General features: G+C 37.7%; 15 protein-coding genes, 1 non-coding gene and 1 pseudogene across 23 annotated transcripts; 11 read left to right on the top strand and 6 right to left on the bottom strand.

Moving 5' to 3' along the window:
* The first annotated feature begins 13213 nt into the window (after window positions 1–13213).
* On the top strand, window positions 13214–15941 carry LOC114731612 (protein SHI RELATED SEQUENCE 1-like). 2 transcript variants are annotated; one of them, XM_028918823.1, is made up of 2 exons: window positions 13214–14612; window positions 15172–15941. In XM_028918823.1, exons 1-2 carry the CDS (start codon window positions 14012–14014, stop codon window positions 15561–15563), a joined length of 993 nt encoding a protein of 330 aa, XP_028774656.1. In that variant the 5' UTR covers window positions 13214–14011; the 3' UTR covers window positions 15564–15941. The 2 variants fall into 2 exon arrangements, with proteins under 2 accessions (XP_028774656.1, XP_028774655.1); XM_028918822.1 differs by having other exon boundaries at window positions 15169–15941.
* A 4745-nt stretch (window positions 15942–20686) lies between these two features.
* Window positions 20687–27863, bottom strand: LOC114731604 (uncharacterized). Its single transcript, XM_028918817.1, is given in 18 exon segments — window positions 20687–21180; window positions 21183–21209; window positions 21212–21572; window positions 21669–21968; window positions 22648–22902; window positions 22992–23045; window positions 23530–23625; window positions 24898–24996; window positions 25977–26060; window positions 26548–26573; window positions 26576–26604; window positions 26606–26664; window positions 26772–27020; window positions 27204–27260; window positions 27262–27305; window positions 27308–27352; window positions 27355–27361; window positions 27602–27863. Coding segments are annotated over 18 exon segments (1938 nt in total). The 5' UTR covers window positions 27665–27863; the 3' UTR covers window positions 20687–21097.
* Window positions 27864–28653: 790 nt separating this feature from the next.
* LOC114731611 (protein MICRORCHIDIA 2) lies at window positions 28654–42016 on the bottom strand. The gene is made up of 18 exons (XM_028918821.1): window positions 41545–42016; window positions 40434–40468; window positions 40002–40077; window positions 39819–39908; window positions 39500–39575; window positions 37544–37622; window positions 37336–37464; window positions 36587–36685; window positions 34488–34595; window positions 34248–34397; window positions 33381–33473; window positions 33079–33130; window positions 32878–32989; window positions 31377–31605; window positions 29640–29707; window positions 29388–29430; window positions 29145–29299; window positions 28654–28915 (listed from the first exon to the last, which is right to left on the bottom strand). The coding sequence occupies exons 1-17, from the start codon at window positions 41879–41881 to the stop codon at window positions 29186–29188; spliced, it is 1890 nt and encodes a 629-aa protein (XP_028774654.1). The 5' UTR covers window positions 41882–42016; the 3' UTR covers window positions 28654–28915; window positions 29145–29185.
* A 1001-nt stretch (window positions 42017–43017) lies between these two features.
* Window positions 43018–45360, top strand: LOC114731617 (protein WALLS ARE THIN 1-like; annotated as a pseudogene).
* A 3197-nt stretch (window positions 45361–48557) lies between these two features.
* LOC114731614 (protein RTE1-HOMOLOG) lies at window positions 48558–50487 on the top strand. 2 transcript variants are annotated; one of them, XM_028918828.1, is made up of 3 exons: window positions 48558–48693; window positions 49306–49601; window positions 49974–50487. In XM_028918828.1, the coding sequence occupies exons 2-3, from the start codon at window positions 49332–49334 to the stop codon at window positions 50397–50399; spliced, it is 696 nt and encodes a 231-aa protein (XP_028774661.1). In that variant the 5' UTR covers window positions 48558–48693; window positions 49306–49331; the 3' UTR covers window positions 50400–50487. The 2 variants fall into 2 exon arrangements, with proteins under 2 accessions (XP_028774661.1, XP_028774662.1); XM_028918829.1 differs by having other exon boundaries at window positions 48559–48693; window positions 49977–50487.
* Window positions 50488–53889: 3402 nt separating this feature from the next.
* On the top strand, window positions 53890–56067 carry LOC114731615 (thioredoxin H-type). Its single transcript, XM_028918830.1, has 3 exons — window positions 53890–54009; window positions 55430–55552; window positions 55647–56067. The coding sequence occupies exons 1-3, from the start codon at window positions 53920–53922 to the stop codon at window positions 55788–55790; spliced, it is 357 nt and encodes a 118-aa protein (XP_028774663.1). The 5' UTR covers window positions 53890–53919; the 3' UTR covers window positions 55791–56067.
* A 737-nt stretch (window positions 56068–56804) lies between these two features.
* On the bottom strand, window positions 56805–62693 carry LOC114731593 (beta-galactosidase 3). Its single transcript, XM_028918802.1, has 19 exons — window positions 62279–62693; window positions 62086–62181; window positions 61871–61983; window positions 61626–61692; window positions 61401–61493; window positions 61047–61190; window positions 60719–60807; window positions 60534–60639; window positions 60346–60433; window positions 59880–59998; window positions 59637–59801; window positions 59290–59468; window positions 58956–59065; window positions 58767–58876; window positions 58393–58503; window positions 58203–58316; window positions 57912–58114; window positions 57495–57831; window positions 56805–57400 (listed from the first exon to the last, which is right to left on the bottom strand). The coding sequence occupies exons 1-19, from the start codon at window positions 62447–62449 to the stop codon at window positions 57266–57268; spliced, it is 2550 nt and encodes an 849-aa protein (XP_028774635.1). The 5' UTR covers window positions 62450–62693; the 3' UTR covers window positions 56805–57265.
* Window positions 62694–69915: 7222 nt separating this feature from the next.
* Window positions 69916–71783, top strand: LOC114731594 (ribosomal RNA small subunit methyltransferase, mitochondrial). Its single transcript, XM_028918804.1, has 2 exons — window positions 69916–70395; window positions 70490–71783. The coding sequence occupies exons 1-2, from the start codon at window positions 69991–69993 to the stop codon at window positions 71222–71224; spliced, it is 1140 nt and encodes a 379-aa protein (XP_028774637.1). The 5' UTR covers window positions 69916–69990; the 3' UTR covers window positions 71225–71783.
* A 4198-nt stretch (window positions 71784–75981) lies between these two features.
* On the top strand, window positions 75982–78501 carry LOC114731578 (uncharacterized). The gene is made up of 3 exons (XM_028918783.1): window positions 75982–76360; window positions 76705–76826; window positions 78058–78501. The coding sequence occupies exons 1-3, from the start codon at window positions 76102–76104 to the stop codon at window positions 78220–78222; spliced, it is 546 nt and encodes a 181-aa protein (XP_028774616.1). The 5' UTR covers window positions 75982–76101; the 3' UTR covers window positions 78223–78501.
* A 958-nt stretch (window positions 78502–79459) lies between these two features.
* Window positions 79460–82653, bottom strand: LOC114731602 (CDK5RAP1-like protein). The gene is made up of 3 exons (XM_028918815.1): window positions 82239–82653; window positions 80741–81795; window positions 79460–80311 (listed from the first exon to the last, which is right to left on the bottom strand). Exons 1-3 carry the CDS (start codon window positions 82625–82627, stop codon window positions 79812–79814), a joined length of 1944 nt encoding a protein of 647 aa, XP_028774648.1. The 5' UTR covers window positions 82628–82653; the 3' UTR covers window positions 79460–79811.
* A 464-nt stretch (window positions 82654–83117) lies between these two features.
* Window positions 83118–90160, top strand: LOC114731581 (D-2-hydroxyglutarate dehydrogenase, mitochondrial). Its single transcript, XM_028918787.1, has 15 exons — window positions 83118–83347; window positions 83451–83794; window positions 84149–84250; window positions 84339–84386; window positions 84750–84820; window positions 85606–85724; window positions 85935–86030; window positions 86117–86226; window positions 86699–86779; window positions 87890–87990; window positions 88314–88422; window positions 88615–88720; window positions 89162–89247; window positions 89335–89460; window positions 89550–90160. Exons 1-15 carry the CDS (start codon window positions 83251–83253, stop codon window positions 89637–89639), a joined length of 1686 nt encoding a protein of 561 aa, XP_028774620.1. The 5' UTR covers window positions 83118–83250; the 3' UTR covers window positions 89640–90160.
* Window positions 90161–94286: 4126 nt separating this feature from the next.
* LOC114731585 (probable ubiquitin-conjugating enzyme E2 16) lies at window positions 94287–97366 on the top strand. 2 transcript variants are annotated; one of them, XM_028918790.1, is made up of 6 exons: window positions 94287–94390; window positions 94495–94592; window positions 94924–95032; window positions 95155–95218; window positions 96592–96680; window positions 96939–97366. In XM_028918790.1, exons 1-6 carry the CDS (start codon window positions 94361–94363, stop codon window positions 97032–97034), a joined length of 486 nt encoding a protein of 161 aa, XP_028774623.1. In that variant the 5' UTR covers window positions 94287–94360; the 3' UTR covers window positions 97035–97366. The 2 variants fall into 2 exon arrangements, with proteins under 2 accessions (XP_028774623.1, XP_028774622.1); XM_028918789.1 differs by having other exon boundaries at window positions 94288–94390; window positions 94495–94598; window positions 94930–95032.
* Window positions 97367–98043: 677 nt separating this feature from the next.
* Window positions 98044–101741, bottom strand: LOC114731584 (aldehyde dehydrogenase family 3 member F1). The gene is made up of 10 exons (XM_028918788.1): window positions 101496–101741; window positions 101350–101418; window positions 100089–100185; window positions 99743–99949; window positions 99519–99643; window positions 99325–99429; window positions 99064–99236; window positions 98889–98979; window positions 98652–98801; window positions 98044–98553 (listed from the first exon to the last, which is right to left on the bottom strand). The coding sequence occupies exons 1-10, from the start codon at window positions 101691–101693 to the stop codon at window positions 98311–98313; spliced, it is 1458 nt and encodes a 485-aa protein (XP_028774621.1). The 5' UTR covers window positions 101694–101741; the 3' UTR covers window positions 98044–98310.
* A 1634-nt stretch (window positions 101742–103375) lies between these two features.
* On the top strand, window positions 103376–105356 carry LOC114731597 (floral homeotic protein PMADS 1). Of its 5 annotated transcripts, none has more exons than XM_028918808.1 (8): window positions 103376–103857; window positions 103941–104010; window positions 104174–104235; window positions 104338–104431; window positions 104533–104559; window positions 104666–104707; window positions 104837–104881; window positions 105029–105356. In XM_028918808.1, exons 1-8 carry the CDS (start codon window positions 103670–103672, stop codon window positions 105068–105070), a joined length of 570 nt encoding a protein of 189 aa, XP_028774641.1. In that variant the 5' UTR covers window positions 103376–103669; the 3' UTR covers window positions 105071–105356. The 5 variants fall into 5 exon arrangements, with proteins under 5 accessions (XP_028774641.1, XP_028774640.1, XP_028774642.1 ...); XM_028918807.1 differs by having other exon boundaries at window positions 104317–104431; XM_028918809.1 differs by lacking the exon at window positions 104837–104881 and having other exon boundaries at window positions 104317–104431.
* Window positions 105357–106103: 747 nt separating this feature from the next.
* Window positions 106104–111695, top strand: LOC114731595 (uncharacterized). Its single transcript, XM_028918805.1, has 9 exons — window positions 106104–106115; window positions 106648–106948; window positions 107195–108703; window positions 108820–108990; window positions 109080–109134; window positions 109726–109874; window positions 110329–110415; window positions 110877–111005; window positions 111102–111695. The coding sequence occupies exons 2-9, from the start codon at window positions 106871–106873 to the stop codon at window positions 111258–111260; spliced, it is 2337 nt and encodes a 778-aa protein (XP_028774638.1). The 5' UTR covers window positions 106104–106115; window positions 106648–106870; the 3' UTR covers window positions 111261–111695.
* A 719-nt stretch (window positions 111696–112414) lies between these two features.
* TRNAG-GCC (transfer RNA glycine (anticodon GCC)) lies at window positions 112415–112486 on the bottom strand. Its single transcript has one exon. It is a non-coding gene; the product is annotated as a tRNA-Gly (tRNA).
* Window positions 112487–115418: 2932 nt separating this feature from the next.
* Window positions 115419–117063, top strand: LOC114731579 (GATA transcription factor 5-like). The gene is made up of 3 exons (XM_028918784.1): window positions 115419–115671; window positions 115772–116101; window positions 116185–117063. The coding sequence occupies exons 1-3, from the start codon at window positions 115456–115458 to the stop codon at window positions 116881–116883; spliced, it is 1245 nt and encodes a 414-aa protein (XP_028774617.1). The 5' UTR covers window positions 115419–115455; the 3' UTR covers window positions 116884–117063.
* Window positions 117064–121404: the final 4341 nt, after the last annotated feature.

Genomic DNA, 121404 nt, shown 5'->3' with positions numbered 1-121404 from the left:
TCTTCTGGGCCAGTGCTCCAGCTGAATTAGTGGGTGTCTTTGTTTTGGGGTATCCTTATTTCCGGTCAACCTAATTATTAATTATGCATTTTCACCCCCCAGGTTCTTGATTGGCGAATTATGTTACTTTGTCAAAGTTTTCGAGAGAATCTTTCGTTATTATATTAATATCTTGGGGTTCGAGCATTATTAATATACTTTAGTGCAAGATCCAAAAGTTAGCATTTTGTTTTACTATCCCGGTACTTAATATAAGACTTTGTTTGACTTTTAGTTTGGTCTTAAATATAAGACCCTAAATTACTTTGTCTCTTATATTTATCTATTTTTTTCTAAGATAGTCTTTTAATAATGGTAGTTTTAGATAACAAACTTGATTAGTAAGGATATTTTAGGAAAAACAACACCTATTCATTATAAATAACTGACTTAACTAAGTTCCTTAATCTCTTCAAATTAGTCAACTGGGTTTTATAATTAAGACCGGAGGTAGTATTTTATTAGGGGAAGCGGATGATATAACTTCAACTCAAAATATGCTGCTTAACCCTCGCATTTTCAACTATTCAGACCGAAGTCGAGAGGTAATTATATTATATTGTTGACACCCAAATCAAACCACAGTCCCACCGAAGGCCGTTAAAACAAGAGCAGCGATATTTAAAGACACGGATCTTCCATATTAACGAACGTAATCAGTTTCAGCATCGGCAGAAGAATATTATTACTCAGTAAAGGCCAAAATTTGCGTGAGAAAACTGGAATGGATGTGAGATATGTGGTTGGGAAGGTTAGTTTCTCAAAAAGGGATGCCTTACAGTGGTGAGTGGGCATACAAAAGGACTTGAATTAGGTACCAAACGAGATTTTTTATGGCGTCCGGACAAAATGAATCTTTGAAAATTATGGTGAGGACAGAAGGATATGCACAAAAGGGGACAAGAGAGTATAATTTGTTGCAGGCAGGAAGCCGATTGATGACCTTACCTACATTTGTTAATCTACAAAAAACCAAAACGGCCAATCAAGTCCTCTCTGTCTTGGTGAAGCTTTTTTGGGTTCCAATTCAATGCGAGCCATTCCTTCCTATTCTGATCCCTTTTCACTTTCCAAAGGGTTAGTGGTGGGTCGCCTTTCATTCATGCCATTACAGTTACGGGGTAACAATCATAAGCCCGTTTTAAGAATTTAAAAAATAAATTCACATGTACTAATGTCCTGTAGTCACGTGATGAAATTTTCTCCAGTACAAGACGATGGACAACGACCCTTGCTCCTCATTAATATCGGAAACTTATTACACCCAAGCCGAACGAACGGCTCTAAAATTCGAGCTTTTCTGTCTGTAATGCTAATAAAAAAAATTATTTGTAGTCTCATATCATAACACTGTGGCATGTAAAGCCAAAGTGATGAGGAGGGTATTCATCTTGGAAGGGCCACATCCTCTGATTAATCAGAAGAAAGGTTCTTGTCGGGTGGCCCACGTCCATTAGGGAGAGGTATTTTCACTGTGATGTGATAGCCATTTGAATTGATGGTCTCTCTCGCAAACTGGTTTCCAACCTTGATCCAATTCAAAGGTTGTTTAGATTCTTCCCTCTTTAGCTCCCTTTTCTTTTTCTTTTTCAATGACAATAATAATAATAATAATAAGCTAGTGACCTAATGGTAAACACAAGGAGACCTATGCCACCTGGGGTCATCGCTCAAAGGGCACTGTGAATAATGTATTTTGCTGGGTGCATGGCACCTTGAAAGCTCTCGGTCTTTGGTCATATCATCTTATATCATCATCTTCTTCACTTTGGAATGATTGAGCCCACACAGTGTTAAAATTCCCAATTTTGGCTGATTATAGGTCAGGGATCTAAAGTGTATATGAACAATAATTAAAATAAATAAAAGGCTATACAGTGATTTAATGTCTTCACCACCCATCAGCTTAATTAGGACCCATGAGCATCCTAGCTAGACCTTTTTTAAATTCAGCGTTTGATCCCAAAAGGCAACTGCAATAGTGCACTGTAGCTTTGATAATTCTATATATAAGAACATTGATTTGTCCTTGATTAAAGCCCTCCCATAAATATGCCTTTGTACAATTCTGTACACGTCAAATAATTAAACAGGTTTAGGGGCAGATTTTAGAGCACGGCTCGCAGCACGTTGTGTTGAAGAAAAAGAAAAGTGCGAAGATCTTGCACTTGGTGTTGGTGAAAAGAAGAAAGAAAAAAGGATTTTATATTGGCATTGAATAATGAAAAAGCGCTGCATGCAAAGTTTGATGTTGCCTTATTGCTATATTGGGCGGTGCATCACTCTCACCAAGCACTCAGACCAAAGTATATATGGATGGCACTTATGAGCTACTCGAACAATCGAGGCAACTTCGAATCGAAGAGGATTTCCAAAGCTACGCAGCCAAAAACTTGACTTTTTTTTTTCCAATTCTTTTTTGTTTGTTAATTAAGTGGTTTACTAATCTAAGGAGCCTAAGTAAATAAGTAAAGCTTTATGACTGGAAAGATTTGGAAATTCTCGCTTTGGGACAGGTTGAAGTGGCTAGCTATATGTACGTGGCTGATTGTAGATCACAGAGACCCTACTTAAAGTCGAAGACAATCATCAAGACACATTTTATAACGAAACTGATACTGTATATTTTTGGGAAACTAGGACAATCAATTTTGATGATCCAAAAGATTCTCTAACTTTTTTCGTGTAGGGAGGCCGCATTACTGGTTTATGTGATGTATGCGTACGTACGCGTGCTACGAAAAGTGCATGTTCATCGTAGTGTACACAGAACTGGGACTTCATCTTAAATTTTTAAAGACTGAGATGCTTCTGTTACGGTAGATTCTTCTTTAAGGAAAATAAATCAGATCGTGGGGTAGGACTGGTACGTAACAAGAAGAATAAGACACAACGCCCTCAAGTTCATGCTCTTTTTCGGAAAACCCTTTATGGGTTTGGTCCGACTTTATTTCTAATCTTAACAAACATTGGGCCATGACGTCGTCGTCGCTAATTAAACATTTGTTTATCATAACTTGATTATCTCGTTCCCAAATCGGCTCATTATAAAATCCCCATTTTTTTAGCATGTAAAAAAACGAGGCAATCATGTGCCACTCCAGCAGATTAACTTGTTCTAACTATACTTGGTGAATTATTGTACTGCACAACATGAACTTGTGTCAGGAAGAGCGCATTATTGTGCATTACATAAGTAACTGAGAATAGGAAAACAAAGTCATCAGAGATAGGCGCGAGGGGATGGATTATTACCTTATTTTGATCAGTGAATGGTGTAATATGCATTTCCCTTTTTCTTAGTTTGGAGAATAATCTGCAACAGTTGCGAAAGGTTTTCAAGATGATGTTTGAACTGTTTGTGATATTCACATGCACATGCTTCTGCTTCTTCCTTTGTTTCTTTTTGCTCTTTTTAATCATTCACAGGCGACAATATATATATGTTTTCAAATCAAATATGTGCAACACTATTTGGAAGATGATGGACACACAACAGCATTTCAAAGTGAAGTTTCATGTCCGTCTTTTGACACAAAGCTGGTTCTTGAAGTGCTTAATTGGGTTAACAACTTTACTTTTGCTGCCCACATGACGTTATAATAATGACATGGTCTTCGTAAAAGTAGCAGGCCGAAAGATGATCGAGAGTAGTTAAAAGATCAATCCTTTTGAGCCCACAAAATCATAATTACATATAGTTCATTAATTAGGCCACAATTTAGCGAATTAGGCAACTTTAAAAAGTCAATGATCTCCTAAAAAGCTTTTTAAAGTTTGGTTTCTAGGGTGGGCATGGACGAATGACTAAGTCGCCAAACCAATAATGACACATATCATCGCCACAACTCATGCATGTCGGTGCAAATTCCAAAACCAAACAATCGAAAGTGTTCGGGGTTTTTTTTTTTACCCAATTTTTTTAAATTATTCGTGGAATTTTAGGTCACCCTATAAATTCTAAATAACGTAACTGAACAGGACGTTTATGCAAGTTACTTGAATAATAAGTACCGGGTGAACTCTGGTTATAGGGCTTTTTGAAAAAAAAGAAAAGAAAAACTTTAGTTAGTTGGGTGATAATAAACTAGCTACACACAAATGAATTATAGTTGCATTATGAGTGCAACGACACCACTCATGGCAAAGTCAAGTGCGTATGTAGACATGTGGTCCATAGCTAGCCAGAGAAAATGAGAAATCAAATCGGTGTATTCGGATGCAGTGTCAGCTATAGATTGAGACCTGATAGATAATGGCACCTAGAAGCCTTTAATTTTGTTCTAAATCATCAATGTTAATATAGCATTAGGACCCCTCAAGCTCTGTGGCGTCCTTGACTGGAAAACTTCAATTCTAAAACATCTTCAGGCTTCAGCGCCAATTGTATTTAACAAACTAAAGGTAGCCCCGCGAAAAAAGTTGTGTATATCTACTCTGCCTTACGAAAGCCGGGGCTAGTCCTGATGGATGCATCGTCAGGTTTATTTGTCGCTTATGCATATCATGAACTTGTCTTACTTAATTGTGGGTATGCATATATGAAAATGATTGATTTTAGCACAAAAAAAGAACTATCGCTCTTCCCCTCTTGCTTCTCAGTTAAGATGATCCCGAAATGCCCCATGTGAATGAGCTTCTTATTACATTAATATGATTTCGTAGCAGTCTAAGATATTAGCCGGCAAGCTGTATCGCAGCTAGGTGTATTACCATCGTGCACATCTCTTTTGATGTTACAGGTATATATATTCTGGCTTTAGATCCTAATCAGCACTAGTTACTTGGTCTTGATCAAATAATCGTGGCCACTCGATCACACACACACACACACACAGATATTTTAAGGCTTCCGAAACTCTTTATTATATTATTAGTTTGGACCCTTGGTTATTTCCCAGTTCTCAATATTTAGTCAAAATCCATATTATTCAGACGAGAAGTGGATGTCCACAGCAATGATTACTTTACACGACAACATGCAGTCTTGGAAAGGATTATCCATTTATAAAGGTAAACAATGAGTGCATCAGTTTCCATGTTATATAGAATCCAATAACTTTTTTAACACACAGCGCAGAAAATGTTCGGGGTTGTGCGGAAAAGTTTCACCCTTGAGCTGTAATGCACAACGCGATTTCTTGAGCAGCTAATATGAATGCATCGGAATATGTTAAATATACTTGAAACGCATGGGCAAATATAAACCAACAATTATATATAGAACCTGCTAGTTTTGTTGATACATAAATCATATAAGGATGATTTATCTATACATTAACCTAACCCAACAGGTGGCCCGGATATTAAAGGACAATACTAGGGCAAATATCACAACGTAGTTAAACGTGACGTTGCCGTCATTTGGACTGTGGAGAGATTTTTTTTTTTTTAAATAGCGTTGAGGGGTGACGTGGTGACAGTCGAGTAATGAATGAAAGAATTGTTAAATCAGAGAGTCAATACACATCCGAGAAGAATACATACAATAACGTTGGGAAAAGAGCAGGGCCTGAAGATGATGATACGATGAAACAAGGATAACGAGTGAAATTTAGAATTAATTAATTTGTTCAAGTGAGGCGTATATGTGTGATAAGATCACATCACATTCCTCTGACTTGGCTTCTGAATGGGATCTGGCAGGGCCTCTCTCTCGACACTGACCCTTTGCCATGAACCTATTGCGCGATTGGTATTGCAAATTGAAAGCCACCCCGGGCATATAAAATGCCAATGAATCGGGGTGGGGGCACATATGTACACGTACTGAGAAATGAGAATGCATGTGTAAGGAAGGTAGGTAGGCGGGCTGCTTGTTGGTGGGTGAGTGGAGGAGCACGAGTTTAGGGTTAGTTAACCTCGGGATTTGTGGCATTAATCTCATTCATGCGGCCTTGCCCTTAACACACACTACGACGTCTCCTCCACTGGTTTGTTTAATTAATTAATTAATCAATCATATGATATCGAATCAATGATGAAGCGAGGGCGTTTCGTTACCTATTTGTTTGTGGCAGAGAGCCTAATCAAGTTGGTGTTGATGTTGGACTCGAATGAATAGTGTCTGTGTGGGTGTCTGGCGTTGGTTGGGATGACAGTGAAGAAGGGAACAAACACGGGGCTCGAGAATGACAGGCCCTCCCTCGCCTTCAATTATTGTACTGTACTTTTTCTCTTTATTCAATCCTTCACTCCTCCTACTTCTATACATTTTTGTGTTAATAACAACTCCTTTTACCGAGATCAAAACAAAATTACTCTATGGCTAGTTTACTATGTTTCTGGAAATATTTATATATTTTATTTGTGCTATCTATTTGTACGAATTTCACGGCTAAGAGAGTTGTCGATACTTGATGAGGATGAGAGGCCCCATCTGACTGCCCAACGAACTAAAACCCCAAGTTGAGGAATAGTATAACCAAGACGATTTTTAGTCAGCAAATATGTTTGGTTGCAAAACACCAAACTCTCGATAAAGGGTTTGTTTCCATGAATATAGGAAGTGCCTAACCCAGTCAAGAAATTAGACAAGTATTGACCGTTACGACCTCACGATCAATCAAAATAACAACCTTTGGACTTACGTACGCCAGTCTCCTTCTCATTCACTTCGAAATCTCTGTGGCTGCTCATTCTGCTTCTTCTTCCTCCTCCTCCGCCTTGCAACTCAGCCACGTCGGCATGCGAGGAGCACGCTAACCCGCGCGCCCTTCGCCGTTGCGGCTGATTCAGACGCCACATCCGTAAGCGCCAAACAGGCCCTTCAATGTTTTGGCAACATTCAATTATTTGGGATCAACATCATTATCCATTCACGCCTCTCTCTCTCTCTCTCTCTCTCTCTATCAAACACTACATTCCGGAGTGGGAATTGGGATTGTAAAACACGCAGAACAAAAGAATAATTTTATCATTTTATGGAATTTATTTTTGTCATTTCAAATACAAATATGATTTAACAAAAAAGAACTATTTTTTATCAACAATATAAATATGACAGGGGGGGGAACCACTATTTTAGCAGATCTTTAAAACTATAAGCAACAGCGTGTGTAATCTCGTTAAGAAAGGAATTTACTGTATAAAAATTAAAATGGCCAGGGCTTTTACATCAAATATATGATATGCATCATGTGTATGCATGCTTGTGCAGGATTGTTAAGGAAAAAAAACAAAAGGTTTTAGATTCGTCTCCTTGGGTACAGTTGAAAACTTTTGCATTGCTGTAGCGAGCGAGCCAGCTGTAATTCTATAATTACAATACAAAATTACCAAATACTTAATGGCCGAGAAAAGAAAAGTTGAAAGCGACACATACATATGTATTCACCTTGGTTCATGAAGCAGTTATTAATTAATTAATTGAGCGAAGGACGATTTCGCGATGCCAAAATGTGATACTACCACTGTGTGGCGGTGACCACGACCAAGTAAAAAGCCATGATTGGGTGACTAGCTAGATGCCATGTGACGGGTTGGGTTAGCTTTCCTTCTCTTTCCTTCTTTCTAATTTTCTTTCGCTTTTGAATTAGTATTATTGTTGTTCAATAATAATGTAAACAAGGGAGCAGTGCTTAGCCTCTCGAACAGAGGGAGGCATAATATTTTATAATTCGATATCGAATCCTTCTTTATTTGTCGCATCAGGAATAATCGCCTTTCAGCGCTGCATTTTAAGGGTGTGCCATTTGCGTCTTTCCTCATTTTAAATATGTTACATAAAAAAGTAAATTTATAATACTCCTCCGGTCCTAATTATAAGACCCAATTGACTTATTTGAGGAGATTAAGGAAGTAAGTTAAGTTGGTTATTTATAATAAATAAGTGTTGTTATTCCTAAAATATCCTTGCTAATTAAGTATATTGACTAAAACTATCATTATTAGAAGGATTATCTTGGAAAAAATGCATAAATATAAGAAAGAAAATGGATTGGGTCTTATAATTAGGATCAAATAAAAAGTCAAATTGGGTCCTATAATAAGGACAGGAGGAGTAATATTTTGTTTCTCAGCAGCATTTCGTGCAGGGTGCTCTTTAAAAATTATAACGTGTTTTTTTAATTATTCGTATACAACAATACGAGAATACCGTAGATATGATCAGATAATTGTGAGGACTAAAATCTGAGTTCCGTTTTTAAACCACTGAAACTTTTAAATATTCGAGTAGAATTAACAATATATTTATCTCATTAATCAACAAATTATTATCTCTATTATTAATTATAAGATCTTATTTATAAATTATAAATAAAATTTTATAATTAAGAGCAGAGGGAGTAATTAGAAACTCATTATTTCTGCAATTCGCATATAATGGAGGCGGGAGGCCCCTGGCACACGTACATAGGCGCGCGTGTTTGGGTGCATACACATTACACAGCACTCGATTGAATGGACAGTTGAAGAGACAAATGAATGACAAGGAGTGACTGTAAATTATGTGAGTTTGTCGGGTCAATATTGTTTCTTTTGTATCTATAAGATATCAAATCGTTGTTGACTATTGAATTGTTGGGGAAAAGTCATTGCTCACCAAACAACCCAACTGGACTACTGTGACTACATAATCATTTATTTAATGAAACCCTTCAGCTCGACAAAAAACCATAATTATTTCATGTCCTTAACTATCCAAAAAAAACAAAAAAGGAATTCATCGCGCTGGCAACATCGACGTCTATTCCCCGAACACTCAATTAACTACACTTGATCGAATTAAATTTTGTGTAGTAAATAACTAAGCAAGAAAAGCTCGTTTAGTTTGTAGTGAATTGGATGATTATGTGGGAATGACGTTTTAGTGAGGTGGGTCGACATTAAATTAGAATTAAAATGACGTGGGAATCAGTGTGTGTGTGTGTGTGTGTGTCTGTATATATATGATCCACCGCACTTGAAGCTGAGAACTGTATGGGAATAGAAAATGTGGAAGGATCGTGAGCTTCCTATTATAATGTGCGTGCATGCGTGTTTAACTGTTTGTGCTTTATATTTCACGCATTTTTAATTAACTGGGGGTGGCCTTCTGATCAAAAGGTGGGTCATAGTTAGCTGGGGAATGGGGGGCGCCCACTTTTTTGAGTAATAATATTGGCATATCAATATCCAAGTGGATTGCCTGCTGGTGGCATATATTCATTCAACATCAACTTCAACTCAATACCTTCCTTTAATATATACTCCCATGTATGTCAAATGTTCCTTTTTCCATGCACTTATATCTAACCACCTATTCTCTGTCCAAACCCACCTCAATTTTAGAACATTTTTCTGTTCAAGTTTGTGAATGAGCTTAAACTAATTAATAATAATATGCGAAATCTCATCACATCAAATATGAGTTGGCTTCTTTTCGGCCAAAAAAAAAAAAAAAAAAAAACATATGAGTTGGCTTAATAATAAGTGATATATAATTATATAATCCAGTATAAGTTAAATGACCTATATAAACTTAAATATTTAGGCTTTTAAGTCAAGATTTGGCTCCTTTTTTTAATTCTTTTTATTACCTTCATTTTCAAGCTCTGCCCCACGTTTCCAACATATGCATTATAGGAAAAACCAGATAAAGTTTGGAGGGCCTGGGAGGAATGGTCAATTCCAAGTACCATATGTAGAAGCGTCACTGCTCTTATATCTTTTCAAGACCGACGTGGCATTACTTATGAATAATGTTGCTAGATTTTTATTAAGTGAGAACGCTGTATAAAATACAAATGGCAGCCGCACACACACACAGATATATATATATATATATATATTTATATACGAGTAAAGGCAATAGTGGTGCCAGTGTGAGTATTGAATAGCACAATCCGTCATTTTCACGTTCCGCCATATGGTATGGCGTATACGAGATATACTTCATTCTCAGGCATCCCTCGGGGGTGGCCCAGTCTTAACATGCGTCTCTTTTAAGGCCATCATGCCCTTATTATTGCCTTCTCTTAACCCAATCTCCTTCCCATCTCCCCTTTAATCTCCTCTTAAATCAAGCGTACTGCGACACGTGTCTACTTCCCGAGGGACACCCGACAAAGTCATCTAATCACTTGGCTTAATGCCAGTGGTCAGTGGGTACCAACTGCTTTCCAACCAGTACCCCCACATCCTTTTCGTCCGTACAATGTGTTTCATTTCTAACCAGTATCTCCCCCCCTCGTGCATTTCATTCCTCAATACAGAATCATATTATATCTTTAATTCGACCCTCCTATATATGCATGCACATATACGCCACACTTCACTCGTCACAAACTGTGGAATTATTTTGAGAAAAAATGAACCGATATAAATAAGTAGAAAAACACTGTTGTCATAATGAATTGAATCTTTCTTTGTTTGGGGGGAGGGGGATGAAACTTTGGCATGGTTTAGTTAAACTTTAAATATTGATGAGAATGGTCACTGGGTGGCATCCTTGGGGAGGAATCAGGTCCTTTTAATTTTTAGTACCAGAGCTCTGTGCACCGCGAGTGCAAAGGGATGTTCCAATCTTGGGGTTGATAATAATGAAATTGCGTGTTGCGTCAATTTAGAGACGAAAACGGTGGCGATCGGATGCAGAAGCCAGAGGACACTAGGGTGCACGTCATCCAGGAGGAGCGATCCCGTGTGGGACGACAAAGCGCTTAATTCTAAGAATTCGAATTATATTATTTTTCCGGTCTTTAATATATGACTTAATTATTGAGTTGATTTTGATTCTAAATATAAACCTTACTTCTTATATTTATCAATTTTATCTAAACTACCCCTATAAATACGCTCTCAATTATAATCACGTTGAGAAGGTATTCAAAAAGATGATTATGATGTTTTAAGAAAAATATATCACACTTCTTATATAATTAACTAATTTATCTAACTTTTTAAATCTAATCAAATTAATTAAATCAGTCTTATATTAAAGATACGGAGAATATTATTATTATTCAGAATAATGAGAAACGCGTGGAGACCAGAGAGAAGCAGTAACTGCGACCGCATCGCCGCGAATAAGTTTGAAAAAAAATGGTACGACCCGCAGTTCAGTTGTTATTTTTCTTCTTATTTAATTCTCTTGCTTGGTTAGGATTACGAGGAAATTGCTAAAAAAAAATATATTACAGCAGAAAAAAGGTGCAGAAAAGACAAGTCAGAACGCAATATAAAACATGAAAGACAGATTTCATGTTGTTCTCTTGTGCAGACTTGGCAAACATCTTCAACACTCTTGGGCCGAAGAAAAAATTGCCAAAAGGAGAAAAATTCTACCATAATATGTTTATGTCTTGGTCTGAGCTGTAATCTTCGCATATATGAATGCTTAGAGTGAGAACTCGATCGAAATCAAAATCATAAAAGGAACGACGCATACGTCGTTTGTTTGCGTTCCAAAATAAAGAAGAAGAAAACACGAAAGAAGGGAGATCATGGGTGACGTGTTTGTCCGAGGAAGAATACGTAAGCACAGGAAGGTTGGATGTGTGATTTGGATCCCTTTCAGAAATGAGATCGGGGCGTCTGTTTGTTTGTTTTTTTTTTTTTGGCCAACCGGGGGCTTTTGTTTTGAGGGAACGAGTCTATAGTCATGCATCTGATTTCTATACGAGGGAGGGATTTTGATCGTTGGGGCGGGGGGAATTGAAATTAATCAATTGAGTGGGGTTGAATATGAGAATTAAAAATAGAGGAGAGGGAGATGACGCGGAGGGGGTTTGGGGAGTTGCAGTGGATGGCGTGCTGCCGCCGCTTTCCCCTACGGTACGCCACCAAGTCCCCTCCATGCGCCGCCCCTTTCTCTCCCCTCCTTTTCCCCCTCATTCTAAAACGGACTACCTTCTTGTTATATCTACCATCAGTTATTTATATTTCACACGCCCACACACTCCTTTATCCCTTGATATTCAGTATAATTAAATATACATGGATGTTTATTTATCAAAAAGGTTGAACATGGGCTGTTAAAGTGTGGAAGTACTGGTATTTTAGTTGTAAGATTTATACGTATGAGAGAATAAAGATACGAGGATGGTACTAAGGAGAGAAATATACATACATATAAAATTAGTGTCCAGGATACAAATAAGGGGGAAGCCGGGAAGAGGGGGGAAAAAGGAGAATTTTTTTTTGTTTGGGGGGGGGGATGAGGGAATAGGAAGACGGAAGTGAGGGTTTAAACGTAAAAGAGGAAAAAGGAATGATGGAAATAAACCAGGAGAGATGGTCCCCTCCCACAGCATTAATAGGACTATTAAGCCTACTCATTAAATAGTGCGGTAAGAGTCCAACCATGAAAGGGATTGAAACTCACCCTCAAGTCCTACCAAAAAAAAAAAAAACAGAACAGGAAGGATGGGGGTGGTGGCGCTCTGTTCCCCTCTATGGCCACATCATGTTGCCGCCCACATGATTAATCCCTAAATTCATCTCTTTAATTAGTCTGGGAAATATTGCTTCCCTGCCCTTTCTCCTCTTCTTCACAAACCCCTCCACCTGTCCACTTCATCTTAAACCCACCCCCCAAAAAGACCCTAACTTCGCAACATAATCCCCACTTTAATCACACTCATCCACTTATGCTCCCCCCCCACACCCCCAAGAGCTCCAAAAGCAACAACAACAAGAACCCTTTTTAAACTGATTTTCTGTTCGAATTAAAAGGAATTTTCCTCCAGTTTTTAATATCATATATCTATATACACACACACACACTCATTCCTTTGCTTCCCAAATAAACTAAACTAAAATACACAATTTATGATGCCTGGTTCATTATATATCCTATATATCTTCGGTCGGTTTGCCAATCGATTCCCCTTTATGCTGAGAAAGATGTCCCCGGGAAAGGACGAGGGATTTTTGTTAGCATCGTTGCGCCTGGGAAAAAGTTAATCACTCGAAAGGGAACACTAAACATGAGAAGGAGCAATAGATCCGAAAAACAAAGATAAACATATCATGGACGCGTTGAATGAATGGGAACAAAATAATTATGATGGAAAGGGCGAAAAAAAAAAAAGAAAAATCCAACACACATAGTTTATAGTTAATGAAGCAGAAAAAGGGCAACGTGTGAGGAAAAGCAGCGGGTTTTCCGGTGGAAAAGGACGAGGAGGACGCAGAAAGCTGCTCCCCCTGCCACGTGGACTCCTGATCCGCCGTCGGATCGCGATGCCAATAAGGATCCCCACCAGAGATCAGATCATTGACATCCATTCCCATCGCGAGAGGGAGAGAAAGAGAGAGTGAGTTTGTTTTTGTTGTGCTACAGACCACAGACACAAAAGGGAAACTGCTCAGAACTCGAAAAAAATAAAGAAAAGGGAGAAAGAAACTCTGCAGGAAGATCAGAGAGAGAGATGAGCTGGGGAACTTAAATAGGGAAGAGAGGAGGGAGAAAGAGAAGATGGGGATGGCGGCGTTGCAGTTGCAGTAGCAGAGAAAGGTGTAATTGTGGGGTGGTGGGGCGTTTAATTGTTCGTATTAATGCATATACACGCTGCGATACAGCAGCAGAAGAAGAAGGCGGAGCAGGAGGAGGAGCGAATTGAAACGCTGCTGGACGCCTGTCCTTAACCAACAACGAGCTCCAATTTGATCCTCTTCCCCACCCAAAAATCCAACCATATCATCCCCATCAAACACCTTCCCTTAATTAGCTGCCCAGCACGCTCTTTGAGATTTCCCACAAAACACCAAAACCCGAGAGAGAGAGAGAGACACACACACACCCCCATCGCTTACTACACGCTCATACCCTCACCAAAACCCGAGAATTCTCCAATTTACTCCTTGTTTCTCCTCATTCAAGGCTCACTACCCAGAGAATTAATTCAACCAATAGTTACTTCGCCATTTTTTCTCCTCTTCTTTCTTATCTGGTTTCCCCATACAATATCCACAAAGATCGAGTCGTCTCTGATATGGATTATTGGCCACAATTGAGGTCTAGGTCAGGTATAGAGGAAGCTAAACAATGGCGGGTTTGTTCTCACTAGGCGGCGGAGGAGGTAGGGGAGGAGGGAGCAACCAGGACGACGAACCCCACCACAATAACCCACCCACTGGAGTTCCTCATCCAGACGCCTTATTTTGGTACAAGAATAATGAAGACGTATCTTGTTACAGAGGCTTCGAGCTGTGGAACCAGCAGCACCAGCCGGTCATGCCTCCTCAGGCGAGGCCGCTTCTCCACCAAGATCTTTACTCCTTAGGGGTGGGGCCGAGCAGCAGGAGCTCCGATGATCAGTCTTCGTCGAGATCGGGCGTCATGATGATGCGTTCCGCCGGCGGGAGCAGCGGCGGAGGAATAAGCTGCCAAGACTGTGGGAACCAGGCGAAGAAGGACTGCCCACACATGCGGTGCAGGACTTGCTGCAAGAGCCGTGGCTACGACTGCCAGACGCATCTGAAGAGCACTTGGGTTCCGGCGGCCAAGCGACGCGAGCGACACCAGCAGCAGCAGCAGCAACTTCAGCTTCGAGGAGACAACAATCCCAAGAGGCTGAGAGATACTTCTAATAATAACCCCAGCACCTCAACTCATGTGCAAATACCCACTCACTCTTCATCAGCAGGTACTCTTAGCATTCATGTTTTGTCTTGTTACTCGCAGTCTCTGTGATCCACTCTTAGACACAACAGAATCTCGCAGAAATTCTCTGAAAAAGATCCATCACACTCACTGAGAAAGTTCTCAAGTTATCGATTGCGTGTGAAGCAACTCCAACTAAATTCGTATTCACCACCCCCCTCCCTCCCCCTAAATTCGTATTCACCAGCTTTTTCTTTCCTTGTTTGTTTCTTTTCCCTTTTCCTTTTCCAAAGACACTGTTGTTTAGTAGCCCTGACGAATAGATTGACAGCGAAGAAACTGTTTCTCCTCTTTGTGTGTGTCTCAATTATTCGTGTCTCTGTGACTCTCCTCTTTCTTCCCTCATCCTCACTCACACTCACATTCCTTCTTTGTTGATATCTGTGTTCCTTATTTTTCATTTAAAAAATTCATTTCCCTGCCCTCGAAGGATCCCATATCATTAGCATCTCGTATCTCAAATCCAAATCTAATTCAGCTGCCAAACAATAATAATATCTTTTTGTTTGCTCATCTCTACCCCATTTATAATATTAAAGAAGGGTTAGAGCATGGGAATTTTCCAGCAGTGGTGAGTTCCTCAGCGGAGTTCCGGTGCGTGCGGGTTAGCCCCATGGACGAGGCTGACGAGCAATACGCGTACCAAACGGCTGTGAACATCGGAGGCCACGTATTCAGAGGAATTCTCTACGACCATGGCCCCGATCCCAATTACATGTCCACCGCTGATACCTCTCCCGGTGGAGCCGTTCAGCCTCTCAACCTCATTGCCGCCACCGGTGTTTCTGCTCTTCCCGCTGCCACAACAAGCGGTGGTGCCGCCGCCGGGGGTTCCTCCGCTGGTCCGCTCCTCGATCCTTCCTTGTATGCGGCCTCGCTTGGCACTTTCATGTCTGGCAGCGGTACGCAGTTCTTTCCTCACCCAAGATCTTGAAAAACCCAAATAAAATAAAGATAGGTTACCAACTTTGTCTTTCAAGCTTGGAACATCTAATATCATATCATTATTGTAGTGGTAAATTTGATAACCATTCAAGTAGGAGACAGAGAAAGAAAGAAAGAAAGAAAGAGAAAATGCAGACGATCGTTGCTCCATATTTGATTTTATGCAAATTTCAATGCCTAGTCATTTTAAAATGAAGTTCCTCTTCTCCTTCTCGAGAGCCATCTGTATGAATACGACGTAGTGGACCTCTAAATTCTAACATGGTAGTACAACGCTTCTTTAATTTTGTATTTCATATTTCACTTATTTCTTGGTGATCTCCTTCATGTTTAATATTAATAATGATGCTTTCTTGTTGGTTTTGAACTTCGAAGATGCCTTTTCCCTGTTTACCCGTATGTTTTGCCGGTTTGAAATTCAATTCCAGACACGGTTTGGACTGATTAACCACACCAAGGCTATGAGCGGTCCAAACATATGGCCGATGGATCTCTCTTTCCAATCTGTTCAAATAAAATGTGATGGCCGTAATCTTAACATATCCTAGTGTTAAATTTATATAATGCTACTTTGATTTTAAAACAGGAGTAATCCTCATATTTAGTGCTCATGCAGCAATGTATACGTTATTTATTTTGCATATCACAGACATAATACTGGATTGTGCTCTGATTATTGGGGGAAAATAAAAGACCATAAGAAGTAAAAGAAAATAAAGGGCTGAAATGTCAGAAATTTCAGCACCCATGCAACGTCCTCTCACAACCTCATGAATGGAGACCCACTACTCTATATACCTAATCTTCAGTGATGATATCACTGCTAACACACAGCCGCAGACACAGATTTGTCGTCATCCCCTTTACATTCTATGGTACGTACAAATTTGTAAACATCTCCAAAGTCAAGAGCCGTGTGAATAACTAATGTTGCGTTGTGAACTATATATATATATATATATATTTAAGTCTGTATTAGCAACGCGTTTTGTGGCTTGGGTTATGATGTGAGGCGTCCCCCCCCCCCCCAAGTATGATTTTTTTTTTTGACCAAGACCCCCAAGTATGAAATTAAATCAGGGACAATGTGTTCAAAAATACCAAGCATCACGCATTTTCATTGGGTCAGAACCTGGTCTTTTCCGAATATATATGTTCTAAGGAGAAGCATTGCTTTTTTTTTTTTAATAAAAAAATTCTTTTTGGGGTTGAGGGGGCGGGGAGCAAGCATTGCTGCTATTTATTTCCCTACCTTCTATTCATGAATGTTGGGATATCTGGCTTCATCTAATTGCTCATTCTGATAATATATTAACTTTACTTTTTCATAGAGTAATTATTCTTATCTAGGTATATTAACACCGAACTTGAAGTGGAAGTGAAAAAAGAAAAAGAAAAATGTATTGAAGACTAACGTGGGAAGGCAGGTTACCTTTGTCTTGGTAGAAGTGTAGACCCCTACATTGTGTCTTTATTTCTCCGTAATTTATATCTTGTTTGTTATAAACATAAAAAAAAAATCATTTTAAACAAAACACGGCAAAAAACATATAACAAATGTAATATCCAAAAGAGTAGCTCGAACATTATGACTGTGATATCTACGTCTGCAAAAGCCACATGCATAATATAGAAAAACGCAAGACGGTTTTTTGGAAACCATAGTTGACTCCTTTTTTTTTTTGTTTTAGTCTTTTTGCTTTTAATAATCTTCCTATCTTGGGGTCTGCTGAGTATTGGTAGTTAATTAACGAGGCTTACCATGGGGATTTCGCCACTCCACTTTATGGTTTCATCTCTTCTTTATACTATCTGAGTTGCGTTGAGTTAATTACCACTGATGGTATATCCCCTAACGATAGGAGGTTGTAAATTCGGTGTATATGTGAGTGAACATGATTCAGATTCGTACGTAGGTAAACGTCATTCACCCGTATGACAAGGCCATCAGAACCTGTAGAGGCGTTATGAAGGGTTACCTGAATGTGTGTGTGTGTGTAGTAGAGTGTTTGTCCCTTGTGTTTATTATATTGAATGTTGTCTTCGACGAACAAAAGAATCTTCACAAATTATGATGCGTGGATGTTTTTTTCAAAGTAAATGGTTTTGTGCATTTCTCTGACATCGATTATTCAGATGATAGTGTGGGAACTTGTATAGATTGGGTCAGACAGGGAAAAAAAAGTAATGTTCTAAATATACAGAGATACGATATGGCAGCGGGAACATTTTCTCTTGTCTGTAATATGGTCTTCCAAGATTCTAATCCCGAGACATTATATGTGCTGCCTGCCATATCATTGAACGGCTCCTATTTAGTTAATAAGCTTGATAAAGCAACAATGGAATTAAAGGTTGTTACTTAATTATTGGCTGGCTTCATATATCTACGACGTTTTTTTCATGGTGAACTTATCAGTTGCATGCAGCGCTTTACGCAATTGTTTATAATCACGCATATATGGGCCACCTTTGCCTTCTGAGCTTCTTTTAACAAATTGGGAGGTTTGTGTTTGTGTGTGTGTGTACATACGTAAATGTTGCTTTATGAGAGTTTAAAAAATGAACTCACAGAAAAGAGAACCTCTCTTGTCATTAGCTGCATGCGCCTGTCTCGCAATTGTACTGTAATTCTTCAAACGCTTGGTTTCTGCAACTTCATGGTCCCGTCTTGTTCCGGGCTGTGTAACCAATGCCTGCAGTCTTAGGTAACTTAATACTCGGCTGTTTCTTCCTGGTTTGACGCAAAATATATTATTCTGCTCAATGAAATCATAATCACCGAAAATAAATAATACCTCTAGTTCTAATTATAAAACCTAGTTTATATATTATAAAAGAGGTATTATGATTAGGACAAGAGGAAGTACGTTTTTACTCATCTTCATATGATTATTTCCCCAGGAAAAAAAAAAGAACACACGATTACTCCATTTTTCTGGGTTTTGTCAGTTGCAAAAGCATGCTTCCCTTGTTCCATGTTTAATAAAGACGCCGAGTTTTGCTTCAATTTCCATGAAAATGCTAAGGCAGAAAATAAACAAACAAAGACGTAAAAAGCCTGAACTTGCATGCATGTGGTATGATTCTATATTAACTTTCTCAGGAAAAATAGAGCCTTCAAATTCAATCAGAGGGAAGCTCAAGTGAATAAGAATCCAGTTGAGGATTTGCTGTTTTCCCGATGGTGAAATTATTGGGAGTACTTTACCAGAGACGCTGATAATGCTGACGATCTCCATGTTCTTCCCTCTTCAAAAAATTTTCACCTTTCTTGGATTCTTCCAGAAAAGTAGAAAATTATTCTGGACTTGTACAGCTTCTACGGATAAAGCAACCAAAACTAGCTCGGATTAGTTAATTCAGTGCTCCTGCACTTCCCATATTCCTGTTTCCACTCTCGTGCTGCTCAGCGTACCCCTTGATTAATCATCTTTTGTTGTAACCCTATCTCATTCAACTATTTCTCAAACGGCCCAAACCGTCTCACGGAAACCTGCCTTGGTTGTTTTCTTAAAACAAAAAAATGCTTCCTCAATCAATCTACGTCATCGTCCAACTGTTGAAATCGAGGGAGTGCACATACCTTCACGTCGTTGCTCGTCTTTCTGTCCTTGCCTGCTCACTAACGACTGTTTCTCTGGGTACGATTTGTTTAATCGAAGAATGAGACGTGAAATCAAGGCGTGGAAGCAGCAGAAACCATTAATTGACGACGTGGTTAGGGTGTCCAAATTATAATGCAATCAAGAAAACTGATACGGAAAGGAGGCAAGGGGGAGGGTAATTACAGGAGGAGGATAATGAAGATTAGGGTTAGCGATTTCGAATTGAGGAAGGGGTCAAAATAGAAAGAGCGAAGAAGAGCTTGAATGGACCAAAATGGTAGCGTATCTCAGTGATGTGGGTGCATAATGGTAGTGGTCCCGCCAAGCCCTTTGCTTTGCCGGCTAGAGATGGATGGCCCTTCCAACATTTCAACTATGAGTGGGCGTGGGACTGTGGGTAAACTCATTGAGGAGACGAAGAGAGAGCGAGGTTGAGTATGAGGCGTCAAGACGTGCACGTATCACTGAACAAACTTGTACGATTGCGTGATTGTCTTGATCATTGTCTTCTGGTTCTGCTCTTTACCCTAATTTTCTACCCCCGGAAATCCATGACGATTCACGACGTACTTGTCTGCGTTTGCTCGACTAGATGTTATGACCTGCGAGAGCATGAAAGACAAAAACGTGGCCCAAAGAAATGGAGAAATTAAATTCCAATTTGGTGATTGTTATGTGAATTGGAATGCAAATTGGAAAAGGGAAAAGGACAAGTGTGGGACACAGACACGGATGGGCGATCCCTATCATTCTGTAGATCCCGCCATGCATTGTCAGGTCCAAGTCGCTCTCTCTCGTGCTGCCCTCTGCAAGATGATGCATTGCTTCCTAACAAATCCCTTTACAGAGTACTGATTACAACTTTTTTAGACGGAACCAATGCCGATGGGGACATGTGACTCGACTCAGTTCGGTTGCGCACGCCTATTGCCGAGAAATCAACTTGATAACGACCTTCAGATTTTACATCTTCCTCAGCTGACTTCTATGGCTTATCCTTTTCTCTTTTGATGTAATCAAGCAAGCCGACTTTTTTTTTGGGTTAATAAAAAACTAATAAAAAGGCAAAGGCCAACCACAGTTTGTGCCATAAACCAGCACAACCGTCTTTGCGGCTTCGATCATATTCGCGACACATTTAAAACAAAACCCTATCTTCACATACAAGAATATAACGACCCCAAGTGAGCCTTCAGAAATCATATGTCACGTTCATCTCGTGTTGTCGTAACTTATATTCTACCACGACTTTCTACTTTCTTGCCGTATCACAGTTCGATTGCCCAGGAACATTTGAAAAGATAAAATAAAATAAGACAGCTGAAAAATGCACGTCACCTAACACAATGAAATTCACCGACATGTGATTTGGTTTTTGGGTCCAACCGACACTTGATTTACTGCGGCCCACCCACTAATTCTGAATGCGACGTGATTTCTTTTGGGCCTGAAATAGAACTAGATTTGACGATGCACCTGTGTATCTTGAGAAAACGAAGGAGTATTAATACTATTATCTAACCATTTATTATGACTTGCTTCAGGATCTCAGGAAAGCCTAATAAACCATTGGGCCTGCATACAATACCAGACCGTAAATGGAGATCAGTAATAGCCATGCTCTCGCCGCCTTAAAACACGTCAGGCAGATGCGCCCGGTCACCCAAGGGCACTAGTAGTATTTTCTTATCATAAAATATGAACTCAAAATTTCGTACATCACAGCCATCCTCCATAGAAATCTTACAGTCAAACAGTGAAACACTTGAGCTACATCCTTGAAATCTCATCGAATATGCGCACTTGAAACTCTTTGATTCTCCGCTAATACCACATTTCATCCAAAGATTTTCGGTGTTCTTTGATAGCTCCATAAACAATTCCAGCTAGCGTAAAAATTTAAACCTTATTTTTTTCACCGAGGACCAGATGAGGAACGAGGTTTCCCCTTCGCGGAATTCAAATGCTGGGTCACAAATATAACTCCCATCACAACATGAGGCAACCGACCAGAGTGCTGAAGAAAGGGCTCCGGGATGCCTGGTCTGAACAAAACCATAAACCCCACTAGAGGTTACAAGAATAAGATCAGTGAGCCCGTCGTTTGAGAAGTCCTCACAGATCAGGGCATGTGTAGGTGAACCAGGAAGTTCAATGATAGCCAACAGACTACCTCCTGGAGATATTACCACAGCTTCCTGTTCTCCAGCGGCAAGGATAACTTCCTGATTATCATGCACTCGCAAGGAGAGGGGCTTGAAGGTAGGAACCACCTGACCACCTTCCATCATCCCCGATGGAGAAGGCAGATTTGACCAAGTAACACCAGTTGAGAGCTGCCATTGCCAAATAGCGTCATGGCCATGCAAGCCAGGAGAGTATGACGTAATCTGCAAGGAACAAAGTATCATCAGGATTATTCTTCCATTAGATCTATATTATCATGCATCAGTACAGATGCACCAAGGAATTGGACAATAGCGTACCTCTCCTCGATTAGTCAAGAAGATAACATCACCATGGCTTCCTTTCCTGTGCTTGTGACCATCACTTCTTGGAATAAGTATAGGTGTTGCTACCTCTAAAGAGGATACATCTGAGGCTCGACCAAAGCTTCTAGAAAATTCTCCGTGTTGGAACAAGTTAAAATGGGTAAAATGACAAATAGATACATTGAAGAGTTGTTCCCGAACTGGTACACCAGATGTTGCAACAGCCCAGCAAGGGCGTAGCACTTCCATTGACCCACTGACTACAGTCTGTTCAGCACCATTACCTCCAACAGCCTGAAAGAAAACTTGAAATCTAGATATTGCATGGAATGATGGAAGAATCTCCGTATTCTATAATGCTTACGCTTAGTACAATGATCTAGCTTGTTTGATTCTAAGCGGGGGGGGGGGGGGGGGATAAATAAAGAGGGATTCTTCTTTTTCTTTTTTTCTTTGGGGGGGGGGGTTGGGTTGGTGGGGCGCACCTGCACATGATCTAGAACCCATCACCATTAATATCAGCATGAAGACCACCTTCCTGAAGATGAAGCTGGCACAAAAAAAATTCATCGTTACGTGGTTGCAGATGTAAAGCAATGCAGTTAAATGAAATTTAGCCAAAACAATGTGAACCAACCATGCTCAAATACTGCAGACAACAAGGAAAGATTTTGAAGACCAGGAAAAGGAATTCTCAGCTACAATGCAACCTTCCATACCGCCAAAATAATGTTGTTCCGATACAGTGTGTTTTTCCCCCCCTCAAAATAAAATCTAAACCAAAGATATGCATGGTAATGCAATTGTAAAGTCCATATTGATTAGTGAAGTACATTACCTACAACCTTGTCATCATTATTTAACAATAAATATCTCTCATTATCTTATTCAGTGGCATAAAAGCATTTTACATCCAAAATATCACTTTTTTCCATTCCGTTCCATTCTGCATACCAAACAATCCCTAAATAACATGTATCTCTAAGCAAATATCAGATGAAATGACATGGTTTGTATATTTCACCTTCTTAGGTTTTGCAGAACCAGCATAATTTACAGCTTTCCCAATTATGTTAGAAATTTTTTTTGATGAGTCCTTCCCTGGAGGATGGTTTTCCTCAGGCTTGTGAAAGGGGTAATTCATAGTCTTTCCAGGTATTCTCTTCAATGCTTTCCTCTTGTGCCGCTTGAAATGTGCCAGCTTCAACAAAGTGTCCTCTCTCCTATCCTGAAGCATAACGCAATGTAAATTCTATTCGGAAATTTAAATTCAAGATTTAGTACACAAGGGTGATAAAGTTGAAAAGCATATCGTACCCAATGATGTGGCATGACTCCCAGGATTGATTCTCTGAACTCTCTACATTCAAACTAGATTTTCAAATGTCACGGGAAGCTATCTTTTAGTGAGATGCACTTCATAATTATTAAATATAAGACACAGGCAACACGATTGATTTTGCAGTAACTCTCTTTTTTTTTGGGGGGGGGGCTGTGGAACAAAATGCTGCTGCACTAAACTTTAGTCCAATTTCAATTTTTTGAAAATATTTTAGTGAAAAATATTAAAAATGGATTGAAGTGTAACAACAACTTTTTGTTTGACGGCAGGTTTGTATAATTTAAACAAATCTCTTGAGAAGTATATAATTTACCCAAACTTAACCACAATCACATGGAGTCTTCTGCTCACACACACACACACACACACAAGCGTTAGGGGTTAACGGTTGATCATGGGAAGTTTAAATGAACATATGAAAATGTCCAGCGTATTTAAAACACAGATAATAAACACTGCAGCACTTTTCATACGCATTTCAAGATTTGAATGAACAGCTTAGAGGGTCTATACCTCTCCAGGATGACGACTATTCAGAGCATGAACATCAAGCTTTGAAATTATGTGTGGAAGTAGCCGTGATTCATCTGAAGTTAGTGCTTCAATGTTCTAGACAGCAAGAGACACTACTAGTAATTAGATATGGATAAAAATGCCAATTATTATTATTATTAGTTAAGCAAATAGGCGTCAAACAAAAATCAACTCCAGTCAGTGTTGAGCAAGAGGTGGTAATTTCCAACATATTTCATGATAACAAAAGGATATTAAGCTGCCAAAAAACAACTATTAAATATCTATATATTTCTGTAACCTGCTTTTTTTTTTGGGGGGGGGGGTTACAGCAGAAAAAATGTTTGCAGCTACAGAAAAATATGTCATCCTCATGAAATAAAGGATGCAACTACATCAGAGATATGACTTCCCCAGCTGCATCACATAGGCCATTTGAGATGCTTCCTCAGCACCTAGATAGCTGCATCAGCCATTTTTGACAGCAAAATTATGATAACGAGTCCACTTCCTCCTTATAAACCATTATGTGTTTTGCAAAAGATACACCTTTTTTTGTCATTGGATTTCCTTAGTTCAGTGTGTTTCAACTCGCTGGACAGAATGATTTGATCTTTGAATTCTATCTATTTGTATCCATATACATATTTAAATCCTAGGATCACATCCAAATGTTCACAATTCTCTATATCTGACGCTTTTTGAGGGTTCAACGTTCCCTCCAAGGTTAAGGACCTTTGTTTGAATGCAGGTGAATATATTAATACAAGTTACCTGCTTCAGACTTCTATGCCTTATAATGCAGTTCTCCAGATGTTATGAATCTTCTGAGCTAGGAAACAATCACTCTTTTATTTCTGCCCGTAAAGTTTTGTGGTAGCTTTGGAGAGGTCTTTTTGGCTTGCTAATGAGCAGTAGTTTTGAGCAGACTATTTAGGTCACTTTTAGCAATTTTGTTTAGGTTTTGATAACATAAAATGCTTTGACAATGAACTGATTTTGATAGCCAAGAGCATATATGAGCAGAAAAAACGTGAGTGATTTTAAACTGAGGTGTCTTCCTCTGCACCATCTTTTGGACAGTTCTTTTATTTGGCTACTTCATGGGTTTCAGTCCTAAATTTTTAAGGGATTTTCCTTTTTAGATTGCATAGGGATCATTTCAGCTCTTTTGAATTAATGCTTTTCTGCTTGTTTCTCCCCATGAATTTGTTCTTGGGCATAGGGATCATTTCAGCTCTTTTGAATTAATGCTTTTCTGCTTGTCTTCCCCATGAATTTGTTCTTGGAGTTCTTATCCTCGAGCTCAGATTGTGAGCTTTATATCACTTAAGTCTTTTTTTTTTTTTTGGGGGGGGTGGGTTTGACAGACCTCATTTTCCTGGTCCATCTTTCAGCTCCAGATCGCCCAGCAAATGCATAGAATGCAAAATGCCGTAAATCCACATTTCCAGAGTTTTCTGAAGCCTACCAAGACAATACAACACAATAAATAATCAGAGTTTTAGAGCTATACATAGAAAAGTAGAATCGAACTGACATGTTTCTTTGAATAGAAAGACAATCTGTTGAAAGAAAGAAAGAACAAGAAAAAAGACCAAGAGATTGCAAACAAAATACCCACAATTCAAAAAGACATAAACTTGATTGAAATCAAAAGGCCAAAAAAAAAAAAAGAATATGGACAGAGATATTACTGAAATTCATCAAAACCATCATATACTGTAAGGATCGTGGCCTATAATAGATAAACTAGAAGCTTCTGTTTTCTATTTGAATAAAATTCAAGCGTACAGATCTTCCTTCCTTACCATATTCACTTTGTGCCTTTCTTGTTCACCAGTTACAAAAAATGAGCAACTACTTTTCCTATGTATGTCGTTAGAACCTGATAATAAAATTTGGTTTTGAGGGCTTCTTGCTTAGGATTTAGTCCCTATGTGGTTAACAGCAGAATAGAGTTAGTTTTTTTTCCTTCAAAAGCATAAAATAAGATCTACTAAACATAACAGAATAGAATTAGTTTTTTTTCTTTAATAACTATTACCGCCTATCTTTCAATATGTTAGAATTTTATTATCAATTTGAATGGGGGATAACATTCAAAGTTAACTCATTTCATGAATAAAGCCAAGGTACGTCAGCGTTAGACCACTACATTGCACCAAACAAAAGCAAACACATCAATACCACTAATTATTCTAGATTATTAAACAAAGCTGCAGTTTTACATTACCGCCTATCTTTCAATATGTTAGAATTTTATTATCATTTGAATGGGGGATAACATTCTAAAGTTAACTCATTTTCATGAATAAGCCAAGGTACGTCAGCGTTAAGACCACTACAATTGCACCAAACAAAAGCAAACACATCAATACCACTATTATTCTAGATTATTAAACAAAGCTGCAGTTTAGCATCCACAAGCAACAGGATGCCAATACCCCTTTTCAGCAGCCACTTCTTCTCCGATGCTGCTCTGCATTTCTGGCTCCCATTGCCATTTCTTCAAAAGGATCCACAAAAATCTGAAAGTGGGAAAAAGGTTACATGATAAAGCAGCAAAACCGACCTACATTTAAACCATTAGATTCGCTAACAAAGACAGCATTACTATAATGTCACAAAAACTACCAAACCAAAAAGTTCATATTGGACGATAATACCAACACCACTAAATACATAAGTGGAAATGCAGAAATAAAATATCATTCTTTGCTCTAACTCTAACTCTAACAAACTGATCTAGAAAACTCTGAAATTCAACAATCAGCAGGAAAACTACATATGCATCACACTTCATTGATCTCAATTTCTAAAAAGGGCCTCACAGAATGTAAAAGGGCAACATAGCTGTGATCATCTTCATAACTAAATATTTAGTTTTGAAAGAGGATAAAAGACATTATCCACTTAGATAGTAAAGATTATGCAATTAAAAAGTAGAAAAGGGCACACATTTTTAGCAAACAAAGAACAAGTACTAAAAACCATTACAAAGAAAGAGCCTCATACGTGAGGTTGCATTTCCATCCTTCCACAATAATGATCAATCCTGTATCTCCATGCTTAAGTATAATTGCTAATAGAAATTGCAACTTCCCTATGGTGGGCATTATGTGGAAAGTCCTCCTGCCAACAAGTAGAAGAACTAGTGGGCCATAAATTGGGTAATTTAAAACAGACTGAGGTAAAACTGTCCCCGAAATGGTAAAAACGAATACGGTACGATGACTAACCTGTAAATTATTTTCCCACAGCTTTTGGAGGTTGGAATCAAAACACATAACAGACCAACCAGACGTCACTACAACCAAAACTTGTTTATTTGGTTGCCCGACTTTATAACGATCAATATAACCAGTAGCCATAGCGACTGGACGTCTCCCAGACATAACCCGAATTTTGTCTGGCAATAAAGAAACCTCAGCAAGTAAACGTGCCTCACTAAATCCTTCATCCATACGCCTACCATGGGGCTCCAAAACCTGAGACAACCATTAACATTGTTGGAACCCAGATGCTGATCATACCACTTGTAACAAAATTATAGAGAAAAATCTTCAATTATGTGCCTAAACGTAGTAGATAGGAGAATACTAACAATACAAGCAGAAAAACAATAAGTGTGACAATGGACAAGATAGTTGAGGAAGCAAGTCTCAATTTACCTGAATTTTTGCGTCATGTGTGGCCACAAGAACTTCCTTCTTTCCGTCCCCGTTTAAAATCGGCAACCACAGGCGGTGGAAGGCGTTCCGCTTCATATTTATAGGGTACTCATCAGATAGATGCATCCATGCTTCTTTAATGATATACCACCTTCGTGCTGCCAAGTGAGGAAGCGAAGTACGATAAACGAAACACAAAGTTAAAGTCCGCTCCAATGAAATTAACAAAATATGGGCACAAATTAACCCCAAAAAAAAGGAGGGGGACGAAGAAGAAGAAGAACCAGATTATATCTTTCCGAGGGCAGGGCTCGAGTTATGAGGGTCTATACTAGAGTGAGTATTGCTAACAAGAGTGAAAGAGCAAGTGAAGAGGCGGAATAAAAAAAAGAAATTACCTGAAGAGAGAAGAAAATGGCGAAAGCTGAAAGCATAAGAATGGCCAAATCCCGCTTCCTCATATCTTCTCAACTGACTAGTTTTCCTCAGTTCATAGATCACAAATCATTTCGCGGATCAACACAGCACCCCCGATGCAGAGACCAAACTGAGCTCCTGAAGAAACACTGAACTCGCGACCAGTGCGTCAGCCGCCGGGTTATTGACGGAACCGCGTTTTTACTCGTAAAATGAGTAGATGACATCCGATGACCAATAAATCATTTACTGTCAAGTACTCTTCTAGTCCTATTTGATAAAATATAAAAAGAGAAAAAAAAAATTTAATCCTGTTATTGACATTGAGTAAAATTTTTTATATAAATATAATTTTATCTCTTATTTATTTATTATGTTTCTTTTATTTACATAAAAAATAATCTATTTAATTAAATAAACAATAAAAAATTATTAAATTTTAAATAAAAATTATTAACGTTTAAGGTTTTTTTTCTATATAAAATATTGAAAATATCTTATAGATAAAATCAGAAGAATATTAACACTTGGTTAAAAGGGTATTACCAATTTTTATTGGGTAAAAAAGGTGTCACCGATGTCTAATTCTTTATTCTTCTGCCAACAAAATCTTTATCTTGTAGTGCTGGAAAAAAAATTCTTAATACCGCCTCGAAAGACCCAAGGACCCGGCGAAAAGACAGATATCCTCCGCTTAGTTATTTCATTAAGGCGAAAAGATCTTTTTTTTTTTTTTATCGTAACTCGCACGCTTCCTGTGTTACCAATAATATTAGTTTCCTCACATTTTGTTTTTTGGATTAAAATACAAATTTGCCTCAAAAAACTGAGCACTCCGGACATAAACTTGATAATCAAACACAACAAAGGGTACTGGAAATTAAAGATAGATTTTATTTCCCTAATGATGGAAATTCAGATTAAATTTTGAAATGTTTAAATTTATTTACATGTAATTGTCATTTAATATTATAGTAATGCTTTCAAAGACATTAAATTCAAACCTTGAACATTGATCCAGTGATGGAGAGAATAGATGACGAGAAAAATGAAAAGAGAAATTAGTAGAGATATTCCTCTCCGTTTACACAATTTCTGGTATTGGTGAAGCGCAATGGGGTAATTGGCCGCATTAGCGTTAGTCTAGTAAGCGCGAAACATAATGGCATCACAAAACAAAAACGGAATCCAAAGAAATTTCGATCACTGACCAGTCCCCCCCGATAAAAAAGATCATCAAAAAGCTGAACCTTCGAAGATCAAACAAGCGACTTTCAGCCCAGATTTATCAGCAACTCAGGGTGTGTTTAGAATCACATCTGAACCTTCAAACTGACTTCTCTACTACCGGCAAAAGAAGCTTTTTTATTTGGATGTGTTTGGAATCATATTTTTGCAATTTGACTTCTGTCACTGAAACGGACTTATACAATAAACTCAAAGAAGTTGCTTTTATCCAATCTGACTTCTGTAAAAGTCAGATTGAAAAAAAAGATACTTCTCCACCGCTAATCCAAACACACCCTCAGTCATCCATCAAAGTCAATCATTGCTCAAACAGTTCGTCAAATTTTCTTCAGTTCCATTTTCTTCTTCTGCTTCCTCTTAGCCTCCAGGACCGAAGAAAGTTGGGCACACTTCCCTTGGACTTCCTCCAACTCCTTTTCCAAGTTCTCGACCTTTTTCACGTTAGCAACAGAAGCACAAGTGAAACGCAATGATTTATTCATTGTAAGTTTTCAAACTGTCTGATCAGACTACACTTACCATCTGTTTCAGCTCAGTCTCCTTACGCGCGTGTTCCTCACACCTGCAGATAAGAGAACAGCAAAATATGCACATAAGATGATAGGTATATGCACATAAGATGCTAGGTATACCTCAATTCAGCTGTCACTGTGTCTGGGTAAGGGAAGGACCCCGACTGGTGAGGTGGACCAATGAATACCAAAACTGACGGAAGTAGAATTTATCATGACAGCACAAAGATTGGCCCGCATATTCTGATTCAACATTTACCTCCAGAAAAGAGTTAGGTTCTCTTCACGGATCTGCTCAACGGACTGGGGCCGTGGCGTTCCTACAACCTGTTGAAGAAACCAATACCTTCAGCTCCAAGAAAGAGAGTGCTAATAAACAGCTTTCTAGAGGATAATAGCGCACACAAAATGAAAGCACTTAATTTCATTTGTTGGAGGGGGCCAAAATTGCTGAATTAATATCAATAGGGAAATTATTACAGCTAGCATTTATAGGGCCTTGTTAAAAGAACTATTACAGCTAGCTTTTATAAGGCCTTGTTAAAAGAAGAACAATCCCCCGAGAGGGATATAACCAAGATTACCAGAACAAAAGACGCATGTAAAGACAACCACAAAGTGGTCATTACAATTTACAACCTGCATGTAAATGCACAAGTTGTAACTATAAATTATGGTTTTTTCCATCGTACTTCCTGATCAGTTTACGTAGAAGCTGCCATTTATAAGATTCTAAAGAAGTGACAGTGGCTCTCTACATCTTGACTGAATGGACTTAGCTACAAAGAGTCATATGCATCACTCGGATCTATGTACAGGACATCCATGTAAAAGAAGGATAGAAAATCCCCAAGGAGACACTGCACTCTCATTCAAGCCCTAGTTGACCATGTCAGACGTGAATAACCCCAGACCAAAAAAAAAAAAAAACGGTGTATAATCTGACAGTTACAGCTGAATCAAATTAAGTAACTTACTGTGGATAAAATCTTCAAGCAAGTTAAGTCTTGGTTAATGAAATGAAAAGGGTAAGGGGAAGTAGCAAATACATGGGGGGAAGAGACTGCAAGGATTGCTTTTTTAAAACGCAGGACAGGAGGATAGAACTCCACTTTGCCTTTTGGAACATAAATATCAAAGAAACAACAGGACTCTGGCTTCTTTAAAAGTATGTTGCTGTTACTGATCATCACTGTGCCCTTACAGAAGTTGTTGGTAAGCCAGACCTCAGGCTGAATTAAATGCAAAAAAAAAGGGGGAAACCAAAATCATAATATTGTATTAATCTTCAGATTTGAATAATCTCAGCTGGTAGGGCATATGTATTTAAATTTTTATACAATCAATTACATGGAAAGAAAAAGCTACAGGAGCAAATGAAAATAATTAAAGAATGGTCTAATTAGTTATCTGTTCCACTGAATACTTTTATCAAAACCCAACGCATTCACCTGGAGCGGTCTGGCATCCAATGCAACCTTAAATAAGTAAAGCTTAAATTAATATTTTGGTCCCCATTGGTTTGGCTCGATTATAACTCAACCCCTAAACTTTAACTTGGTATAACTCAATCCTTATAGTTTTAATTTGATTGTAACTAAATCCCTGAACTTTGCCTTGATGTAGCTCAATCTATAATAGGGTTTAAATTTAAGGATTGAGTTGTATTGAGTTGAAGTTTAAAGATTGAGTTATAATTGAGTTAAAACTATAGGGACCAAAAAATTAATTCTCCTTATTCATGCTTCTAAAGTTCCCTCCTTTTAACACTTGTCGATGTTATATGTTAGAAGAGTTCTCATCATAACTGACCTAGACTACTCTGAACCATCATCTACATCTCCTTTGGGTCTTATGCATCTACTTGAGTTATGGTTATAAGATAAAAGAAGAGTAGCCGAGATCATAGTTTAAAAACAAATTTGATTACACATAGAAAAGAAAAGTAACTTGGCTAGATCAAACAGAGATTTTGTACATAACTTCAGCTACTCACATGCTGCTCCTGTAAATACTGCTCATCATTTGCTGGAAGACCCACGATGAACTGATTTAAACTAGTATCCTCTTGACGCTTTGCTACATCAATATCTTTTTGAACAGCAAGCAACTTATCCTGAGATTTACTTAAATGTCCAGTTGAATGTTGAACTTTGCTTCCGTGTGTGGCATTATGTGACTTGAAATTTGGGGGCTGATACCCAACCAAGTGACAGTGACCTTTCCTGTGTAGTCCAGAATTGCACCAAAACAATGTCAACACCTCATAATATTGAGAAGCTTGATATACAGGAGAAGGTCATCCAATTACCAATGGAGCATAGCAGGAAGTGCTTACCAACTCTCATATAAAAATAAATACTCATAATTCATAATTGCTGCCACTCACGTGTAGCAGCTAACTTTTATGCAAAGATTATACAGCATCATCCCAGAAAACGATGCTTCCACCACTACACATTGGTTCCATATGTTTCACACAGGTAAATTTTTATTTACATTTATGCTTGAAATTGAATAATAATAGAAGAGATACTGGCAGACCTAAAGTCTACAGATAAGGATCTAAAATGGCAAACATACATCGGCCAACTTGTTCCACTACACTCTTTTAATGATTTGAGCACCTCCGAAGGGGCTTTGCCTTAGAGCTAAGTTGCTACCACTATTAAAGCCAATCAGATTTGTAAATTGAAGTAGAAATAGCTCCAAGAACATCAATATATACATATCAATATCAATCAATATGCACTAAAAAGTTGGAGGAAGCCAAACAATATTGCCTGGCTTGTGAATACTCCTCATTTGTGGTTTTTTTGCCATTACCTCAATTTTCACTTTTTGTACTCCCTCCGTTCCTATTTATAAGAAACACTTTTTTGAAAGAGCTTTTTTTTATTTTTAATAAGAGACACTTTACAGATGTTTAAACATTTAATGTGTTTTTTTTTCATATTTGCCCTCAAATAATTACATGTCTCTCTCATCTTTTTCCACCTCTCATTCTCTCTCATCTCTTTTTCCACTCATTCTCTCTCCCACCTATATCTTAAATAAGGGTGTTTTTGGAAAATTTTAACCAACTTTTTGATCAACGTGATTTGATTAATCATTTCTTATAATAAGAAACAGAAGGACTATAATTGAATTATATTCACTACTAAGGGTCAAAATTCTCCCTGAATGCACAGGAGAAAAAAATCTACTCGAGAAAACCAGCCTCAAAAGCATCCATTTAAGTCATTGTTTAGGTGCATCACCCCAAAAAGCTAAGTAGCCAACGCATGAATAGTTATGAAGACAGAAATGGTTGGCAGGTGGAAATGAACTCAGGGACTTTTGTCTCCTGGGGAGACCCCCACGCCCCCGGGGGGGGGATAAGGTCAACAAGGTATTTCATAGCGCTACCCAGGCTATGCTCCAGTGGGTTGGCAATATGGTTACTGGGAAAAGAAAAAAACTATTTAAGGAAAAATATAAATCATAACATAACAAACCAGTATTCCATTGTCATTTGTTTCAGCCTGGATTCCAGCCTAACAAACACAGGTGATCCCTCAAAATCCTGCTTGTCATGGGCTGGTTCTATAAAATTAACTTCGAGAGCTCCTACAATGTACTGAGAAATCAATAAAAAAACCAATTTGGAATGGGTATAAGCCAAAGGAACTCAACAGTTCAGAAGAACAGGAACATACCAATAACACCATTCCCTTTCGATGAACCATCTCCTGTTACTTTCCAAAAAGGCTGTAATAACGAAAGTAGATTGAGATATTTTGACTGAAAAAAACTCCGAAGTTCTACTTCAAAATTTGTTGATTAGATCAATTGATTTGATGATTAAAATTGAATGAATGCAACATGTCCAACACCACATTTCACTTTTCAAAATCAATAATACGCCTTGTGAGAAAAAGAAAAGATATGAAAAGGAAAGACTCAGAAGGGCAGCAGGAGTACCAAATGAGGTAAGGCAGTTTAAACAACCAGAATATACCTTGATTAGACGATTTTTATGGTACACATTAAATCCAGAAACATTAAGAGAAGGAGCTTCCTTTACGAAACCAATGGTCGTCATCACTGTAACCTAAAGCAGAGAAAAGTCATTATTTTAAAATCTCAACTGCTCATCTTTGATAAGATAAAAGTTAAATACCAAAACAACGAACTATATACTCAAATTGATGAGTACAGGAATAAAAGATCAAAGAAAGGTATGTATGTCAATATCTTAGAATTTGGAATGATCAGAAAGCTCCACAAAAGTATCTTAAAAAAGGCTATCTATCGAATTTAAAAAGTAAAAGACCTCCACACACATGATAACAACGCTTTAAACAGCAAAAACTGGAAACCAATTGGACAGTCATGAATGCATGATGATGCTATTATCTTAATATAAAACGCAAACAATTTCACAGCACATAAAATAATATGCAACTGGTGAGTGTACTATCTATTAGGTCATAATTTCCAGAGTAAGAAGCCTTTCAAGAAGAATAAGGTAAAGAAATATCAATAAATGTGGGAATAAAGCTATAATACCACCCAGTCGTTGCGATCTTTTTTGCCACTTTTTCATCCTTTTTTTTAAGGAAAAAACAGGGTAGATGAGTACATTTTACATTTGATTCCCTATTGTCTCATAAGAAATTGAGCAAACCATTTGGCAAGAAATTTGAAACCCCGCAAAGAGCTGCTAATCAATTCTTTGCTTTATGTTTTACAACTCAAGCACATGCAGAATTTATTTGTCTATGAATCCATTTTTCATTCAGCAGAAGTAAATAGAAGCGTCCTAAGTAGTGCCATATAAATTAAGTCAAAACTTGTATTCAAGCACTTGTATCATGAATCTTACCTCCTTTGATGCCACGCCTAGATTGGGCTTATATGTAACTACTTGTGAATGTTTCAGCTCATCTACAATGTCAAACTGTTCCACAGGTCGTCCCCTTAGTATGATTTTGAAGTTGGGAAATTTTCTGAGGTACAAAATTGAAGCATAAGCCTGAAGCAATAAAAGGGTCATTTAGAGTAAACAGCAAATAAAAAAATGATGAAACTCGTAATAGTTGAAACTGGAAGTATAAATCATTACCCTTAATGAATAACGGAAGCGATAGGAAATATGTGACTGAAGATGAACAGTTTTTTTGTTCAACTTTTTCATGTCTCCACGATTCACCTCATCCCTCAGCCTAATATCCTATGCAAAAGAGCAAAGCAAGACGTAGCTACTTTCAAGAATCAGTCAATATACTGAACGGTCAACTAGTAAAAATATATAGAAGTAGCTCTTTCAGCACATAACTGATGCACAGGCACAACATCTCTGTCAATAGTAACCGAGCTATCAACAAACTGACTGTGCTACGACTCCAAACAAGTCAGTTTATCTTAACAGAAAGAGTAACGACCTTAAAGCAATTCTAGAACTGAGAAAGCTCCCAACTTAAATGGTTTCCTTCAAAAAGATATTAAAAACAAGTGTTGATATATACGACAATATGTCCTGCCTTCTTACTGGGCAGTGGTAATGGCTTTAGAGGAGGCTGTTCTTTCCCAGTTAAGCATAACTTAGATTTTTTGCCCAAATGCTGTTGCGATCAATTCAATTCATTCTGTAGTTGACATAGAACAGGAAGTCAATTTAGCGTGCTTGACAATTGCCAAGCATCAACTCAGGCATCTCATGTCAACCAGGTCCTTCACTGAATCAAAACTTTCACAGAATTTGAAGGTGGGCCTTGTGTTTAAGATCTGATAGGAAGTTCTTTTGGCAGGTTAATAAGGCATAACACACATCAGCAGTTTTTAACAACCGAGTCCAGAAGGCATAACACAAATCAGCAGTTTTTAACAACTGAGTCCAGCATTAAAAAGAGGTGCATAGCTAGCAAGACGAGCATAGCCTGGTGTTGCTTTAGCAGAAGAGTTGAAAAGCACTTGCGCCAGAGATCATACAATCAGATGTTTGTATTTATCATGCAATTGAATTTGGATTCATTGCATAATTTGTATCATAAGGATGAATGGAAAACTATTAATTGACCAAATTAAGAGTCACGCAAATCACCATCAATTGTGAGAATTAATTAATGCAATCAATTAATGCAATTTGTAACTAGTTTTCAACCAGTCTCAATGCAAATCAACTGGATCAAATCCAGAAAACCCGTCCCCAAAAAATTAATCTAACATCTTGTAGTTGTTAACACACAGCTGATGCATAAGTCTTTCATGAATATCTGTAGTATTGTGATCACAAACCCCAGAAGAGGGCTTCAATAATTCTGCTCTGGAATATTGTATTGTGTTCATTGATACTTATTTAACTGATAAAATTATGACCCAAACAGATAAATAAAATGAATAAAATAGAAAAATTCAAATATCATCCACATGTACACATGGTTAGCAACACTATCTCTCTAATGTTCTACCTTCGCATTCAACATTCCTACTTGATTACCTATATAAGTAAATTATAAAAAGTAATTGGATTGTCAGCACTAAAGCTTTCATGCGCTCATTGGATTATTAGATTATAGAAAAATATATTAATTTGCAATTTGTGATATCGACTTCTTTAAACCAGTCAGAGATTTATGTTTAGGCATTTTTATTGAAAACTTGATCTCTAAGCATGATTTATGACGTTCAATATTTTTCATCTATCTGTCATTTAAGATTCAATTAATTCCACAGAATAAAAAAAGTAGGCATCCACATTTAAATGTATAAACACGAGCATACCAAACAAGATCACAACAAGGTGTAGACAAAGAAAGAAAACAAAGAACTTTAGTTAAGCTTAAGTTGTATTTCCTACGTCTCAGAAATATGGTTTGACAAAAAGCCAGTCAGACGCATGTCAGCCGTATAGATAACAGGGAGTTTAAAGTGAATGAGCTCAAGTTTGTGGCCTGTATGATTATGATAATTTCTACAAGTATGACGAGTGGTTTCTGGCCAATATTCATAACAAAAAACCTTTCCAAAAAATATTCTTTTCCGATACAAAATTCAGAACTAAAATGTCCAAAGGCTTGAATAGAGCAAAACCTTTTCATATATGTTTCCCGTCATTTGCAATATATTTGAAATTTTAATCACATGCAGAAATCATTTATGAGAATGCATTTCCAAAGTAATCCTCAAGGGAAAAAGTCCCAACATATAAACGCAGCAGCATACCTCAACATCATCATCAAAACTTAATTCATATATCCCTTCATCATTCAACCATAGATTGTATATTATAACTTTCGTCCCGTGAGAACCAATATCCTCAAACTGAAACAGATAAATGAGCTGATTAGTAAATAGAATCCACAACCCACTAACTTCTAGAAATTGAGAAAAAGTGCCATCAATGACTCAATAAACCTCTTATTGTATCCATAAAATGGGGATTTGCATGCTAGTATTCTGGGAGTTGTGTTATAAAATGATAATAAAATGTAACAGACTCGATGGTTAGTAAGGAAGGATTGGTCTAATAGCTACCTTATTTCACCAACCCCTCTTAACCAACTACTGAATCTATTACATTTAATTATTATTATATAACATTGTGCAACAGGTTTTGGCCGTATGCTAATATGGGAATTCGTGTCAGCAAAATAAAAGGCTAGGAGAAGCAGATGGATCCTGTAAAGTAAGGTGCTTGCTGCCAAAAAAGGCAAGTATGTAGTTAATTCTCGATTCTTCACATCAACAAGCCTTGTGAAATGTGCATAAGAATGATTTTCATAACAGTTAACTTATAGAGCTGAGGTTCAGCATCTTTTAGATTAGTTACATAAGGCCTAAACCTCACAGATACATGGTGAATAAGTGCACTGCTGAAGACAAAAATCTGTTACTCAGAATTTTATAATTACAGCGTCTGACATGACCACAAAATAATAGCATCCATGGGCATACAGCAGAATGAAATGAACCTGAAGCATTAGTTCCTCCTTTGATGCAAATGGAGACCAATCAAGGATTGTTTTCAAGTTGGCCTTCCAATCTTCCTCCGAGCTATAAATAATTGGCTCAGCCCAGTGGCCAGATATGTCAAAATCTATCTACAAAGGGAATAACAGTGAATATATATTAATATGGACGCACAAAACTTTACTCATATTTTTGAAAAGCGAATATTACCATTGGAACGATAACATGATCTTGCCCTGTTTTCCTCAAAAAGGTATAGGATAGCAGACCCACACTTTGTGTTTTCTGACTGAGGAAAAAGTGTAAGATATTGAACACAAATAATGTTATCAGCAAATGAAACTTAAAAATACTGCAACACAAAAAGAAAAAAAAGACATGTACAAAGAGCAAAGTACTTGCAGAGTGGTGAAACTGGCTCAACTTTTATTTTTTTTATCGATGCATAAGCTGAAATCACATCAATAAGAGATGCATTTGCAGATGAAGCAGTAGTAAACTAGAAAGAAGATGAAGATGGAGATGAGTGTCTATCATTCAAGATGCTAGTCTCTCCATAAACCATCAATATCCTTCTCTCCCTTCCAACTATAATCCTAGCTTCTCTCTCTCATTCTCTCTCCTTCAACTAAACCATTCCCATGAGAATTAGGTAGGCTACCATTTAATTCCCTGTTTCGCCCAGTGGAGCCTCCTTGAAACCCTGTTTTCTTCCAGAGTAGCGCACACCAGAGTGCTCTACTCAAGAACCATGACGACTATCAAACAATCAACTAAACCATTGAGATAAATGTGCGGCTGTCTAACTGGCAAATAACACTGCACCCACATGGAACAAAAAAAACAAAAAGAAGAAGAAGAAGTAGGGGAAGGAATTAAAGATGAGACAAGGGCTGTCCAGATTCAAGTTGATTGTTTTCATTCATGCTCTAGTGATACACAAAGAATTGCACTCGCCAATTCTCAATAGAGAGAGGAGAAGAATATTTATCAAATATCAATAGATCAAAAGAAAGGGGTAAATTTCCCCACTAAATATAAACCAACCCATAGCAGCCTAGATAAAAAATCTTAAGGAAACTCAAATGTGATTATTAAAATCCTCACAAATGTAATTATTAAAATCCTCACATAAAAAGATACTATTATGGCCTATGGAATAATATATCTCCAGGTTCAAACTTCAAAATCATTTACTATTGAGAATGCCTAAAAACTGTTGACTCAATCCTACATTACCCCATTAATCCAGTTACAAATCCTAGATCACACACAAAAAATATGTCAAAAAATAATAATCTGAAGCAGTATCAACTGCCAAATTCCTATAAAAGAAACTATATATATATATATATATATATATCTGTTAAGTACCATCTACTAAATATTACACACTAGGATCAATTTACCTCCTTTTAAATATATGTTAAACCCTTCTTCTCCATTTGCCATGCCTAATAACTTCCTTCACCAATCATGCTCAAACAGATTTCAATTTTTGCTAGATAGTCACTCTTCCTTATGACTTCAAGCAGCGAAAAAAGAACTACTTCGTCAATCCCAAATAAGTGAGTTCAACTAAATCAAGGAGCTAATTTCACAAAAAGAGTAAGAAACAATTGAAGACACCACAACTACATTCAACTTTGTCTTGATAAATATGTCAAAAAATAATAATCTGAAGCAGTATCAACTGCCAAATTCCTATAAAAGATATACTATATATATATATCTGTTAAGTACCATCTACTAATATTACACACACTAGGATCAATTTACCTCCTTTTAATATATGTTAAACCCTTCTTCTCCATTTGCCATGCCTAATAACTTCCTTCACCAATCATGCTCAAATAGATTTCAATTTTTGCTAGATAGTCACTCTTCCTTATGACTTCAAGCAGCGAAAAAAGAACTACTTCGTCAATCCCAAATAAGTGAGTTCAACTAAATCAAGGAGCTAATTTCACAAAAAGAGTAAGAAACAATTGAAGACACCACAACTACATTCAACTTTGTCTTGATCAATTCCTAGGTCAAATATCACCTTTAAAATAATTTAATTTTAGATAGTTCATCATTTGTGGATGATTAACCATCCAAAATGAACTCAAATCATGTAATGTCAAGAGAAATATATTAGATTCAGAAACATGAGGTGATTACCTTGATCGCATAGCACGACTAAAAACAATGACATCTGCACCTAGTCTCATAGTGCTGGTCTTGAATCCATTGCCATCTAGAACAGCACAAGTGTTATTTAATTTAAAAAGATGCATTTCAGAAACCAATGGCTAATAACATTCACAACAATAACAAGAGGAAACACTTAAAAATTGACAGCTTAAAATAAAGGGGGAGGGGGAGAGTAAAATAAATGCATTAGGAAAATAACTTAGTCCTGCAAAATGTTACACTATAAATACATGTTCCTTACTAAATCATATGTAATCAATGAGAAAAGAACATTAAAGTTAGTCACATTGTCCAATAGTTGTCTTGGATTTCTTCGATGAATAACCCAAGCTCATGCATTTCCGTAATGATTCAGGATCCATCCCACCACCATCATCTGCATGGGAAACAATCCCCAGTATGTTTACATTGCCATATAAATCCAGCAAACATCATCACAGTGTAAGGTATGAATTTTTAGATAGTATACCTAGGATAAGTAATGCTGGTGAGTTATCCTTCATATCAAGCTTATCAATCTTTACAAAGGTGGCACCACTTTGAATCTGCATGTACACATAATATGCAATCACTAGTAATGTCTATAACAGTAAAGTTTTTTTATAAATTTAACATATCTTCTGCCCCTCATGTTGGCAGACGTTCATTGATGGAGAGATGCAAACAATGTAGGCATGAAAGTAAATTTCAGGTCTTACAACCAAGAAACTAATTGGATTCCGCCTCAAGATCAGCCTACATCTCTCTCAAAACTTATAGAAGACATCTAAAAGGAAGTAACGACTCTGAGAACACTGTGACCAAAAGACCAAGGACTGAATAACCATAGGACAAATTGTATATTTTTTCATTATGATAAAGTAGCATTATCTGCTCAGAAAAGAATATATGGAAAGTATACCTCATCAACGGCATTATCCATAAGCTCAGCAATTGCTGCCAAGAAAGAAAAGCACATATTATAACAAAATACGGTTTTCAAGGATTGTCATAAGCAAAGAAGCATTCATTTTCATACAAAATTTAAAGAACAGAGTCAAGTACTCCAGATACTCTTCTTCCTATCATCTGACAACAAAAACTTTAAAGCATATTAAGTGCTCTACTTGAAGAAATGATGACTAGATGCAAGTATGCGACAAACACCAGCAGTAAATTATAACTAAACATAAATTGTTAACCAGTTCAGTCAACAGTACATGCAACGAGATTCTGAAAATGTTTACTAAATACTAGATATTGTAGCTAAGCATTTCCTCAGGGTAAAGTTTGACCATGAAACTGGAAGGTCGTTCCTGAAACCACTATGTCACACTAAAAAAACAACCATAGATATATGGGCAGCAAACATAAAAGTATCCAACCCACAATTTTGTCCATATAAAATCTTATTGTGTCAAGGTAATTCAAGGATCAATATTGCTTGAAGGGGATCGTTTTCAAAAACGGTTTGGAAGTGTTTTTTAGGATAAATGGAATGGAGTGGAATATTTAAAAAGGCTGTGGCATTATTTGGGTTTTTTTTTTTTTTTTAAAAGGAGTGGAATGGATTGGGATTGCTTCTCAAGCCGTCCTCGTCCATCCTAAACCCACTTTTTTCTTTTCTTTACCCCCAAATTAGGGGTTAAGGATAACATGAATTGAAACAAATAACACTATTACAAAATTACCCTCCATCCTTCTCTCCCCTCCCGATCTTCCTCCATCTATCACTCTAAAATTCGAAAAAACATAATTACAATCAATTCCATTCCATTAATTTTATAATAATTTTCAAATTACAGTGAAATGAAACCATTCCTTCTCCTACTGAAAAACCCAAACAATGATACATTGCATTCCACCCATCCTACTCCACCCCTTTCCATTAAAGATGGTTTCGCTCCGTTCCATCCTGAACTCATGAACTTATCCTAAAACTTCTATCAGAAAGGACTTCTCGGTTACTCGACCAAAATAGGCACATGACGAGCCAAAAATATACAAATATAGTTCAGATAGCTAGAGCATACCCCCAAAAGCCCACTTGTGAGAGGTTGCGTTAGAATGAAGAAACTTGGGATGAACGCGGGCAAGCTCCAAGTAATCTTGAACGGGAGGTGGCTTCACAGTTGGGCCAACAACGTAGTCCCCAGCTTTCCAGAAACTACGGGACATAAGATTGTCAGGGACCAAGGATACCGGATTTGATTCAAAGTTGTTCAGTCGTTGAACATGTGGTTGTGGCCCCGCCTCTGATGGAGTCTTATTGAAAGCCGCATTGCTTGTTGCAGGAACCGCGCCATTTTCGTCGTCGCTACTGTCAATGGTAACGACATCGGCGTCGTTTTTCTCTCTCTTAGGCGGCATGGAGGCAGTGACGCTGAGAGCTCCGCCACTCTAGTCCTATTTAGCTCAATAACCAGGTTTTACAATTTTTTGAAACTTCTTTGAAAACCTACTGAGATTAATTCGTGACCGTAATCAGAATCACGATATTCCGCGGCAGCGCCACTGAGAGTTGGAAACGGCGAATAAACATCGGGCGGGCGAGAGCAGAGGAGGCACGCGGGAAAGCTGACGGGAATTCTTCTCCAACATATTCATTTATTTGTTTTATCTTGGGTGAATGAGGATTGTAATCATATACTGTATACTAATAATAATTCATTTGGGTTTAGTTTTCCTACTTTTGATTTGAATTAATTTTTAAATTTTAATTATTACATAATCCCTCAAGTTTTAATTATTTTATCCATTCAATGCCAAAAAATTATTTTATCCATTGATTTGTATAAGTTATGATTTAGTTATGGCTCTATCCCTTAAAAAGTAGAAATGACTTTCTAAATATGTAAAATTAAACCTCAGAAATAAGGTGATTAAATTAAAACTATAAATATATAATTTATTAAAAATTTGAGAAATCTCATAAAATTTAAATTTTCTGCAATTATATATAAATCCAAAAGGTATTATATTGTTTAACGCCATTTTACTTTTTATACCACGTTTGATGTTAATTATAAAATCCTATTATTTAAGAAGGTATTATAATTAGAACTGGAAGTGATACTGAGTATGTTAATAATATGACAAATGCCGTGTTTTATGCACAAATTATTTACATAGATATCTCGGGATCGGGTGATGCAAGGATCGGATTTGAGTTTGACAGACTTTCTGCCTCTCTGCCTCTGGGTATGACTCATAATCATTATATGCTCCTGTGCACAATTCAAATGCAGTTTACCCGACTGATTTCTTGGATTTGTTTTTAATACTAGTACTCCCTCTTCATCCGCTTCATACCACCCGATTTCCTAATCTGTTATCGTCTCTAATAGGAACCAAAGGCCATCGCTAACCATTTCTTGTGTGATACGGTTCTTCTTACTTGGACTTGTCGGGTATGACCATGATTTCTTCACAAGGCAGCTCCACTGATTCAGTTACTGACACGACATATTAGTCTAACTTTCAGATCTTGATTTTCCCTGCGGCAGAATAACAATGAAAGAAGGATTCTATCTCGTGGGTCTGGAAAATACATCTCCAACATTTGCGTCCGCTACGCAGATTCTGTTCCGGCTCTAACCTTTCTCATGGCTGTACTACTCAGGCAAGTTATAATTAATTCACAGTCTCAAGGACGATAAACATATGATTACTCACTTAAGGTTAGAAAGATGTATCAGAACTTCATCACTGAGAATTTTAGATCTTTTCTACCCCATTTTTCGTATTAGCACTAAGTAGGGTGGCCTCTGTTACATCCACGCTTCCACGTTCAAGTACAAAGGTTTACGAATAAGGCTTAGTAACTTGAAGGGGAAAAAAAAAAGGAAAGAAAGAAAAAGAAAAATCATCTATACTTACCCTTAGGGCCATATGTATTTCGTTAAGTGCAGATTTGAGAGCGTACGGATAAACAGGATATCGGGGGCAGCAAAGGTCTTTGGAGTCATTGCTTCCGTAGTAGGAGCTTCAGTGATTACACTGTTCAAGGGACCTATCATTTATAATCCACATTCAGCTTTACATCAGAAACACCTGCTGCCGTTATTAGGGGGTGGCTATGAGAAAAGCTGGACCTTGGGTTGCATTGGGCTCATTGGTCACTGCGTAAGTTGGTCTGGTTGGATTGTTATGCAAGCATCTGTGCTGAAAAAATTCCCAGCCCCACTCTCGGTTTCAGCATCTACTTGCTTCTTCGGTATTGTGCAATTTTCGATACTGGCAGCCTCCTTTGAGCATGATTCTGAAGCCTGGAAGCTTAACTCTAGCGAGGAGCTCTGTGGCATTCTGTATGCGGTTTGTGAATCAAACTCATGCTTAAACTGCATCTTCCTTTGTTAATAATTTAGCATATAACTATAAGCCATTGTGTATTAGCATAATCCCTACATTTTCGGTGTTTTTCTTTTCAATTTGATGACAAGGGCAGCAAGTTTAAATTGGCCATGACTCATTGGAAATTGGGAATCATAATTGATGACCTTCACAACCTAAACACTAATTTTTTAGATACACATACGGAGAGAAGATATTTTACTGTCCGCTTGCTTGCATTCTTGGCATAGGTTGCTCAATGTCTAGATGGCATCCAATAGTATGACAGAAAAAGACTCGTTGTTTCAGGGAGTGATGGTTTCAGCGCTAGCAGCAGCATTACAGATATGGGCTATTGGCCAGGGAGGGCCCGTGTTTACTTCTATCTATCAGCCTGTGCAGACAATAATTGTAGGTTTAATCGCATCTTTTGCTTTAGGTGAAGAATTCTTCTTGGGAGGGTGAGTTCTCATCATCCAAACCCCTTCACTTGCATTTTGTTTTATTCAAAATTTTACCAGGGCGAAATATGCGTGATATACTTTTGAAGAGCTATTACTGTCTCAGGGGTATAAAACTTTCATTGTAAGCTTCTTATGCCCTTTCCTAATTTCGGCCTGAAAGCTACACTTGGCTTCGGAGCTGCCTTGATTAACACATGTACATGTCGTATACACTCATGAAATAACAGCAATTGGAGAAAAGATAGAGGACAGAAGCGAACAAGTGTAGAATGGTAACAAACTAGCTAGGCTGCTCTGCTCTGTCATTGAAATAGATTTTAAAATGCATTTGTAGCTGCCAGCTGATGTCTCGTTCTTTCATATTGAGTTGAGCTAAGTTTGTTGTCTTGAGTTTAATCACTTTCTCGAAGCTATTAAGTGATTAGTAATTTCATTTAACTTAATCCATTCTTCGTCCGAGATAAAGACATTCACGTAGAAAATAATGATTCTTGGATTAACGAACAGAATGTCAAGCTTCCTCGTTTCCTTCGGGCTGTGCTACAGAATGCTTATTTACAGTACTTTTGCAATGCAGAATTATTGGAGCTTGTTTGATCATATTTGGATTATACCTTGTTGTTTGGGGAAAAAGTGAAGAAGCCAAGCCCAGCAAAGAGGTCATAGTCCCCTGTCCTTCGAAGGAGCATGTGGAAGAAAATTCGGATAATTCTTCCCTTGTGCAACCGCTGATTCCACCACAAATTCTTTAGGTGGCAGAGAGTTCCGTGGATTTTTTTTTTCCCCAGACAAGTTATGATTTGTTTTTAGCAATGTTACAGTTTGTTTCACAATTTATCCAGGGGGATAGCAGGCTCTAACCTTCATTTACTTAAAACCAGACATAAGGGCATTTAGACATTTACACAGATATAAAAGAGGCTGTGTATATAGTTGATGCCTCGTGATCTTGTGCTGTTATTGATCAAAGTTTTATATAGATTCTGATCAGCAAAATCTTTTAAGAGTTGTATTCCATTCAAACACTGAGGTGGGAAGTGGCAAGTTTGCTCACGTCATGAGTGGATAACCTTGTAAACGGGGACAAGGTGGTTCCTAACCCCGACTTGGGAGCCTAAACCAGGCTGCCTCTCATTACTTGTTTTTTCTCCTACCAACTGATTAGACTTACAAACCTAAGGAACGTCACCTCACAGCTATGCTTACTCTAACTCATTCTGAGTAAACCACGTTTTAAATGTCACCTGAAGCATGCCCTAGCTTTGCTAAACATTAAACATAAGATAGCACAAACATTGGCTTTGTTTGGATTCATGTTTTGAATGCCAAACTTCCTTTGAATGTGTGAAAGGTGGGTTGGTGGTAAATCTGAAGTAAAGATATGTTTAGATCAGCCGTTTTTTTTTTCCAGTTGACTTTGAGGGAAAAGCACATTACTGCAAAAGCCAAATCAAGCTGCTTCTTACAGTGCTTAAACTAAAATATAAGCACACTCGCCTTTGGGACGTACAGCTATGCAAATGGACTCACGATGAATGTTTGTATCGTGGGCAATCAAATTTGTGCTGTTATTGTTTTGTCTCCTTAGTGTAAGAATTTTATGGACTTGAGGAGCTGAACTCTTTAGTTATTTGCATTTGATCTCTCCTTTCATGGCTATGCCATCCCTTTCTTTTTTTTAAAAAAAGTAAACCAATCATTTTTATGAATTTTTTTCCGCCAGCATTTTTTATCAAGTGTAAGGTCACTGTAGACTTGTAGCTGTATCAATGTCAATTACTTTACGAATATGTTAAACTTTTTCCCAAAAAAAATTCAAATTTAATACTCATCCGATTCTTAATATAAAATCTAATTAACTAATTTGAGTAAATTAATAATATTGATTAAATTAGTTAATGTGATTTTTTTTTCTAAAACACCAAAAGCATCTTCATTAATTACCTCTCTCTCTCTTGCTTGATGATTATTAGGAAAATATCAATAGAGTTAATTGGAACAAAATTGATAAATATGTAAAATAAGTCTTTTATATAGGATCAACATTAACTCTCTAATTGACACATGTATTAAGAACGGGAGGAACATCATCATACATTTATAAATAGAGACCTGTGATTGAAGAGATTTTTTTAACTATAATTGATGGGAGACAGTACAGGTTGAAGAAGAAAGGAGGCGACGAACGTCCATGGATCTGGAACTGAAAAATTTTTCTTTCGCCATCGAGCACGCCTGGAACAAGAAATTGGAAGTCCCCCAGGTCAAAAGCGGCGCCCTTGCCGCCTCGCTTCTAAAATCTCCATCTTCCTATACCTAGGCCCTGTTTGGATGACACTGGAAACCATGGTTTGGAATTTGGCTTGCACAAAATGTCATCCAAACAGGCACACATTTTTTTTAAACTGTGGTTTTGCTTGAAACCATGGTTTCATCAGAAGCCAGAAATTCTCGCTTCTGGCTCAATAATTGAAGGCAACCGCATTTGATCCAAAAATACCCTTGAAATCTGCTGGCTGACACCCAATAATTGAAGGCAACGGACTACTCTGCTCGCGCATTCTCTTCGCTTTTGCTCTGCTCGCGATTCTCTCCGCTGTGCTCTACTCACATCGCGATCACTCTTCTGCTCGCTTCGCTTTGCTCTGATCGCGATTTCCGCTATCTCCAATTCCACCAGATGTCTCTCTCCCTCCGACAACCTCACTCTCGACTTCAGATACGCTGTGGCTCCGAACCAGAAGGAGGTGCTGCTGTTCTTCGATTGCGACTTGTCATCGCTGCCGGAGGAGATGAAACAAAACGTATTGGGGTGTTCTGAAGGGAACAGAACGAGGTCGGTGCTGGGCATGGCAGTGGATGACGCAGATAAGAAGTTGAAGTATGCGAAGGATAATTGCAAGGGTGGGCCGACTATTAGGACGGTGGTAGAGAATGTGGAAGGAGAGATAAGAGAGGCTTTCATGTTTAAAATCTTTAAAGAAAATTAATATTTTTCTGTTAGCAAAAAAAAATCATTTTTCTATAAACATATTTAATATTATGTTTTATAAATATATATACACATATTAATTATGTACTAATTATATTATCTTATATATTATTAATTATGTTAGTAAAAAAATTTTCATTAACAATTTTATTTTTTCAAATCAAAATATATCATAAAATCTATCCCTTATATAATTATCATATTAACTTATACCTTTTTTGGTAATTTTCACATGTAAAAAGTGCTTCTGGTAATAATCATCCAAACACTCTCACTTCTCAGAATCACTTTTTCTCAGAATCTATTCTCAACAGAATCTATTCTCCAGAATCACTTTTCCAAATCACGGTTTGGTTTCATCCAAACACACCCCTAATAGGTTAGGTTGAAAAAACGTAAAAAAAAGAATACGACAAAACTATCATTTAATTCCCTAACTTTTATTTACACTAGTGTGCCCAAAAAAAATAAATTGAAAAAATAGAAATAATCAATTATTGTCTTTCATCATCAGTTTTTAATTAAACTCCAAAAAAACACTGCCCAAAATAAAATAATATCCTAAAGTGAAAATTCATTTAAATAATGAAACAAAGTATAAGCTAAAGAAGCTCAATTAACTACAATTGATTACTAAAAAGACCAATCGAAAAGGATAGAAATATATAAAATATGATTTATCAATAAAAATTGGATAATTAAAGAGAATAATTGCAGAAAATTTAATTTTTAAGCACATTTCAAATTTAATTAAAAATATTTATAAACAAATATGAATATTTTTAATTAAATTATAATATTTTAATAATTACCGGTCTGACTCCGGATTGACTCCGATCAGACCCTCTGACCCTTGAACCACTATCTCGACCGGTTCAATGACCAGTCCGGTTTTCAGTACCTTGATAAATACTACTCCTCTTCTTTGTAAGAGTTATTTTATAGTGCATATTATACCATAAAAGTAGGTCATATATTAAGGAGATGAGCTGTCCTGTAATTAAAAAAAAACGTGAATAAGTACGATCGATTAACTGTGAAGTTTTTTTTTGGAGTAAATTTACTGTGAAGTTTTAATTTTATTCGCCGCGCACTAATTGTACCGCGTTTTCTTCAAAGAAAATAGACCCCTTGCAAAATGCCACAACTCACAAGGGCAAAAAAATCTCCTAGTTAGTGAAAACGAATTAAAAAAAAAAAAACCGAAATGGCTCCCGGGAGGGAGGCCCAGGGAACCAAAAAAACGTCGTCTGATTCGACGGAGCCCCGTAATACGCCTCGTCAAGCAAATTCTTCCTCCTCCAGGGGTATAGAACGCGCGCACCCATCAGTACCTGCAGAAATAGCCGAGTAACCCTAGATCGGATCCTTTTCATCTTCCGCATTTGGATCCTGTAAGTCTATAATCATGTTACTGCTATTGTTTTTGTGACATTTTTATCAGGGCTGCATCTGCTGTTTTAGATAATTCCGACAAATGTTAAATCGTTCGTTTTTTCTGACCCTCCATGCCTTTCTGGACCGTTCATCTATACCCTCTGTGCTAAATAAAAGAGCCAAGCTGAGCACAAGAAATGCGAAATTTCTAAACTCTGTTAACTCTAGACAAGTTTTATGCTCTTTTTTTCTCGGGTAATAAAAGCTAAGCAAGACTATGATAAACCTGGAAGACGTTGAAATTAAATTGAGTGCTGTTCTTGGTTGGAGTATTGAAAGGAAATTTGTCTAGTATCATAGGTTCGCGATGTAAATTGCCTAAGTTGCCTCGCCTCTGAATTTCTTCAATATAATCTGGTGGATTCTTAGGCTATCTATGTCCTCCAATGTTATAGGTAAGCTCCATGTCAACTGCAACCTAGAGAAACACATTACACTTGCATTCTTGCCGCATCATCATCTTCATAGTTGATTTGGTTAAGGTTCAAATCATGTTTGCTTGTGTGTGTGTGTGTGTGTGTGTGTGTAAGTAAAAAGGACTCCTTTTTGATACCACATGTTATCTTTAGGAAAGTCGTTATCCGTCGATTTCTCAATGGAATCAGATTTGGACCCTGAACGCCAGCAGATCGTGGAAGGAAGTTTTTCTCATCCTATGCAAATTGATCCCAGTCGGGCACGTTTTCCATGTTGTATTGTGTGGTCACCTCTTCCTGTTATCTCATGGTTGATTCCTTTCATTGGTCACATTGGCATCTGCAGAGAGGATGGAGTAATATTGGATTTTGCGGGGCCTAATTTTGTGTGTGTAGACAACTTTGCATTTGGAGCCCCAACTCGCTATATTCAGATAAGTAAAGAAAAGGTATGTGATATTATTTGCTTTTATTATCAATTTGGATGGGAAGAAATGCAAAGGTCGCCCCCTTAGTAGCCAACATTTATGCTGGAAAAAAATGGCCTAAACCAAAAACTAGGTAGACGCTGTTTTTATCAGCACGATAAATAAAGGAGCAATTAGAGCTCTTCACTTCGTTGTGGAATGACTGCAACTTTTAGGTATTTGTGTAATTGTATTCCTTCGGGCTTTTGGCATGATCCTCTGATGCATACTCTGGCCGATCTGTGACCATTGTGAAGACCTATAATTTAGAGTAGTTTCTACTTAATCCATGTTGTTTACCCATTTGTTTCTTCTCCTTCTTGCTTCTGATATGTTCTTTATAATCCCTGCCAGCAGTGTTGCATCCCCTCCCGTCGATCTGCTTTCAGTGGAGAGGATCAATTCATGCGGGATGAAGCCAGTGGGGACTTGAGGACATGGGATGACGCGCTTATGAAGAGCACCCAAGAATTCCAGCATCGATCTTACAATCTTTTAACATGCAATTGTCACTCGTTTGTTGCCAATAATTTAAATAGGCTGGGCTTCTTGTCTGGTGGGTGGAACGTGGTAAACCTTGCTATTTACATTTTACTCAATGGTTCTTGGGTCTCCACAGCAACTGTTTTGAAATCTGTTTTACCCTTTGCTGTTGTGTTTTTTCTTGGAATCACGTTTGGGGGCTTCACCTTCCTAGCTTATTGGTCATTTTTCACCTTTGCTCTTGTTGGTTGGTTCCTTGTTGGTACTTACTGTTTCAAAAACTTGATTTACCTGTAGCATGTATATTACGTATTGCCACAATGTTTAATACCGTAATTCAGTTTTAAGTCTGGTAGAGATATCCAGACTATATCATTTATTATCTGCCCAAGTGATTTTTTTTTTTTGGTTGGCATCTGTCCAAGTGATTTTTATAGTCACACCTTTCCCAGCCGACCTTTTTCTTGTTAAATAAATTGTGCATGGTATTGATTATTGACTCATCGATTTTTTTTTGGGTACAATTGTTGTTCATCAGACTGGATAATTATTAGGGAAGTTCGGCCCAATATGTTTAAAAGGATAAATTAAAAGTTGTGGAAGGGATATAGGATGGTCATATGTTTGAGTTGGGTTTTGTAGATTAAACGAGAGAATTACATTTTATTCAGGCACAACAATGGTCTAATTCAAATTAAAAACAAAACTTTACTACTCCCTCCGGTCTTTATTACTAATTTCGGATAATTAATTTACACATAATGAATAATTAGTTAAAATCAGTTAAAAATATTAAATAGGTTAAAAATATAGTTTTATTTTCAAGTATGCTCTTATAATAAATGAAAAAAAAAATATTAAAGAGAATGTATAGATAAATGTGATAAGAGAGTATAACAAAAGAAAAAGAATAAATAACTAAGGGTAAACTTTAAAAAAAAAATGTATTAAATGTTTAGACAAATTTTAAATTGAAACTTATAAAATAGATTATATCACTCTTCAAATTTGAAGTTTATAAGTAGGACCTGAATGAGTATCTAATAGGGATCAGTTTTTTTGACCTGGGATCTAACAGCCGGTTGTTGTACCAATAAAAGAATGTTAAGCCGTAAAGCTCACAATATTTTAATTAAAAGAAATATTTAATATTAAGTGTTATAATTTATGTTTTCATGTTGGATGCAACATTGCTTGAATAAATAAAACTAACATAAATTATAGGAACTGAAAACAAAAAAAAATTATTTAAAGGCTATTTATATTTATAATTTTAAATCATTTAATAACATTCAGAAATTTCTAATTATACATTATGACTTGATTATAAATTTGTTAAAAATATAGACCTGAATTTTGATTTAGGTATTTTAGTTAGATTTAATTAAGATTCTTACATCTAAATTTTTCAAAATTATAAGGAAGAAAGGATGACTTTCTATATCCGATTCCTAATATAAGACCTTATTTGACTTTTATTTTGGTCCTAAATATAAGATCTCAATCTACTTTATCTCTAGTATTTATACATTTGTTTCCAAAATAATTTTTCTAATAAAAGTAGTTCTAACTAACACATTTAATTAGCAAGGATATTTTAGTAGAGACAACAACTATTTATTACAAACAACTAACTTAACTTATTTTTTTAATCTATTCTAATTAATTAACTAACTCTTATAATTGGAAGTCATGGTAATATATGCATAAAGATCTGTTGTCAATATGTCAATTCTAATATTGGCCTCAATTTGACAACAGTTGCAAGCGAGCAGTGTGATTGGCAATGGCTGGGGAAACGCGGGGGATTGCACGTGCATGAATATTATTTTTTTTATAATTGAAAAATCATCTATTTTAATAGTACGCAAAATTAAATATCAAAATTCTTACATTATACTCTTCTGATTTTTAATATAAGACTTAATTATTAAGTTAATTTTGATTCTAAACATAAGACCTATTTCTTATGTTTATCAATTTTTTTAAATTATTCTTATAGATATTTCCTTAATCATAATTAAGTAGAAGAGAAAGGGAGATATCAAAGAAAATAATTATAGTGTTTTAGAAAAAACATGTCATATTTTTTTATAATTAACTTACTTATTTAATTTTTAATCTAATAAAATTAGTTAAATAAGTCTTATATTAAAAATTAGAAAGTATTATATGGGGAGATTATACCCGAAAATAGGGGTGTGCATGAAGCCCAAATGCCCGCAGAGCCCGCCCGAGCCCGAAGAAAAATTGCCCAGCCCAACCCGAAAAAAAAGAGCCCGAAAAAGAATGGGCATCTTTGGGCTGGGCATTTCATGGGCAGGGCTGGGCATCGGGCAGGACATGCTGCCCTGCCCATTTGGCCCTGCCCAGATTATATATATTATAATTATAAAACAATATTAATATATTACATTTCTTTACCTAAAAAAAAGTTATCTCCCTCCTCTTTGCAATTTAACTTATTATTATTACATGTCTATTAGTTTTCTATTTTAGGGGATCTAATTCTTCTAAAGAAGCAGTTGTATCTTGTTTTTAACTTGTTCTTCGTGAGCTTTATTGTGCATATCCTATTGTTTGTTGTTGTTGTAGTGTTGGCTATTTATAAGTCAATCTTCCCCTCTATGTCATTAACAACTTTCTTTGTTAGAGAATGGAGTTCATACATTACATATTTGTATAATAAACAATTTTGAATATTTATGCAAGATAGAAAACAAGATTGGGGTAGGAGCATGGAAAGAAAATTGGGGTTTAATTATCTGAATTACATGTTTTCTATTTAATTTATATTTAGTTATTTTGTATTAATTTTTTATGAACAAGTCATATGATAGAAAGAAGTCTTTTAATTGTATGGACTGCTAACTGCATTGTATCGCATAATAAGTATTTACATATTAAAAGTCGTTATATTAAATTATTATGAGATTATAAGATTTTTTATTTTTCTTTTTACAATTATTTTCACCCCATTTTTATATGGTCTATGTTATTCCTGTTAGCCTATTGCTTCAGTTTTAATATCTTTTGCAATCCTTTAGGTAACATTTAATTTTTGCCACTTAAATGGATAATCAAGTTTCTATTACATCGCCATCTCTGGCTCCCAATGGAATATCTCAATGTGCTTCAACCCCTCTTCAATTTTTTCAGATGTTTTATTCTTTTCTCAACTTTCTGGAGATTAATGCAAACCGTTTGAATTTCAAGACTTTAATTACAATCTTGAGAGTTGTTTTGTTCTAAATAGATTATGAATATTATTTATTTGGATATTTCCTAAGACTTGTTTTGAATTATTTTTGGATAATTTTAATGTGTGAAAATATAAAATTATGAAATGTAATTTTCAGGTATGGATGAAAGTTTTTTTATATGTGATATCGGTAGGTCATCACCATTTGGGCAGCAAAGCCCGCCCTGCCCAGCCCGCCCATGCCCAGCCCAAAATGGTTAGGGCTTCTATGGGCAGGGCCGGGCAGCGGGCTGCAAAATGCAGCCCGTTCATGTTTCGGGCTGGGCATCGGGCAGGGGTTCTGCCCTGCCCAGCCCTGCCCATGTGCACCCCTACCCGAAAATATATGAGTCCAAAAAAAAAACCCGAAAAGATAAATGCGCGATCCACGTCAGTGGCATCGAATGATTTTTTCACATTGCATGAGATCCTCAGCCGCGTCATCCGCCTCATGGCAAACTCGTAAAAAAGTCATAAGCTGAAGGTCATTTTCATGATATCACCTCACGGTCCTGCTTATTTATGTTTAAGGTTATACGCTCGCGAGATTGGAGAGTTCGAGAAGACGGGGAGGAAATGGCGGCAGAAGAAGGGCAGGTCATCAGTTGCCACACCGTTGAGGCCTGGAACGAGCAACTCCAGAAGGGAAATGACTCCAAGAAACTGGTTTTACATTATCTTTGATTTTTTACCTCTCTCGTTTACTGATTATCTCTAATTCCTGTGAATGGATCTGTTCCTTATACCCCCGATTTGGCTTATAGTCGTTGGATGTGATGCGATTCTGATTGATGGGTTTTCTTTGATTGGTCATTATCTGGATTATGTTGAAAAGCGTGCATGAATTTGCTGAACTTGATGGATCGACCATTTTATCATGCGACGAGGGTTTTTCAAAACTCATTTTCAAGGATTTTATGTTTTGATATTCGATTCTACTAGTCTTGGAAATTTGTCTTTTTTAGATTGACCCATTTATACCAATAACGTGTCTTTCAATTGACGCTAAAATCTATCTGCCTGAAGGAGACTGGGATTAATTGCGCTTTTGGGTGATATTGATTGTGATTCTTGTTGTGCCGCCCGTACAACAGTTTAAGCTACGGTAATCTCGGAGACATGAAATCGTACAAGTTATTTGGTGGGTGAATAAAGCTGTACTTCTGAGATTTTTATATGGATAATCTTTTCATGCTGGCCGTTAAGATTGGTCAAACTCAAAGTATATGTAATTGATTGAAGCAAACGCTTGATGGTTTTTAAATTTATATAGCTTGAATATACCTCTTCTTTTGCACAAGAAAGTTTAGGTAAGTTGTACTTACAAACTGCTCACTGATGAGGTTCCGCAAGATTACTCATGTACTCATAGGATGAGTTGTATCCTTACCAAATTGGACCAACCTTTATTGGCAGCTTGAATAGTTGTTTTATGGTTTTTCACAATTCATAGCTTTCCAGTGTATGCAAGGGTTAGATAGAGAACGAAATACTGATGCTTTACCTGAGGGGGGGGGGGGAGAAGTGTCCATAACATTTGACTATTATCACGTGCTTAATCTGTTCAACAAAATGCTCTACTGCTTTATTCTCAACCTCCCTCTCTTTTGGGGGACTTCCATGATTTTCATTTTTTCTTGGAATTAGACCTATTTAAAACCTTCAGGATTTCTGGCATATATGTCATAAAAGAAACAGGCCATGAAAAGCACCAAGCTGTGGAAGAGGGAAGCAGTGTTGAAAGCTGGGAACATAATTGAACAAGACACTGATAAAAAGTTTAAAAGCATGATTCGGAGCTTCTCTTTCCCCAATCTCTTGTTTTGCTATTCATATGATAGTATGGTGTGGCATTTTCTTGCACTATCCTTGTTTTTGAATTGTGTGATGGTAAACGAAACTAAGATACAGTAGTTCCAGTAAATCAAAACCTGTGATGGCATTGATCACGTAAATGAATCGTGTATGTTGAAGTTGAGTGAAATACACTTTTGTGGATTTAAATTTGAGGCATTCTCAAGATCTGTATTAGAGGTTTTCTGTTATTCTCTCCTTGTTTAGAGATGTACCTTTGTGTTTGACCCAGATTGTTGTGGATTTTACCGCATCTTGGTGTGGACCATGCCGATTTATTGCACCGGTCCTGGCTGAGCTGGCCAAGAAGTATCCTGGTGTCACGTTTCTCAAAGTTGATGTGGATGAGTTGAAGGTAAAAGAAAACTAAAAGTTGTATAGTTCCGTCCCTTTCAATTCTTGGAATGTCCTCTGAATTGAGTGACTAAATAATTTGTTGTTATATGCAGTCTGTTGCTCAAGACTGGGCAGTGGAGGCAATGCCCACTTTTGTGTTCTTGAAAGAGGGGAAAATCGTGGACAGAGTTGTGGGAGCAAAGAAGGAGGAATTACTGCAAACTATTACTAAACATATGGCAACAGCTAGTGCTTAATCTGGCTTCAGAGAGTGCCGTAAACGTACTGTTTGATGTTCTGTCTTATCATCTAGTACTGGGATGCCTTTGGACCTGAGGCTTTTATTCTGTTATTTCATGCCATCAGTTTCTGTTTACTCTTATCTTGGATTACCAGAGAATAATTCTTCGTGAACAGTGAAGAACGGATCATGCATTCGTGATATCATTAGCGTTCCGGATTCTCATCGCTGGTTAGCTTTGAGATATATGTGAATATAATCGAATTAATCGTTTGCTACTATTTTTGACGCAAGTAAGTGCTAGCTTCGTGTCTGTGGCTTCTATTCTGTGTTCAGTGTTTGAATTTTGAAATTCAGCTTCCTTGTCCTATCTACAAATCACATGACGCCTATTCCACCAACTCCAAAACACTCCAATGAGGTGACGTTGCCAACAGATGGGCGCATTTTACTGCGCGTTACGGATCATCGTGTTCATTATAGAAACTGAAGTATGGGTGTCGGACAAGATTTTCTAGAGTTGGCATATTTTGAACTCTAAGAATTTGATGCGAGTTGAGAAAATTTTAGCTTCGAAATAGATATCCTGATGACTTCTAACGACAGTTATCATGCTATTTGATTTTAATAGTGAGCAAGTAATATAAAATAATAACTCCATTGACATCGCCATGTTTGCTTGTTCATAGTTACCGGTTTTCAAATTTGCCACTGCTTTTTTAAGTTGCGTGTGATTTTTGTTAAACTTCAGAGAAAGGAAAGGGCTGGAACCTTTTTTCTTTTGGCGAAACAACAGGAAATTTTTGGCTTATTCTGTGAAATCTTTCAAAATTGTCCGCCTCAATTAAAACTTTTTACAGTTCAGAATTTGAAGCCCCTCGGCCGCCCCGGGGGGGGGGGGGTCCCAATCATTCTTTTCCCTCTTAACCTTCCACATTATAAACTTCTCTTTTTCCAACTCGGCCACGCACCGCAAAATTTCCATCCTCCCGTAAATAAACTGAAGAAAAAAAGGTAAGAAAATGCAAGGTTACCAGAACAGTGGGCCTGTCCTAACTTGATAAATGGTTACAGGAGGATCCACTCCCAACTTGAACTTAATTTGGGGTTTGATTTGCCCCGGTGATACAATCAACCAGATAAGAAGCACAACACACCAACGAAAATGCCTTCTCCCAGTGCCCATATCCAGTAAAAGGGGCTGGCACTGGGACCCTCAATTCACACAGAAGGGTCCGAAATGTAGACCCCAGGTTTCTAATTCACCTATTTTAGACAATAACTCGTTTAAAAACAGGCTGCCAAGCCACTCAAATTACAAATTACATGCCTTTGGCATAAGAAGAAATCTACTTTCCTGAAAAACTATGACACTCATCCTATCCGGCTACCATTACCTTTACCTATACTCGTTATTCTCTCTTCTTTTTTGCTGATGGTATGCGGTTAAGTCACTACACACTACACCCAAAGGGCACTTTCGTTTGCCCATCAATTCCTCCAGTATGCGTTAGTTGGAGCACAAACAGCTTCCACCGATAACCTCTTCAAAACATTAGGACATGGGTCTCGGCCAAAGTTACTATTTGATACAGTGACTATGCACCTCGGCTTCCCAATACATTTCTGTCAAAAAACGAAACCAAAAGCATAGTATTTCAAAGAAATACCTCGAATTTATGAAGCAAAGAGTGAAATTAAGAGTGTGCACAAATTTTACCTTCTCCAGAATGGGGTACGATGCCGGAGCATGACAGATCCCTTGCTCATAATTCCCACAAGTCCCCAGAGGAGTTCCAAAGCTTGCAAATTTAATGGAAGATATGGTTTGGCCAGGACTACAATGCAAGTGAACCTTTGGTGGGCGGAAGTCTTCTGACTTCCCATAGCTCTCAATGTGCCAATTCTTGATATTTGGGTGGAACTCCGAGACATCAGCACAGATGCTACTCACTGATCTCTTGACTAGTGAAATTCTAGAAGGATCACCCCCAAGCTCCTCAAAAATAACCAAAAGATTTTGAGTTGGCTTCAACCAAGATCGAGGTACATGGTACCTGAAATATTATGAACAGAATGAAGTTTTGCCAGAAATACAATAACTGTTAACAAAGGCTTCAATGTTGTTATTACTCACCATCGCTGGGTTGGCTGGCCACAACCAAGTTGGCATTTTGTAGGCCTGAATGATCCTGCGTAGTTGCAGTCATTGCAATTACCAGTAGCAAAAGCAGTCCAGTATCTACCAATACTCTCTCCGTTAATCCATATCTGACCTTTACCCATGCCCTCCATATCAAGTGCCAATGGTTCGTCTCCTTCAGGAGCATCAAAATAAGTCTGTGCAGTTCATAGAACAACATCAAGACTATAATTTAAAAGCCAATTTATCTGTTGAGTCAACCTTTACACATCACCCTTTTTTTACCTTGTGCCATGTCAGTGGTTGGTTTTTTTGCACAACAATAGCGGACTGCATCCACTCAGCGGAAGAGATGCCATTGGGAGATGCAAGATTCATGGCCTCTCCTTTTAGCCCAACCTACTTAAAAGATGAGTCTCAGCAAACTTTCATTTAACGATGAACCAATTAAGAATCTAAAGCAAGAATGAACAACCTGATAAGTCCATTTCTGCCAGGATAAGTCCCATTTTCCCTGATCAAGTCCATGGAGAGCCACTGGACCTAAGATTCCCGTGTTCCATGTCTCAAAATGTCCTCCAATGTTCTTTGAAAGCAAGCACCAGTAATGCATTAGTGAGTGACGATAGTCATCAGACGACAGGCTTAAGCAATAAATGTTTTTTCATCATTCTTTTTTCTTGCTTTTTCTTTTCTTTTTCTGGGTAAGGATTTAGTGTAGTTTTCAAATGTCAGAATGGTTTGACTCCATGTAGAATGATACTCACAAAGGTAATAACCATTGTGCAACAAATTTTAAAATTTAATTTAGGTAGCATGTTGGAAATAAAGATGACAAAGATAACTTACTGGAAGTCCAACAGCAACACTTAGCAGAGCTATTCTGTTTGTCCCGGCATGAAGATTAACCTTGCCAGTATATGTGAACCTTCTATCCTCCCTTGTTCCATAGGCAGAACCTGTTTCAATGATATATGTTAAGTTTTTATTCAACAATAACCTGAAAAAATCAACTAGAGAAGCAAATGAAGTATATACCAGAAAGTTGACCGTTGATGAAAACATGCACTGTATGGCCTGTAGACTGAACAATGAGAGTGGGAAGTTCTCCTCCACGCAGAAAGGATTCAGATGAGCCTATATCAACACTGTAGGCACATTGACATGAAATAAATTATTACTACTGAGGCAATTGTTAACCACGATGAATCAAAACCGGTCATGGCATCCATCAGTAAAAGCATGACAATAAAATATTGATCAGTTCTTTCCTCTGGGATTACTAAGCTATGATAGGCTTTAATAATTTCAATATGAACCTTGACAAACCACTGAACAATCAAATTTACCGCATTTAGCAATTCAGGCTTACCTGGTTATGTACCAGAGATAATCACTTGCGTCTCGTGTTACATTTATCTGCTCCAAGAGACCAGGCGCTGTGTATGTAGAGCTTTCGTCCATAGAGGTTAGATCTTCATCAAAACTCTCCCACGAGAACATCTGAGTATTTGTTGGCAACATTTGCATCTGTGATGTTTGCACTCCAACCTAAAAAACGGCAGTTAAAGAATTCACTGGTCTTGAAATGTGGAACACAATTGAATTGAGATGAATATGAAAAGGTTGTCTCTCTCCTTGAAACCATGAGTGTAATCATTGAGTGCCAATAACACGAGATGATTTTAACATCTGTTAACACCATTTTTCTAATTGTACCTTTGCTGTATTGAAGACAACATTTCTACAATCTGGAAGAATGCTGACAGACCAAGGAGGCAAGTTATAGTGCATATTATTGAACATCACTCTGACAGATGATTTTTCATTGAAGTTTGAGAGAAAAGCAGCACAATCTCCGGATTCTGTAGTATACATATGAGCCTGGAACGTTGGTAAACATCTTTCATTTAGTTAGAAAAACTAAAATGTGCAAGCACAAGACTGAGAATAAGTGAAAACCTGTTGGGAGTTCCCTATTTGAGTAACAATTGGGTCAACTGAAACTAAAGCACGCTCGCACATCTTAATTGCCCTATGAAGCTCCTTTAGATGACCGTATTTTGGTTGTCGAATCAGACCTGTCATTGTTTTGCAGGAGTCAATCATGCCCTCAGTAATGTCTTATGTGGGGTTCAGTTGCGATGAATAAACACCAGAAAATATAATTATTACAGTTTTAATGAGTCACTACCATTTTAGTGAAAGATGGGGAATGTTTGGGCTTTAAATTGTTATTTTGCATGTATGAATGCCACCAGAAAGAACTGTTAGGAGCAAGCTTAAACTTTATTCGCACAGCATTATCTGCTAAAATTCTGTAAGTTCCGTGTTGATGCTCTTCAGTTCTCTTTCCTTTCTTGTCTCCCATTCCATCTAATTTAAAAGAAATGTAAAATATAAACCGCATAAAATTTTTGGCTCTCACCATATTCATCCAGTGGAGCATCATAATCGTAGCTGGTAGTGATGAAAGGACCTCCAGCCGTACGTCCAAAATTTGTTCCTCCATGATACTGCAGTAACATACAATATTCATTACAAGTACCTTGAGCAGGGTACATATCATTAATTATCAAATTTAGAATTAGAAACAGTTTCTAAGAAGCAACCAACCATGTAGTAGTTTACGAAGGATCCTCCCTTTGTTATGAATCGAGCAACTGCAAATGCCAAATCTTGGACAGGTCGTTTGTGAATTGGACCTCCAAATTCTGTGAACCTTTATAATTGACAGAAGAATTAGGCTTTTTCTTAATAATACAATACAAATATTTGATGGTCACAACAATAATGCTTACCAGCCACTCCAAGCCTCTGTCCACATTGAAGGCTTATAAGGTCTGTTGGGAGTAAATTGATCACAGTAAAAGCCATTGCAAGTGTTTATCTGTCACCAGCAACAAGTAAACAGATTGATTTAGCAACCACATTCCTTAATGGCTATGAAAGGTTAAAGGACTGCTATTGGTGGGCGCCATTTTTTTTTTGCCTCTCCAATAATTGCAATAATATAAGTAGAAACAGGTTCAAAGAGAAGAAATGTCAAAAGGACACAGGATTGCTTTCGATATCACACTACTTTCAGGAGAGCCTAGAATAAGCGGGATGAAGAGTATGGATCCTCACCACTGGATCCGGTGCATCATCTTCCTTGCACATCACCCAAGGGACCCCAGTTCCCATTTCGACAGCCATTTTAGCAGCCCAAGTCATATAATTGTGTCCGGCAGCTCCAAGTAACTTACTTTGTGCTCCATACTCATTCTCAATCTGGAAAAATACATTGTGTATGTATAATCATTTTAGCTACATCTAGCTGAAGGAATCATAACCCTCGGTGCCTTTTCCCTCTAAAAAAGCTTATCCCATTAAAGATGTTCGGAATGCGTTCAATAATCCAGCGAAGTTGATAGGTAGTCCGTGACTACGGAAATAAGAGTGTGGAATAGAGATTAAAAGCCAAAGGCCAACGAATTTTACCTGAGAGAGTATGATGGGGCCACCCTGAGATTCAAAGAGATTTTCACTCTTCATCATCCCCACAATCTTCTCGGTGAACCTTTGCATTTCCCTCTGAACAACAAGTTGGCAAGTATCAATGAGAGTTGGAGAAGAGTTTTCCCAAGGCACGGTGAATTTCTAATAACTAATAATTCCATTCAATACATATGGCTAATGAGGATAAAGAAAGTAAGAGTGTAAGACCTTAAAAGGTTCATTGTCTGTTCTAAAGCTTATGCCCGGAACGTACTTCAGCCAAACGGGAAATCCTCTGCGCATAGCAAAAACAAGAAGATTCTAGCGTCAATTGAACATCGTCTCATAAGGCTAAAATCTCAAGTCTGGGGGGGAAATTAGAAACAAGCAGCAACTATATACGGGGGATAAGGAATAAGAAGGGAAAAAGAGTCTCAATAGGAGAATGAAGGAGAGAAAGAGATGGTGAGTACCCGAAATTCCATTCTGCACAAACATAAGGACCAATGCGAAGATGAGCATATAGGCCTGCTTTCTGAATTGTCTTAACGAACCTCACCAGATCGTATCTTCCTTCAAAATTATACTGAGCAGCAGCAGAACACAAAATTAAAATCATACTCAAGTGAAACTAAAGCAGAAGTAGAGCAAACCGAGTTGGCACTCCAGAGAAGAGAGAATGAAGTACATTGCCAGGAGAAGGCTCGTGAACATTCCAGAAGACATAGGTTTCAATCACATCAAGACCTCCATCTTTTGCCTTCTGAATCAGATCTTCCCACATCTAAACAGTGGTTATTTCCCCAAGAACATTAGAAACGTCACGGAAAGAAAAGCTTTAACAAGCAAAAATGACGATGAATTGGAGAGAAGCGGCTTACATCAGGGGTGCTTCTGGGATAATGTATGGAGCCAGAAAAAAGGATTCTCCTTTGCCCATTGATAATGAGGGCCTTTCTATCATAGGTCACACTAGAGTGAATCAATTGAGAACCCAGATAAAAAGCCAAGCAAAATGCAAACAGCAGTTTGGAAACCGAGTTAGTTTCCATAATTTTCCCAAGCAACGTAGCTTTGTCGTCTCAAGGTGCGAGCAAAATAATGCAGCCAGAAAATGTGAACGCTGAACAAATGGGAGTGGTATTACTAAAGACTCTGGTCTTGCAAGAGTGGGGTGAGTGTGAAACGGTCACAGCCGGTGCATTCCTTGAAGGGGCGCCACCACCGCTCTTCCAGCTCTGAGGCTCTGAGCAAACCAATTTATAGAGTGTTTTCTGTACACATCTTTTTAGCCGCGATTCCAGATGTCAAAGAGCTGCGAGCTGCAAGAGTAGCAGTAAAATTGCAGACTTGAAAACTAATTATTTAAGCGAATATACACCCGCTCGCTCGGTTGTCGGTACTGCATAAGTCATGAAATCAAACCACCTCAGTTAATGTTTCAGGGTTCGTATAATACATGAAATTTACGTCTAGTTCGCTAATAGTAGTATGTTTGCTACCAACATCTTTCTAGTTAACTAATGTGAGAAAATTACATGATTGCGTGTACGACATGGCATTTTCAGTTGGCTACCATTATTGGCTAAATGTGATTCTTTAACCGGAATTGGCCACATTAATGTGAGAGGATTTGTCCATCTTAACGAATTTTCGGTTGAACTGAAAATGAGTCTTAATGAATAAGGAATAGAATACAGTTGCAAGCAGCCGACGCTGAGTGAAGAGCTGAAGGTCAGTTGATGGAGTATGGGACAGTTTCAGTAATGATAAAGAATAAGTTAATTACTGTAGTTGTAATGTACTAATATAAATATGAAATAATAGAATGAAAGAGCGGATTTGACCGGTAAATGAGGAGGTGACGGAAGGGCAATATGGTAAAGGGAAGATATAATAATAAACAATGAAGAAAGGAAATGAGCAAGGCCGTGCCTCATTTGCTACTTTTGCCTCGGGGTACTGCACAATGGTCCCCACGGACCATGGGGTCTTTTCTTTTTCTCTCCCCCCCCCCCCCCACTTTTCGTCTTGTTAATATAATAGTACCATTTTTTTTTAAATTTCCTATGCAGTGTCTCCTATAATTACCCGCCCAATATGCCATAATCTTATTGATGTTAAATTGACAGCACAAAAGCCAAAAAAAAAAAGAGAAAATCTTTTTTTTTTTGGGTTGAAAAGATCATTTTGCTTACTCAGCTCTAAGAACGCCTTCACTACTCAACAATTATATGTACCGAAAAAGCTGGTTTCGTTGTCAAATGGAAAGTTGAAAATTAAATTAGACTTGTCCTATGTTAATTGTATTTGAATGAGCCCTAAATAAGCCGTGTCTTTTAATTAGGAATGGTCAGCTCCACAAATCACAAGATACCTTTTGACACAGAAAAAAAGAAAAATTCATTGGCTTTTAAGCGTCACCAAACTGTTACCAACGCTTCTTTTTGGTTTCCTAACCTTCGTGTCAAACAACGACCGAGGCACGACGGCAGAAACGAAATAAATGTGAGGAGCTGTGCGTCATTTACTGAATCTAACTATTAAGTGTGTACACACATAATTGCACACCACAATATAAATTTAACTATCTTCTATAAATCAAAAAATAATTATTAAAATGTAATGGCCATTGCTTGGGACGCTGAATGTAGCGGAATCACCTACCTAGGGATGCTTTTGGTTACTGTGGTTGAGCGTTGATGGGAAGAGGGTAAAGATGTTTGGACGAATATTCGCTTTTCAAGGGAAACCAGTTAAAAAAAGAGTGGAAAATATCTCTGCTAATCAAATGTATTAGTTCGAACTATCATTATTAGAAAAATTATCTTAAAAAAAATACATAAATATTAAAGACACAATTGATTTAAGTCTTATATTTAAGATTAAAATAAAAGTCAAATGAAGTCTTATATTAAGGACTAAAGATAGTACTCCTCCGGTCCTTAATATAGGACCCAATTGTTAAGTTGGTTTTGGTCCTAAATATAATACCCACTTCTTATATTTATCAATTTTCTCCAAATTATCCCTATGAATACTCCCTCAACCATAATTAAGTAGAAGAGGGAGATAGGGTATTAAGAAAAATAATTATGGTATTTTAGGAAACACGTGTCACATTTCTTATAATTAACTAACTTACCTAACTTCCTTAATCTAATCAAAATAGTTAAATGAGTCTTATATTAAGGATCGGAAGAGTACTTAATACAAAAGGGACATAAGCACTTCAGGTTAATCACCAAAAGCAGTGGCGTTAAGTAACATACAGATGCAGTATTAAGATCTGAGCAGTCATGTGGGGCTTGATTAATTGATTTTAATTAAGGTGTAAGGAGTGGGGAGTCAACGATTTAAGGATGATACATGTCCCCGGAGTCCCCACATGGGGGGCATGTTTAGGCTCTCCGCTTAATTTGTGATTTAAATTTTGGAGCAGTGTTTGGTTGTTAATGGCTCCAATCTGGAGCCTTCAGCGGCGGAAACAATGGAAAAGGAAGCAACGGACTCACCCACCTCCCTTTTTCCATTACCTGGCGTTTGCGTATGTCTCGCTCTTTCTCTCACTCGATCACACTCCTCAGTCTCCCAACCCTTTTTTTTTTTTTTTTTCCTTTTCAGAAAGTCATTTGAGCTCCTCAACTGCTATTTATTTTACCTTTTTTTGCCCCCACTGAAGTACTGAGTCCTAGATCCGGACGACATTGCTCGTATGAAACCAGCTAAGCTCTCGTGGGGCATAGTTAAGTACCTAAATGCCATTGACTTGATTAGATTGAGCTATGTATTTATAACCCACATAAAAACAGGATTGTCCTGTACAGCACAAGAGAATCCATCTACTGCTGAAATTTACCTAAAGTATACAGAACGCGTCCTCTACGTTAAAATATTCTAAATATGAAGCCTTTTTTTTAAAAAAAAATCGAGTCCTGAATAATCCACTATCCAGATCAAGTCCTATTTGGTCTCATGACTATAAAGTTCTACATGCACAGTGATCAGTCTTCATTCTACTTTGCTCCGTATATAAATAGAAATACACATTTTAGCTTACAATTAATGGCCATGTATGATTGAAAATTTTGATATAATGGACATAAGTAATTTGATTTAAATTTTTTTCTTAACAAAAATGCTACCAGGTGTATGATTCTCAAAAAAAAAAAACACACACACACACACACAATTTTTTATAAGTGATGAGCTAGCAACTAGATTTCCGGATTTGGAGAGTTGAATTGAAGTTTTTTCTCAGAGAAGTGCATGTATTGCGCGAAAAAAAATCCATTGTGAGATATAGTAAACTAAACCAGCATGGCAAACATTCTGTCGCCACATCTGAGTGAAAAGCGTCCACCAGAAAGATAAATAAATGAGTAAATAATATACAAGTAAAAAGTGGGAGAGAATGCGGAGATTATTGAAGCCACTAAATGATCACGAATTTAGGTGGCCAGTGCTTTTACATCCACTATATGTACGACCCGAGCATTTTCTTTCTCCTGTTCTTTCATCTCTCTCGGACGACAAATGGACAAATAATGAACGAAGTTGCTATTTATTACCCAGGATCTTTCATTTTCATAAACTCTCATCTTAGAATTTTGAGATTCCCCATCCGTCTTTTTGCCCTTAGTATATATAGTCGGCTGTCATATCTTTTTGGTTTTTTATGCTCCTGTTTATTTTCTAATTCAATTGGCTTACCACACCATGGGCCATACATGAAATTGCCGAGGAAACAAGAACGCGTGCATCCCGATAAAGATGTTATCTTAGCCACGGAGACATAATATAATACCACCTCTGCTTATTGATACTGCTTCCTATCCCAGATATAAGATTTTGGCCCTTTTCTTTCAGGGGACAAGTTGTGTGTGTGATGAGTAATTTGTTCCTATAAAAATTTGTATATAACATCCAGTTTATAGTGTAAATCACACTACAAACTATATTTCATAGTGAGACCAAAAGTAGTATAAAAATTAGATAACACTGATTTATAAATATTAAAAAATTAATTAAATGAGTTATTTGTAATAAATAGGTTTTTTTTTCTTAAAATACCTTTGCATTTGAATTACTCTTCGATATTACTCATTAACATGTGTAATTATTATATGGATTACTTGATGACAAAATAAATAAATATAAGAGATAAAGTGAATTAGAGTATTATCTTTAGAATTAAATTGAATCTCCAATGAGCTCTTATATTAAGAATTGGAAGTAGTATTAACAAGGTTTAATGGTTTTTTTTAAAGAAAAAAAACCATAACTAGTTTTGCTACTGTGCTCTTATTTTTAAAAACGATAATAATTCAATCCACTTAATTACCGTTCTGGTTAATGGACAGTGCATTTAACGAAGGCCAAGCAATAACACGGCGAAAACCTCCCCACTTGTAGTGATAATCACCAGGCAGATGTGGGAGAAGGGATTGCCCAGTGTAGAATCACGAGACTGATGGGAATAAAATATGAGAGAAATTGAGAAGCATTATGTAAATGTAAATGATAATTGCAAATCTTGAAAGGGATGGGGGGATATCACCTCAACTTCCACGAAAGGATGATGAAAGGCACACGAAGTTGCGGGAAGGCCTCATTGGCCGGGGGAGGCTGGAATGCTCCACGTGAAGCCAACGTTGTTGCTGCGCTGGGCCCACCGGGAATACTGTCGGTGCCCCACTGTCCTCGCAAACGTACCGCACCTTCCCTTACCCTAACATTAATGAGCTATCAACCTTCCAAAATACGCCGTTTGGCCGTCACCCCGCCGTCATGCTGTCTCCAGTTAGTAGAAGATAACGGTCCGACCTCGGGATCCTGTCACCGTTAACGTCGGTGAGTCACTCGGTTCTGAGTCTGACTCATGAATATGATCATGAATGAAACGGCGCTGCCAAGATGACGCATTGACGTTGGCCTTCGCTTCTTTCTTGCCTGGAATACTATGTACGAGGCGTTGCGGGCGTTCCATGCCAACTCGACCCCCGGCTCGTGATCCCGTATGCCTCCTCAGCCCTCGCCTCAAGAATAGAATAGTACTCGTACAATTGAGGAAGCTTCCACTCACGCGCATGAGCATCGCGTCAGTAGCGTGCTCCCTCAATTGGCGGGGAAAGGCCCACCTGGAGGGGGATCCTTGTTGGATTCATTTTTATTCTCTTTTACGGCATGGAGAGGTTGATTGATTGAATGCCACGCATCAATAGTCTGATTCTGCGACCGAAAACATAAGTTAAAAAAAAAAAAAAAAGCCACTTTTGGAAATCAAGTGGTTATGAACGGCGGATGAGTCGTGGCAAAGCAAGAACTGGCACGCGAGCACATCACGTACATTCGGTCACAGCCACTTCCTTGTGGCTTTGCAGGCACAAAATTAAAGCAAAACCATATCTACCATATCATGTGACGAGTCAAGGACCACGGAATACAAGTGTGATGACTCCTCTAATTAAATCCTCCATGCTACGGTTAGTTATCGCTCACAACCCACATGATGTTGCGCCCATGGATTCATTTAACAAAATAACAAGAAGAAGGATAAGTCTCCAAACGACGCCACATGCTATCTTCCGCTTAAGCCAATATTTCTTTTGCCACCTGGTGGGGCAGTAAAACCGAAAAGGTTTTACTAGTACGTAAGACTTCTTATTACGAATGATTCATCAGCACATGGCTTGAGCGACCGTTAAGAAAATGATATCAACCACTTGAATGACCAATCTTCTCTTCTTTCTTTTTCCCCCTCTTCTCTCTTTTTTTTTTTTTCCCTGTTTGGTTTTCAAAAGGAGAGAATTAGATTCACGAGCACTTTGCACGCGCTTTCATAGACATTCCTTCACTCGTAAGATTTTAAACAAATGGTGTAGTTTTTTTTTTTTTTAAGCCCACAGATCTTCTTCGGCTTTGCGCACTTTCGTGACTTTGGGACCTGCCAAGGTTGGCCCTCTTCGATGCTTATGGTTGGTAGGAGCGAACTTTCTCATCTACAAATTAACTAATCCCCTTGATCCATGTGCTTCTCTTTTAATAATTAGACCATTCTTCTAAAGTGAGTAAATGGAATTCTTACTTTATTCACTCTCCTCGTTTCTGGCGGGACCTTGATGGACTGGTGGGCCTCACCTGGGCGTTGTATGAATTTGCACTTGGCGCCACACCGATGGTTTTCTTCCCATGGTGCTGCCACTATTTAGGTTTAGGTCTGGGTGACACCATTATGCCGTCATAATTCTTAACTGCCCTTTCTTTCCTTTTCGGTTTTCGGTTTTCAGTTTTTACTCTTTTAGGTTTTACCGTTACCACGACTCTTTGTAAATTTGGTGCCAATAATACCAATAATGGTATAATAATACAAATTTTTAACTTTACTGCGTAGCTCTCTTATGTTTCGCGAGAGAGAATGATAAGAGGGAATCACGGGGAAAAGAGGGGACGGCTCACCTCAAAATGATATGTTATGTTTTTCAGAAAGTTGGTCACTGAACAATGACAATGGGACAAGCTGTGTTTGGGATGCTCGGTAGAGTACTCCCCAAACCAAAGCAAGACGCAATCATTTTCGAACCCAGAATGTCGCCAAAAAGTACAGCAATGTTCGAACTGATGCAGAGAGCAGAGGGATGAATTTGATAGTACCCTTAAGCTCGAATCAATTATTAGTTCGCTCCATGCTTTGTTTGTTCTGGTTCATTTGTTTCTTTATTAGGTCTTCGCAGCATGAGCATTTGGTTAACCCAAATTTGGCTCGTATGATTTGTGCATTTAGACAAGCTTAAAGCACCTAATTATACTGGCCACTCCATGTCTCTATCTCTGCACATTCTACGGAACGTAAAGTCGCACAATCTAAAACAGAGACTCCTGGAGACCCACAAAGCATAATGATGTGCCGGGACGCAGAGACAAATCTGTTTAACACTAATCAAATCATATTGGTTCGTCCTCGATGCAGCACTCTTTGACTGACCATGGATAAAAGTCCCCGTCGTGGCATAACTCGTTAGATTATTTATTATGAGCAAAATTTTAATCGAATTTTTTTTCTTCATTTTTACTGGTTTATCATGACAGTCAACGTTTTTCTGCTCATTACATAATTGTAAGCATTTTTCTTTCTTTCTTTTTGGTTCTTTTTTTTGGCCGCACATAGTTATCCTGACAATTCTATTTGAGGTATTATTAGACACTAAACATGAGTATTTATCCTAGCTTCAAATCTTAGTAAACATTTTCTTTTGGTTCAGCGGCATTGTGAAAATTCCTTACGTTACCAAGTACGAAAGCCTAACGTCTCACCACCTTAGCTCATTCGAGGGTCAAAGCAATGAAACTCAAATGGAACTTTTAGGCCCAAAAAACTCAAATGGGTTTTATGAAAGGTTCAGTTTTCTCTAAATTTTTTTCCATTTGGGCCTACGACATCGAACAATTGTCTTAGCCTAGCCACACCAGACAGACCCTTCCCATATTCCCCCCCGCCCTTGCGAGGCTCTTTCTCTGAGGTCGGAGCTCCTGCAGCATTTCTCTGCCTCCAATTGCAAGACGCCATTAACATTTTGTAACATACAGTCAAAGAATGCTTCGGACACTGAGATATTTTCGAGGATGCAATCCGAGGTTACGGTTACTGCGGCAACTCTATACGATGCATGGCCATCGTTGCTATCCCAACAGTAAACAGGGTAGAGATGACGAAGGTCACGGGGCAAGGAAACACTATAGAGATGACAAAGGGAATATATTTTTCTACAAGAGCAGAGGCCAACACATTCTCACCAATCCTCGAATTCTTGACACCATTGTTCGAAAATCTGCAATAAAGCCCACTGACACAGTGCTCGAGATCGGACCTGGAACAGGCAATCTCACTCTGAAGCTTCTAGAGGCCGCCCAGAAAGTTGTGGCCATCGAAATCGACGAGCGCATGGTGGAGGTTCTCGACCAGCGAGTGGCCGAGCGCGGCTTCAGTGACAGGCTCTTGGTATGTTTAACTACATTTCTGTTACGTGTTTGATGAAATGCCCAGCTCGTGGCCTCCGATGCTTAAGCGTCTAATCTAGAACATTGCTTTTCAGGTCATACGCAAGGATGCATTGAGAACCGAATTTCCGCAATTTGATCTTGTGGTAGCGAACATTCCCTATGGAATATCTTCACCTCTAGTGATTAAATTAGTGTATGGGAATACCCGCTTTCGGAGCGCCACTCTTCTGCTTCAGAAAGAGTTCGCTCGAAGATTATTGGCTAATCCCGGTGACTCTGAATTTAACCGCTTGGCCGTCAATGTTAAATTGGTGGCTGACGTGGAGTTCATAATGGATGTCAGCAAGAGGGACTTCCTTCCGTGCCCAAAAGTTGACTCCTCTGTGGTTATAATCCGTCCAAAAGCTGAAGTTCTTGATGTGGATATCAGTGAGTGGAGGGCTTTCACAAGAACTTGTTTCAATAAAAAGAACAAGACACTGGGGGCGACATTTAAGCAGAAAAGGAAAATAATGGAGTTATTGAGACTGTCGAACATTACAGGCCTCAGCAATGAAAAATTTGCCCATTCCATTGAAGGTGATTGCAGCAGTGAAACTGGAGACGAAGCAGAGTGTCATTATTCCCATTCCTCAGAGGGAACGAGTTTGTTGAAGGAGAGGATTGCCGGAGTACTTCAAACGGGAGGCTTCGAAGACAAGAGGCCTTCGAAATTGTCTCTTGAGGAATTCGTTCATTTGCTTTCGTTGTTTAATCGAGCAGGCATATTTTTCCATGACCGCGAAAATCTGAGGAATGAGGATAGTTTGGCTGCGGATGTTGACTAGTGTCTACTGCATTCTCCACGCGATATGCGTAGCAGGATTCAAAATCTTGATGAGCGTCATCACCTATGTTTCCGAACAAGAACAATATTGCGGGCAGAACAATCAAGAATGCAAGTCTGTCAAAAAAGGTTATGTGGTTGCACGTTCATTAGTATTAGAAGACGCGATAAATTAAAAGACGCACGTGGGGTATTGGGTTCTCCTTGGTGTTTCTCTGCTGGCTGAAATCCGAAGCTTCATATCTAAAACCGGATGAATACATTTTGTTCTTCAAGTTCGGTCTTTTGAGATGCAAGGTTGAAATTTGCAGTTTTCCACATATAATACAGGTTTCGTTTCCGCCGAAAAATGTTAGAAGCCATGCCAGAAAGTGGCAGTGAAATGAAATTATTTTTCTTTGATTTCCCTTGATACCTGACATGTATGATATAACTAGAGCTAGTTTATGTTAATTGTCGCACCTTTTTTGGCATGCCAATGAGCAATTTCAACATTATATGTATCCACATCCTCTCCACATGAACCATATCGTACATATGCAGTCAATAAGCATTCAGAGTTGACTGTGAATATCTAATGTTATTATCTTCACCGGTGGCACATGAACTCTTTTTCCCCTGCCAACGATGAAGCGTAAGTTTGTTGTTTTTTTGCGAGTTACAGCGTAATAAGCCTATTCCTGTTTGTTTCATATGTAAAATTGCTCTGGAGTTTATTACTACTGTTTGTTTATGTAAATTTTGTATTATTGTTGGCTAATATTTGGAACAGTGATGGATATCGTGAATAGGATAAGGAACAGAGTTGGTGCACAGCTGTGGTTCGATGTGACATGGAAGCAGCCAAGCAAAGAATGACTTGCTTTGGTGATTGAGTTGGCTTCAACAGAGGTTTCTATGAACAGGAGGATTTTATGGGCAAAAGGTCAGGAAATGCATGATACTTTCCTGCCACAAATATTTCGGTAGTTTGGTTTATTACTACATTCTGCTATTCATTACCATCCTATTACACTACATCTAATCTTTAATATAAGAGCTACTTATCTAATTTAAATAGATTAAGAAAATTAGTTAAGTTAGTTATTTGTAACAAATGTATATTAGTTTTTTTTTAAAATACTCCTCCAGTCCTTAATATATGACCTAATTCTTAAGTTAATTTTGGTAATATAAGACTTATTTCTCATATTTATCAATTTTTCCTAAATTACCCTTATAGATACTCCCTTAACTATAATCAAGTAAACGAGAAAGGGAGGATATTAAGAAAGATGATTACGGTGTTTTAGGAAAAATATGTCATGTTTTTTATAATTAACTAACTTCCTTAATATAATCAAGTTAGTTAAATAGGTTTTATATTAAGAAACAGAAGAGTATCTTTTTTTTTTGAGTGAAAGTGTAAAATATTTTTTTAATTATGTATATTGCAACTATTCTTAACGGAGATCCTCCTGTAATGTATATAATCAATAAAGATATTTTAAAAAAATTTAAATTTATGAGTCAAAGTGAATTGATATCTTACCTTTAAGATCAAAGTAAACTTTTTGTGAAACTTTTATATTAAGATTGGAGTTAGTATACAAATATATGATTATTGTTGACAAAAAGAAAGAGTAAAAAAAAGAAGGAATTATTTCTTTCTCATAAGTGGAGTTTTTCATCCTAATATTCTTTTTTCCCTAGCTTTCCTTCCATCAAAGCAAAAGGTTAGGCTCTTGAACCTGATATACATCCAGTCTCGCTCTCAAGTGAGCAAGGGCGGGCAAAACCAAGGAAAAATGGGGGGATCTTATGCTTAATGGCAAGGAATAAAAAACCGAACCGAAAATTAAACCGGTCGAGATAGTGAGTCAAGAGTTATTAGTCAGACCAGTTATATTAAAATAATATAATTTAATTCACAATATTAAAATAAAATAAAATAAAATTCATAAATAATAATTACTAAAAAAAATAAGAAGCCACAAATAGTTTATATATAAATATAAACTCGGATAAAACGCAAGTTTACAGAGGCCTCGACATCACCACCAATTAGATCCCCATTGATGAGTGCAAAGGCATCCCTCATCATCTCCTCGGCGATGTCGACCCACCAAACAGAGAGTTCATGCCTTTAGATTTTTGCTTGTGTGCTGGCTCTGTCTTATCTGACATTACTTCCAGGAGGAAGATTCCCATCATCGTTGGTGGGTCTAACTCGTTCATTCACTCTGCTCATGGACCGATTTGACCCCCAGATAAATGTATTCGGTGGGTTGTCGTCATCGAGTTTGATCTCACAAGAGTTAAGATACGAGTGCTGCTTCTTGCGGGTAGACGTGTCATTTCCTCTATTGTTGGATTACTTGATGAAGCTCGACATGGGAATGGCGGAAGCAAAAAACAAAAGAACTGGGTAACCCAGCCAACCAAGATTACCCGGTTCTATACCTGTTACCACCGGTTGAACCAGTTTTTTACCGATTCGATTAATCACCGGTCCACCAATTAAGCTAGACTAGACTATAGACTGGTTCACCGGTTTTCCGATTGAACCAGCCGGTCCGTTCTGATTTTTTTTTCTTGCTTAACAGAGAGTGCTTCGTATAGGCGCATGGCAACGCTCCCCTCCCAAGCATCAAAGCATGCAGAAGCAGGCTTGATGTTGAGTTTGTTGCCTTGATCATATTGCCGTCTTACAAGTTTCATATGATTCTGTAATCACGTTGCACTAACTACGCCTGTGTATCCAAGAATTGCATGGCTTTTCATTTCAAGTTGCTTGGATTGAGGAAGAAGTTTGGGACTAAAGACCAACACCAACGTAATGATAATGAAGGATCAAAAAAGTTCTCAAAATAACAATAAAAGTTGTCACATGATTAAAAAAATATGAAGTAAAATTAAATACCATAATCAACTTTCTCAACAAAAAAAAAAAGTGATCTTTCAAAATTTGCAACAAAAAGCAGTTTTTGGGGTAAAGTAAAATAAAAATGATTGATTTTCCAACTCTTTAGGGCAAAGAAATCTTTCATCGATAAATGAAAAGTACGAAAAAAATTTGTCGATTAGAGACTCAGAATGGAAATTTGCGTGAAAATTTACAAATTTAGTTGTTTTATATTCATTATAAACTTTTTTATCCAAAAAATATAGGTTAAGCATATGATCTTTGAATTAATTGTATAATATTCGTATGAATTTTTAATTAGAGAAAAATAGAATCATACATGAGAATATAATTATTACTATCTTTGGTTCTTAATATAAGGCCTAGTTGACTAATTTAAGGAGATTAAAAAATTTAGTTAAGTTAGTTACTTATAGTAAATATATGTTATTTTTTTAAAAATATTCTTATTAACCATATGTATTTGAATTACAAAATGATAGTGACTCTTTAACATATGGAACCACTATACGGATTGCTTGATGGTAAGATGAATAAATACCAGAGATAAAATAAATTGAAATCTTATATTTAGAACCAAATTAAAAATCAAATTAGCTCTTATATTAAGAAACGGAGGTAGTATAATTCATCGATAAAATATTGATAATGTGAATTCAAAACATGTTGATATATATTTTTTAATACAAATATTGATATGTTTTTTCTTTGTATATAAAATACTACCACCAGTCTTAATTATAAGAACTTATTTATAATCTACAAATAAGATTTTATAATTAGGACCAGAGGCAGTATAAATTATTTAGTAGGCCTGAGATCAAGTTGAAATTTCTGGGGCTGATTTAATCCATGGCCTAATGGAGTTTATTGCCCTAATTGTATTGCCTTCTAAGAAGTTTTAATGTGATTCAAAACACGTTGACATGTTTTTTTTTTTTTTGAATGGAAACTAGATTCATCACAAAGCAATACAAAAGATGCTAGCCAGGTTAGATCTCATCATCAAACTCCTCCTCTTTTTGCATCAGAGGTGGAGGTTGATTAAGAGTATAAAAATTACCTTTAATGGCATGTGAAAACTTAGCTAGAGAATCAACAATACCTAAATTCTTTCCAAAAGTGTGGCTAATCAAAACTTGTCAATCCCTATTAAAAAAGCATCTTACTATTATCTAGTACTACTATGTCTCTAAAGGGGTGAGAATTGTCACAGCATCCAATAACTAAATTCAAGGCTTCTATACAATTAGAAAAAAAAAAACAAATATTCTTAAAACCCTTGACCCCACAAAGATTAAGATCATGGATGATGCCAATTAATTCCACTACCACATGAGTGACCCTTTTGAGCTTGCATTTGAATCCCGTTACCCATCTAACCTTCCCGATATGTTGTTTTTGATACAAATGTTGATATGTTTTTTCTTTGTATATAAAATACTACCTCCAGTTCTTAATATAAGATCCTGTTTGATTTTTATTTTGGTCCTAAATATAAGACCCCAATCCACTTTGTTTCTCATATTTATACATTTTTTCCAAAGTAACATTTCTAACCATGATAGTTTTAGTCAATACACTTGATTAGCAAGGATATTTTAGGAAAGACAACACCTATTTAGGATAAATAACTAACTCAACTTACTTTTTTAATCTTTTTAAATTAGTTAACTGGTTTTTATAATTAGGACCGGAGGTAATATAAATTATTTAGCAGGCCTGAAATCAAGTTGAAATTCTTGGGTTGACTTAATTCATGGGCCAGAGCTGAGCCCCACTATCTCCGTTCAGGTTCAGAGGAGCAGTAGAGTTTTCAAAAAAAAAAAAAATAGAGGAACTACTCCCTGCTGGCTTGCTCTTCCCATTTTTTGGACGACGCCATCTGGCTCGCTGCTCTGATATCGATCGCCGGCTCCTCCATTGGCGCAGACATTTGTAGCAGAATCGCATTCTATGCAATAGCTTGAGTTATGGGTTTTGGAGCTCTTAGAAACATTTTTCGACCTCTCTCAAGAACCCTAATTTCACGACTCCCTACCACTGGTCCTGCACCACTTCCTCCCGCTTTCACATCTCCGAAATCCCTTTTTCTCGGTGGATCAGCTTTTTCCAGACAACCTCAATGGCTTCCTCTTTCCAATCATTTACATAGCTTGACCGACACTCGCTTCCCTAAAAGACGTCCTTCCCTCAAACCCCGCCGAAAGAGGGCCGGCATGAGGCCTCCAGGTTTCTGTATTATCTAGAAGTCTACTTATACTCCTTTTATGCTTGCTAAAACTTGATATTGGTTTCTAAATTCATGGGTTGTCCAGCAATGCTGAGCCGAGCAACGTTTTGAATTGTAGAATTTTCTTTCTGAGGGGTTTTTGTACTGTCGATTTCACTTCAAACTTATTCTGTTTAACAAAATGAGCATGTGAGTTTTAGCTCAGGAAAACAAGCTGAGGTGGACTTTTGTCAAATCAGACGTTTATATGTTTGCGTGGCTGAGTTACTGCTTTACTGAGTTTATTACTTAACATTCGAGTACTTCGTATTCAATCTAAATGGTGAAGTGTTATATGTTGCAGGGCCGTATGCTTGGGTTCAGTATGTACCGGGCGAACCAATTCTTCCGAACAGACCTAATGAAGGGAGTGTGAAAAGAAGGAAGGAGAAAAAACGAATGAGACAGCACCGTGCCTTTATATTGGTGTGCCTTCTAAACTAATCTTGAGCCCCCTTTGCTATTTTTCACAGGAATGATTTCCCCGCCTTCATGACAGAACTAGCTAGATATTCATATCTACCATACCCTTCTATCATTATTCAACAATAATTCCCCTTCTCATTCCATTTTACCGTGCACCAAACAAGCACGAAGTCTCCCTGATATCCGCCAATATAACATCTTTATATATTGCATTTTTTGGTTCATGTAACCTTTTCATTTTTCATTCTGCTCTAGTTAGGGGGTTCTATCCCTAAAACATCAAAGATAGTTGGATATCCTGATCCTGGGAAGGCGTCGGGTCTTGGAGTATTGAGTTTGCAAGCATAAACGATTGGCAATGATTTTTCCCTTGTCTTAAACAAGCACTTGAGATGTCCATTCCTCCAATTCTAAAACCTAAACAAGCATCTCCTTGTGTTTAAAACCGACTGCAGAACTAAGTCTATTGAGTCATGGCAGATGGTGCAAATATTACTTGAACCATCGTTTTTTGATAACGGTCAATTATTTGCCATTTGCGTGTGAATTCTTTAAGAACAACAGTATAGGAAATCCAATTTGATCCTAGAGAGAGCTTACCTATTTATGTGTCTAAAGGTTCGAAAGACCATTGTTTGATCATGATTATCATCATAAGCTTGAGGTGTTGTTGTCCGAATAGGGCATCCTTTTAATGTACACAATCTGCCATGGGAGGTAATTATAATAGTATGGGATGCTAAGTTCCACATTAAAAAAAAATGAAATGTTTTACGGTGTACTTAAATGGATTTGTTCTCCCATCTCAATAGCTAGCATTGGAGGAGAATTTCCTATCCAACTTGAGCATCTTTCAATTGGTATCAAGAATTTGATGTTAATTCTTACATTGAACAGCATGAGATGCTCTGAGCTGCTTAAGTGGGTTGGTCTGTCACCCCAATAAGTAGCTATAGAATGCCAGGAGGAGACTGTTACAAGATATTTTTGGAGCGGATGGAGTAATTTCCTCAAAACTTATTAAGTACCCATGGGATATTTATTTATTTATTGTTCTTCTAAGTTCGAATGAGAAGGCAGTATAGGATTACTTCTAAAACCATTTGTGGGACCTATTTGAATTTGGCTTTATACGCCTTCGTCAAGCAGAAATATTTGTCTGATGTCGTGTTAAGAGTAACTTTCCACAAGATAATTTTATGCTCAATGGATCGCGTTTGTGCATTCACAGGCTGAAAGAAAGAAAAGGAAAGCTCAGCTGCAAGAGGCTAAACGGAGGAAAAGTATTAAAAGAGTAGAGCGTAAAATGGCAGCTGTTGCAAGGGAAAGAGCATGGGCAGAGAGACTGGCAGAGTTGAAACGAATTGAAGAGGAGAAGCAAGCATCGACGGCTTGAGTAGTTTGGAATTTAACTGCATACGGGGAATGCTGGTTTAGGTTGATCTGTATTAGTTCTCAATCTATACATTCTTGATCTTCAATGTTATTCCATGGTGTTTGCTAATCGGTTGATCATGCACCTGTTTACAATGCTTTTGTTTTAACATGGAAACGTTGAATTCCTCTTTGCTCTATTTGAAACACTCCCCCCTTATAGGGAAAAATTTGTCATAAGCCATCCACTTGCAACGCCAGTAAAGGAATGGGCTTTATTGTCGCCCTTTTTGTTGCAAAATTCCTAAGAATCTTGTAGGGCTGTTATGGTTGAGTCTCCTCGGCCTTGTATGGATCCATGACGGATTTGGCCCTTACCATGTCGGTAATTCGTGGAAGAAGTTTCAATTGCCTTGCTACGGGGGAAGGGTGATCTGGATGTGCGGACAGCTTTTATTTCTATTTCATAACAAGTCTGACTACTTGTACACTACGAAAAATATTACTCCGGTTTTTAATATAAGACCCATTTAACTAATTTGATTAGATTAAAAAAAGTTAAATAAGTTAGTTAATTATAAGAAAAGTGATACATTTTTTTCTAAAACACTATAATGATCTTTTTTAATATCCCATTTCATTCTTCTACTTGATTATGGTTGGGAGAATATCCATAGGAGTAATTTAGAAAAATTGATAAATATGATAAATGAATCTTATATTTAGAACTAAAACTAACTCAATAATTAGGTTATATATTAAGAACTGGAGGAGTATTATTTTTAAGATTGTATGCAAGTGTCAAGTGTATGGAGAAACGTATCGTATCTAATTATCACTAATATGCATCCCAATCTTTATATTAATATGATCAATTCTTTATTTGTACGCTGTTCGGTTTTCTAAAATCTCGTGAAATGATTATTCGATATGAACTACTGATAAGAACGAGTGCACACAATAAACGGTTATTGTTAGGATTAAAGGCATTCGTCTTTAAATTATACTCTCGAAAGTATTGAACATTTTAAACTATTACATGTTGAATATTTTAAACCATGTATTCTCATTTTTGAATTATTAAAAACAGTGCACTTTCTTGTAAGGGGATGGCGGATTTCAAGGGAGAAAGAAAAACAAAATATAAGAGCGTGGGGGAAGGGGAAGCGATTATTCATTTTTCCTGCCAACTTCTTAAGTTTTGACTTTGCTCGATGCGTCATGCAGCGAGGTTGGAGCTTGGAGGGCGAGAGCGGACGGCAATAAAAACGATAATTTCATTGAAACCATGATTTGATAAATGATGATGCAAGAATCAAAATACCCAACGATTCCTATCAAAAATTTAGCCCATGCTGGGAGAAACAACCCTCTTTCTTCCGTGCACGAATCTCCCAACACTGCCACAAAAAGACGGCCAATCTAAGTAATTTCAAGTCTTGGGTTGTCTGCAGCACTCTCAGCGATTGGTTTTGTATAGTCAAACGCACCTTTCGTCCACGGGAGGAGGAGACAGAGAATTAATTCAGCCGAGAGGGGGCCGATGTATGCCTCATCACCGAATTGTACAAAAGAGCAATTTATGTTGATTTCCTTCTATATTGCAAGGTTCTACATGCCGCAGGCAACATCTAACTCACTCTTATTGTAAAATGAACTCAATTTTGTTATAGCAAGTGCTTCACCAAAGAGTGATGCTTTTGTAGATCTTGATATACGGACTTCAACAAAGTCACCGATAATGGGATTCCGCTTTGTATTAGCATCTTCCCTGTCTGAGATTGGCTCATTGACAAACAAAACCCGATGTCCCCTGTCACTCTTGCCCATAAGCTCAGTATCTGGAGCTCTCTTGTTGGGTCCCTCAACTAATACGAGCTGTATAGTTCCAATCTGTGAATCAAAACACTGACCAGTGCTCTCACGGAATGCCTCGATAAGTTCAGCCAGCCTCCTTTGCTTGATTTGCTCAGGAACATCATCAACATAATTTCTGTGGGCATGGGTTTTCTCCCTCATGCTATATGCAAACATGAATGCCATATCATAGCCAACTGCCTTGATGAGAGACAAAGTGTCCAAATGTTCTTCCTCTGTTTCTCCGCAAAAACCTGTTGCAATAGAGACATTAATCAGTTGCCAACTGCTTATACAGAGAAAAAAGCGCAGAAGAGAAAAGACCTTGAAGTCTTGGCAGGCAATCTCAGGGCAGCATATCCACATATTTAAAATATAACTTAAGAACCTTCCAGTTTCAAAAAAGCAAGCATGTTGCACTACATCTCTATCCAAAGTGGTGCATACTCATTTTTGTCAAATAGGAAGAAAACATTTGAGAAAATTAGGTGTGTAATATGTGTGCCTGTAGTGTTCACGGCATGAGTTGAGAACAAACCAAAAACTAATCAGCGAAACAATAAACGCAAAAGTCAGTCTTTCAAAAATTAAACTTCAGAAGTTTTTTTTCCAATTAAATAGAACGAGATTTAAAAAACAGTGACGCAAATAATAAAAACAGGAAAAAGAAACTGTTATATTACCGCAAATGAAATCACTACTCAAGCCAACATCTGGAATTATACTACGTATCTTTTGCACAAGATCCAAGTAAGCCTCACGAGTATATCCTCGTCTCATTCTCTCAAGCACTCTGCTATTTCCTGTTTGAGCAGGTAAATGTATTAATTTGCATATATTATGTCTTTCTCGCATGAGATAGAGCAATTCATCTGGAAAATCTTTAGGATGTGGGGATGTGAATCTGAATCGCATCTCAGGAAATTCTGTGGAAAGTCGGTCTAATAGATCAGAAAACCTTAAGCCCATCTTTTTGACTTTACACATGCTGGAAAAGCCATCACTAAATTTCCAATCAGACCCCGATTCAAGTTCTTCGTTCCCAGATGCATCATTGTAGCTGTTCACATTTTGGCCTAGAAGTGTTACTTCCTTCACGCCCTCTTTCCAAAGCTCTGCCACCTCCCTCACTATAGATTCCACAGGACGTGATCGCTCTCTACCTCTGGTGAAGGGTACAATACAAAATGAGCACATGTTGTTGCAACCCCTCATCACTGAGACAAAAGCAGTAACTGAATTCTTAGATATTCGAACTGGATTGATATCAGCATAAGTCTCTTCTAGTGAAAGAAGAGTATTGATCCCTTTCTGGCCATAGTCTACCTCTTCCAGCAATCGTGGCAAATCTCTATAAGCATCTGGTCCACAGACCACATCAACCATTTTGTCCGCATCAAGAATCTTTTCCTTTAACCTCTCAGCCATACATCCCAATACAACTACCTTTGGCGGGTGCAGGGACTGTGATCTCCCAATAGCAACATTGCTCTTCCAGTGCCGCTTAAGAAACCAAAAGTAATTAAGCCTTTGCCATACCTTTTGTTCTGCATTGTCCCTAATGGCACAAGTATTGATGAATATTATCTCTGCATTCTCTGGAACACCCACAACTTCACGATATCCAGCATTGTTCATAATAGACAGAACAATCTCCATGTCATTAACGTTCATTTGACAACCATAAGTCTCGTGATAAATACGGCCTTTTGAAGGAGCTTCAGTATCTTCTACAAGACTATCGGACATAGAAAGCAAATACATAAGCAGTGAAGGAATGAATGTCAAAATTAAAAGCAGAAAGTGTTTCATTTGCGTCTTCCCAGCGCATCCTTGTTTCAGTTATATCTTAAACTTTATCCCCTAGACTTCTAACGAACGTTTTCACCTAAGCCTCGTGAAGTTAACAAAAACACCGATCAATACAAACAATTGAATAACTGATGTCACTTTAGTGTATTTGGGATATATTGATCAAGATAAGTGCATAATATCTTTTTCATAGAAGTCATTGTGAAATTATAGAGTTAAAAAAAAAGGAAAAAAAAGAAAAGAAAAGGAGAGGAAGGGTTTATTCGCGACTACCCCGAAAGCCAAATTTCAATTTAAAGACCACAATGAACCAAATTAGAACAACTAATAAAGCAAGAGCTAGAAATGTGATTGCTTCCAATAACTCACTTGGGCTGAGCTTCAGAGGCAGTAAGAGCAGCTTTTGCGATGAAGTGACGGAGATTCGGACCCTCTGCCTTGTCAGCAAGAGGAGCGTTCGAGTGAGAGAAGTTTCTGGTGAGCTTGAAGGTAGAGTCCCTTTCCACCACAGGGCATGGCAGCGAGCAAGACGCTTGATTGCGACATGTGCGTGAAAAAGAAGAGGCTTGGGGTTTCTGGCATAAGATTCTGAGACTGAAGCAACGTCTGGTATGAATCTTTAGTCGGAGAACACCATGAGGTTGGTTGATGATGGAGGGAAGCAACGACAGAGACGATGCCATTGAACTGGGAAAGAGGGAGGCAGACTGACGCGCCACCGCCATCTTCATCGGGCATCGCAGTTGGATAGGGTGCATGCGGATTCCAAAGGTCCACCTGGAGCTGAAACCCGCATCGCAAATTTTTTCTCGTCGTGTGAGCTCTCTTCGCGACTTGTTTGGCAAACGACGCCTCATCATCTCGCCATTCAACTGTGAACGACAACTTCATCCTGTTTGTATGTCGTTTGGTAAATTACGGGATCGAGTTTTGCACTTTTGTAATCTCAATTCATTTATTTTTAAACATCTACATTTGTTTATTTTCCATTACTAATTAATTATTTTTTTGCCAGCATTACTAATTAATTATTTTACACTTTCCTTGGGCCTTGCAATATTTGATGTAAGTATTATTAAAAAAAAAAAAAGAGTATCTCCCGGCATATCCAGAATAAAATTACCGCGAACCCAAAAAGAGCGGGGAAAGAAAATACCCTTTTCCGGGAAAAAAGGGGAACGCTTTTATATTGACGACGAGTCAAAAGCATAATGACACTGATAATGATAAGTTGATAACGACGATGACGCATCAATTGAGCATTGCGTAAACACTTACCCATTGGGCGATCGTCCGATTGTATCGTGCCCGGTCACTTCATCGCTGCAGCTTCTTCCCATACCCCGGAGTGACAGACCCTGTGCTGCTGCTGAACTTGAAGATGGTCAACTGGAATTGGAAAGCCACTTTCCGATTGATCAAACACTCACCCAAATTATTCTTGGAACGCCGATGTATCCCTCCGGCTATAGTTTCCGGTACTATTTGGTCTCTGATTTTCCCCTTTTCCCCGTCCCCCCAGGCACCACCCAATTATTGCATGGCATGCGCGCTTATTAGGATTCCTTCTACTTGGCACAGGTTTCAGTGTTTTCTCCAGTGGAAATAGCGCTGAGTTACAATGCAATATTATTCGCGGAAAGCAGAGGCTTTTCTCTATTTCCGATTACGTAGAAACAGCAAAAATCTGTATCGGAATGCCGGGTGGAGTTCAGCGTCACTGTTATAGTTCATCAGCTGGGCTAGTTCATAGGAACTCTCGGTTTTCAACGTTAAATGATGAGGATATTAGATATTTCCAGGGTGTACTAGGGAACAAAAATGTCATCCAGGACGAGGAGAGGCTTATTGCTGCCAATACTGATTGGATGCACAAATACAAAGGATCCAGTAAACTTATGCTACTGCCACGGAGCACCGAGGAGGTTCCTGTTTATTTTATTCCTTCTACTCATATTTTCTAAGCAGCAAATTTTGTTCAGAACTTCAGGGTTCTGGAAACATTCTGGAATCGGTAATGTTGCATGTTTTTTCTGTGTTTATTTAACCTGTTGTTATGCTGATGAAATTCATTCATCATCATCACTAGTATTAAATATGAATACAGGAACTGCTGATTTTGATTTTTAAAACATCTATTTGTCATTGCCACTAATTGTTGCTGTTGTGGTTCCGGATATCGTTTTCATTAGTCTTTCATTCTAGAGTTTGAATAATGTAACAGCTTATAACCATGTGAATGCTTCTTTTTGATCTTTTTCAACTTATCTCTTTTGCAGGTATCTCAGATACTACAATACTGCAACTCTAGATGCTTGGCTGTTGTTCCACAAGGCGGAAATACTGGTCTTGTGGGAGGAAGCGTGCCTGTTTTTGATGAAGTAATGATCAACTACACGTAACTTAATTGTCTTGCTTTTTAAGTTCTCTGTTGTCCGCTGACAACATTCTTGTAATGAAACACTGCAGGTGATTATCAATCTCAGTTTAATGAATAAAATCATATCTTTTGATAAGGTATGGTATTCCCTGCTTTAAATGCATCTTTGTTATGAACTCCTTCCCTTTGATGTTTATATGTATGTCTCTATCTCTTTGGTTTTGATCAGATTTTCATCAAACTGTTTGCCAAGGATACTACCATTTTCTATATTTGGTGTTTCATGTTTTTATCATAACAGATTAAAACGGTTTTAGCTTTTTGTTTTTGGGTACTTGATTGATGAATCCATGCCTGCTCTTCTACAATTTTACAATCTTTCTCTTTTTCATGGTGATTTTGGTCCAATATTTGGTAATGATGGAAATGGTGTCGATGTTAAACATGAGGGTGGTCAGATATTACTTAATTTTCAATTGTTTGCCCAATGTGTTTTTCAGGTAAGTGGTATATTAGTGTGTGAAGCAGGGTGCATATTGGAAAATATAATAGCATTCCTGGATAATGAAGGGTAATTTCTTCTTCCTTTCCTTTCCTTTTTGTTTTTTTGGTTTGGATTGTCTCTCTATTATAGGAAACCATATGTTATCAGAGCCTCTAGTTCTATTATATTGGCAAATTAGATGACAATAGACTTTTAGTTTATCTGTTTTTGGTTGTTTTTTCTCCTCATTTTCTTTGTGGAACAGTGTCTAGAAACATTTGAACTCCTCTCATTCTCATAATATCCATCCAATTTCTATCAGCATATAGAAGAGTGGTGTCCGTTTTTCCCCACATGTTTGTGTCTATTTTTTTTTTGGGTATTATTGAAAAGGAAGTATTGTTGTAGTTGGTTAAGAAGTATTTTATTTTCTTTTTCCATTTAGGATTAGCTGCTTATGATTAGTAATGAAATATCTTATGACATTTCTAGATGTCAGCATAAGAAATCAGAATTACACAGCATGGCAGCTTAGAAAGAAATTTCATTTTCTTTGTAATAGTGAGCTTGGACGGACTTGAGATTTCAAATATACAGAATGAGCTTTAGCATACATGCCCTAGAGATTTGCTGTTTCATTTTTGGACGGACTTGACATTTCATTTTCTTGACAGAATCATATTTATAATTAACAAGATGCATTCCCTTTTTTGTTTCTGCTTTTTTTTTTTTTTGACAGTTCATGTCTAATGATATGACTTAGATTTTGAAAGTTTTTAGATGATTGGTTCTGCACTCTTTTCCTGTTGAAATTAGACCATACAGAAACTTGATGTATACTGGTATTTGAATGGCTTGCACTCTTCATTCAGATTTATTATGCCGCTAGACTTAGGTGCCAAAGGCAGCTGTCAGATTGGTGGAAATGTCTCAACTAATGCTGGTGGTTTGCGCCTTGTTCGCTATGGATCCCTTCATGGAAATGTACTTGGTAAGGGAGCATCTCTAAACCCAAAAAATAATGCCAGATGAATGTACTGATTTTGTCATTTCTAGAAATTCAGCTGAGAAGCTGAATCATCTACATGTTTGAGTGTCGAAGTGCCGTGGTTGCTTAATGTATTGCAAATTTAGAGTCATTGTTGGTCCAATTTCTGCTCTACTAAATTTATTATGAAGCAAGTTTTTCACCGCATCACAGGTCTTGAAGCTGTCCTAGCAAATGGTACTGTAATTGACATGCTTAAGACATTACGCAAAGATAACACTGGCTATGACTTGAAACATCTATTTATAGGTATGCGGTCACAATTTTGTGGATAATGCAACTCTTGAAACTGCTAATTGGCCTGATTGCATTAACTCTACATATTGTTGGTGTAGGAAGTGAAGGTTCCCTAGGAATTGTTACTAAGGTTTCCATACTTACACCACCAAAATTATCTTCGGTCAATGTGGCTTTTCTTGCTTGTAAAGATTATATCAGCATCCAGGCATGATAAATGATCTCTCCTTGGCATCTTTTTTTGGTACTTAGTTTTTCTTTTTGTTTTTTATTTTTGAGGGTGTTTTGGGGGGGGGGGGTTTGTATTACAATACTCATTGTTAAATTTATTTGCTGGCTTTTTGCATTGCCTCAGCATTTACTCGAGTCTGCTCTTATTGGCTACCAACATTTCTTCTACCTTGAGGTTTTGGTGATTTCTAAGATTGGTTGATCATTGATGAGAAAGGCTATGGAACTTTTAATAAACCATGACTCATTATGCTGTAGTTTATTTGTTTTAGTTATTCAACTGTCAAAAATCAAAAGTCATCGTAGACTGCATTGGCAAGCACTGTATTGTTATGTAACTTGCTCTCTTCCAAATTAGTCATAATCACTTATTGTTATTTACTTGCCCCTTTTGTTTCTAAGAATGAAAAGTCTCATCTTATGACATCTATTTCTACATTGTTTATCAGAAATTGCTACAGGAAGCAAAGAGGAGACTTGGGGAGATATTATCTGCATTTGAATTTTTAGATGGCCAATCTATGAATTTGGTAAACTTTCCTTGATTTCCGAACTTTCTGTCATGTTGGGGGTGTGGGTGTGGGGATTCCATAATTGGCTTACATTGCGTCACATGTTCTTTTATATTACAGTCACTGGTGATCGAGATATTTTGAATAAGTGGCCCCTACCAATGCGTTGGAGCCATGTTGTTACGGAATACGGATACATGTGCTTAATTTGACCTCAATGCTACCTTAATTCTTAGAAATATCATTTAAGTGTCTGATCTATACAGCACAGTTTAGTTGCCACTTTGCAATAGCCGAACTTGAGTTCACCATCTATGGCAATTCAATAAATGTTTAAAACTTCAGAAAATGGTATACATGTATGGATGTAACATCTAAAATCTTATTACTAGCTAGTTTTAATGAGGGTGCATGTGAATGTCTGAAGCGGCATCCCAGAATTAAGCCTCTAGTGTAACAAGGCTATTGTGGAGTAGAATTGAAAGATAATACTGAGAATGTTTTCTGTGCTGTGTTTTGTACGTGAGAGAGAGAAAGAGAGATTTGGGGGATGTGGGAGAGATGGGTATGGCTTGAAGTAAGGTTCTATACAGTGAAAAAGGAGCACAAGTGGTGGAGAGAGATGATGGAAACAGAAGTAATTTCTTGAAGAATGTCTGAGAGAATAGTGAAAACTATCCATGTAACTGATAGCCAACTAGTCAATGGAATTACAATTCAATGAAAGTTCTAGTACTTACTGCCTTTTAGTGGGATTTCTATGCATGAACAACTTAAAAGACTCATGCATTACGTAGCAATTCATTTGCACCTTTCTTTTTGGCACCTGAGTGTATTTTTAACGACAAAATCCTCCTAAATTTAATTTTCCCAAGGACTTTAGATTCAACTGGCAAAGCATATATAGAATATCTGCTGAATACTAAGGTGTAGGCATATTAATGTGCGTATTGAGCTATTAACTTTTTTATTTTTTATTTCTTTAAGAGCCTACCCGTGTAACTTATTGTTCTTGTAAAATCCATTGTGAACTTAGTGAATTACCAAAAGCAATATCTGATGAGGAAAATGGATAGGAGTTTTTGACTTGTTCTTTTCCTTGGCTGCTGATTTTTCTGGATCTAGCAGGTTTTAAATCATTTGGAAGGTGCACGGAATCCATTACCTGCATCAATGCATAACTTTTATGTTCTGATTGAGACTACAGGAAGTGATGAATCTTTTGACAAGTAAAGTCCTTGACGCTCCTTTTGTTTTCTAGAGATTGGGTGGGGGGAAAGATTTGCAGGGTCTGTTTGACAACCTGATAGTGTGACGGTTATTTAAATTTCTTATCCTCAATGAATTCAGTTTACAGTGATATGCATTTATCAAAACGAGGAACTCTGTGTATTGAACCCTGAAAGATGATTGAACATGTTTTTCAATATATGTATGTATGTAGTGTTATGGTTCTTATTATTATTTTTTTTTTAATTTGTTCTAGTTGTGACTTCTGAGTGATGTTCGAAGTCCTCCACATTTGTAACACGTTTCTTTTTAACATCTCCAGACAAAAGCTTGAAGCATTTTTACTTCACTCTATGGAAAATGAATTGATATCTGATGGCGTTCTTGCCCAAGACATAAACCAAGCTTCATCATTTTGGCATTTACGTGAGGTGATGATTTTTTATTTTCTGATTCGTCTAATAGTACTTCATACTCTTCATGATTAAGGAAATATCCCTTCTGTGGTTTGCTATAGACAAAAACAATCTGCTAATCTCATTATGACTTGAAAAGTCTTGCTGTCTATCTTTCTAAATACTAGTATAAAATTTAGTTATATTTACAAGATTTAATGGTGTCAGGGGATACCAGAGGCACTAATGAGAGCAGGAGCTGTTTACAAGTATGACTTATCGATACCTGTTGAAAAGTTGTACAATCTTGCTGAGGAAATGCGCACCAGACTTGGTAAGACGTAGGCTTATGCCTTCAATCAGTTTGTGCTACAAGTTAGAGAGTAAATCTGCTGAACTAGGGGATCAACAATTATTTGCTTAGGGGATGTTTGGGTAAGAACAAAACCATGGTTTTAGAAGTGCTTTTACAGTATACGAAATAAATATGTGGAGAAGTTTGTCTCAATTTGTGGAAAAGTGCTTCTGAAAAGCACTTCTGGGGTTAGCCAAACACCCCTTAGTTTATTTAACTGCTCAAGTTTTGAGGAAATTTCCTAGAAATCTCGTGTTACTAGGCTTCTTAATGATCTATTACACATCCCCATCATAATGTTTGGAATTCAGAATGTAGGAGACATTGCATTTGCATAGACCCTCAGGTACTGGCAGTAACACGGTCTTAGAGCATGAATAAACTTCCAAAAACTTTGTTCTTTGTGATTTCGAATTGCAGGGAGTGTAGCTAATGTAGTAGCATATGGTCACCTGGGAGATGGTAATCTGCACTTAAATATCTCAGCTCCCCAGTATGATGATATGGTAAGTTGATCAAGTGAATGCCAGATAGTTGTTTGGTTTTGAGATGGTTATCTTTTTATAGCAGACCATCAGTATTAAAACTTGCAGATTTTATCACAAGTCGAACCTTATGTGTATGAGTGGACATCGAAGCACAAGGGCAGTATAAGTGCAGAGCATGGCCTTGGATTAATGAAAGCTAATAAGATTTTCTACAGTCAGTCACCTGAAACTGTATGTATATTATCGACTCATTCTATATTTCTCTATTTGAAAATGTAGACTGGTGTATAGAATATCTAAGCTACTATCAAATTGGGCAGGTGCAATTAATGGCTTCAATCAAGAATCTGCTAGACCCCAACAAAATACTCAACCCATATAAAGTGCTACCACCCTCTATCAGTTCATAGCCTAAGCCTAGCCTGAGAAACTCATCCTGCTTCTTGAATGTGCGCTAAATGTTTGCTTGGCGGACCCATTTGCACACAAGAATCGTCTCCCTTGCTCGTCATGTGCCCCAGAAGTGGATTTGGGTCAACCTGAACTGTTGCGTTTGTGCTAAACTCCAATTATTATTCATGATCTCCTTTAGCTAGGCCTTCTCCCTGTATTTCCTGTTTATCTGTGTGAATGTAAGTTGACTTTCTCAGTCTTTCTGAATGATGATGATGAGAACCCCGCCCCACCCTTGAAAAGAAAAAAGAAAAAAAGAAGCAAAAAACAAAAAAGCTGCATCCTCCGTGACTGAAGTGGGCTTTAAATAAATTGACTGTCCTTTTCAGTGCCATTATCATCAAAGTACGAGCTGGTTGAGGTGTGCCACTTGCACAGTGGACGGTGGTTATGCCCTCTTTTACCTTCCCCTTCCTCGTAGCACCGTTACATACATGTATACATACATATATAATATATTCTGGGCAGATTATCTTGATGTAGTGAGAATGACACTTTTCTTTTCCTTAGGAGCGCACCTTGTCGCCTTATCTCCTAAAGTTTTATTTTTGTTCTATATTTTTGTGGGACACAGCATTGTAAAAGTTTTCTCAAACTGTATGGGCTATTAAAACAAATTTTCAATTTAGCAAATACTACGGTGCCAAAACAAGTGATTAGCGTGCTTTACTGCTTTATACTAGCTTTGGTTCTTAATTCTTAATATAAACGATGAATAGTTAATTTAACGGTGTTAAAAAAATTAGTTAAGTTGGTTATTTATAATAAATAGATTTTTTTGAAATTATATTTTTATGGAAACTCCTTGACAATTATTTGAAAACAAAATAAATAAATATTAAAAATAAAATAAATTATGATTTTATATTTAGGGTTAAATTTAATATCTACATATTTTTTAAAATTTGCATTGAAAAGGTTCATGTACTTTGCATGGCTGGATATTAAATTATGTTATATTGAATTGTTGGAATAGTCAGAAAGCAACTTAAAGCTCTCTCTCTCTCTCTCTCTGTTGTTTGTCCCTATTAACCGACCGTAATTACGGACAATTTCTTTGGTGAGCAGAAATTTTGTTATTGTGTGTGCGCGCGCGTATTAATTCTCCCCACCAAAACGGGCACCGATGGGTCGCAATTGACTATAGATTATTCTGCTATGTTCACAAATGGTCCCCGTTGTCAAAACCCGATTTTTCGTTACACCCTTGCTCCGACATTTTTCCCAGCGGAAATAATACGGGTCAATGTGGGATTCTTATTTTTTATTTATCAATAATAGGAGAAAGTTTTATATATATATATAATATGATGCTTATTGAGGCATTCTCACATTACGGATTGTAGAGCTGTTAATAACATTGTGATTGGATTCAAGACAGAGATAATCTGATGAGTCAAACGTGTTTATTAAATAATTGTTTTTTAAAAAAACAAAAATCCAAAATTCTTTAACAATTAAAAATTTTATTCCAGACAATTAAGTTCAAACGCTAAACCCTAATGATCATTTAACTAGTTATATTTAATTACATCAAATAATTACAACAAAGCAAATATGTATGCTTCTTTCTTTCAAAGGTGTTTATTGAACACATTGGAGTCCATGCTGAAGAAGAAAGGGTTAATTCTTGTGGTGGGTGTTTAAATGTAACCTTAGTTTTAAAACTATTAAGATGAGTTGAAAAAAGGTTGGGGGGGGGGTTGTGGGATCGAATTAATGAAGTGGGTTGACTAACTAAACCCGAACACAGGTAGAATGATTCAAATGACGATAAGCTCAAATTAAATAAGTCGGGTAGGGTGCCTTAAATTCAAGTAAGGCAGCAACATACAAAAGTCAAGCAAAGTGGTTGGGCGCAGAGGGTAGAAGGACGAAAACCCCAAGAAAGCAAAAGCAATTAAAAATAAAAGCATGTTGGTGTATCAGATTTCTTGAATGTTGATTGCAGGAAATCACGCTTGGAATATGCTTGCTTATCTTCAGTGCTATCCTAAGTCCTTACCATGGTCCTACTTTTGGAATAACCTCTATTTACAGAGTCAATGGGACGAGGGACGCAGAATCCAGTTCCCAACTATGAAAGACTCACAATTCACTAATCATTTCTTTTTCTTTCTGGTCCCATATTCCATCAACTGCTTACCTTAAATTCTTTATTTGAATTCAAACACTAATAATAGTAATACGAATCGTGATGATCATAACTTCGCGATGAAGAATGAGAGGGCCGGGTGAACCAGTCACTGGCAAATACTTCTCTGTAGTTTCACTCTTTTCTTATTATGTTCTCTACAAAACAACAGTAGAAGCACACTTTCTCACCATTTTTAATATTACTACTTCCGGTCCTAATTATAAGACCTTGTTTATGGTCTATAAATAAAATTTTATAATTAAGATCGGAAGTAGCATATGTACACACATGTTTGGGGATATTCCATAAAATTGGAACGAGACAGAAAATAGAAGAGGAGAAAAACTGTAAAGCAACAATGGTTCCAGCGCTGCGGAGAAGATGAAAGAATCTATCATGTAGTGCGACCAGCGATTAAAGAGAGAATAGCATTCCTCCACTCCTTTGAAATGCTTGACTCGCGTCAACTCCCTAATAATAAAGATATTATTCAAAGAAACGATTCCCAGAATATTATGTTAGCAGCATAGAGCAGATTTATGATTGTCATTTTCGTCTCGTCTAAAACCGTTTTCAAAAGATAAAAATAATACTACTCCGATTCTAAATATAAGACCCTAATACTAGTACGTATAAAGGTTTTATATTTAGGATCGGATGAGTAATTTTTTAACATAATCTGAGTCATTCTGGGTTTTCCATCATGTAGTTTTTTTGGGGGAAAAAAAACAAGAGAGAAAAAGTTACTCCCTCTAGTTCTAAATTTTAGTTTATTTTTAACGTAATTTATATTATAATATGGGTATAACATTTATGACCAAAATTATACCACCAACTGGGTTTTACATCTAGGACAGGAGTAAAAAAAAAAAAGTAAAGCTAATATGAAAAGCAGAAGTTGAGGAAGCCGGGATAAGGATTTTAAAAAGCAGAGATATATACAGTGTGCTGTGATTGGGTTGTAATCCCAAATGGGCATGGTGAGAGGGGCCATGAGAAGATTTATGTCGAATAATAAATACTCACTCCTTGGTTGCTTGGGGATTTCTAGTTGACAGCCTGTCTTACTCCCTTTTTCTTCATCCGATCTCACTTTCCAAGATATAACACATCGCTCTCGCTTTCTGGTGTTTGCTTATGCATCCTCTTCAATTATTTAGCTATCACTTCACATACAAAATAATACTTCCTCATCAAGTTCTAAATATCAAAAATGGTTTGATAATCTAGATGATTGGAGATTTAGGCCCCGTTTGGCAGCGCGGTGGAAATCCCCTACAAATTTGTTTCACATAAGTTGAGACAAAATTTTTCTCACATATTTGTCTCGTATTCTGTGAATCACTATTAAAAAAGTTAGAGGCGTTCACGGGACGGATCGGGATCGGAACAGGTCCGTCCCGATGAACAGTAACGGGACAGATTTTCTGTCTCGTGTCCCAGCCCGTCCCGGGGTTGTCCCGGTCCCGGTTGGGACAGGAAGGGACTGGGACGTCCTGAATTTTTTTTTTTTTAATTTTTTTAAAAATTTTTTAAAAAAATCTGATTTTTTTAATTATATTGTTTTGAGCTGAAATCTTATAAAAACATCTTTTTTATTTGTTTGGGCACTCTTAAACAAAAGCTCAAAATATTACATATAATAGTCATTAAAAACTCTAAACAAAAGCTTTTAACACAATAAAAACTTACTAAAAATTCTAATCATCAATAATCTCAAATCATTAACAAATATAAAAACTCTAAATAAATATATCCATAGTTCCATACAATAGTCTCAAATCTTAAAAAAATATGAAAAAAATGATATTATAAAAAATTAAAAAAAAAGGAATCGGGATGGGACCGGGACGGGACGACCCCGTCTCGTGTCCCGTCCCGGTCCCTTTTGTCCCGTCCCGTCCCAATAAACCGGGACCGGAACAGGCCGATCGGGACGGGTCGGTCTTGAACACCCCTATAAAAAGTTACTTATAAACTATTTATAAGATATTCCAAACAGGCCATTAATTTGCAATGTTAATATATGAAATAAACCTAGATGACGATGAGGTATCTCAACTTTGAGAAGTGTAGTTTAACTAATGGGACGTTTAGATAACCATATAGCTTCGAGTTATAATTATATGGCGAGCCGCGTGAGTAATGAAAAATGAGATTTTATTATCACGCATGTATTTATTCTCTAATAATAAGGATGATACTGTCCCGATTTTAATGTTAAAGGTCAACATTGCACTGTTTTAATAATTCATGAAAAAAAAGCTGATAATTGAAGGTCAAAACATCCTTCAACCAGCTTTCTAAAATGTAGAGAAAAATTACACTACAAATACATGCCGTATATATTTTATATAGATATATTGATTTTTCTTTCGAATTAAAAGACTTTGGATGAGAAACACGGAGAAACGGGGTCTTTTTTTCAAAACAAAAAATAAAAGCAACAAGAAGAAAAAGGACGGGAGGGCATAAATGGGTCAATTGATTTGTTGTTAACCTTGTCAAATCTCTTTTCTCTCGTCTTTCCGAGCAAAAATCATGACCAGCTCTTCCGCTGCCTCTCGCAAGGTTAGCCCTAACTTTTTCATCTCAATCCCGCCCTCTGGATGGTTTTACTTTCCTAATCAATTTCTCCTTTTCTTTTCGCTTCGTATTTGGATCTGGATGTTCAGGCTCTGAGTAAGATTGCCTGCAACAGGCTTCAGAAGGAACTTGTGGAGTGGCAGGTCAATCCCCCCACCGGTTTCAAGCACACCGTCACGGATAATCTCCAGAGGTACCTATTTCTTCTTATTTACTTTACTTATTCCCTGATTCGTTTATGGTTTTCTTTCCTGTCAGTCGCTGGGTCCTGCAAAATCGATAGAGAAATTCTGGATTTTTCGCCCATTCTTGACTGCCCTAGAATTCATGCACACTGACACTTATTGCTTTTGAGTCTAATTGGTGGACTGAGGCTTTATACTAACTATTTGCTTACGATGCTCACCGAGGCCGGAATCGTTTGCCTTTAAAGTTTTTACTTGTCCCTTTCGATTTGGCTTCTTGATCCTTTTGTTACACACCTCATTATTCCGTTACGTTGTCTCTGCTATTTTTACTCAAAGGTGGGTTATTGAAGTGACTGGAGCTCCGGGTACGCTTTACGCCAATGAAACCTACCAACTTCAGGTCGACTTTCCCGAGCACTACCCCATGGAAGCTCCACAGGTATCCCATCTTCCGTGGAAGTGTTTTAGCTGTAAAATATCTGAATTTCACCCTTTTAGCTTTAAATTCTGTTGTTCGGTGACGCTGCTCTTTTCTGACCTGAATCATGAACGGTCTAACAGGTCATATTTTTGCACCCTGCTCCACTGCATCCCCACATCTATAGCAATGGGCACATTTGTTTAGGTACGTATGGGGTATAGATTTATGTGTTCTTCGGTGTCTAATTTTGCAACATGTTCTTTGCCAATGTTATTACATCTAATCTTTTGTTATTGCACAAACTTTGTTTGGAGGAGGGTTTTGGTATTTGCTGGACTTGCTTCTAGCTTTCTGTTGTCCATTTTTTCAGATGCTTTGAATGCTTCCGAATTGGCTTCCAAGATACGGCATGTAAAACTCTAATAATTGCTAAGAAGTCACGGTAAAGAGGGTGGGATCAAATGGGCAGTTTAGGCTCTAGTAATTCTTGGGATAAGGAGCTTACTGAGGCAACTGGAAGTATATCTAAAGAAATGGCAAAATTAAGAAAATAGAAAAGACAATAAGAGAAGATAATACTTTGTCGTATGTTCGAAATCCTAGTGAAACATTATTATGAGTTCAAATTTCCAAACTGGAAGGTTACTGAGAAAGAGATATGAAAACTGCAGCATGCCTGGGAAGTAGAAGGAATCAGTTTGGGTCTCTCACTCTTGCTTTTAATGATTTTTTTTATTTTTTCAAATTTCATTTGTGTTTGGATGCCTGCACATCTTGTTCTTTGTTTTTAAAATTATATGTCAATGTTTGTAATTTTTTTTTTCCCCTGCATGACTGCATCTCTTGTTTAGTCTCTTCTCACTTTTCAAGGGGGAATTCTCAGAATTCTTCTTTCAAAATGATACCAACTTTCTGTATGATTGACATAAAAATTTGACTTAGAGATTCCTGCATATTTAATGAGTCAGATTCTCTCAGTTTTTGTTTTTTTTTTTAGCTTGTTATATCAATGATTATGTGTTAGCTTTAATGATTTGCTGCTTGGGATTTTTTTTTTTCCTAATAAACTTCAACAAAGTAAAAATGACATTAACATGAGAAGGCTAACAAACGAGAGGTGGCAAAGGAATTCAGAATGCAGAGTTTCTCCTTAATCTATTAAAGCATCTCTACACGGCTGGCCAGTATTTGTTGTTGATGGCATACAATATGTGTGTAGCATCTTTCTCAAATAATAAATAGTACCCTCCCTCTCCCTCTCATGGGGTTTGAGGTGTGGGGAAGGAAGAAAGTGATAAATCATTAACTTTTGTCTCGAGCTCAATCATGTTGCCAGAATGCAGTACGAACATGTTGGGTTAAACCGTGGTAGCGTGTGTGTGTGAGAGAGAGAGAGAGGGGAGATAAATGGAAGTACATCAGAAGGCTGAAAAGCCATCAGACCTGACAAAATCTGAGGGAGTGAGTTCCCTTTACGTCATGACATGCATTATACACAATAAAAGTTTGATTGAATGGCAGTTCTACCTCATTACTGTGAGCTGACGTTTAATTTCTCCCTTTATGAAACTCTGCAGATATACTGTATGACTCATGGTCCCCGGCCATGACAGTTAGCTCTATCTGCATCAGCATTCTCTCAATGCTTTCAAGCTCGACTGTAAAGGTGTGAATTGGCCTGCTTCATTTTAAAGTTAGCAAATTATACATACACATAAAAATTGGGCATACACTGCATACACTATTCCTTGACTGATTTTAAGCATGTTTTGACTTTGAACTAATTTAATTTGAGCCTTCTGGTTGGTTATTATTCTTATTATCATTTTGGGGTCAAACCATTGGTTATTGTTTACTTGTTTTACCTGGATTAATGTTGCCTCATCCTACGGTTTCATATTGACTCTATTGATTTTTCATGCAGCAACGCCCTGAAGATAATGACCGCTATGTAAAGAACTGCAGAAATGGTAGATCTCCTAAGGAGACAAGGTGGTGGTTCCACGATGATAAAGTATAATTTCTAGTTATCTCTATTAACAAAATTAGAGTAGAGGATTATCCTTTTGAAAGAAAAATCCTCAGGGGAGAAAGGCATTCTGAGAACGCAGGATGCCATGAAACGCATAATAACTCTGATGTAAATTGTCATTTACCCAATTACCTGGTATTGTAAAGGAAGAGGAAACAATGTGACTCAAGCAACTTTAAGGAGTAAGCAAACTCGAAATATTGTGATTGCGGGGTAAAGGTACTTGGATAATACAGTCGGTCTATATGCCCCTTTATTTGAGAAATGATGTGGTCTGATGCATTACTCGCGTTTTTATAGATTTGTGAATTTACTACCAATCACCTATTTTAGCGACACTTTTGTTTTGTTTTTTTTTTTCAAAAGATATCGTGTCGTAAGCTTTCAGCAATGATCAAGAGTAGTCTTCTATGTAAGCCATACTCAATAACGATTGCTGTCAGAAGCAATGATATGATTTGCTTTTCCTTGTCTATAATTCTTGAGAAGAATGGCTTTGTAATTGTAGTTCTCCTCCCTCTCAAGAAGACAGTGGATGGTTAATATTTCTTGGAAAACAATCCTTTGAGAAAAAGAACCATTACTGTTTGTTACCAAAAAAAAAAAAGAACCATTATTATTCTGAATCTGAAGCGGAGGGTTATTGTTTGTTACAATCGGATAACAATGAAATGCGTGTTGTGACGGTTATTGCAGCGTCTCTGAAACATTTGGCCCGCGTAGCTGTGGTCTTCTCTTACAAGTAGGAAGGTTATTTCCGAATAATAATGAGAAGTTTAACAACTCACGGTATCATTATGTTACTTATTTTAAGTCATTTGTACTTTAAATCTGCAAATTAAGAAATACATTAATTTGATAGCGTTTGTTCTTATTAAATAAAAGTATTAAAAAATGTGTTTTATGTTATGTCTTACTTGGTAATTAATTTTTTTTAATTAAGTTAACAGAGATAAAATTAAAAAAAATTATTAATTATCTTATAAGTGACTTAAGAATAAATTTTGGAGCTACAAATAACATGTAATAAGTAAGAGGGTGGTACATGTCAGCTATTCATGGACAGTTCGAAACGTCATCCATATCATTAATGCTCTCAATTGCGTCTCAAACTCGCGGAATAAATAAGGTGAATGGACAGATTAAAAAGGACATTGTTTGGGAGTGCTCCACCCACGTTGGCGGAATCATAATGGATAGTAACACGTCGGATGGGTCACTTGGAATAACATATTGGAAAAGCACATGCGACCAGGACTCTGGTTTAGGTGTCTCTTTTCAATCCCAGCATGTGAAGTACGAGTCCAAAGTAGTTCAGTTTGTATGCCAATTTGATAAACTGCATCTTGAAGTTGCTCCAAGGAGGGTACCTCGGCTCTATTTCAAGGCATAGATTTCTGTGCATTACAGCTTTTTCATGGCTGAAGGTGTCAAACGAGTACTTCCCATGGTACCTTCCGATTCCGCTTTGCCCAACCCCTCCAAATGGCAGTGCATCACATATAAACTGCAAACACAATGCCACATTTATACACAGAATTAATATTCTTCACTCCAACAAAAATTAAACTTAAAAAAAAAAAGGAAGGATGCCAGCAGCAGTACCTGGATCAGTGCGTCATTGAATGTGACACTTCCTGACGACGTTTCTGATAGAATAGTTCTCTTGAAAGTTTCATCCTTGGTGAAGGCATAAAGGGCCAGAGGTTTTGGCCTTGAGTTTATGAATTCTATGCTATCTTGAATCTTGTTCATCTGTAGACACAGCAACTCAACAGTTAAGTAGTATAATATTTGCGACAACTAAGTACAGGAAAGGGGTCTGCTATTGTTGATTCTCACAGTGATTATAGGAAGCAGTGGACCAAAGATCTCTTCCGTCATTATCCGAGCATCTAGTGGAGGATCTAATAAGATTGTGGGCTCAATGAACCTGAAAATGTTTTCAGAAATGAATGAGACCCTTTGCTTTTCTTGTTGGGGAAAGGAGATGGATGGTTAGGGTCAGAGGAAATACAGATTCTCTTCGTCAACTGAACCGCCATGAACAATGGAAGCAAGAACCTGAGGTTCTTCAAGAAGATTGCATAACCTCTTAAAATGGTATTTGTTTACGATCCTGGCAGTGACCTTTTTCTCCATTGGATCGTCGCCATAGAATTTCCTGATTGCCTTCTTCATCGAATCTATCTGAAAGAACAGAAGAAACTTATAATTACAAAAAAAAAAAAAAAAAACCTTCAAAACTAGCAGCAATTGTTGATGCCGTTAGGATTACCAGAACATCGGCCAACTTCTCTTCAACCAGCACATAGTCTATTCCTATACATGCTTGTCCACTGCATGTTCCCCACTTCCCCCCTACAATTCTTTTGACCGCCATCTTCAGTGCCCTCAAATTTGCGGAAGCAAAGTTTTCATTAGATTATGAACTTTTACCAAGAAAATTTTCAGAATTAATGCGTGCTCTACCCGAAAATCTGAAGGGTTGGGGAGGGAGTCAAGTATGGCAGGGCATTTTCCACCCAGCTCCAGAGTGACAGGAGTTAAATTCTTTGCTGCAGCAGACATGACAATGCTTGCCACCCGTGGACTCCCTGAAAAAAAAAATATATCTCTAACTTAGTTAAAGTTGATATACAATCAGATGCAGGAAAACGTGATGAAGTCAAGTTGACGGTCATAGAAAATTATACCAGTGAAGAATATTTTATCCCATGTCTGCTGAAGTAGTAGTTCACAGACATCTGATCCGCCTTCGATAACCTTAATGGCTTTGGAGTCCAAGTACTGAGGAAGGGTTCTGGCCAGGAAGGAAGAACATTGTGGAGCATGCTCTGAAGGTTTTACGAGTACCACATTTCCTGCAGCTATTGCTCCAATCAATGGATCCAGTGATAGAGCTGCATGCAAATGGATCGGCTTTAGAGATCAAAATGCAGGGGACCGATAACTTTATCTCTAAAGAATGCATCAAAGTCGATCAGTGAATAACTTCAATGCCTGATCTGTAAATATGAACAAGGGAATTTTCAGACTCACCCATAGGTAAGTTCCAAGCAGAAAATACGAGAACCGCACCAAGTGGCTCTGATAGCACCTCTCCACTTCCTGGAAAGAAAAGGAAAGGAATGCGGCTCTGCCACAATAGGCCCAAACAAAAAGCGTTGTTAGTTATGACCGAGACAAAGCTTAACCATGAACGTTGGGAAAAGCTGCTGTACTATAACTAAGAACAAACGCAATCATCACCATCTCGATTCAACAGAGTAGAAATGAAACTGTAGTTATTTGTCATAAAATATTCTCAGTCAGATTCAATCTACCAAGGATGGATAAATTAAGCCAATCATAAATAGACACGCCAGTATATCATGCACGTTTTTAAGTAGGATATACCTTTTAACGATGATTAGTTTGATGAGCTTACTTTTGTTGACCAAATTCACCCAATTATTTTTGTTCATGAGAACTCTTGAGTGAAGACAAATCTGTGTTTGAAGTTATTGTCAGTGTTTTAAACTTGGGCTCTAATGCTGCATGGCTGAAATTTCTAGCTGTGATTTTTTTGCACTTTCTCGTGAGTAGATTTTACTTATTATATGCGCTAGATATTTAAATGTTCGGTCAAATTCCACAGAAGTTGCTTCCAAAGCCTATGTCTGCAATCATGCCAAGTGAAGATTATAAAGCATGGCGGAGGAAACTTGTGAATGTCATCGGGGCCGGTCTAAAAGATTCTTTTTTTTTTTTTTTTTGTTGACCACCCAAATTCCTGGGGCAAGCCACTTTTATGGCATATCAACGACCCCAGACTAATCCGGATTGAGGTATGACAGGAAACATTAAGGTTTGCGCCCCTGGCTTCTAAGATGCTGCGTTTTCACGTCTCGAACACGAGACCTGTAGTTAAGTTAGAACAGCCCCAACCAGTTAATCTAATCGTCGGGCTTAGATTCCTTTGTTACATTACCATGTACCGTTTGTGTTCTGTTTTACCGTTGGAAGTGATATAGTACTTTTTCAATATTTAACAATTAATCAGCAGATTCTGATATCTACTTTATGCTTCTAGGATTTGAGTAACGCAAACAGCCAATAAATACTTCATCGCATGCCTTTTGGGCTAGTTAATTGAGCAACCGACGCAGTGTTCATTATTGGAAAAGAGGGAGAGGACAACTTTCATCCACTGAAATCATAGAGTCATGGCTTCCGATTAAGCTAAACTGAGACAGGAATCAGTTATAGATTTTGCAAAGGCGAAATTATCTTCATCAGGAAATGAATGAAACAAACAAACCTGCTTGGGAGCCATCCATTTCTCAACGTTGCTCAAAGCATTGTGGGCTGATTTTACCACGACTCCAACCTACACCAAAAGAACAATTTGTTTTCAGATATTTAAATTTCTTACAACCTGCAAGGACTTACGAGCCTAAAGGAAACCTCATCGCGGTAGGATTCAACAGGGTGCTTGCCAAGATCTTGATTAAGAGCTTTAAAGATGGCATCTTCTTTGTCACGAAGAAGCTGAAGGAGTGCATTGATCTGTGTTTTCCTCCATTTCACACTTCTGGTACGTCCACTCTTGAAGCACTCCCTCAACTCTCTCAAGCTCGCTTCTACTTCACCCACAGTCTCCATTCTTTCTCGTGTGTTCTTTCCCTACTTACTTCCCCTCTAATTTAATGGCGTTCCATGAGTGCATCATCACTTATATCATACTCTTAACTCGTTTTCCTGAGGCTGATTGGAAGGTCCCTTCATTTAATGCTGCCACCGGCATGTGGTTAGGATGGCCACGACAGTTATGGTCACCTAACGTACTTAGCCACGAGACAGCAGGTTTAAAACATTAAGAAGGGATTTAGCACACGCATATAACCTCAGATTTTGCCGAATTAAAGCATGTGCGGTTCATATATCAGAAAAATTAACTAGTTCATTTATTAGGAGTGGAAGGGCGGTGTGCCATGGGACAACTCATGAGCGTGGCCTCTGGTGTCCAAACGGAATCAGATGTGGATTTTCATAGATCATGTGCCAGATACGAAAATCAAAACAAATCTTCGTATCTTTGGTGACTGGTAAGTTGGGAGGGAGGCTAACGACTGTGTGTGTAGTAAGTAGCTTTCCTTATTTCATTTTTTTTTTTTTCCCTGGGCTCGGGTTCAAGAACAGTATACAGGGAAGCATTATTATAATACTCCTCCGGTCCTAATTATAAGATCCAATTGACTTATTTGAGGAGATTAAGGAAGTAAGTTAAGTTGGTTATTTATAATAAATAAGTGTTGTTATTCCTAAAATATCCTTGCTAATTAAGTATATTGGCTAAAACTATCATTATTAGAAGGATTATCTTGAAAAAAAATGCATAAATATAAGAGAGAAAATGGATTGGGTCTTATAATTAGGACCAAATAAAAAGTCAAATTGGGTCTTATAATAAGGACCGGAGGAGTATTATAAATCCATAAAAGCTTTGCCTCGCTAGAGATGCAACTGACTGGACCACCAAGCCCGCCCTCACAGGTTGACGCAGGCGTGGACTTTTTCTCACGCACTCAGAAGCATATGCTGATTAATGTTGTTTTGGACAAAACCTAAGATTAGGCCTCCATGATTTGGACCAGCTCCAAAGCACTTCCGTAAGTTATTTAGGAGATTTGCCAGCTTCAGTCGTTCAAAATTATAAGGACTTGATTAAAAATCAGGTGGAATTGTAGCTACTTACCGTTTTTTTTTTTTGAAATTAAATGAGGGCATGCAATGTATATTTTGAAAATTATAATTGTTAACTATTAGATATGGTTTTGAAGAATAAAAACATGTAGAAATTTTACCTCTGAAGAGGCAGGAGTTGGCAGAGACATTTAGTGTTTCACACATATATGGTATTTTAACAGAGAATTAGTTTGAAGAGTAAAGATATACCGAAGAAGAGTCAAATATTTTAAAAGCATAGATAACAAATCAAAACCAGATCCATGATATAATTTGTCAAGTACATTTATAAAGTTGGATAATTTATGGTAAGCAACGAAGATGGAGCAAATTGCATTTTAATTTTAACGAGCTAGTCACGGACTTTAAATGCCATTTGGCCAAAGGCCGAGCTGCCAATATCATCCTTTGTGGTTAGATTTTAGAAACAAGCGCATCAGAGCAAGTCTCAGCAGAGGGGCCCTAGAGGAAATGAATAACGACAAAATAGAAGAGGCCTGTCTCATATGATATACCAGTTAAGAGCAACAATATTAATTAGTAATAAGGCGCTGAACTAAGATTAAAGACTTTAAAAGATTGATGTTGTGAGGGAAAAGACAAGGGATGAGTGAGATTTCACATCTTGTACTGGTATTGATTGCTGGAAGTCGCTATTATGGCGTTGCCAGTCTAATAATGCAGCCACTCCGCTCTTTCACCAATATAACATTTATGTGCAGTTATACTCCAACCCAGCTTTTGCTCTGGCTTTCCTCTTTTGGAAATCCACTTCGACCCCTTGTTCTACTTTTAATCTCAAGTGTTCGCCTTTAAACCTTTTTATATCCATCCATGTGAGGTTCAAGTGCAGTCCCTGTAAGTGGAGATCAGTATAGGTACTGTGGTGAAAAATGGGAAGAGGAAAGATTGAGATCAAGTTGATCGAGAACCCCACCAACAGGCAGGTCACCTACTCCAAGCGACGTAATGGCATCTTCAAGAAAGCTCATGAGCTCAGTGTTCTCTGTGATGCTAAGGTCTCCCTCATCATCTTCTCTAAAAACAACAAGATGCACGAATACGTCACCCCTGGCCTTACGTATGTCTCTCTGCTTTCTACCGCTCCTTTTTCCCGTACAATAAAACATGTTCCGAGTTTTTTTTTCCATTAAATTCCTGCAGAACGAAGAGGATGATTGATCAATACCAGGAGGCGTTGGGGAATGTTGATTTGTGGTGTTCCCACTACGAGGTTAAGTGATCTGTTTCTTTCTCACATGTTTATGGTGTGTCCAATTTTCTAAGGATTTTTTTCACCGCTATATAGTATGTTCGTTGTGCAATTAAGGTGCCTGGAAATTTTTAGTATTTCTCTAATATCTCTGATGATGTTACGGATATTCACGTGTTTACAGAGAATGCTGGAAAAGTTGAGGAAACTGAAAGAGATTAACAATAAGCTCAGAGGAGAGATCAGGTAAAAGGAGTTTTACAGGACTGAAACTAATGATTTTCACATATTAGCTCTTGCCCCTTTTCCAAGCTCATGCTGGTGAAGCTATGGTTTTGAAAGGAATAGGTTGGGCGCAGATTTGGACAATCTGAACTTCCAGCAACTACAGAGTCTGGAGGAGGAGTTAATTTCTTCCTCGGCAATGATACGTGAAAGGAAGGTTTGATTCATGCAATCTTTGATTTCAAGTTCTGTGTTTTTTGCCCCTGGAAAAGGTTTCATATGTATACTTCCTTAGCTTATGCTTTCCCTGCTTAGCAGATCTCTAACGATCGTGGTGCTAATCTGGTTGGCTTCCTTCTGCATATTATGTACAGAGCCTAATCTGATATAACATATGTTACTTTGCCTGAGATATAACTAATGTTTTGCCTCGGTATATGTTGTTCCACAGCTTCATGTGATCAAAACTCGGACCGAGACCTGCAAGAAAAAGGTCGACCAATCAAATAATCTCTCTTCTCAGTTCTTTTATAGTGGAAAAATATTCTTTTCGTTTCATATCAAGTTGGAATTGAAACATTGTGTGATGAACTGACAATATTTATGGTGAATGTTATGGCAGGTAAAAAACTTGGAGCAGGTGAACAGGAGTTTAATGCTTGGAATTGTAAGATATGTTACTTTCCTGAGAAGATTCAAAATTAAGATACCAACATTTCAACTCCGTTAATTCCTGAGAGCAAATGATGATTAATTATGTATATGAGGAAATAATATAATTTTGGGATGTGTGTGTTGTGTGGTGGAATTGAAGGAGGACAAGTATATGGTGCATCCACATTACCTGATGATGTAGGAGGGAGGAGATGATGAGGAATCAGCAGCAGCAGAAAGCATCTCAATTTTCAGCATCGCTTCCACCATCTTCCACTTGCTTTGATGTTACTCCTCCCCCACATGTAAATTAATCAATTAAGCGATTATATGTCTATCCCTGGGCCTGGAGCTTGTTATTTTAATTTAGAGTGTTTGAGCCTCACAGCACAATGGAGGAATACATTATTTTGTTATATATGTGATCAAACATATATGTTAATTTATCTAATCTCTCATTAAAAATGAGTACGTTTCTTATACATGTATTACTTTTAACTAGTATTTTGATATGCATGATTTAATTTGTTGCGACTTATATATAATATCAGAAAAGGTATTAAAATATTGTTAAAGCTCTCAATTTTGTTTTTGGACTTGTTGATGCTCTCATTTTGAACATTTTCTTATCACTTGCCCGCGTAATTAATATTATTTACCATATACGCCCAATTTTCTATATACTTTAATGCACTTCACATGCTCCTCTTGGCAAGTTGCTTAGAGGAGCCGGGACGAGGACGCTTTGGTGCTTCAAGAAAAACAGAATGCAACGTTAATTCATTAAAACCATAATTTTAAAAATAATTTTATAATATATAAAGTAAATATATAAAAAAAATTTATTTAGATTTATGAAAAAGTGCTTTTAAAAAGCACTTCTTCAAGAATCCAAACACCCCTCAAAAATTTTAAATGACATAAAAAGCAACCTTAGGAAAAGTTTTGGCTAAATCACTTATAATAGAGGTAATATCTATTTTCTAATTTTACCCATTATTAAAAAAATGAAAAAAAATATGAGAATATTTTTAAAATGAAGAGAGACAGAGAATTTTAATAAGAGTAAAATTAAAAAAATTTTGTTAATCCAATATATTCTTTAGTATACAAAATTATGTTACAAAAGTAAGTTATATCAAGGAGTAGAGTGGTATAAACATATTAATTAGGTCATAAATTCAAATTACCAGAGGGTTACGACCATATTATATGTTTTTTCCTTTGTCCCTACCTCAAATTATAACGTTGACCTGATAAGCATTGTTCCTTAGTTTATTGTCATATATATTTATACTCTCTTTATATTTTTTAATTGTTTCTTCTAAGAAAAATATTTTAAAAGCTAAAGACAATATTAATTTCTATTTTTAAGCTTACAATCTTATTTTTATTAACTGTAATAAAGGAGAGACAATTATAAAAAAAATAAAAATAAATTAATAGTAGCATATTAAAAACTAAAAAATTATACAAAATTATATTCTGAGCAAATTGGATCAATGAAACGGACAAAGCCAACCAGCTTGAGAAAAAATGAATGATTCCCTGCAGGTTACGATAATTGATTATGGAAAGAGGCGTGTGCCCATATATATATGTAGAAGATATTGACGATTCGGTTGAGTCATGAAAAGGAGAAACTGAATACTGAAATAGTAGCAGTTTTAAATGGATTATTAATTCCAGTGAACGACGATGGCTGCTATTGGTCGATAAGGAAAGGGAGTCATGAGTGTTAAATGGTGCCAGAGGATGCTCAGGAATTCCGAAATTGAGAAGCACGACCCGCGCTTGTTACAATTTGCATTTCGCACTCTTGTTAATTATGCTTGATTTCCTTGTTTCCGTCGACCATGAATTAAAATGAATTGAAGTGAAGTAGTTGGTCCTCCAACTTCTTCATAGCAAACCCCTGCAATTAGAATCGAGAACGCCGATCGATTAACCCCCCCCCCCCCAGAAAAACCCAAAAAAAAATTGAATTATAATTCGCAGATTCATGGAGCTCATGTTCGACATTGTTTCGGCAGCTCCATGGGTTCCGGAAGATGACCTGCGCTTGAAGAACGCTGTCGAGGTACTCCTTTTTCTTTCTCGAAATCACTTTGTTCCATTTGAGGCATGAAATTAAAAACCCTAGTCTCTCCCTGTGGCTTTGTACTTCGTTTCTGCAATTGCAGTTGCGTATGAGTTGTCAATTTAGTGGAATTCACTCCTCGTCATGAATTTTATGGAGTCTGGAACGGTTGAAAGGGCCCGTTAATCTTGCTAGTTGCTTCAGTTCTCCTTCGATTGATGCATTTTGTTTATTTGTGATGTATAGGCGGGTGCTTCTTTGGAATCACTTGCCAAAGGAGCGGTTCAATTCTCCCGGAAATATACGCTCAGGGAATTGCGGGATCGATGGCAGTCTCTACTTTATGATCCTGATATTTCAGCTAACGCTTCTGCTTCTATGGTTAATTTAGAGCATCCTCCTCCGACTATGCCTTCCAAATCCAACGGGAATGGAACTAAAGAAAGCTTGCCTGATAGTTCCGCCAAAAGAAAAGCTCAAAGCATTCGCAGGCAGTATTATGCCATTCGCAAAAGACTTTGCATGGAGATGATTGACTCTTTTGATAAGGCTTTGCGTGATGAAATGAATGTTGTTGAGAACGCTGGAGATGAAGGCATCTCTGAAAAGGATATGATGATGTATGACTCTCTTGCAGGGTACTGTAGGAAGGGCGATAAGGTTGAAAAGGATATCGGATTTCAGGAACCAGGTACTGTAACAGCAAAAAAAGACAATGGAGCTTCTTTGCTACAGGAAAATGTGAAGAAGGATATGAATAACTTACTTGTGGATAATTTAGTTGATTATAGGAATTGCTCAGGGCTAGAGGAAGTAGGTTCCTCTCATTCACTGCCTGAGCCACTTTGGAAAACAATGGAGGATATCACAGCACCTACTATGCCGGTCCACGTGAGCCTAGAAAATAAAGATCAACGTGTGGTGGAGCAGCCTGTACTTCCCAGTCAGTTGAAAGGCAAACATGTCAGTGATGTGTCAGATGTTGCCACCAAAGAAGAAATGGCAAACCTTCCTGATTCGCTCTTAAACTTCACTAATGATGATGAGCTGTTGTTTATGGATATAGATGGGAAAGATGCACCTGATAAGTCTTGTTATGACAACCTTGACTCGCTTCTGTTGAATTCTCCTAGTGAAATCCAGAGCAGCGATGCACCTGATGTGCGTGAATCTCACAAGTCAAATAAAGAAACGCAGCCTATTCCTCATGATGCATCTACTAATGGGTTAGAGGTTGCCAACCCATCAGACTGCTGCCATGGTGATCTGCACCCTACTTCTAATCCTGGTAATGATGTGCAATCATCTGTTGCAAAGCAAAGTCTTCATTGTGCTGACCTAGGCAATGAATTTACTCATTGTGTATTGAACACGGAGGACCCTGAAATTCCATCCAATGATGATTTTGGCTTACCTCTTGTAGTTCCTTCTAAGACTCAAACAACTTATAAGGAAGCTGGTTGTCCAGTTTCCACTTCTAGTAATCAACCAAATATGGAACCAGAGGTAAACTTGAAGAAAGAAGGCAATCCTTCACACCCATCAACAAATTCACAGATAGTTCGACCAGCTTTGGTGGCCAACATAAAGCCAAACCAACAGCCTGTTGGTGTTGCTATGAAAACTGAATATCTTGGCAGAAACCAATTTTCTGCAGTTTCGAGACAGGGTCACACAGCCAGTGTCAATCCAAGTCAAAGCAGATTAGTTCATGTGGCCACGAAGCCTGCTGTAGATGGGCATCTGAAAGAAGAGGTTAAATACTTCGAGTTCATGATACTTTATAACTAGATGCAAACTTTTTGGTGAACTAATTTTATGGTTGTTCTTTTTCCCAATAAAGATTCATTGGAGGTGCTTGTCATGAACAGGAAATTGATGCTCCAGCATCAGCTAAGTTTTCTGCACATTCAAAAGCAGATAAACATAATGATTTTCCTAAAACAGAAAGAAGCCCGTTAGGTTTAGATCAGGAAGAAGAAGCAGAAGATGATGACAACGATGATAATGACATTCCTTACTTTTCTGATATTGAGACGATGGTAAGTATTAATTGTTACATTGAATATTGTGTTTCGTCATAGTCCAGTTTATCAGGTAATCTTTCATAATATTGATGTTGCTTTCTCAGATTCTTGAAATGGATCTATGTCCAATTGATCAAGATTCAAGTGCAAGTAGAGAAGGTAATTCATTTGATGCCCGATAAAAATAAGATGATCACAGTTCTGTTATGGCTTTTAGTTGTTGCCAAAAATAGAAGGAAATTGTTAGCTTGGCTTGAATATTTTTTAATTTATTCTTGTGAAGTTGCTGGTTACTTCTGATGAATTGTTATGTTTCATGTCTAGATAGAATGATATAATGGAGTACAGGATTGTACACCAGCGCATACTTGTTGAATGTATAGAACTACCGTTATTTATGAGTCATTTATTAGTGCTATAGTTGATTTGGATATTTTAGTACTAAAAGTATTAGCCTAAAATTGCAATTCCATGAGTCTCTAGTTGCACTCTTGTTTGGGAGTGCTTATGATTTAGCTATTGAGGATCGCCACATATTTTGGGCTTTCAATTGATGTTTTGAAATTTAAACTGTTGTTCTGACGGTCTTCTTACTCCTCTTTTCTCTTTCTGAAACAATACATATTAGAACTAGAATATTTTGCCCAGAAAAACATTATTAATGTAGTTCCACGTCGAATTTTTTTTTTTTTTAATCTCTATGTATTTAATAATGGCTGTTTTGTCATCTAATGTACACTTTCATTCCAGCTTCTAGGTATCAACTTGAAGATTCCAAGAGGACCATCATGAGACTGGAACAATGTGCTCAATCCCATGTGCATAGAGCCATTGCATCACGGGGTGCACTTGCTATGTTATATGGGCGGAACCTGAAGCAATATATTAAGAAAAGCGAGGTGCATTCACTGAGTCTTCTTATTTTAGATATGGAAATTGAGTCTTCCCTTATATCGTCTTTCCTCCTGTACCACTCGGTTGTTGTATTTCTTGAAGTTTCTAAATAAGTTAGATCCTATTAGGGAATGTTTGTGTGTTGTGTGTGTTTGTGTGTTTTTTCGTAGACACACGCATGCACACCTACTGGAAATTTGCCCTTGTGGTTTTCCATGTCAAGCCATTGCCACCTTGTTTGGTCATGAAGTAATTATGATCAGAGCTGATACTGTCTCTGGCAATTCTGCAGTCTGGACAAAGGATTTTCCGTTATTAGTCTCTCTCTCTCTTTCTGGGCACCCATTATTAGGCTAAACTTGCGGTAGCATACTGCTGCGTGTCTTCCTAGTGCTCATTCTTTAGTACTTCAAATATAAGATGCTGATTTTTGTGTTTTCCTATCTGGCACCATCACAGGTTATACTCGGCAGAGCAACAGAAGATGTAAAAGTTGATATTGACTTGGGAAGAGAAGGGCGGGCTAACAAGATATCTAGACGACAGGTAAGATTTCTTCCAGCGTAACTTGTGTTACTGCTTGAACTCCAGATGCATAAGATGAACTTGTCATTTCCCGAAACAGAATTTTTTTGAGAAATTTATCAATTTATGGACGACCATCTTCTTAAGAGGTTGCATTCACCCATGTGGAATAGCATAATGATCTTACAGATCTTTCTGGAACTAGTTCTATGATTTTCTGAGTCTGGATCATATTTCATTTGCATGGGCGCTTAATAGAGAAGGATCAGAAGAATATTTGTTCTTGGAAATTTATTTTTTCATTCGTATGCTTGAGATGCTAGAGTAGGTCCCATGCATTTGCACAGAACTCAGAATGAGTTTTTACTGTTCATGACTTTTGAACAGTGCGGCTTCCTATAACTTCTATAGATATATTGATTGTTTTTAAATCTTCCCCACTGAATTCGTAATAGCAAGAATTACTTCATATTTATTGCTAGGCTCTAATAAGGATGGAAGCAAATGGTTCTTTTATTATAAAAAATCTTGGCAAGAGTTCGATCTTCGTGAATGGCAAGGAAATTTTCACTGGGCAGGTGTGGGGTCTTGTTTCTGGTAGTCTGATTGAGGTAAAGGCCATTCCTTTCCATTTTTAATGGACTTCTATGATTAATTACTTTTGTCCCTTGAAGAGAATAATAATATGTGGCAAATGACTCATGCAGATCAGAGACATGTCGTTCATCTTTGAGATCTACGACAAATCCGTGAGGAGGCTTTTGAACAATGTGGATAAGAAAAGCGATGATATCGGTAACAAATTTAGTTTGTTACCCGAGGGAGGTCAGGAGGAAGAGAAATGGCATGGGAAGGCACGCTCATAAGTATTACAGGTAGCATCCTTGTGCCGGCCAAAAGATAGATGACGCGACACTTCATAATTATTTTTTGAAATGAGCTGCCGATTGCATCTCCGAACTCTGTATATATAGAAAGAGAAAGAGGACATAACAGCTGCATGGATATGTATTCCTCCTGCTGCAGAGTGACCACAGATTATCTTACATGTTTTCCTTGTTGTCTTTTTCGTAAGATAGAAGTAGTTTTCATGGGGCCTTCATCCTTAATTAAAGTGTGGAATAATGATAGGGGAAATTACATAGCTAAATAAATGGAAGTTATTACCTTTTTTTGGGTAGTTTTTCTGACCCTTTCCTAATTCTGAGGTAGGACTAGCCAGTAGGGCTCCAACTTATGCAATGATGATCTGTATGGCTCTTTCGGCAGATGCGCGATGTATGTTTTGAAGTTTGGGTTTATGGCCTGACTCGTAAAACATTCCATCTCGAGTTTTTTTTTTACCTTTCCATAATTTTACGGTCTTTTGCCTTTGTTTGACTTTACATAGAAACATATAAATATATATGTGAATAAATGAAAACCTTTACCCAGACATCTACATACAACGTATAAATTCACTTGAAAAAAGCTAATATTCTAGTAGCTGGGGAAACTGCTTTAAAGAATTTTAATTTTAAATAATTGAATGAATAGTACAGTGGCCAACAAAAAATATGATTTTTTCTATTAGGATATACAGGAAGGAGGAAGTCGAAGCTCGATTTTCTGCGGCTTGTATTTTTCTTCAATCACTGGATGGATATGTTTCTCTTCCGTGTCTTAGTTTGAGCGATATGGGATGAGTCAGTGGCGGGTAGGTTACCAAACTGATGAAGGCTCCGACACGCACACAATGATTGATGCCATCCGGATATTGTGGTTGTTCGCCACTGATTAATTCTGAATACTGTGAATAGCAATACACTTTAGGGAGTTGAATTTAGCAGTAGAAGCGTTGCCCCCTTCCCTTGCTGGGCACATGTAGGATATATTCTGAACAGCTTTTCATAACCCGCCAGAGGGATTGCTATCCCCATGCGGGAGTTTGACTTGTTTCGTATCACTTCCTTTGGGGTATTGGCGTGTTGCCGTTCTGGCTTCCATTAAAAGATTCAAAAGCATTAAAAAAGCAGAGCGATGCACCAGCCGGGAATCGAACCCGGGTCTGTACCGTGGCAGGGTACTATTCTACCACTAGACCACTAGGTGCGTTGTTTTATATAACTGCATTATTTTCTCTTTCGACAACTAGCAATATGTCTCGTTTACTACAGAGGATGGGTGAGTTGGATTGAATCCACGTGTTCCTCGAAAGAGGTAGGGAGTTGCGACAATAGAGGAGCGGTTCAATGTGTGCGTGTGCATATTGTGGGGAACTTAGTGACGCGTTTGAATTCGGAATGCGGTAAACTGCTCATTTGATGGGCGTTGCAATGGCCCCATTTGTGATATTTTTATCTATTATTCTGGAAAGATATCTGGCTTAGTATATTGCGCTTGTAATGTTACAATTCAGAAATATGAGAAAGTAACTGGGCATGCGGGCGACACCCAAATCATGAAAGATCACCAAACAAATTCGGTGATGGGGTTGCTTTGTATTTGAGGAAAACCGTGTTCGTTGGGCTTTCGAATTTGAAAGTGAGATGAAGCTAACATCCATCTATATATTATGCTTTACAGCTATAAACTTCCGATAATGGACGGGTCTCACAACCGGGAAAAAAAAAAAAAAAGGAAAAGAACAAACCATAAAATGAGGTGCCCATGAAGGTTAGCAGCAGCAGGAAGTGGCGGTTGGTGTGAATTTATGGGAGCCACCAAACCCGCTTCTGCATAGCTGTGGGTGAACTCGGGAATTAATGGGTGCCTTGTTAGTTTCTTCGACCTCGTCATTGATGATTTCTTGCATTTCCTTAGGTTAGTGGTTTGGTTGGAGGAGGAAAGCGGAACAGCAGCCTTGTCATAAAGCAACAGTGAAGGGCGTCCAATGCACAATACATGAATAAATTAAATTCATGAGTGCTGCTCTCCTGCTGGGTAGTACTCACATTTACAAAGCTCACCGCACTTAATTATTGCACCCTGTCTTCGTTTAATTTTGTGCTGAAATTGCGACCACCATATCCAGAATCTTGTGCCTTTCCAGTAGACGAAGCCCTTTTAATCATTCGTCCCTTTGCATTTTCATGCCATCTCTCTTGATACTCTCTTTTTGCTTACTATATCCTCTCCATCCCAACAAGCTTCTTCATTCATTGAAATGCTTAGTTACGCATCAGGCCCACCTCGTTATCAAATTCACCGCCCCCTCTCTCTCTCTCCCTCTCCCCCCTTCAAGGGCAGCAAAATATAAGATCGAGATGAGCAGTGAGACCTAGCTAGGCTGTAGAACTGCTGAATGCTACTCCTTATCCGTTGCTTTGAATGGACAAAAAGGCTGGTGAGGAAGAAATGTGGGGTTAATTTACACCTCAATATAAGCAGTGAGTGAAGAAGATTATATATTGTTTTAATTAACGGAAACTTTGCTTTTCAATGTTCGCTTTGCTTGCAAGGCATGCCCTGTCCTCAACTGGATTGCATCTATCCCTCATCATTATCCCCATAATTTCTTTCCCTCTTTCCCCTTTTTGGCTTCTCATTTCTCGATTGTTTCAGCGATCTCTTTGTTTCTTGGTTTAAGAATTACAAATACAAATAGGATGGGATGGAGGCATCGTGTAATATGCCATGTAGCCGTAGTAATAGTAATTAGTATTTGATTATTGTAATTAGTTAATTAATTGGGCATTGGAGTTGCCGTTTGGACAGTCCACCTCTCATTAATTTTGTCCCTTCCCCCCTCCCTCCTCGTCTCTTCTTTTCTTCCCACGTATCAATTAGTAATGATCACTTGCTAATCATCAATTACAATCACTCTCCCGCCTCAAAATATTCAAGTTATTCTATCAGCTCTATGCCTTTTTTTAAAAGAAGAAAAATAAACATGATGATGCGCCTTTCCACCACCATCTTAAAAATATATATCGATTTTAAAATACGGGACAAAATTCCCTTTACAGGCCACAAAAAAACGTACAGGACAAATTGGTCTAAAGATACTTCATACTCCTGGCAACATGATAATTGTTATAATTTCAATTTACCCTCTTTTTAATTTAAAAAATAGGCGCACCGTAGAATTACTATAAGTAGTTGAAAATTTTTAAAAGATATGCGGTGTTATTTATGTTAAGTTTTCCATCATATTAGTATTTTTGTTAATTAATTTTGTTCCTAATAAAATAAAAGTTGACGGGTGGGAGTTGATGGATTTGGTATGGAAATATGATGGGAGAACACTGGGCTCGTTTAGAATAGTTTATAAATAGTTTTTCGATCATCATTTACTGAATACGAGATAAATATATAAAAGAAGTTGTATTTCAGCTTACGTAAAACGTGTTTATAAGTGATTTGAGTCGTTGATAACAAACAAAACCACTATTCTTGGTTCGAACGTGTATTTGGCTGTTTGTTTCGGACATCCAAAACACACGCCTCACAAATGCATCAAAGAATTTGGGAAATGCTCATATCCACGCAACAAGTAGTTAAGGAAATCTTTGAAATCAAGAAAGGTTTTGGGTTTATAATAGTATCTGTTTAACTAAAGTGTGAATCCTGTTTTGCTGCATTGTAAATATAATATTTTATAGATTTCACAGTTTATAAATATTGGTTTTGGGAATACAGGGACGCGAACAAAACTAGCAAGCAAAACGAGCGGCGTTCATAGCGGTTAGGCAAACGAGGGAATTTAGTCAAAAGAGCCATTCCTAGGCGGTCACCATTTTTGTTCTCTTCTTATACAAAAGAAGGAACCCACGTCTTGTAACTTATTCTTCTTTCGGTACGTATTTTATGTTGTTAATATATTATCTGCGTTTTATTTTATTTATCTTAGGAATTGACGAAATGAAATGGATAACCTGCCCTTCCTATTTTGCGGCAAAAAGTGCCTTAAAAGGATATAACGGTGTGTTGTGGAGGAAAAGAGTGGTGGACCATGCCCATGAATATATATGATCAGAGTATCAGGCATGGTTGGTTTTTGTAATGAAGCGTATCCGTTCCATATAAAAACGTATTGGATCGTATAAAAACAATAAATACATGGTTAAATACACGTTATAGATGGGGGGAAGAGAGAGGGAAGGGGGAAAAGTAAAAATGAAAAAGCGAAAGAGAAAGAAACGGGCACTTTGTAGTAATTGGAGCATGGACGCTTTCAGCCCTCATTCAATGCTTTACCAAACTCACCATCATCTTCTCCTTCACTTCCTCCCCTTTCCTCCTTCCATTTCTCACCTCCCAACTCCCTCTCCTCTTTACCGTCTCTCTCTCCCTCAGGTACTCTCTATCTCTTATGGTTTTCCAAATTGAAATATTAAATATAACAGACTCGTGTTTTTCCTAAAAATGTGCCCTTTTTGTGGTTGGTTCTTTCTAGGCCGAAACCCAAATGGAGTGCGTAGAAGCGGCGTTGAAGACCAGTTTTCCCAGAGGCGCGGCCGTCAAACTTGACCCCCTGTCTCCTGTAGATGACTCCTCCGCCTCCTGTGTCCCAAATGCCGCCCCTTCCGACGACTTCTCCATAGATGAACTGCTCGACTTTTCACACTTGGAAGAGCCATTCGAAGATGAACAACATCAGAAGCCTGACTCTGCCTCTGTTTCCCCTCCACCGTTGGACCCAAGTCGTGAAATTTCTCACTTTACCTTCCCTTCTTCTGTCAAAGACGATGTTGACTCCTTGCCGTCTGGTGAACTCAGCGTTCCGGTACTTTGCCCTTCATTTTTCCTACCCGTGAACTCGTCTTCGCTGTTTCTCATCGTAATTGACGAAAGTTCGCGTTTTTGTAGGCCGATGATTTGGCAAACTTAGAGTGGTTGTCTCACTTTGTCGAAGATTCCTTCTCGGTAGGTTCCGCCGCGTATCCCGCCGGTACTCTAATGGGAAAAGCCAAGAGCCATGCCGAGCCGAGGCCCGAGCCGGACAGCCGTCTTTCGACTCATCCCTGTTTTAAAACTCCGGTCCCGGCTAAGGCCAGAAGCAAGAGAACGCGAACCGGCGTTCGGGTCTGGCCTTTCAGGTCTCCATCATTAACCGAATCATCCTCAAGCTCCACATCATCTTCCTCCTCCTCGTCCCCCACGAGCCCCTGGTTAATTTCCGCCAGCGCAGCGCCCGAGCAAGTTTGCTTTGAGGCCAAGCCGCCTTCGAAGAGACCGTTGAAAAAGCCGGCCCCAGAGGCTGCTGCAGGGACCGGCGGAACAGCGCAGACGGCACGGCGGTGCACCCACTGCGGGGTCCACAGGACGCCGCAGTGGCGAGCCGGCCCGCTGGGAGCCAAAACACTGTGCAATGCGTGCGGGGTCCGATACAAGTCGGGACGGCTTTTACCGGAATACAGGCCAGCATGCAGCCCGACGTTCTCGAGCGAACTGCACTCGAACCACCACCGGAAAGTGCTGGAGATGCGGCGGAAGAAGGAGGGAATGGGCGGAGGCGAGTCCGGTCTGGGTCCGGCCACGACTCCGGCGGTTCCGAGTTTTGGATAAATATTTTAATTTTAATTCAATTTTAATTAGTGTTAGAAATTTAGGAGGACAAAAAAATAGTAGCAGGAGTAGGTAAAAATGAACGAGAATTAGTTTAAATTTTTTTCCCCCTCGCCGTGGCGTCAGGCAATTAAGCATTTGTAACGGATTAGGCAGATTTGATATTCCGATGGCTTTTTTTTAAAAAAAAAAAATTGTTTCAAATTTTTAATTTGAGAAGTCGAAAAGGAGATGGGGGGAGTGAAGCGGGGAAGGAGTGGACAAAGATAGATATTTGTTGAAAAGCGTGGAAGTGATGAAGGGAGAGAGAAGGTGGGGTTTTGTTGTGTTTGGTGATGTGCGTGTGACGTGTGGTGCTGGGAAGTGTCTGCTTCGGGAAACCCAAGCCTTACTGCAACCTTGCTTTACGCTCACGAACGCTTCCAAGTTCCCAGTTCCATCCCTCTCTTTATTCCTTTCCGTGTAAAATACTTGGCGTCTTCTCTTATTTTGGAGCCTTCAAATTTATTCAATGGTGTTCGTATTTCCGTGTGAAGCGCGAAGCTACCCTTCCATTCAAAGCAGTTTGGAATTTGGGTTGCTCCGCTTCCCCACCCTCTCTGTTTCCGTTGTTTCTCACAGCCCCACCTCCTTCTCTAATGTGCGCACCCTGTATGTACTGTTATGTTGTACTCCCTCGCTTTATCTGATCCTCAGTTTTTCTACATTTTTATTTCTATTTTAAAATTTTAAAATTAATTATTACTATCCAATTCAACAACGAAAAACTCCGGTATAAAATTTATTTATTGGTGACGTGGATGGCAGCTAACGGTAAAGTCCTTAAAACGGTGTGCCCCAGAAAGAAGCCCGTTCTGAAGATAGGAGTTTCGTAGTGTTGGGGCTGGCTGCGCCATCGGTAAGAGAATCTTCCTCCCTTCTCCCTTGTTCCTTCGCCGGGACTTGACCGGGATATTCATCTTCGTCGAGGGGCATAATGTCAAAGCTCCCACTGAATCACCATGTGTCTGCTTATCGGTTAGGAATAAAAGCAGTAATTTCGTTCAACAGCATCCTGTTTGATGATCACGAGCTAAATTACGCCCTGCCTTCCTTCTTGGGAAAAATATGAAGGTGGTCACGATTCCGTGCAAAAGCGGTAACTAAAGCAAAAAAACAGGGCGCCCTGAGGGTGGCACATTGTTTTCCGACTGCTGAATCAGTAAGGTGTGATTAAATTAGAACAATATACGCACACGTCACGTATTCATTATTAGTTAATTAATTAGTGATTAGTGATTAATCGAACAAGGGAGGGGAGGGCCTGGGCATGTGTTGTGAATCTGCTGCGGATCGGTTTGTCGATAAAAGCGATGAGCCCAACAACAAGGGAAGGCGTTGTCTGGAATTAAATTGGTTAGCAGCCGTTTTTATGACAGCGATTTGCAATCCGCCGCCGCTTTTACAGAAACACCCCCCCCAATATCCTCATCTAATTAACTAATTTGAATATGAGCTAAATTAGTTAATATGATATGTATTTTTTAAAAAAAAACACTTTAAGCATCTTTCTTAATTTCTTCCTTTCTTTTCCTATTTAATTATTGTTGAAAGAATATCAATGGGATTATTTTTAAAAAAAATTGATAGACTTGAAATAGATCTTACATATAAAATTAATATCAATTTACTAATTATGTCGTATAATTAGGATGGAAAGAGTATTTTCTTTTATTTTTGTTCTCTATATCGCATCCCACCCCATGATCTTCATATTTATGAACATTCATATGACTCATTTACTTCAAAAAATATAACATACCATTCATAATTTGATATCACGGTTGGTTAGACCTTTTGCTTGTCATATGTCATGCATAGCCATATAGATTGTCCGCATATTTTATTGTATGGTTTATTATGGAACCAGATGCTGCTGCACCTTCCAGTTTCTGACATGATCGTACGGTTAATTTAAACGCTGACATCTCACGACGCGCGGTGATGCCTCCCAGGCACAACTTCACACACAACGTTCCAAAACCAACAAATTTGAAAAAGGCAACAAGATTCGTTGGGTTTAGACTTTTCTTTTTTTGGGTACAATGGGCTTAGACTTCTGAGTCAGATGGAAGAATTCGCTGCCAACGTCTAGGGCGATGGCAAAAGTCAGTCTCAGGATCTCATGTCCATTGGATGATTCATGTTTCTTGGCCAGTAACAAAATTTAAGAATGATTCATGCTATGTTATCATTGCAAGACAGATTCAAAATAATATATAAAATGTATACAATCCAGATAATATAAAATGAATCATCTTATCATAATACAGGGAAAGACTTTAGATTTAGAGTTACCTCTTGCCATAACTATTGCTTAACTCTGGGATTTAAGATAGAAGATGAGAACTGCAAAATAGATTTGGGGTTAGAAGAAAATAATTATTCATTATTCAGGTCTCTTCTGACTAGTAGAAAGGCACAGTGATGACAACTGGGATCAGCCGTCACCAGTTAGGGAACCTCAAGAAGCAGATAGGGTTTTTCTCTCACTCAATATATCGCTCTGAAATTTTCAGCCGTCAAAACCTAAAATGTAATTCTCACCATTAAAGTAAATACAATATTAACTGAAAATAATAATTCTACTGGGCTTGGGCCTTATCTGATCACGGGTCATACTCAGGACATTTTATTAATTCCTAATTAAGTACCTAAATAATTTATAATAATAATAAAATATCTCACAATCACGTCCCAGGTCCAAATTGGAATTCTTACTCAACATCCATTTTCCATCATATCCTCGTTCCAAGGTGTGTACATATATATATCGCCAAATTTTGTTTTAAGCTCATTATAAATCATCAATAGTGCCATTCTTCTGCTTTAACCTAACAAGAAGGGCGCGTTGGGTTTTGGTTTGATTTCCATTTTGGTTCTAACCCACAAGTTTTTTCATTTCTTTTGATGCCTCACTTTAACTTTTATTTAGATTTTTTTTCCGTGTGATGCCAAAAAAATCAAATATCATCCTGTTGTTAACATCTATCTTCTATTAAAATATGTAAATGAATATTAAAAACTATAAAAGAAATACCATGGGACGAAAAAGATGTGTGAAGTGTTTGTTTTTTTTCTTTGCCCCCGAAAAAAGGTCGCCTAGTACCCGGAATGATGAGTCGCACAACTTAAAACCTATGTGCTTAAATTAGCGGAAAGTATTTCAATAGAAAAAAGGAATAAAAATAGAATGTAGGGAACATTTTACCTAGTTATTTTGATTCTTTGAACGAATTAAAAAAAAAAAAAAAAGATACTTGTACGGGACATTCATAATAGCCAAATATAGTGATTAGTGCCGCACATATAGAAGCCGTGTCCATTTTAGTAGGTTCATGCGCACATCACCACTTTTAGGCTTGCCCAAAAAAAAAAAAATCACCATTTGTAATATAAATAATAGTAATAATAAGCATAAAAATTTAAAAAAAAAAAAAAAAAAGAGGACCCCCCGTTCATGAAAGTCTGGTCACTTCTTCCCATTCAGCAGTCCACCCTCAACGCACATGCCCTGTGCTCAATGCCTATCCAATAATAATCACAGCTCATCGTACATCATATAAATGATAAATCAATAAATATTATCTGCTGGTAAAAAAAATCAATAAATATTATTGCCACAAAATAAAGATCAATAAATAAAACAAACATGGCTAAATCAAATACCAGGAATTGCATTAATATTTGAAAAAAGAAAACTCCAATGAGTTGATTCATTCACAAACGTTGACGGTAATAACTCATTTCTGTTTACAAATATTCCAGCACAATCTTTGGAAGCCCAGTATCAGCTGCGGCCCAGTGTTTCCGTATGTTAGGCCCACAACCAATCCCAATTAGACAAAATATTGGAAGGACCATTTCTTGAGCTCTGAAGGTTAGTAGGCTAGGCCCAATCAAGAAAGTGGACATCTTGTATGCCTTGGAAACAACTCCACAACACCAACAGGGGTTGGTCCAAGTAGTAAGCGGCTTGGTACCGCTTAAATGAGGTTTCGAGTTCGAGCCTCAGCGTATGCAGAAAGCTCCGGTGAACTGGGTGGGCAACCAAAAAAAAAAAAAAAAACAACTCCACAACCCCAGATAATTGGACACTACGTGATTCTGTGCGAGTTTTCATATAAGAAAAGGAACAGAAAGCACTCCGTTTTAAAAGGAAATAACAAAATTATAACAACGACCATGTTGTTCTTTGAAAAAAACAGAGAATATGTTGTTATAACTAGTTATATGTTTTTAAGTAAGAGTTATCCATAGATTCCAAGAAAGAGAATTAAATATAGAGCTCCCAACAGATTCATATTTACGTGTTGAATTACGTTATTTATAATTACACTTGCAAAAATGGTTAAAAATGTTAATTTAATTTATTATTATTATTATTATTAGTTTAAAGGAGTAAGTTGAGTACTTTTAAGGCGGCGAATGGGCCTCGGTTATACAAGAGGGATGGTCGTTGCCTAGTCCTTGTTTGTTACT

This window comes from Neltuma alba, unplaced genomic scaffold (assembly GCF_004799145.2).
Source record: "Neltuma alba isolate B1F8T4 unplaced genomic scaffold, ASM479914v2 tig00012838_pilon, whole genome shotgun sequence".
In the NCBI taxonomy this organism is placed as follows: Eukaryota; Viridiplantae; Streptophyta; class Magnoliopsida; order Fabales; family Fabaceae; genus Neltuma; species Neltuma alba.
The sequence above is the reverse complement of the archived record's forward strand: the minus strand, read 5'-3'. Positions and strand labels throughout refer to the sequence as shown.

What these genes read in the sequence shown, in the direction of transcription:
- LOC114731612 (XM_028918822.1), top strand. Translation starts at nt 14,012, where the DNA reads ATGGCGGGTTTGTTCTCACTAGGCGGCGGAGGAGGTAGGGGAGGAGGG. An exon ending in CACTCACTCTTCATCAGCAG is followed by an intron (nt 14,613 to 15,168) that starts GTACTCTTAGCA and finishes ATAATATTAAAG; the next exon opens with AAGGGTTAGAGCATGGGAAT.
- LOC114731611 (XM_028918821.1), bottom strand. Translation starts at nt 41,881, where the DNA reads ATGCCGCCTAAGAGAGAGAAAAACGACGCCGATGTCGTTACCATTGAC. An exon ending in CAAGACAACTATTGGACAAT is followed by an intron (nt 39,576 to 39,818) that starts GTGACTAACTTT and finishes GTGCTGTTCTAG; the next exon opens with ATGGCAATGGATTCAAGACC. An exon ending in GTTTTGATGATGATGTTGAG is followed by an intron (nt 34,596 to 36,586) that starts GTATGCTGCTGC and finishes TCTTTTGCATAG; the next exon opens with GATATTAGGCTGAGGGATGA.
- LOC114731614 (XM_028918828.1), top strand. Translation starts at nt 49,332, where the DNA reads ATGGAATCAGATTTGGACCCTGAACGCCAGCAGATCGTGGAAGGAAGT. An exon ending in TTCAGATAAGTAAAGAAAAG is followed by an intron (nt 49,602 to 49,973) that starts GTATGTGATATT and finishes AATCCCTGCCAG; the next exon opens with CAGTGTTGCATCCCCTCCCG.
- LOC114731615 (XM_028918830.1), top strand. Translation starts at nt 53,920, where the DNA reads ATGGCGGCAGAAGAAGGGCAGGTCATCAGTTGCCACACCGTTGAGGCC. An exon ending in GAAATGACTCCAAGAAACTG is followed by an intron (nt 54,010 to 55,429) that starts GTTTTACATTAT and finishes TGTTTGACCCAG; the next exon opens with ATTGTTGTGGATTTTACCGC. An exon ending in TTGATGTGGATGAGTTGAAG is followed by an intron (nt 55,553 to 55,646) that starts GTAAAAGAAAAC and finishes TGTTATATGCAG; the next exon opens with TCTGTTGCTCAAGACTGGGC.
- LOC114731593 (XM_028918802.1), bottom strand. Translation starts at nt 62,449, where the DNA reads ATGGAAACTAACTCGGTTTCCAAACTGCTGTTTGCATTTTGCTTGGCT. An exon ending in ATCCCAGAAGCACCCCTGAT is followed by an intron (nt 62,182 to 62,278) that starts GTAAGCCGCTTC and finishes ACCACTGTTTAG; the next exon opens with ATGTGGGAAGATCTGATTCA. An exon ending in GGCAGAAATGGACTTATCAG is followed by an intron (nt 58,317 to 58,392) that starts GTTGTTCATTCT and finishes TCTTTTAAGTAG; the next exon opens with GTTGGGCTAAAAGGAGAGGC.
- LOC114731594 (XM_028918804.1), top strand. Translation starts at nt 69,991, where the DNA reads ATGCTTCGGACACTGAGATATTTTCGAGGATGCAATCCGAGGTTACGG. An exon ending in GCTTCAGTGACAGGCTCTTG is followed by an intron (nt 70,396 to 70,489) that starts GTATGTTTAACT and finishes ATTGCTTTTCAG; the next exon opens with GTCATACGCAAGGATGCATT.
- LOC114731578 (XM_028918783.1), top strand. Translation starts at nt 76,102, where the DNA reads ATGGGTTTTGGAGCTCTTAGAAACATTTTTCGACCTCTCTCAAGAACC. An exon ending in GGCCGGCATGAGGCCTCCAG is followed by an intron (nt 76,361 to 76,704) that starts GTTTCTGTATTA and finishes TATATGTTGCAG; the next exon opens with GGCCGTATGCTTGGGTTCAG. An exon ending in AGCACCGTGCCTTTATATTG is followed by an intron (nt 76,827 to 78,057) that starts GTGTGCCTTCTA and finishes GTGCATTCACAG; the next exon opens with GCTGAAAGAAAGAAAAGGAA.
- LOC114731602 (XM_028918815.1), bottom strand. Translation starts at nt 82,627, where the DNA reads ATGCACCCTATCCAACTGCGATGCCCGATGAAGATGGCGGTGGCGCGT. An exon ending in GCCTCTGAAGCTCAGCCCAA is followed by an intron (nt 81,796 to 82,238) that starts GTGAGTTATTGG and finishes TATGTCCGATAG; the next exon opens with TCTTGTAGAAGATACTGAAG. An exon ending in GAGTAGTGATTTCATTTGCG is followed by an intron (nt 80,312 to 80,740) that starts GTAATATAACAG and finishes CTATTGCAACAG; the next exon opens with GTTTTTGCGGAGAAACAGAG.
- LOC114731581 (XM_028918787.1), top strand. Translation starts at nt 83,251, where the DNA reads ATGGTCAACTGGAATTGGAAAGCCACTTTCCGATTGATCAAACACTCA. An exon ending in AAATCATATCTTTTGATAAG is followed by an intron (nt 84,387 to 84,749) that starts GTATGGTATTCC and finishes TGTGTTTTTCAG; the next exon opens with GTAAGTGGTATATTAGTGTG. An exon ending in AAGATTATATCAGCATCCAG is followed by an intron (nt 86,227 to 86,698) that starts GCATGATAAATG and finishes ATTGTTTATCAG; the next exon opens with AAATTGCTACAGGAAGCAAA.
- LOC114731585 (XM_028918790.1), top strand. Translation starts at nt 94,361, where the DNA reads ATGACCAGCTCTTCCGCTGCCTCTCGCAAG. An exon ending in ACCCCATGGAAGCTCCACAG is followed by an intron (nt 95,033 to 95,154) that starts GTATCCCATCTT and finishes ACGGTCTAACAG; the next exon opens with GTCATATTTTTGCACCCTGC. An exon ending in CAATGGGCACATTTGTTTAG is followed by an intron (nt 95,219 to 96,591) that starts GTACGTATGGGG and finishes GAAACTCTGCAG; the next exon opens with ATATACTGTATGACTCATGG.
- LOC114731584 (XM_028918788.1), bottom strand. Translation starts at nt 101,693, where the DNA reads ATGGAGACTGTGGGTGAAGTAGAAGCGAGCTTGAGAGAGTTGAGGGAG. An exon ending in TTGAATCCTACCGCGATGAG is followed by an intron (nt 101,419 to 101,495) that starts GTTTCCTTTAGG and finishes CTTTTGGTGTAG; the next exon opens with GTTGGAGTCGTGGTAAAATC. An exon ending in CACTGCTTCCTATAATCACT is followed by an intron (nt 98,802 to 98,888) that starts GTGAGAATCAAC and finishes CTGTGTCTACAG; the next exon opens with ATGAACAAGATTCAAGATAG.
- LOC114731597 (XM_028918807.1), top strand. Translation starts at nt 103,670, where the DNA reads ATGGGAAGAGGAAAGATTGAGATCAAGTTGATCGAGAACCCCACCAAC. An exon ending in TGTGGTGTTCCCACTACGAG is followed by an intron (nt 104,011 to 104,173) that starts GTTAAGTGATCT and finishes ACGTGTTTACAG; the next exon opens with AGAATGCTGGAAAAGTTGAG. An exon ending in CAATGATACGTGAAAGGAAG is followed by an intron (nt 104,432 to 104,532) that starts GTTTGATTCATG and finishes CCTGCTTAGCAG; the next exon opens with ATCTCTAACGATCGTGGTGC.
- LOC114731595 (XM_028918805.1), top strand. Translation starts at nt 106,871, where the DNA reads ATGGAGCTCATGTTCGACATTGTTTCGGCAGCTCCATGGGTTCCGGAA. An exon ending in TTCAAGTGCAAGTAGAGAAG is followed by an intron (nt 109,135 to 109,725) that starts GTAATTCATTTG and finishes CTTTCATTCCAG; the next exon opens with CTTCTAGGTATCAACTTGAA. An exon ending in AATATATTAAGAAAAGCGAG is followed by an intron (nt 109,875 to 110,328) that starts GTGCATTCACTG and finishes GCACCATCACAG; the next exon opens with GTTATACTCGGCAGAGCAAC.
- LOC114731579 (XM_028918784.1), top strand. Translation starts at nt 115,456, where the DNA reads ATGGGGGGAAGAGAGAGGGAAGGGGGAAAAGTAAAAATGAAAAAGCGA. An exon ending in ACCGTCTCTCTCTCCCTCAG is followed by an intron (nt 115,672 to 115,771) that starts GTACTCTCTATC and finishes GGTTCTTTCTAG; the next exon opens with GCCGAAACCCAAATGGAGTG. An exon ending in CTGGTGAACTCAGCGTTCCG is followed by an intron (nt 116,102 to 116,184) that starts GTACTTTGCCCT and finishes GCGTTTTTGTAG; the next exon opens with GCCGATGATTTGGCAAACTT.